Source organism: Scomber scombrus, chromosome 15 (assembly GCF_963691925.1).
Source record: "Scomber scombrus chromosome 15, fScoSco1.1, whole genome shotgun sequence".
Taxonomy (NCBI): Eukaryota; Metazoa; Chordata; class Actinopteri; order Scombriformes; family Scombridae; genus Scomber; species Scomber scombrus.
In genome coordinates this window covers 9,897,377-10,041,555 of record NC_084984.1, presented here as the reverse complement: position 1 = coordinate 10,041,555, position 144,179 = coordinate 9,897,377, and the positions used below count along the sequence as shown (strand labels likewise).

The window sequence follows — 144,179 nt, the reverse complement described above, 5'->3', positions numbered from 1 at the left end:
AGCCAAAAGCATAGAAACCCATATATCAAGAAGATGGAGTGATGATTTATTTATGATAAAAACATTAACCTGCATCTACACAATTTTCTGTGAATAATTTGGTTTTACAGCATGTGAGGAAAAGGCTGCAGGTGGCACAGGAGAGGAGTAAGACAATGTAAAGAAGTTAACACCTAGGACAAACCACATTTCATAACACCACAGGTTATTACAAAATCAGATTACATAATACGGATGATTTAATTTCAATATTTTGTCCAGCATACCTCACTGTTAACATTCCTTCTAGTTGTCACCTCAACACCATCTGTGAATATCAAATCAACCTGATAAATGAATTCAGTGTCATGGGTGTCATCTGTTACAGGCAAAAGTCTAAACGATGTCAGCTTAATGATACATTAGGACCTAAATTCAGCTTGCTTAAAACCCAGAGCTTCTTTTAACAACACAGAGCCGACTGATTTCTGAGTGGAGCAAAGTCAAGCCAGCATTACCTCGTGTTAACTCTTTAGGTGGTTGGTTGTTGGTGTGGAAATATTTTACCACTGTGAACAAAATGTAACTGAAGAAGAACAATTTTTGACATGAAAAATAAAAATAAATGACAGAAAAGTAAGAGCAAAGGGCAGGCAAATTTATCAACTACAGCAGATTACATGCTTGCATTTACAGCAAATACTATTTTTCATTGGGGTTATGAGGGTTATGAGTTATGCTTCCTTTATTCTATCTCTTGTTTTTATTGTCCTTGTTTGTGTCTTTCTGACAATGTGACCTAATTTGTCATGAAAACTGAAAAACATTTATTTAAAGGGGAAGTATCATGCACGTTTCTATATTTATATTCTGGGGCTCTACTAGAATATCTTTGTATGATTTACGGTTATCAAAACTCCTAATTTATCTTATACTGACTCTGTATGAAGCCCCTCAGTTCAGCCTGTCTGAAACAGGCTGTTTTAGCTCCTGTTTCTTTCAAGCCCAGTCTGTAAGTAGTTGACATGACATTTTTACATACGTTGACGTCACCTTTTGGAACTTTGACCATGTTTATTATAGAGGTCAGTGACAAATAAGGGTTGGCAAGATGAGCAATTCAAATTTTAAAAACAGCATTAGGTTTGTTCAAATTTACATTTTGTATGTTTGTTGGTTTTACGTCCTTTGAAATGACATTTGCACCATTTTCTTTTACCAAAAGTAAGACTGAATGCTCCTGATGTCAAATGGTGTAACCACTAAACAATGATAAATATTAAATATTTTATCCACCCAGTGTGTATTTAAGTGCACTTATACAAATAGTTACGTCATTTAAACAATTTAAAATGGTTTCTTATTTACATGATTCCCCAGATTAAATTACATTTTTAGAACAATTGTATTCCATTACCTTCATTTAATAAAATAGTTATAATCTAAAATCATGCCAAATGAGTTGATATGGTGTTTTATTGAGAATTTAGCGTTTTTAAGAAAGTCTAATTATTCGGTACAAAGTTTTTATTGTTCTATGACTTTTTTGTCATAATCCTCTAATATATTCTCTCAAAATTGATTAAAAGCAGAAATGTTATGCTGGGTCCACACAAAAAAGATGTGTACAAGTTATTCATGCATTGACTAAATAAAAAAAAAAACCCATCATTGACCAATAGACAACTGACATTGCAACAGTATATAAGTGACAGAAAATCACAAAAGGCATGATACATCTCCCTTTTTAAAAAAAAGTTTACGTACATTTTATCTACATTTTGATTGAAGCATGAACACCTGTTGGTTTTGTGTGTCAATTCTGACTGCTGACTCATTAACAAGATGCTGATGAGGGTTGATCATGACAAATTTATGCATCAGGATGCACCAGCAAAGACGGAAGAGAGCGTTCAGTTTAGCTGGACAGACAAAACCTTTGGCCTGTCTTAATCACCTGTCAGCTCTGTCAGCAGCCCCCAGCCCTCTAACCGAGTGGGAGTGTCTGATGTTCCGTAATGCCCTGCCTCTCTGGTGTCGGCGGAGATAATGAGACAATACTGTACTGAAGCTATGACTCCATGCTGGGTGGGAAGGTTGGTTGGGGTGTAGTAAGGACGGATAATGAGGGACAAACTCTTGCAGGCATGGGAGTAGTGGCGGTGGGTGGATGGGTTTTTTGGACGCAACAGCAGCAGGAGGTTCAACTTGAGCCGGGAGGAAGGTGGAGGAAGAGTAGATAGAGAGAGAAAGAGGGGAACAAAGACCAGCAACAAAATGCTGCGTACAAGTAAAAGAAAAAAAAACCCACACTGCTAACAACAGATTAATGAAGACACTGAACAGCTGGACATTTGGTACACTGTGTGCATGTGTGTGTATATTTATGTTTAGGCATCTAAGACCGACTCTTACCAAAGATTTGACTGAGTGAAACAAACTCTGTTCCTCACTAACAACTCTATAGTTTCTTCTGCTAATTTATTTGCAGGGAGTAAACCAAGCTCATTAAGTGGAAGGAAAAACATTGACATAAACTCTCTTCAGGCTCTTCACCCTCCTCCTATAATGACATGACTATTATGATGGTAAGGAGGTGTTAATTTAGCCCAAGACAAACAAAGCTTCTCTAACTACCCCCTCTGTGTTATATTAATATAGCTATGAACACTCTCCCTCAGGAGTCACCAATTGAGCTCTGCGCTTCCCCTCCTGCCTGTACCGACTGCCTTCATTTGGGCGTACGTTATCTGTAACTTTCTCTACTAGTCTAATTTTGTGAGCTTTTTTTATTTTTATTTTTCACTCCGTGTCCTCATTTCGCCTTCATTCCTTCATTCCTGCTGTTTTTCTTCCTCTCTGATTTGTCTTCCAGGTACGGAGGGATATCATTTTTTTTTATCAAAGAAACAGACAGATTTTTTCATACTTTAATTTTGTCAGTTTCATGACGCTCCGTTGGGAACTGCAGCAGCACACATACACAAACAGGAACGCGGGGCAGCAGAGTTACATTAATTCCTCAGCCCTCGGGAGAGTAGTGTATTGATTGGGCCTCGGTACGGTTTGTCACAGGTGATCACAGTGATTGGGACGCTGCTCAAGCGTGTTATCCAGCTCTGCCCTGGAGGAGAGCGCTATAAGGACTAAACAGCATAAACTGACTGGCACTAATGGAGAGCACCACTCTTATTATATGAGTCACTTGTCTGCACCGTCAAGCAGAGTGAGGAAATGACTGACACGCAGAGAAGTAGCATCTCAATGGCGTAGATTTCTCCTCATGGATAGCGAGTACTCATGTCAGGAGGAAACTGCACCTTTTAGTGCACAACCTTGGCTTGAGGTCAAAGTGAAAGTCTGTACTGAAAGCCTTTATAGGAACTAACGCTTATAAAGCTCCACAGAGAAGCTCTTTGGTTGCTTGCAGCTGAGAGTTGCTCACCTACATCCTGCAACCTTATCCCCGCTTTCATCACATTCCTCCCCTCTATAGTCCCAAGACCTGCTGGTGTAAATCCTGCTGGACTAACACCCAACAACACTCCCTGTTTCTCTTCCTCTCTTTCTCTCAAGCAGAGTCACAAAACAAATCCATTCTCACCTCTCTCAGCCCTCTTCTGTGTTCACACGTCACCCGAGACCCATTTTATTTCCTCAGCAGGACCAAACTGGTGGCTCTGCATGTTTCTGTCCATTAACTTTAAATCCTGTCTTTTTAAAAGGTTTTCCAAGCATGACATACATTTTAGAATAATTTACTTTCACTACCCTATGGGTGCATATGGGGGACTTGGGCTATTTAAAATATTGAGTGCAGTCCTGCCCCCATGTCTAACCCTAACCAATGTTTTTGTAATTAATGTTCTAAAGCAGCAGTTGTACTCCTCCCAAACCAGGAGTACAACAGAGGTACCTCTGCTATTGGAAAAACTGTAAGCTAATTATTTTAATTTTATGTAACTTGATTAAATACATAAACATATAAGCACTGAGTCACAATGCGAAAACACTATATGTTGCAATTGAGCAGAGAGGCCAAAGAAGTTAAAAGTAACAAATAAATGGTTGAAATACTTAGCTAAAAGTAATAAATAAGATTATAGTTGGCTCAAAGTAAAATGGCTGAAATAGTTAGGTCAAAGTAAAAAATAACACAGTTAGTTTAATGGATACATCTGTCCATTACCTTAAGCTAATTATGTTTAACTGTTACCAGTTTAAAAAGATTGTTAAAAGTAATGAATGAATGAAATGGCTAAATCAAGGACTCACTTTAAATATTTAGCTAAAAGTAATGAATGAATGGGAAAAAAAAACATCTGAATATCAACTCAAACCACCTAAACACTGACGTTTAGTTATATAAAAACATTATTGTAGCAATATTCACTTTGATATCATTAATAGAGTTAAATATACAGCTTAAAATCAATGCAAATAAACACATTTGGGGCATGACAGCTGTGGTGTTAATGAAGGGGCTGCAGGGTGTGTGATAAAAAAAAAGAAGGTTTGAAACCACAAGTCTAAAAGATGCAAAAATACCCTATGGTCCTTTCAATTTTCCCTCTCTCAGATTTAGTGCGGATGATATAAAACCTTTAGTTTAGTACCACCATAAAATCTAGCAACTTTGTGATAATAGCAGGAAAAAGGCTGGTGTACAAGAGGTGTGCAGTATTTATATATTTATGCATTACTTTAAGGAGTGGTAGCTAAATCCCTCCACTGGATTAACACCTAAATATAACTCAAGATGCTCATCAGTTGCTAGAATAGCATGAGACTGCAGATTCTTTGCCCAGTGGTCACAATTAACGCTGAACCCTCAATATTGCCAGGCGGCCTCCAGAGATCTATTAGAATTACCATAAGCAAATTGGTCAACAACTAGACATATCCCACATGTGGGGTGAGCAGAGTATGACCCTACCCGGTGTCCCTGCTGACTGACACTGTTTCCTCTCGACCTTTGGCACAGTCAGCTGATCGAACACGCCACCTCAGAGCTCAAGTAAGCATTATATAGGAGTAGGGTAAAAAAAACAAAAAAAACGCAGCCGTCTGCATTACATCAAACATTCATAACCTGACCTGGCATAAGAGCGGAAACTCTTAAAAACCCTTGAAACTGTACTAGAGGGTATGCATTAATGTAAGGAGGTTGGAAAAGTGTAACAGCTTTAAAATATTAACCTCTTTATAACAGTTTGATGGCTTAATCGCCAATCAATAGCATTGTGCAGTGGCAGTGGCTGGGTGGGAACAGGATGGTGGTGATGAAAAATGCATGAGGCTGGGGCTGAGGCGGGGGGCCAGAAAATTAAACCCTGCCCGCCACATTTGCTGAGTTGCAGCGGTGGAGCTGGGATAACTTTGAGTAGGGAGGTTTGTGTGTGTGTGTGTGTGAGTGTGTGTAGGTATGTGTGTGTATGTGCATGTAGGGTTGTGTTTTCCCTGTGGTGTGTTTTGCACTTGAGAGAAACAAATAAAAACACTTCGGCGATGGAAAACGTGACAAACACACACATACACACCATTGTTCTGCAGAACACTTGTTTTTCCCCTCTGCAAAGTTTAAAGGGATGCCATTTTCAACTTAACTCGTGTTTCCTTTCAGTCATCCATTCCCATAAAAACACGAAAATACTCAACAATCACTGGGGAAAGAGCTCAAGGATGATAAAACTAGCATGAAAGATGGTGCGACTCTTCTGCTTCATTGATGAGCTGAGACTTGGTCACTGTGCTGTGAGGCTCCTGCTGGCAAACAAATGATGTGTGCCTAAAATCCAGTCTATTTTTAGTGTACCCTTAAAGACATAATAAGTAACTTTTCCCCATTATTATGCCAATATAAGTCCAATAAAAGTTACTTGCAGCTATTTCATTTATTAGAATAAAATGACATAACATAAATTATAATTTGAATACATTACCTCGTCCATGGACATGATTTCACCTCTTCTTTTTTAATTTGGGCTTTTTTTGCCTTTATTTATACAGTAACTGGCAGAGAGGCTGACAGGAAACAGGGAGAGAAAGTGGGGGGACTGACCTGCAGCATAAGCCCCTGGCTGGACTCAAACCAGGGACTCTGCGCTTCTGTGGCATGCACTTTAAGCACTCGACCACCAGGGCCGTCCACTTCTTTTCCTCTATTCTCTGAGTCATGTCAGATCAATTCTCATCGGTGATGGTGGTTGTTTAACAGTGAAGACAACAACTCCCATGAACCCACGTTACTTTACGACGTCATCAAACTCTGTCTTTAATTCCTATCTCATTAGGACTAGAAGGCCCCAGTTTCCCACTGGGTCATGAAAGTTTAAAGACCCCTTCTGTACAAATTAAACCGACAAAATCATATTTACACCCAGAAACAGCTTGTACCTTGTGTGTGATATCTTGTACGTAATTTACAGAACAATTAAAACCCACATAATTTGAATGTGTATCATACTCTAAATGGCATACTGCCCCACACAGGACGGCTCTAACTCATTAAATGAGTCCCACATCTTTTATGTGATGGTTCATGCTCATGTTAGGAGGGCATTCCTTTAATGAAAGTCATTATCTTTTATTGAAACAATATGAGCCCCTTCTCATAAGTGAGTCCAGTGATTATCTATCTGGCCTATAACTTTCAGCCTGCCTAGCTCAAAGTGGCGGTCAGACCTTATCATTTCCATTCAGGAGAACGCCTGATAACCCATGAGATGTTTCACTATTAGCCACCAAGGTGCAGTGCAGAGGTAGATCCTGCGAGGCTCAGCTGCTACACCCACATGCTTCTCGCCTCTCTGTCGGGTGCCGTGCCCCGCCATGAGGCTGTGATCTCACCTGTCACAGTGAATTTAGCGGCAGGTGAGCTCAGCCGGTGGCTACCTGCAGACTGCAGCCTTGTTTTACGCTCCAGTTGGCTGTCTCCTGCTGAACATGATTCTGGAGGGGGGGGTCAATGCAGGAGAAAGCTTCTGCTGGAGAGGGGTCAGAGGTAGAGAGAGGTTGAGGAAAGGGTGGAGAAAGAGAGGGAGAAAATGAGGCACATGTAACACTCCAGCTAAGATTTCCTGAAGTGTTTATATCAACTGGCAGAACAGAGGGTGGCAAGTTGTAATCTGACAGTGATGTAATTGTCCCTGCTGGTAACGCGTGTGACACAGAGCATGCAAAATCTCTCAAAATGAATTCACGTTCAGGACAGGAGACTATTCAGGGGAGAGCCGCTGAAGCTCCTGTGGCCTTGAACAGTCCATCAGCCAAGCCTTTCTCTCTCCTCCCCGCATGATGTAAACCGGGCCCTGCCCTCGACACAAAAAATAGCCTTGGCATTGATCAGAATGCATTCTGGCAAACAGGCTTAACCAAAATAGCGTCACCATTGATCTTGAACGGAAGACTAATCAATCTTTATTAGTTCTGAGCAAAGGGCTTGAAACAACATTAGAAACACCAGCATTATATTGAAGAGGCTTCCAGAAAGTCTGTGCTCTGTATTGTACACACACACACACACACACACACACACACACACACACACACACACACACACACACACACACACACACACACACACACACACACACACACACACACACACACACACACACACACTCAGCTCAGACTGAAGGCCTGAGTGTCCTCTTCATACACACACACACACACACACACACACACACACACACACACACACACACACACTGAGCCTGCAAGAGCACAGTCAGACAAGCAGACAGAAGCGTGCAGGGAAGTGTTTCAGTCAGCAGGAACCGGCTGTGTTGAACAGCGGCACCTGGCTTAAAGGATAACTCTTCCCCTGATCCCCTGTATCTACAGGGCCAGGCCAGCTGAATACACCATCTCATAACCAAGGAGGGGGTTACCTACAGCGAAAGAGGCCGGCATCATTTCTCTGAAAAGTGGATGGCACAAAAATATATATACGTCAATACTTCCCATGATATAAGCTGCCCTCACTGAGAGACTGGGGACCCATCTGCATCTGATTACAAGCTGTAAATCTGGCTGACCCTTTTTTTTTTTTTACTGTTTGCACACAGCCGATAGCTCAGCATGTTTATTGATCTTAGTGGACATTGTGATACCTTGTACAAAAGCCCATAAAAAACAGCAGCAGCACTACTTTTATCTGCTAATGTGGTAAGTTTCTGTAAGCACCCAGAATAACTTGTTTCTCCTCTAGATGTTTGCACCTAGAACCCAAGGCTAGGAAGAGAAGATAACTGAAAAAAAACAACAACTTGATATATTTATCAAGGGACTGCTGAGATGCAAAACGCTGAGAAATTCCAAAAATCATGTCTCCCTCATTATACATACAGGGAAACAATTATCTTAAAAAATCCGAAAACAGAAAACAAAGCAGTCTGGGAGAATTCATGACACCCTGAGGGCGAAGAGAGAGCCGGGAAGTGACAAAGAGGCGGAGAGAAACATGAAGGGGGAGGAGGGTGCCGCATTTAGTCTGCTTCCTACCTAATGTATGGGAATTTTTTTTTTGGGTGGCAGAATAAGAGAGTGAGAGGAGAAGACTGGGAGGTAGAGAAGGAGGGAAAGAGAGAGGGGGAGTTAAGGGGGTAAACAGAAATGTCTTTGATCCTGGAAGACAGATGTTGAAGAGAAGCTGTCTTTTCTGTGTAAAGGCCCACCTGAGCTGGCAGGTAGCCGTGCCCAGATGGCTCTTTGTTCCAAACCCAGCTCTAATGAGCAGATAGAGAGACGGGAAAAGGAGGGGAGAGACTTTGGCAGGGGCGAAGAGGAGGGGCAAGAGATTTAGTGGTGGCATGACGGGGTGTTTTTCAGCTGGCACAGATACAGGGGTGTTAGTACTGATGTACAGATTACATCTCATTTACAAGCCTCCAGTGTCCTGCCTGGACAGCAGAAGCCCAACACCTGTGACTTGGAGATGATGTCATTGATAGCCAATAGCTCGGATGTACAGCAAGCAGTACGCAGGAGTTTTGCATATTCATAACACAATCCCATGCACCGATAGATCAATGGCGCTGCATGCTTTCATATGCATGCAAACCACTGTGGTGTACAATACATCAATCAACCTGCAGAATAATCAAATACCAAAATCCTCCCTTGGGTCCGTGAATACTTTGGATGTGGGGCAAGACGCTGACACCGCAGGTGTTTTCCGCTTACATCCACTTTGATGTGCATCTGTGTATTTATGTGTGTGTGAGGGGTTGAAGATATAAATGTATAGTTAGAAAGTAAGGTATGAATCACAAACATGAACTCACACAAAAAGGTAATTTATTGCAGATGTTTTAGCTTGTTGATTAAAATGCTCTCTTGACTTCAGATAAAAGATTCTTCAATGACCTTTAGGGATGTCTACATCTGCACATATACTCAGACACACACATTCTCAGTTATACAGACTACAGTCACCTTTAGACTGTGAGACAACAACAATCGTGTAAGTTTATTGCATGTGTCAAATTGTGCAAGATTGGTTGCAGTTTGTGTCAACCTGTGCACTGAATGCATGGTGAATCTTAGCGCTACGATGTAAAAAGAAAAAAGTAAAAGCAAAGTCACACATAAACTTCTTTTCATTTGGTTTTTGAGTGCCATGAATGTATTAAAGAGAGTGAAAAGTGTGTTTTCCCCATTAAATGTCACACTGGCCAGTGTATTCTGTGTCATTTCATGTTGTAACCTGATTGGTTTGTTTGTAGATGTGAGTTGTAGCAACAGTCACATTGTGGGAATTTGGTCTTAAATTTCTGACTCTGTCGGTCTTTAGTCGCCAAGTTCCACATCCTTCTTATCGGTGTCTCACAGTGTGATGTAGGCCCAACATTTTGGATTGACGAACAAAGATTTGACCACATTTATCTTGCGATTGTCAACTTTCTCCCAAAATCGTACAGTGTAAAGAGGTCTTACAGAAAACTTAAATTAAAGACAATAACGCACCATTTCTCAACAAATAACTAAAAACTATAAAGTAAAATATTCACCCATTCCCGCACATTTGTTTTGGTTTTTCTTGCACCTTATTGAAGTGCAAGGTTACACTATCACTATTATTATTATTTTTGATTTAGTTGTTACAGTCAATTTTTGTACTGTCTCTATTGTCATTAATGAGTCATGTTTCTTGGTTGTAACTTGTATTCTTTAAATAAACATTTGATCACAAAAAAATAACGCACCATTTCTCAACAAATAACTAAAAACTATAAAGTAAAATATTCACCCATTCCCATGTCACTCCCTACAATGTCAGTGCCTTTGTTTTTAAAATAATTACATGTTTTTTGTAGATCAGCCCAAGCAGATGGAGCCACGCATAAAAAAGCTCTTTTACCAAGCTCTGTATGTACCCTTGGTAAAGATAAAAGCACGGAGCCCTGAGAGCACAGGCTGCAGTTTGACATTGGTGGTTTAAGTAAATATGATGTAATGGAAGCTGCAGAAGGATGGCCTTACAAGGGAGGCAGTATGAGTGGATTTATTCACACACGACTAACATTTTATCAAACAATGTACCAAATCAAACCCAACAAAACAAATATGTAATAAAAAATAAAGCTCAAACTGGTTTGAATATTCTGAACAATTGGGGACCAGTTCAGGGCCGGTTTAGGTTGCAGACCCCTAATCTGCTGTATGTTACTAATATATTCCACATTTTAGAGATTTGTTTTTAACATTGTGTTGTATTTGTTTTTCGGAAAAATACTAAAAGTTTATGTCGTGTAATTCTGGAATTAATAATTCTGTTTTCTGACAAAGAGCTTTAGTCAAATGCTGAATGTGGATTTGAGAAGAGCCCAATGTGACCCGAACTGTGTTGCAAGTCTGCATTTTAATTCTATGCATTGCTAGAAAAAATTTACAAGCTAGAACTTTCTAAAAATGTCACCCTCATATTAAACATCCAAGCATCACATTGAAAAAAATGTTTCATGAAGAATGCAGTAGTTTTAAATAGTCTAGTTTTATCTCTGTCATATATCTCTCAGGTCCTGTTTTGTTGTGTTATGTGTGAATGTTTTACGCTGCCATTTTGGCCAGGTATCTCTCATAAAAGAGACAGTCTAATGTACCTCAAGAGACTCTCTGGTTAAATAAATAAAAAAATAAAAATGTTGGCATCCTGCTGTGGAAAGGTACACTGCCCTGCTACTCTTAAACTTACCACCTTATCTGGGAGTTGTCTGGACATGCCTGGGGCATGATGCTATTTTTCAAATATGTTTGATGTGCTCCTCTTCAAGTGTGCACAGTGTTCCGATGTCAAAATGAAAATTATGTTGGAAAAAGGATGACTCTATGGTTTTTGTCCAAGAGCAAAAACTTGTGGAAAACATCCACTTGAAGTCTGTCAGTGTTTGATGTTGTTTGACCATCGGTTTTAGGAGAATCTCGTTGTTTTCATCACTACGACTGTCTTATGACAGGCTGGTGTCAAACTAAATGTCTTAGACTCTATGTCAGGTGTAAATGATGGATTTCACAATTAACTTTATTGAGCAGTGAATCATATGTAGGAAAAATACAATTGATGTATTTGTTTTGGTAATTTTCCTATATAATTGTGATATTGAGTTGTGTGTATTTAGTAGGATCTAACATTTCCTTTTTTGTATTCATGAATGTTTTTGTTGCTTATTTAGGTTGAGATGTCGGGTGTCCTGGGTTGGTTGAAGATGTTTTGTTGTGATGTGATACTTGATGTTTGGTGTTACTTGTTATGTGTATAGTTTTGCTCACCTTTTGTTAATTGTTTTTGTCATTTCATTAAAAAAAAGAAGAAAAAAAAGAAGCCCTTAGCTAATAAGTTAAACTAAACAACAAAGCATGTTTGTTATTACGGTTCAGGTTTGTTTAGATCTTGGCACCACTTCAGTAAGATTTGATAAAGATAAAACATTTTTAGGTGTGATTGTGGTCATGGTTAAAAGTGATCTCTTGTGTCAACTTCACACAATTTGCCGACCCATCCATCCTCCAAAATCTCCTCCCTAACAGATGTGGTGATGCTGCTAACATCATACATCCACTTGTGTGTCACAGACAGTATTGTAATTAATAGGGTTCCTATAACAAGTATTTGTCAATTCGTGAAAAAAGAAAAAAAACTGCATTGCAGAACCAATCAAAGGAGCTGTGACATACTACCGAGAGTTTAATTTCCGGTAGGGGTCTTAGGTTTGTTAGCGGCCGTTCTCACCACCATTCAAGCAACCAGCGTACATTTAGAAATAACCAAACTTCAGCAGATGGTGATCTCTGATTACCTGGTATGGTGAGACCAGGGCCCATGTTGTTTCATGCTTTCCCTACTCAATGTTTTGTCAGGAGTGTTGAATGATGAACATGAATGCTAAATTTCACAAATGATCATTAAACTGCATGCTTTTTTTCCCCCCAGAAAACTTTCTAAAACTCTGCCAATATGCAAAAGCTGCAGCTGTGAACTATCCTGATAAAAGTCCTATTCTGACAACCCCTGAGAGATTCCTCCTCTTCGCCTCCTCACCTACAGCCTGTGGTAGGTGTGAAAATATTCTTTCCTGCTGCACTCACTAATAGCTCTCTGTGGTCAGAAAAAAAATCTCCTGAGGCCACTGAATATTACTTGATTTAAGTAGATTTCTTTTAAGTTCATATTTACAATCTGCAAAAGTTATCATGGTTAGTTTCATGTTAAAGATAAGTGCATGACTTTCAAACAGTGTGTGGCCTTAACTATAACTGTTGAGTCACATCATCATCACGAGCCATATTGCTTCAGGCTCTAATAAAACTGAATTATTGGATTCTTAAAATGTTTTTTTTTTTTTAGGAGCATTGAATTGTTGACTATGTATTGAGATGTGTACAAAATAGGCCTCAACAGGGAGACAGACAAAGAGTCAGACAGAGAGACTCCTAATCAATAGCTTCTTAATGGTCATCTTTATAGCTGGACAATTGTCCGTCCAGCCTGGCGCTCTCTACTCTCCTCTCCTTGTACTTTGGGTGTGGTAGTGTAGTCAGCCAGCTTGCCTCTCTGAAGGACATCGGAAGAGTTTCAAAGGCGATAACAAATCAAACTGTTCCCTGAATCTAATATCAAACAGGCCTGGTGTCAGCATTTATTAGAGAAATCAGATTCTCCCCCTCCGCCATCCCCACCCCACTCTCCCACTTGCAGTATTCCAACACACAGCGGCTCTTTGAAGTCGAAAGAATGCAGGATTGCAAATTACCCAGGAGACGTAGCTGATAGTCTTTGAAGCCCTCCTTTGATAGTGTTGTTTTCTGCGCTCCCCCTGCATCTCTCTCCCTCTATCTTTCACTTGCTTTTTCCTTCTTCCCATACACAATGGGAAACATTGCAAACATTAATCTACACAATGGTGAGATTACACACGCATACTATTACACTTATGTTCATTCAGAGCAAAAGAAGAAGAAAAAAATTATGACAAACCTGAAATGGACAGGAAGTTGAAGGTGAAAAAAGGAATCCTGATCTCAAAAACTTTGTTGTGAGGATTTATTTATTTCACTTTGCGTTATAAATGATGGACCACTCCCCCTCAGGTGTTGTTTTATTGTTTAAAAAGACAAGGATGGTTTTTGAGCGTCTGTAACTCAAAATCTGAGCCTAAGGCATAGTTAGCTCCCTCTTTCCCCCTATTGAAAGACAGATGGGAAGTCCATGATGCAATCTCCCCTCAGCCATAGTCTATTCACAACTTCCTTCAGCATCCTCGGCGCAGGTGTAAGCTGTCACGGAGCATTTCTGTTTACTCTGGTCTCTCCTCAGTACATCTTAGGGGAATGAATGTAAAGGCACTCAGAAGTTATTTCTCTCTATCAGACAGCCTGACAGCTAATGTGAGGACGTATCTGCTTAGGAAAACTGACAACAAACTCCCACTTGTTAAATGGCTGTTATTTGGTTTAGAGCTGACAGAATGAAAGCAAGACTTTTTTATTTCCCCGCCAAAGACAAGGAGGAAAACATTATGTATAAGCAGGAAATAATGAAGAGACGATTTATTCAGCATGTAGAGAGTAAAATCAAATGTCTGTTTTACAGTATGAAAAAAGTCCAGATTTTACAGAAGTGCCAAAATGTATTGATGACTTTATACAATACTACTACATCTGTTCTTTTGAAATGTTATCTACAAGACATCTGCTTTTCTGACCAAATGTGAGTTTTTAACTTCTCTTGCCACTAGCAGTTAGCCTGCAAGGTCCTCCAGACTCAGTCAATGCTGCATATTGATTCCAGTGTAACTTTCTGTAAGAGCTGTGAATTGGAGTAGTTTCACACTTTAGGAAATAAGCTTCTTAACTTTCGAGTATAAGGTTAGGTGAAGAGATTGATACCACTTTCATGTTGTGTAAAGCATGGAGCGGGAGCCAGGAGGCAATTAGCTTAGCTTAGCTTAGCATAAACAATGGAAGCAGAGGGAAACAGCTAGCTTGATTCTCTCTCTAAAGTTTAAAAAATGAACCTAAAATAATCTCTAAAGCTCACTGTAAAACTGTGTCAAACCATTCAATTAAGGTAAGCAGATTATTACAAGAGCTGAAACTAACAATTATATTAATTACTGATTAATCCAACGATCAGGTGTTTGGGTTATAAAATGTCAGAAAATGGTGAAAAATGTCAATCACTGTTTCCAAAAACCAAAGGTGACATCCTCAAATATTGTTTTGTCCCAGTCAACAGTCAACCATCCCAAGATACTCAGTGTACTACTGAAAATATTAAGGAAAGGAAATATTAAATCATATTATGTTATAATTGTTTGACAGGCTGCAACCAGAAAGATTTTTGACATTTTTTTTCTTCTAAAAAACAAAACAAAACAATTATTTAATTGATTATTATAGTTACAATAGTTGATGATTAATTTTCTATGACGAATTGTTACAGATCTATTTGTAATGAGCATAATGAGCATACAAATTTACATCTACATTTACTTACTCATTATCTAGAGAACCTTAAAGATTGAAGACTGCTGAGCATTTCTGGCTCAGCAAAGATGGATATCATATTAAATGGAGAATCAAGACAAGAATGACAAACAAAGCATCAACAGCTGTTTCAGCCACAAATGAAGGCACCTACATCAATACAAGTATTTGCACAAAGCAGTCGACGTATTTATAGTACAAATGAAACAGCCCACAGGTTGCCGGTTTAATGTGCAAAACAGGCAATTATTTGTTCTTGTGTTATTGGCAGATCAGCTTCTGTGAGAAACCGTAGGATTACATCTGCTGTCTATCAGTGATGTGTTGTAATCCAGTCAATACGCCCAAGGTCACTTTGACCATCTATGTGCTAATCTCTGGCTTTTCAGTGGGCACTAGACCGGACTGTCATGACTCACTGATACGACTCATTATGCAAATGTGCACCAGACTGATGACACTTTTAAAGTTGATGTTAAGAACTTCTTTTTTGGGGGGGAAAAACTGTCAAATTTCCCTTCTTTTCATGTCACAAGATCTAACAGTTTAGTAATAGTTCTTGAACACGTATAAAACTGATACCGCACTGCTCCTGTTACTTACTTTTAATCATCGGGGAATTCAGTGCATCATCTCCAGATAGTACAGATCATTTGCTAAGAGATGATGCAACCATTTTGAATTCAAGTGTAATGACAGTCCATTGTAGTTGGGTAGCAAAAGTCTTTCATAAATCTTAAATGGCCCCCGCTTCATTAAAAACATGTTACTCAAGAGCTGTTTAGTGTGCTTTTTGTGTTTGACAGGTTTGACAAACTCTGCATTGCTTTTGTACTATGTTGAAGAACATGATTGCCTTCCTGTGAGCATGACATACACTTGAAGGGCAATATGTTCAATAGTGATGATGACGATGCTAACACAGAGGCACAAAACAAACCAAGCGCACCCACTCAGTGTGCCTCACGCTGGTTTGAACTCACATACGCACAGACCCTCCCTGATGTAGAGCGCATGCTGCAGAGCTCTGGTGGTTTGGGAGCATCACGTCCACTTAGATAATTAACAGTGATCAAGGGTCGTACTGCCTGTCATAGTTGCCTCATGTTACTGCCTGTTCAAAAGGACTCAAACTCACTGGCCTGAGCTGAAAGGAAAGCTACACACAGGCTCATATTCACATCCAATAAGCCCCAGCGTAAATGAGAGTATAGGTTTTAAGGTGGGGGCTGGAATCTGACTTATTTAATATGAACAAGGGAAGATCAAGTGCCTTCCACCCCCATCCACTGAAGGCTTTGAAAGGGACCCAAAATATCAAACGCGCCTGAACCGCAGCATTCGTTATATCATCACAAACTTAAACCAGATAATGAATTTTCTAGATTTAGATTTGTTCTCAGTCCATGTTGGCCTTGTTTGATTCATTAAAAAAAAAGGTAAATTTCACTACTGTATATATATTTAATACATATATACACACAGACACACATGTATAGTGTATATGTACGGTATTCACGCATACTTCTTAATAGAGTCCTTACCAAATCATAAAACCCAAACAAAACCTTTACCAACTAATATGGAAGGTTACTCTCTAAACTCCATTCTCTATTTCTGCAAGGAAAAGAAAAGCAGATGGAGAAATAAAGTGAAAAAAGAAAGGACGATCAATCAATCTATCAAACCTTATTCATATAGCACCTTTCATACAGGCTAATGTAGTTCAAAGTACTTCACAGTTGATTGACAAGCTGAGAATAAATGTAGATCAGGAACAACACACAGAAAAAGGGCATTACGTACTCTACTTCATCTTCGAGCCTTGATGCCTACTACACTGATTTGTAGGAGGATGAACTACAGTCCCACCAAGACTTATTACAATCCTACTGTGGTCACGCATACAAAATCGTTTCTGACTTCCTTTATTCAGCTGCTGTTTCTTATATTATTCAGGTCCAAAAGTGCCATCTGCCAATTGCAACCGTCTGTCCACTAGAATCATCTGAGTAAATTCTTGTTGCTCATGTCACGTGAGAGAATTTTCCTAAATAAAACTGTTACTCAGTTTGCTTTGGTACAGTAGCAGCGTGATAATACTGCATTTTTTCATGATCTGACCAGAAACGGAAAATTAGAAAGTGAAGGCAAGGAGAGACAGAAACTGAAGGTTCAGACTCTCAAAAAAAAGTAGTTGATATGATGTGTTTATACTTATTTAGAAACTATCATAGAGTTGGGGAAGATGCAGATAGAGATGTTGTTTAACGGGGATAATTTTGCACATTTTCAGACTTCATTTTCAGGCACTCTTCTTCTTCTTTTTGCAGTTCCCGTTAGGGGTTGCCACAGTGGATCATCTGTTTCCATCTCTTCCTGTCATCTGCATCTTCCTCTGTCACACCAGCTACCTGCATGTTCTCCGTCACACTATCCATAAACCTCATCTTTGGCCTTTTCCTCTTGCCTGGTAGCTCCATCTTCAGCATCCTTCTTCCAATATAACCATCATCTCTCCTCCGCACGTGTCCATCTCTTTGTCTCCAAACCATCCAACCGGAGCTGTCCCTCTAATATGTTCATTCTTAATCATGACCATCATTGTCACTCCCAATGAAAATCTTAGCATAGCCACTTCCAACTCTGCCTTTTCGTCAATGCCACCACCTCCAAACCATACAACATAGCTGGGATCATTACCCACTTACAAATCTTCCCTTTCGCTTTTGCTGCACTCTCATCTTCACCTCTCTTCCACTCTCCCTGTTACTTTAAACAGTTGATCACAAGTTTCAAAACTCATCCACCTTCGCCACCTCTACTCCTCACAACTCAATTGTCCTTTCCTCCCATTCACGCACAAGTATCCCGTCTTGCTCCTACTGACTTTCTCCTCTCCAGACTCTCCTTCACCTGCTCCCTACTCTCACTACAGATCACAATGTCATCCACAAACATTAGAGTCCACATAATTCATTATTCTTAAAAATTGGTACTAGTACACCTCTTCTCCGCTCCTCAGGCATCCTCTCACTTTCTAAGATTGTGTTAAACAATCTACTTAAGAACTGCACAGCCATCACTCCTAAACATCTCCATGCCTCAACAGATATGTCACCTTCATTTCAAACTTCATTTTTAGGCGTTCACGGTGTCACAACTGAAAAGTGACGGAAGTTAGTGTGTAAAGAATGACAAGAGAGAACTAGAGAGAGCAGAGAGTTCAAACACTGACTCACTTTCTCACATCCACATGTGAATGATGAACATGAACAATAGATCATCTGTTTCAGGAAGTTCAGTTCAAGTTCAAGAGGAAAGTAATTGTCAGGAATCTATTTCAGGTTCAGGTTTCTGAAGCTATCAAGCAGTTCTGAGGAGTAAACACCAGCCTAGTCTCAATATGATATACCAGACATCGGAGATCTCTGCCTGTTGAATTCTGGGGATTTTTTTAAATGTATGGTAGTGCTTGAATGGGGGCAAGAATGCTTACTAATAAATCTACATCCCTTACATTTTGTCAAGGCGACACTTTACTAGAAATGATGCTTTCCCCCCATTGTCCTCCGTAGTGAACTGCATGTCTCCATGCTTCCACAGCCACAATATGAAGACTTTGGATTGGTTCTGCAATTCAGGCTTTTTCTAAGCTCTCAAAAAATAGTTTTCACCCAGTTTTAACAACGAAAGCTGGGAGTTCGTCTTCAGTGTCTATGAGCAAAGTGACCTGTGAATCTAACACAAGCCTTCAGAACAGTGGGGAGAGACCACCTGTGACAGCTGTTCCTTCTGTACTATTCACTCCTAAGAGATCTGTTGCAGAACTTAGCCGGCTGGCAGGCAAATTAACCCCAGCAAGAAAAAAATCTCTTGGCTCTGCTGCTGAGATGACTCGACTTTGCAAAAATCTCATTCTGGACTGGTTCACTGGGCCACATTCATCAAGGCCACATTCATCATGGCTGAATACTATGCACTTAAAACCACTGAGCCACTGGGACTGCCTGTCCTTTTGAAGGTTTTAATTATTATTATTATTATTATTTTTGTGGGTATTATAAAAGTGGGATATTTTGTATGGAAAAGCTGTAATGCCACGTGTGTTGGGACGCTCTGCAGTGTCAGTGGACTCTTTTCTACCTCACCAATGAATCATTTAATCAAAGCCACACATGAGCCTGGTGCAATACATTCTCATAATTAAACAACTACATACTGTAGGTCGACTGTACCGTGCACTCCAGAACGACCCAGAAGAGCGCTTTCTAATATGCTGCTTCTATCAGTGCTTTCCAAAACCATTAAAAAAATCACTTAACAAAAAAAAAAAGTTTAAAAAATCTGTTAGGTTTAGGCACAAAAACACTTGGTTAATGTTAGGAAAAGATAAGGTTTATTGTTAAAATGATCTCTTGAAATGTCGTGTTGGTTAAAGTTATTACTTCCTTAAAGTTAGACCACCATTCTCGTCCTGGCAACAGTAAACGCCCTAATAAAGAAACTGTCCCAACACGGCACTTGGAAATGTAAAGAGAACAGCAGTCTCCTGTAGCTAAGTCCATTTTTTGCCATCTATCTATCTAACAATCCATCCAACCCTCCACCTCTGAAATGTGTCACCTTATATTGACAATGTCTGAACTGTGTCTTCGGGGTCATAATTACTATGGCTGCTAGATGGCGTCTGTCACTCAAACATAACTGTAGGTTGTTTTTTCCGGCCTGGTGACATAGTTGCTCTGTCTTTGAAAAAATCTACTAGACAATTGAGGAAAAATTTGGTTGCACACACTGTCCATTTTTTGAGTATACTTCGAGTTTGGGAGCAACTTTTAAGAGTTTATCAATTATCTTACATTTTATGGACCAAATTAACAACATTTACCATTCAGCACCCTCCAAAAGATGATGATTTGATACCAAGAATTATGTAAAGGTCAAATAAAGATTTACATGAACAAAATATGTAGATTGGTTAATAGAAAAAAAATACCATCTTTCACATTGATTGTCACAACATTCATTCATTAAGCTATTCATCCCTTTTGTCAGTCATAAAGTGTTGTAAAGGAAACAAAAGGTATTCTCCCTTGGCTGGATTGGAGATGCTCTCTGCCCTCCACAAAGCGAGTTTAAAACAATGTCATAAGCACTGCTGTGTGTCTCTCATGGCTTCAGCGGAGCAGTAATGCATATTGTAAGCTCACACAAAACAGCACAGCACACACAGGGGTGCAGCGTCTTTTCATCTCAACATTATCGGTGTGAGACTGCTAATGAGAGCTGCTGTATGTGCCTGTAACCCCATCAGTTTCATCTATTGAGCCTATCGAGCTTGCAGCCAGCACTCTGCTACGATGGGAGTTGTAAAAGGTGTGTGTGACTGTGTGTGTGTGTCTGTGTGTAATTAGGGTTGAAGAAAAAGGATGGAGGGGTTAAACTGAACACTGTGGAGAATCATGGCATCTGGGAGAATCACGGATGAGGGAAAGCTTCTCTCTCTGCACACTGATGTGCAGAAACAGAGGTTGGATTATTTTTCTTCTGCGCCTTTCTTTCGCATTTCATCACCCTTTTAGCGTTGCAGGCCGGGGAGGGAGGGGAGGACCCTTCTGTTGGGACAAAAGGAATCTAATCTTAAGGTTGAGGGGGTGGAATTAATATACAATAGAAATGGTGGTATAGAGGAGGAAAACAAAGAAAGTTAATTGTCTCATGACCTTGTTTGCCTTTATTTCACTTGTGTGGAGAAAGTGTTTAAAGACAGACTCGGGGGTGCTTACTCACTTTTAAACCGTAGGCCCACCTCTGTGTTACTGCAACTATAATACAATATACATATACAATAATACATTGCTATACTGCTCTATGAATCATATCCACATTTGTTTTAATGTGACCAGTTTTGATGATTAATAAGTAATTTCATTAATTTACAAGATAATAAATACGTGTATATTAAGAATGTATCATGTATGATACTGGAACTCTGACTTCTTGTACTCTTATGCCAGATTCAGCCCAATAACAGCCCAACCAAACAGTCAATGGGTTTCAGGACCGAAAACGGGCATCGGGCTCCACAATTGATTGTTTCATATTGTGTAGTGCGTATCATATCGGAAAACAACCAATGCTGCATCTGCAACACTTCATTACATCCCGACAAAGAGACTAGCAATTCTATTATGTTAACTTCCACAATATAATCTGTGATGCTGACCAGTAGATCCACAGAGTGCTCTCCTGTGATCGGCAAGAATTTATGACTCTGTAGTTGTCTAATTTGAGACAGTGGCCATTTTGTCAGATAGAAATATCATGTAGTTTAAACCTGGTATTAGATGATGTATATGGCACTGTGTAACTTAGAGACATGACCAGCACTGGTACTTTTTCTTTTCTAATTGGTTCATATTTCAGTTTATACATTGTAGTCTAAGCTGTGATTCGCACCCTCTGTGTGAACTTTAACACCTTCTGAAAATATTCTCTACATCTGAAACAATTTCCAACAAAGGCTTTTTTGTGTAAGACTGTTTACGTTGACTCTGTAGTCTCACCTGAAAGGAGAGGCTTCCTTTGGTGTATTTCTGGGGATTTGAATAAATATTCAATCAATAAAATATTTTTTTTGAATAGAGCAGGACTGTTGTTGTCGTGCAGCAGAACTAAAGCTTATTATCTGACGAAATGATAACAAACTGAACACTAGTGGTGTTCAAGCACATCGGTGGGGTTCAGTGAGAGAGAGGAAGAGACACAGAGGGGGAAAGAGCTTGTCCTTCCAAGAAAAGCAACACTATAGGACATGTTGCCATATTAGATGAGGCTCCCTTTAGATTCAGGAAAAATAATTATTATAAAGTTGGAAGCAGTGATGAATGGGCCTTCACACCTTGTGTGTGTCGGATGACACGGCTCTGAATTTTCAGGATTATTGGACACTGTGTGAATGGGTAAAACATCATTTCCTGTGTGCAGTATGTGGCACTGAAGATGGCATACTGGAAATTGAGTATACATTTGATACATGTTGTTTCATTGAGATTTAATTTCCTGTTGCAGCAATACATTTACCAGAAGGAAACTGACATGGATGTACATTTTCATGAATATTGGACATTGCATGTAGGAGATAACTATCACTTACTGTGTTTATTATTAGAGAGCACAACTAATTACATGTCATGTTTCTGCATATCATGTAACCACGCCATGTAAATTTTATGTAAATCGAATGATGTTTGTCAGATAAGGCTGACTTCAGGTTGAATGACTCAGTGTTAACATGTAGATTTGTTCAGGCCTGGACTCTTAAAGTTCTCAAGCATGACACATTTGGGGCACACTGGACAATGTTAACTCATGTCACAAAAACTTACTGTTTAATGCCCAAAACATTTTGGGCAAAATTGACCGGCATGCCACGTCAAGGGCGTTCCACAAAACCTCAAATGCTTCGCAATTTAGCATCACAAAGGTCTTTAGATATATCACATATCAAATTTGAAGTCACTCGTGTTAAGGAGCTTGTTAAAGTACAATGCCTGTAAATGGTTCAAACTGCACAAAAATTACTCAGTACATTCAAAATGTCTGAGTGTTGCGCTCAGGGTACGTCTCCAACAGGCTTTTGTTTTAGGTCTGGATATGGTACATCTGCCTACCAAATTGTGTACATCTACGTCAAATTTAAAGGTGGAGGCTTTGACTTTGAAATTTTGTAAGGGGGTGCTATTACGCCATTTTGCCACACCCAAACCCAAAACCCAGTTTTCAAGCATCTCTAGTCCCTCAAAAATGCTGAAATAATAAAAAAAAAAGATAGTAATCCATAATAATGAGACCAATGATCACACTGAATTTCATAAACATCAACAAAAACTTTATCCCAACATGGCTCTTCGTTTGGGGGTACTATGGAGCCCACTGGCCGTGCCCAAGCCCAATCACTACAGAACTTGGCAATATTATCCAGCTCTGACGTGTGTGAGTTACTGAGCATCCCAATCCCCTCAAAAATGCAGTGTTATCCAAAAATAATAATAATAATTCCTCATTCGTTCAGTGCCAGGCACTGTTTGGCCCCTGGTACTTTCTTTTTACAGCAACAACCTTGATTATTATTTGCCACAAAACTCAGCAGATTGTAGGAATGTACTTTTTTCCTGCGTCTAAAGATGGATTCACACAACAATACAGACTGATGTTAAATATTGGTCTCCTTGTTTAACAGCCAAATGCTTCCAGCCTCTACTGCTGTTTATACATTAATGCCAGTTTATTTGTCATAAGAAGTAATACTCAGCCTCTGAAAACAATTGCATAAAGTTTTCTTTGGCTCTGGAGGAGCTTTCCTGCGTGGGTGACCTAATAGGTAAGTCTTAATAAAATTGGGTTGCAGTTGTTTCACTGAGTCGCATTACGGGATATGTAGTATTCAGTACTTTTGGAGCTTTGTGTTTGTCCCCAGAGTGAGGTTTAAGACACAAAGTAGATATTTTCTTTGTGGGCTCCACATAAGCAACCACAGTGCTCTCTTTTAAAAATCTTATTATAAAAATATTTATACATATATGTTTTAAATAAATTGAATTAAAACATTTTTTTTTACCTCTACTGATCTATGTTAAGATTGTTATGTATTTGTTCTGCATTGATTGCATTGGATTTATTCTAATTTGTAATTACACTGTATATTCTCTGTTTAAATGCCTGTGAAGCACTTTGTGGACTTGTTTTTGAAAAGTTCTATATAAATAAAGGACATTTACAATATACTGTACTATTATTACACTGCTTTCTGCTAACAGTCCCAAAATGCAAAACGATTACTGTTGTGCATCACTACTCCTGTCAGTGAACACACAATCTGTCAATTCATCAATGTCTAAAAACTCGATTTACAGCCTATAGATTGAACTGGAGTATGTATTCTGTAGAGAGCAGTGAATGAGCGAACGAGTAATTTGGGACACAAAGTCAGGATTGTTTGAATTTCTCTGCAGAAATCTGGACCACTCTTTCCTAAATATGTCTTTTGCAAATCCTAAAACTTTATTGAAATGTAACACTAAATTGCTAAAGTACCCCTTTAACTGTAGGATTACTAATTTCAATAAGGATCAGATATCGGTTACCCACAAAATGGTGTAGATTTGGTGTTCATGTGTTATAAAAGTGAGTCAGAAGACAACAAAGAGCAGCATGGACATATAGATTTAGTTCACTACACACATTATTTTCTAAAATTTGGTTCAAATTATCTTCGATAAATTAAATTGATATAATTCCCTTTTTTTCTACTTTTGAGGTTAATTGTGAACGCATTGTTTGTTTACCACACAGTATAAGTTTAGACTGATATCGATCCGAAGCTTTTCAATAAGTGTACTTCTTAGCACCTGCACTACATTGCTTCAGTTTACAGGTAAGTTGTTACTTTAATACAAACTTTCAAACTGAAACAAAGTTTGTGACACAGATTTTAAATGGTAAGTTACTTAGTATTGGTGACTGACTGCTCATGCAGCTGCACTGGGGTATGCATGCTAAAAATGTAAAAGTCTTCCACCAAAGGGGAAACACTGCTTTAAGTTAAGATATGACACAGCCTATTAAAAACTCTCTGCAGCTCTGTTTGACAAGCTGAAGAAAGATATACAGTACAACATCCCTTCTCACAAGACTGCTGGACTGTGCATCTTGTTCTGAGCGGAGCAGGGGAATTGCAAACCAGAGACGATATCAAGCCTGCTGAAGAAGATGCAGAAGCAGTCATTCATATTTCATAAGCGGAGCCCTATGCATACCCCCCACCTGCCCACCCACCCAACTCCCTCCCTCCTACCTTTAACGTTTGCTTATTAAATTCACAGCTGTCAAAGCGTACCTCAAAGCCTTAGTGCGCACACACACACACACACACACACACACACATATGCATACACACAAACACACATGCAATTACTCTCAAAATCCTGAGTGTGTGCTAAGATGTTTGCACAAGGTGCAAGACACACACACACGCACACACACACACACACACACACACACACACACACACACACACACACACACACACACACACACACACACACACACACACACACACACACACACACACACTGTTTCTATTCCCTCCCTGAGACAGGTAGTCTGACTTTAAACTCATTACTTTAGACAAGGTTTTTAATGCAGGCTAGTGCCAGGCTACACAGAGGTACAGATGTGAATAAGATGGAGAGACAGACAGAAAAGAAGGGGGAGGTGAGAGTAAACTTTTATTCTTTATTCACACCATGCCCTCACCTTTTATTTGACCAGAGACCTGATTCTTGTGAGGAACTGAGGAAAAGAAGCATATTGCCACAACCACAGCCAGCAGAGGCCTCATAATGCATTATCTCCTGTTTGGTTTACCCCTCTGCGTCCATGTAAATCAAACTTTGGCTGACCGGATGCTGCTTCTGTAATGCAGCAGACATTTGCCACCAGGGAGTCACTGAGCAACACCGACGCCTGGGGTGCCATAACGACAATATTGCACCAGCAAAGCGCTAAATGACAGTGAGCTCACAGACACACAGTGGTAGAAGTGGCGGAGATGTGCTGATCAATGGTCAATCAATATGACCCTGCCAGGTAATCACAAACCACGGTGATTAACAGCAACCAATCAATTGCTATTAACCCCTGCATGTACGAGTTAAGTAGACAATCAGCTTTAATATGGATGATAAATGCCAGACGTTATAGGAGACTCTTTAACATCCATCTGTTTCTCTAAATGTCACCAAGCTCTGTGATTCAGTGTGTTTAACCTTACTCCCATGTCCGGCTTGACTAATAGCAAAAGATAAGGCTCAACACAAAACTTTTTTACATAAAGTATTTTTTTTTTTTAAAAAGAAGAAAAAACCCTGTTAGGTTTAAGTAATGCAGCAGTTTTTTCCACATATTTCACAAGTGGTCTGATATATTTCTGTCTGCCAGATTAAAATGAAAACATAAAAAATTATTGGATACAGTCCCACTGGACAAATATAAAGAAATGAGCGAATCTGGAAGAAGAAAAACAAACAGAGATTGCACTGAGATACTGTATATTACACAGTTTCTTTCTTCGCACCCTCACACTCCCATATAGGCAAGCAAGTGCACGCCCACACATGGACACACAATTACTTGATCACTCTCACACTCGTGGGTGTGACACAGCTACACACAACGCACTAACCCCCATATGTTTTTTACATGTGATTCAACAGAATCAAAGTGTTGAGGATGAAATAATACAACATTTTCTTCTAGGAATAACAAAATTTGAGATCTTTGCCACATATATCTGGCATATTTGGGCATCTCTTTCCAGCCATTTCCTGCAATCACTGTCATCACCAGCTTTCATCTTTTTCACTGTTGAGAACTTAAATTCACTCTGATAGCTTCTGTCAACAGGCAAAGTGATGGATGAGTGCATTCAGACACAAGCAATTTGTAAAAAGCTGACTTTCATTGCAACTAATGAACACTTAATAGAGCTGGTTTGGGGCGCATTACTTATTTTGCGCCAGAAGAGGGAGCTGCTAGTGGGTAAAGCAACATCCAAACCCTATAAAATAGGTCAGAGAAGTCTTTCTCACCCTCACACCTGGCTGTGCCCTGCGCTCGCTTCCTCTTCACTTGCTTTAAATCCAGTAACACAATAACACCCTTTGCTTCCTCTTTACCCCCCACATCACCACACGAGCACACTGACTTTCCATCAAGCACTTTGGGTATACTCCCCGCCAACCTCCCTCGCCTCTCCCTCCTTCCTGCTCCCATCTCCTGCAATCCCCCCCCTTCTTCTCCTCTTGTCTCTCCTGCCGGCCCCTCCCCGCCTTTATTGCTCGGCTCAGCACAACTCCCAAACTTCAGCCATCACAGAACTCTGACAAATATTCTACACGACGAAGCACTCTAACTCGCTGCTTACTTTGCTGCTACACTAACCTTGAGCTTGTGAAGGATGCATAAAGGCGGGATGGATGCGTGTGTGTGTGTGTGTGTGTGTCTCTCTCTGAGTGTGCACGGGCCTATATGTGTGTGTTTCATCAAATGCAGATCAATATTACTGCAAGGTCACTTTAAAATTCAATTAATAAGAAAATGAACATCCCACGAGCCGTCGCAACCCCCTGGGGGGCCAAGCCCAACATGACCCAATCCCAGGGCACACAATGTGAAGAAATAAAAGAGATGGAGAATATTATATCTGTCTTATTAACACAAAGCCTTGTTTGGAGATGGGTTTGTCTGGAATGAATGTCTCACCAATTCCATGTTTTATTAACGGTTGTGGAGCAAGCCAGCAAAAGCATATTGTGTCTTGCGCCACCATCTGTGTGTATTTTTCTTTGCATGTGTTTGTGTGCGACCAAATGTGTGTTTTTGTGTGCGAGTGCCTGTTTCTGTCATGCACAGTGTGTTTGGCTCATTACAGTAAGGTGAATGCGTGCAATTGGACTGGTTACACATCATGACAATCACGTTGGTATGTGAAGTTATGCTGTGTTGAACAACCAGTAATGTGCCACTTTTTGCATCCACACAAGGGCTGCATTAAAATATGCATGTTGAGCCACACTAAGTCTTAATATTTAAACCAGCCTGGAGGTGAGGCCCACTCTAACACAGCCTGACAGACCATGTGTACAAAACACTGGCTGCCTCCCATATAAACTCGCTTAGCGTGCACACACACACACAAACACACACACACATGCAAACACACAAATGTGAGGAGTGATGAAGCATTGACAAACGGACAAACACATACACATGAAAATAAACACAAGCTGGTTTAGACAGAGACATAGATAAATCCATAAAATGTGTGTCCCATATGGAAGGAATGCTTTTTTTAGCTAAGTCTGAGCCACAGGGGCTGCTGGGAGGTCTGTGGAGCCGGGCCGCGGGGATGTGACCGACGCTTGTTTGTAGTGAGGCGTGGATGTGGAGTGGCAGAAAGGGAGAATGTGACCCACCGAGACCCAGGTGATCCGAGCGTTAATTACCGTCTGCTAATTACGAGAGAGACGCATCATTAAGCAGAGTGAGCCACCGGAGGGCTCGAGGACTCCCTGTCTTTCCTCTACTCCTCTTCCCTTCTCCTTCTTTCTTCCTGACCCCGATCTTCTGTCCCAATTAGCACTGCCCTGCTCCCCCTCCCCTCCCCTCCCCTCCCCTGTGTGTTTCCATCAACACTGCTGCAGCCGCTGTCTAAACACAGGCAGCATTGGTGGGACACGCCATAGGCTGTGGGCACCGCACCTCCTCAAACACACACACACACAGACACATACACACACACACACACACACACACACAGCCATTAAAGGAGACAGCGTTAAAGAGGCCGTGTAGACACCTCTGTCTTCTTGCACAATGACTAATGTGGCGTCACAAGCTGTCATCCATGCCTCGCTGAGTCTCCCTTTCCAGTCTCCCTCCCTCATTGTCTTGAATTCTCCCTCACACTTCTATCGGTAATATGATATGTCTATTTTTTTTATTTTTATATCCTCACTCCCTCCCTCTACTATTCAAGTCAGTTTTTTTGGTTACACAGCACTTGAGTGATAGCAAAGTGTGTATACTTGTGCTTCAAACAACTCCGAAGTGCAGGCACTTTCAAAGAAACAGCCTCAGACTGTTTGAGGATGAGATGCAGCAGGCTAAATGACAGGTTCGGGTGTTACGCAATTCTCCCTCTCCTGTCCTCTGCCTCTTATCGTGCTTGAGATACTTGTTCCCTCCTGGACCCCCTGGGGTTTGAGGTAGGACAGGATCAGCTGCCCAGGGATCAGTTCTGAACCTTGTGCCAGCCAAACCATCTGGAACCCCACAACCACTAGGTTTGGGCCACGGCACCACCACCAGGAAGGCGGCGAGGAAAATGTAGGTACAGAGCAAAAGATGCAGATGAGAGAGAACCTGGCGAGGAGGGAGGGGGATAATGAAGATGAGGCAGAGAGGAAAACGAGAGAGAAAGATGGTAATAGATGAGAGATGATGGAGATGAAGGGAAGTAAGGGAGGAACGACTTTCTGTAACAAGGCTGGGAGTACACACACGTGACACAAAGGAGATGGTCTTTGACTACGGCACTGACGACCGGCTTCGCTGCAAATGATTTAGTGTGAATGTTTGGGAGTGTAATTCTATGTAGCTCACCATTTACATCTGCATTATTTAGTGCTAATCTATTATCTCTAAGAACAATTGAGAGGAGCAGCTATAACATAAAACCTGAGGTGTTTGAGAGGGTATAAAACATTGAATGACAACCTCAATTTTACTAAACACAGAAACATATAACTCTCTTGGATAATTTAGCAATATTCCAGAGTTATTTTAAGCCAGTCAGTTAAATGTTTTACCTATGTTGCCAACAAAGTTTGTCCTATCAGACATGTTAAACAGCACTAAATCTTACCATAGTCAGACTCATCATACTTGAAGCCTCATATTACCTTGAGATAAACTGGGCATGTGAGCATTGTTTTAAAGGATAGCTGCACAATTTGTCCAAGTCCAATAGTCAGCTGGCCAAATGAACATTGAAATATGTCTTTTTTTCTTACCATAATCATTCCTTCCGTTCATGCTGGCTATTAGAAGATGTCTTCTTAATACACTTACAACATAAGTGATGGGAGGCAAAATCTACAAGCCTCATTTTGGGCAAAAATGTACTTAAAAGTTTTTCTGAAGCTAATATGAGGGTTCCAGCTGTCCAAATGAGTCAAATCAAGTAGATATCTTTTAATGTAACATTCTTTTTAGTGCCAAAGTGCCTTTTTTTGTTACTACAGTATACTTTAACTGCAGCTCAACAGGGAAAGACTGTCTGAGGAAACACAAAGAATTAATTTTATGCTAAAAAAGACTGTAAATATATGAGCTTCAGATAAACTTTTAAATGTATTTTTGCACAAAATGACTGTGTAACACACTGAAAATGTTGGCCCCCCATCACTAACAATGAAAGCACCATTTGAGGATATTTTAATTGCTAGTATGAACAGGAGGAATGATTACAGTGAGGAAAACCTCTTTCCGTGTTCATATTTTGAACCCGTGCTTTAATAGATCCAAATTGAAAAACTGAATTGCTAAAATTACTCAATGATGACCAGCTCCATTTGGTGATAGAATTTCAAGCTTGCTGATTAGTTTCTTTCACAATGGTCTTTGAAATTCATTGCTGACAAGACAAGACAAAACTGTCGTTTATCTTTTCATGGTTACCCTTGCAATCTGGCCACTTTGCTCAAGATTGAAATATCTCTGAAATACACTGGATGCTAGACGCTTTACAGTTACCAGATGATGTATCCTAATAACCTGGAGATCACCTGAATGCTTTCTCTGGCACCACCATGAAGTTAACTATTGAATGGATTGCCATAGATTTGATGATCCCTCATTTCATGATCTAATGTCATCATCTGGTTTGAATTCCAATTCGTCAAATACTTTTGTTTATGACTAATCTGGCACAATACATCAAATGGTCACATTTATTATTTAATAATGTACATGGTCCCCTACGAATTAATTCAAATAAATAAATAATAAATACTTGCAACATAAATGACATTATTCCCACCCCCGTCAGCTGTACCTTTGTGTTTAGTGCCAATAAGCATATGTTAGGATGCTAACATATGCTTAACATATGATGATGTATATTAAACCCCCTGATGAGCATGTTAGTATTGTCATTGTGTGCGTGTTAGCTTGCAAAGTACAGCCTCACTAGTCTCTAGAATGGCTGTAGACTGTACTGATGTCACTTTTCTGTTGAATGTGAATGTACAAACCAGTGTCCTGTATAATGCTTTCATTTTGGCAACCTAGCAAAAGTACAGGCTACCGTGCCAAGGTGGGAAGCACGTAATGTTAACAATGAGAGATTTAGAGAGGCGTGCTAAATATTTATCCAGGACTGTGCTGGTCAAACAGCCTGAAACATGTGCAGTTTCCTCACCAAGGCAAGAAAAACACGTCTTTCCACAGTGTTTTACTAAAAACAGCTCAAATCTGATTTAACTATCAAATATTACTGATTCCTTTTTATTACATGATAGTTTTGACAAGTTTTCTTTTGTATGCGCACAATTATTTTTTCATTTTTTGTTTTCCTTGGAACAAAAATAAATAAATGAATACATCATCAAATCACCATGAGTATTGAGAAGCTTCCCAGAGAGACATCACAGCACTGTGTGTGTGTGTGTGTGTGTGTGTGTGTGTGTGTGTGTGTGTGTGTGTGTGTGTGTGTGTAAGCGAGAGAAAGCACAAGCTGCCAAAAAAGAAGACAAACACCCTGGTCAACACTACGAAATGCTAAAATGGCTTACTGTAACAAAAACATTACTGCAAAAAAAATAAATAAAAATAAATAAATATATATATATGTATATATACACAGCGTAAATTAATCATTGGAAAATTACTCATGGAATTGTGATGTCCATTTGTCACCCGAAAGGAGAGACAGACTGAAACTGAACGAAGAACAGAGACAGAAATAGACATGGTCGGTGCTCCATCACAGCTGTGACTTCTGCAAATGAGCCAGGGATCTGTTGACTGACTCTAGACTTTCTCTCAGTGAAACAGAATCTGTTGAAGATGCGAACAGATCCTCATTCATGACATAAAGTGGGGTCCTTTGTTTGAACACACAATAAGACAATTCAATAATTTTGGACTCTAAACAGACAAGAAATACATTTGTGGCCATACAAGTATAAAAGTCAAAAACAGCCATCTGCATGTCTCCGCAGCCAGTTTCAGTGTTTAGACCATGTCCACACTAAGCTGGCTAAATCTAACAAGACATCTTTTTTTGGTCTGTTTTGCCATCTGGCCACACAAAATGGAAATTTTTACACCCCAAAATTGAGCTTAAACAAGTCTTCAGATATGGAGAAATGTTTGCCTCATGATGGTACTCACAAAACCAATGACATTATTCCCATCGGCCTCGGTCTCTGACGGGAAAATTCGTTCACAGAGTTTACCCAAAAGACATTTATACCATCAGTTCCTGTCTCATAACTGTCTTCAAACCCTGTCTCTCTGTTGTGTAGCATGTATACTCGGGTAGAAGAGGTTAAAAAAGCAAAGACATTGTACAACATGGTTAATAAGCGATGAGCCAACAGCTTCTCCTGTTTTGGACTCTGTTCCCTCAAAGGTCAGTACTGTCAAGCAATGTTGCCAACTTAGTTACTTTCTCACTAGATTTGGCAACTTTTAAGACCCTTTTAAGTAACTTTTTCCTCCAAAAAGCAGCTACCTAGAGACTTTTTGTGCAGAAATGAACTCCTTTACTTATCGGAGTCACCAATATTTCTCAGTGAATGAGCGCTAATGTGGCGTCCTGGACTGACTGTGTTCAGTGAAGTGTTCAGTGAAGCACCCAGAGCAGCAGCACTTTCAGTCAACCAATCATCAGCCTCATGAATGAGATGTGAATGAGTGTACTTAACGACTGATCACTGATCCAGATAACTCCTTCTCCTTTGTTCATAAATAATAAAGTTGACCGTTTTATTTTGATTTTTTTGTAAAAATACAGAGTTTACAAGAGTGAGTTGACTCCATTAGATTGCTTTAAATAGTTTTGGGATATTGGAGGTATATTTTGATGCCTATTGATGAAATGATAGCAGCATACAAATAATAATAGCTATTGATATAGCTAGTTAAAGTCTGTTAAGTTTAGTTTGACTTCATTTTCTTGACTTTTTAAAAATCTTGTGTGGTTATGTTATGATGTCACTGATATGAAAATAAGCACAGGATGTCATCAACTGCTGTGACTTTTTCCAGCAGGCTTTAGCTTATTTCTACTGCCAATAGTTGGCAATACTGATGCCAAGTTTGTTTGCTATTGGTCATCGTGTGTCAAAGTTCACCAAAGCTGAACATGATGCGAAAGGAGGATTTACGGATTTAAAGCTTCACCATTGCAAGAAAATCAACTGAACACAGAGATGCTGATGAAATGAATTGAGCTAAATGCTGCTGTGACCGGATCTTAAAACAACGACAAACACCATTCATGACAATCAAAGCTGTCGCTGACCTTAAACTTGATTGACATGGAGGTGAAAAGAAAACGATCTGTTCTTTAGATGATTGTTGTCTAATGCTCACAAATGACAACATTTCAATGTTGAAGATACTTTACAATACAATAAACACATGGTAAGGTAGCTTTTCCTAATCTATGATGGTAAGATATTTGTTTTATCGATTAATGTAGATGATGCCAAACTTTCCATGACAGGTGACTTTTTAGTGGCTGACAGACAAACTGAGTTGTTTGTCTATCAGAAAATGAGTGAGAGCAGCAGTCGGGGGCAGGAGCAACTAATCCATTTGCCTTTTACTGCCCATATTATGTTTTAACTGTGTAAACATTAAAATTGTTTCACATCATTGTTTTAATCCTCTGGTTGCAGATGGGATGATGCAGATTTATCCTTATATAAAACAATTTTCTCATGATATGTCGGACTGTGTTGTTGGCAGATGCTATGCTAATGGTTGTTCTGTAAATCGCATGCCTGTGCATAAATTAGACTAAAGCTTATTTTGATCAGGCTGAATCTGGGCTACACAGGAGCAAGGCGAGTCTGTTCATACTGCAGAGGCTCTCGTCAGTACAGGTCAGTCAAGGATGGCTCGATAGCAGGCTTAATATTGCAACAGAGAGCATGAATAAAACAAACCTGATAACGACAGCACCACTCCCTCCATCCATTACTTACACCAGCAGGATATGTGTGTAGAGTGGTCTTCTGGCCTGGGAAACTAGACACCCTTTACAATTGAGGCGCTCGTTAGTCCCTGGAAGTTTAGAATGCAAGTCATGTAAACACAATGACCTAATGTAGATCTAACTTAAACGGAGCTGTCAATCAGTGGCAGTTCTTGACCCTGGTTGGCTGATGACAGTCCTCTTGAGGCCGGGCTACGATTGTTGTCCCAAGCTGGTTGGACAGTTGGCTGTCAGAGTTGTGCTCATCAAGAATGCGGATCCATTTCAACTCAGAGAACAGCTGGAACATCAGGAGAATGACATTGACAGATTAACATTCAGGGGAATACATTTATAAGTAGCCACAATTACATCTAGATCAGCTGTCAAAATAACCAAAAGAGCGTCAGAAAAAAGATGAGCAGGCTGAAGTTGTCGGTATCATACAGATATCATATACTCGATCTGTGTGTCGTGTGTGTGTGGGTGGACGGGTGGACGCGCACACACAGGCCTGATGATATTTAAATGTTGACAGCATGCCTAGCACTCGTGTCCTCCGTCACTCTGTCTTCATTTCATCTCACTCCTCCAAACACGCTGCATGAAATCAATGTGCATCAAGCCTACTCATGCTAAATGACACTAGTGGGTACCAGTTTTATAATTTGTCTGATTCTTGGAAACAGCTCACATTTATGTAATTATAGTGTTCATCAGGACTCTATAATCATATTTTACTGAGATGTAAGGAAGTGGCTAAAGAACTGATCTGTAATTTAAGCTGTAACATGTTACTCAGGAGCTGAATTTTAAAAATGGGCACCATAACGACCAAAAATCACTAAACCGAATTCTATTACTAAACCATTATGTCACAGTCTGTCCCCCTCCTTTTCCTCTAACCTGACTTCTTCCTTTCAATATGCAACTCCCCTTGTCACCAATGTCCTTGTTGGTGTGTGTATGCGTATGTGTGTGTGTCTGTGTGAGTGAGGTGTCAGCATTTTATCAGGAATCGTTCAGCCGATGGCCTGTCACCCCACCTTAAGGACGCGGCGAGGAGAGGCGAGGCTCACCTTTGCCACGACTGACATTTTAATTTGTCACTGTTCGTCGTCCTGTTTCCATCAATAGTGCATCAATGCATCAGAATAAACGCTGCGGGACACAAGGGGATTTCTGGGTTCGATACTATTGATACGCACCTCTGATTAAGGCTTAACTGCTGCAGCTGCAGAAGTAGCCTGGTCCGAGCTTATAGGTGTGTCAGGAGAGGCGAGAAGCAAGAGGAGTGAGATGACAACAGATCACACCAGAGGAGATAATAGAAAGGTCAAATCTTCAAACATATAAATCTCCATTAAAGTACAGGCATGTGAGGTCATTAGGAGGCCAGCAAGAGAATTACAACAGTTTCCCAAAGCAATGATTCATTTTAGTGGAACATATTTCAGCACGCTTTACTCATATGAATTAATGGACAGTTAAACAGGTTCAGCTCGGTGCAGTCACTCACCCGCACACAGTTCAGAAAGGCACCATTCAAATAATTTACTCTTAGACATGACTGAGTTTCTATGAATTCTGAGAAAAGGTTTTTGAGTATTTTTTTCTGCGATAAGAATCACTTAAATGATTGCCTGTACAGTAGGAGCATCTTTCTACTATTGGGCATGTAGTTATTGGAGGCTAATGGTCAAAAATTCAATTTCAAGTGTCTATTTTACATCATGTGAGTGTTCTTCAACAACAATTTGCTTATTAGCACTGAACACAAAGAACAACTGAGACTTGATGGTAATGTCATTAAATAGCAGGTTTGGGGTGATGGAAATCCAACCTCTCAGATGTTGAAATACTTTCTCTGGGTGAGTGGAAAAATTGACCTGCTGGGGACAATGGGGAAAAAGTCACCAAAGTCGTTAGGATCCATCCTCTGCAGACCACGGACATCTGTACCAAATGTAATGTCATGGCAATCCATCAGACATTTGGTGTTTGATGGATGAATAGTCAATGGCGGATCACCAATTGGTAGACTAACCAACCAACCAACACATAAAAACTGCCATCCACAGAGCCATGCTGCTTGTCTGACTAAAAAATTGAAACCACCCAGTGCTGACACAATTAGTTTATTAATTGTCGGTGTCTGCAGCTGTCCTTCTGTGCCCTCCCTGAACTTTACTGTTTTTGTGTTGTTTTTATTATTTTAAGCGACTTTTAAGCAGTTTGTCTTGATTATAATTGTTTTTATTACCTCTCTTAACGGATGTTTGAGCAATACGATTTTAACAGTTCAACACTACCAAATCCGCGTCTGACAGTGTGGGAAAATCCACCCAGTTTACCAGATACCCAGTGACCTCAACTTTGGGCCCAACTTTGGGCCCATGTCGCATGCCTCCACTTACCTCAGCGGAGTCTGAGTTGTCCGGCCTCAGATCTGAACTACACTCAATCGAAAGCCTCCTGGATGATGTCCTCCAGGGGCAAACCCCCCTCCTTTCCCGGGTTGACGCACTGCAGCAAGGGGCGCTCCCTGCAGCTCTGACTGTCCACCTGTTGATAATATTCCTGGATCATCTGAACCTCACTCTCCTTCCTGGGTGTCAGTTTTTAGGAAGGGGGAATCGGGTCTCATTCCCCCTGTTTACTTCAAAGGTCCCGCAGTACAACTTCTTCACCCCTCTTGAGAGTTACTGGCCACATGGAAACTTCCCAGACACTCTTCTCCTCCTCATCTCTCCAACTCTGAATGCACTCCGCTAACTACGCAGCCGGTCCCGCAGCCATCGTCCCTCCGGCCAGACGCTACGGATCGGTCTGTAGCCAGACTGATGAAGATCATCAGTCTGGCTACAGATCTGCACACAACACTTTGACAGCAACAACTAAAGTTGTCAACGATATTGTCCATGCTTTAGATAATAAACTGGTTTATGCTGCTCTTTTTGTTGACCGATCTAAGGCATTTGACACAGTGGACCACTCGTTACTTTTAAAGCGCCTTGAAACCATTGGTTTTGACAGGAAATCCCTTAATTGGTTCAAAAACTATTTATCAGACAGATTTCAAGCCGTGCTGGCCGATGGTTATCAATCAAATGTTTTAAGTGTATTAAAAGGGGTTCCTCAAGGATCCATTTTAGGCCCTTTTTTATTTACTCTGTATATTAATGATTTCAGTATTGGCATAGAAAATAGTAACATTCATCAGTATGCCGATGACACAATCATCTATTCAGTCACCCCCTCTGCTGATCTAGATCTTAAAAACCTACAGTCTGATTGTCATATTATAGAACAAGCTCTGACTGATCTTAAATTATTACGTAATCCCAAAAAGACAAAATACATGTTATTCACAAGATTGCCACCTTCCTTGCGTATAGACAGTAGTATATCTACATTGAATGGGAGTCCTATTGAAAGGGTTTCTAATTACAAATATTCGGGCATCTGGATAGATGATAAGTTGTCTTTTAAAATGAATATCGCCGGACTAACTAAAAAACTGAAGAGTAAATTATCATTCTTTTATCGTAACAGAGCTTGTTTTACTTTAAATTGTAGAAAACAACTTGTTCAGGCCACTTTTTTACCTGCTCTAGATTATGGGGATGTGATCTACATGCATGCTGCTCTCTCAACATTGGAGCCCCTTGATGCAGTGTCTCATTCTGCACCCCGTTTTATTACAGGTGATGGGTTTAGAATTCATCACTGTGTTCTTTATGACAAAGTTGGATCGCCATTTTTATCTGTAAGGAGGAAACAGCACTGCATGATTTTTTTATCTACAAGGCCTTATTGCATGTTTTACCTGTCTATTTTACCAGTTTAATCTAATTTAAACTGTAACTTGCACATTTGTTCACAAGAGAACTTGATTTTAAACATTACCAATGTAAGGACTGAATTAGGGAAGACTGCTTTTCAGGTCTATGCCCCTCAGAAGTGGAATGACTTACATTTCTTGAACTAGATCATCTTATTTCTTTAGATAGTTCGAAATGCCTATTGTTCCGTGTTCTGCAGTCTTAATGCAATTGTGAATAATGATCATATTTTGTAAATGTATTCATGTGTTTTGTAATCAGGGCGTCATTGGAAAAGAGGGCTTGCTCTGAATTGACCTTCCCTGAATAAATAAAGGATTCAATCAATCAATCAATAATTGATTGGTTACATTTTTTTTAAATTATAAATGGCTGTTTGTAAGTCATTTATCCAGCAAAAATGCCAAATATTTGCCTCTTTCAGATTCTTATATGCAAGAATATGCAGATTTTCTCCATCTGTTTTATATCACTGCAAACTATTGTTGGGTTTTTTTAAATTATTTTTTTTACTAATGGTTGGTAAAAACAAGCAATTTGAAATGAATGTCACCTTGGGCCCTGGGAAATAGTGATAGGCATTTTAAACTTTTTTCCTACATTTTATAGATGCATAAATTAATGAATGATTAGCTACAGCCCTGGAATCACCCAAAACTATGAGTAACTATATTTGCTTGATAAAGTGTTGTTGTTTTATAGCTTTCAGTCACCTCTACAACTCTCTTAACATGCACACTCTACTCCCCACACTGATGCAAACACACACACACACACACTTATACACCTTTTCCCCGGCTGTGACGGTCATTAAGCCCTCATAGTGGCGTCCGTTAGCGCGGCTCGAGACAACTCTCCCAGACGTCAATACAGGTTTGGCACACCTTGGCCCACGGTGCCCTCTGAGACCCCACCACTGTCCTGCGTGTGTCAGCAGAAACAGAAGCCACTGTGTCAGGCTGCTGTTCCCTCTGTCCCTCCCTCCCTCCCTCTAAAACCCTCCATCCATCCCTCGCTCCGTCCGGTCCCAGGGGCAGCAGGTCAGTCCTAATTGTATGCTAATCAGGGCATTGCGCACGTCTCTCTAACTGCTGACAATCGATGGGTGACATCAAGGTATTGTAGCCAATGCAAAAGAGAGCCTCCGGAGTAAACAAGCAGGACAGGATGTGGATGCAGGAGACGTGCCTGCCAGTCTCCCTGTGTGGCCTTCGCTCTCGTAATGGCCAATGCCTGCATGCTACAAGATATTCACATTTGCATTTAATGTCCATTGGAATATGCATGAGGAGTTTTTTTTTGTTTTAATTTGGTCAAAGGAAATGTTTTATGAAACCATGATAAAATAATAAACATGAACTTGACCCATGTTATCATCAACATGTTACAATGGAAACACCTGGTAGTTTTTATGAATAGACTCTTACTCATTAGTCAGTACAGTGAGTGTGATATGATGCAGCAATTCTGAGCGAAATGATGCAAACACAAGATCTCCAACCACTGTATCCCCACATTTACCTCTGTTCTTTCACTTTCTCGCTCTTTGTCCAGACACATTATAATGACTCTCATCCATAGCTTCAATAGATCTGTTCTGACTTCCAGTTAAACCAAAACTGGCACTTATAAATGAATGAAACATGGATAAGCAGAGATGACACAGAATCTGATGAATAAATCCCTCAATATGGGATGTGGGTTTGTAATAAGCCACTCTGTATGGGCGTATGTGTTTGTCTGTGCATGTAAGTGTCTGTGCATGTGTTATTGCTTACGTGTGAACATGAAAAGTGTGAACGTGGTTTTCCATGTGTTGGTTACGAGAGCATGCACGAGTTCACCAACTGCAGTGGAACTTCTAATCTAAGATGTTAACGCAGAGCACAAAACCGAAAATGCAACTCCAGCTTGATCCAATAAAGACAAAGTTCATTAAAGGCTTTCAGCATGTTAATGCTAAAGTGTTGCATGTGTGCAACATGTCATTTTTGGAAAAAGACAGATTAGATAAAAGTGACATGTACCACTAAATGCTGAAAAATAATTGAAGTAAGGGCCAAATATATCGAAAGTGTCTGATGCGCCAATTTTGAAGTACACCTATTGTTCTAAATGGACGAATGTGCACCAAAAGCATTACATATCACCCTCTCTGACCCTGTTTCAATTTTGGAGTGTCAAATGAGGACCCACCAACCAAAGCTGTTTTTTATGCAGCCGAAAAAGAGAGAGAGGGCAAGCGAGCTAGAGAGAGTGGGGCATAGAGAGAGAGAGACAGCACTTTGGTTAGGCGAGAACAAAGCCAGTGAATGAGAGAAATAAAAAAAATATTTTCTGATTGTTTCATGGTGGTTACGTTGTAAAGCACAAATAAATGACCAAATAATCAAACACTCAACAGATGATTTACTGTAGAGACAGATGCTTTTAGCTTCAGTTTCATTCTCCTTCTCTGCATTTCTCCTTATTATTCATTCATTACATCCAACTCATGCAGCAGTGAATACAAAGAACAACAGGACAAATCTGTTGCTTCTGTGGTGTTGGTATTTCAAATCTGATGCCTGCAGTGCACCATAGGAGCATCAAATGATGCGTGTCATTTATCACTTTCAGTGCATTTAGGCTTTAAATGATAGTGAAACAGTGTAAGTATCTCTAATGTCAGGCTTTCCTCAAGATTTCAGTCTTGATTAATTAGGTAACACCTGCGGTTGCCGTGATAATGGCAAGTGTGGTTTAATACGACAGCAAACACTCCTGGAGCAATTACTTTTCCAGACATACAACAAAGGGGCAACTGGTGTATATATTCACAGTGTAGGCAAACACATTCACATTGTTTTAATAAAAATGTAAATTAATACTGTACTGGCCAGTTTTATTCTAGAAATTACATTTGAAAAAGTGGGGGTCATTGGCTTTGTAGTATTTGTATTTATGACTAGACAATACATGGTCCTGTTGAACAGAGAGAGTACCTGCAGAGAGTGCTCCGTGATGGATTGTTTGTAGCCTTAATGCTAAGTAGTAAGTAAAAGTGCTTGGTTAGGTCAGTTTAACCTATAGGAGTATCTAAAGGTCTGTGTACCGCGTTTGTCTGCCTCAAAGAAAATAAGTTAATGATTAGTGAAAACAAGTTGAAAGCATCCTCTAACATCTTTATTGCTGAAATGGATCAGGGTCTGAATCGCAGGTAAGATGTACTGCTGTCACAGGTGATCAGGTAAACAGACTAAGAGGAAATACTGCCTGAGAAAATGTTGACCACTTCCAAGAGCCTCAGTGGAGAGAGTGTGATAGCATGACTGATAGACAAGGTAAACAAATGTGTATTCAGCCCTATAAATACCTGGGTGTGGATCTTAATAATAAGATGAACTGGACAGACAAAATCACAGCCCTGTACAAGAAGGGCCAGAGTCAACTCTACCTACTGAGGAGACTGAGATCCACACAGTGGAGGCACCAGCCGTATTTTATGTGGTTGCCTGCTGCAATGGATAATTAGAGACTGAATAAACTTATCTGCAGGGTTGGATCTGTCCTAGAGTGCTCCTAGAGACACCTTGAAGGAGATGAGTAAGATGAGGATGATGGCTAAACTCTGGGCCATCTTGGACAACACCTCACACCCCCCTGTACAAGTACCTGTGTGCCCCAGGCAGCTCCCTCAGCAACAACGGTTCCACAGATCTTTTGATGCTGCAGTAATCAGACTCTATAACATCAGTCATTACTGCTCACAGCTGTATCATTAGTAGTAGTATTACTGTACTATTAGAACTACTACTGATAAGTGTCATATCTCCTCACACTGAACCACCCAACCCAAGGATCTGTGCTAACATATTCTTGCACTTGTCACTTTGAAGCATTACATCTCAGGTTTTCACATTTTAGGATGCTATGTGTTTGTGTGCATTGTTTATATAGACATTCGTATGTTGCGCTCTTATGTTGTGTGTGTTGTCCGATTCTTACTTGTGACTTTTTTGCTGGAATGCCTAAATTTCCCTTTATGGGATCAATAAAGTTTCATCTTATCTTAATGTGAGTATTTTTTTTTACTAGAGAAAGGGTTGAGTTGTTTTTTCTTCTTCTTGGATTAACAGTACCTCAGAGAAACACTCTCAACAGGATGACTGTGAAAGTGTCTTGTAGGTGTTATATTCGGACCAATTCAGTAATTGCAACCAAGATCAGATATCATGCAGCAAACTGTGCAAGTAATTTCCTCCCAACAGCAGGGCACAGTAACAGGACAGTTGGTTACCTTGCTGAGGAGTTGGAGGTGTGCAGCCTGTCGCCTGCAGCTCTTCGACAGCTCGCTCTTCCATAACTCCCAACAATATTTAAAACTGATCTGCTGACGAAAAAGTGCTGAAAATGATGATGATCGATCATGGTCAGTCCTGACCTTGGTGACAAATACATTGCATTTCCTCTGGTTGCTTCACAGTAACAGCCACCTGGTGCTTTGCCAGTTCAATGCTTTTAAGCAGCAGCAGTGTGTACATAAGTGTTCGGTTGGCATTAGAAGTAACTTAATACAGCTCTGACATGGTGTAAAGAGTGGACAGTGAACAGTGAAGCTGATGTAAATGAGATAAACGGTCATGTTGGATTACAAGCTGTAATGTTTCCTGTGATTCCCTCGTGTTCAGGTAGGCCAATCCAGCATGGAAGTGGTGGACTAAAGAGGTAATTACTGATTTTAACTACATAAAATTGCTATTTAAAAAAAATGCCATCAATAAATAATCGTATTCATGAAAATCATTAAGATTATAAAGTAATTATTCTTGCTCAGTACAATTTATTTTTGTGGTTTTAGCCATCAGTTCTATCACTTTTTTTAATACTATTCTCACAAAAGTAATTTCTGAGATCTGGAAAACAGGGCCATGGCTTACTTAATAGTGAGTGCATCCAAAATGTCTGTAATAATCTCCAAATGCACAGTTGGTCAGTTTCAAATCCAGTGCATACCCAGAAAATGCTTTTTGGGATAAAAAAAAAAAAGTAAGAAAGAAAGAAAGATAATTTAATTGCAGTACTGCAGTTAGCCACTGGGGCAAGTTGGCAGCAAGACTGATTTGTCGGACTGTATCCAGCTCTCTTAATACACCTGTGACAGCTTGAGTAATAATTTTATCATTTGCCTTCATTTGTTCTTGATTTGTGAAGCCCATTATATGACATTGTTTTGTATGGAATATGCTGTATAAATAATTGTTATTGTTATATTCTCAAATACAATGATAAGCTTGGCTAAACCTGCTTCTTTGCCTGGCTGCTCATGCTCCTTTTCTGATTTGACAATGTTGCTTCATTCAAAAATAAGACCACAGTTGTATTCAAGCAGAGTTATCCTTTAACCTTCTGTGTGTGCTTCTGTGTGTGTACACTCCTCCAAAAAACACTTTGTCCTTTTATATACCTCCAATCCTTTCTCATGCCCCCATCCAGTGAAATCTTACTTTGTTACCTCACCAACTTTTCCATTCCTCACACAGATCTCATCCCACACAATTGTCTCCCAGATCACTTCCCAACTCCCTACTTGCTCTTCTTTTTTTCCCATCTCTATATCTCGTCACTTAACCACCCTCATCTATCCTGACAGGTCCCATGGTTCTCCCATGCCCCCCACCCCCCCAACACCGTCCATCTCACAGCACCTCTTCCCCCTCATCCCATCCCAGAGGCCTCCCGATATCGGGGTCAGTGTAATCCTGCCATACGTAATCTCCAGTTTAATCCTTTCAATCTCCAAAGATTAAACACAAAAAGATGTCCGAACAAGAGCTGGAAAAATTACGGCCTATTGCGCAACATGCTTCATGGTTTCTCTGGGAGGAGAGTGGAGGGGTGAGTATAAGGGGAAAGAGTGGAGAAAGGTAACAAAACAGAACAAGGTTTTATCCTAGGGGGGTTAATTCCAAGATCTGTACATCAGTATAGCTGATCTCACCTGTGTGTAAACACCTTATCTCCGTTCGTCTCCCCAGAGTTGGAGGCTATATGGGTATTGTTGGGGCAGAAGAGGGTCAGCTGAGGTAATGGGATTGAGTGGGAAGCTGCATGTCTGTATTCCAGCAGAGGAAAACAGGCTGCCATTAGGTTAACAATGAAGAGATCTTCACCATCACTCACTAGTCTTTCATCTCTCTATCCCTTTAACCCCCCTCCCTGCTTAAGAAGGCAGGGCAAAAATCAGACCATCATGAAACTCCCTGTTCAACATCTTTATCATTCTTTGTATAAAAGACCTCTGTGTTGTAACGACAACAACCCCAGGTGCACAGGCTGAATGAAAATCTTGTCCAAACTCAAATATTGCCCTTGAAGAATATGAGAGTGTAAACTTTTTGTCGCAAGTAGTGATGGAAAAGCTCCCCAATGAGAGAGCCTTATGTCATCCCACAGGTAAAAACAAGGTCATAAACTCCTGCTGCATGGATACACACACATACACAAACAGACACTGTCACACAGTCTAGGTACTGTGGTCACATCATATGTGTACTGCCAGCGTAGAGATGGCAGTGGGCCAGACCACATGTGTTCTGGAGATGGGTGGACCCTGAAGGGGACCGAGGACAAGTGACGTGCCCCTGTTAGGAACGCCTGGATTCTCTGCTGACAGGGGCGCAGCAGAACCGACCCGACAATGCCACTCCGGATCGATCCCGCAAGGACAAAGCAGCTGCTTTGAGAGGGAGATGAAAATGGCCCCGGTGATTGGCCCTCTGGTGACTTCCCACCACACCACTGTGGAGGGAGATGACCTTGTGTGTGTCAGGATTCAAGCAGCAGCCTTGATCTTTCTGAGATTCCTCCATTCAATGCAATAAAATGGAAGTGAATAACGTTCTTTTAGTTCTCACAGCTTTAGAAAAATGAAAAAAAAAAAGAAATAAGGCCAGTAATACGTTTTCCTTATAGAGAGCGAATCCTATGAGGAGACAAAAGACAGCAACAAATTCATCCTGCTAACAAGTTTGTCCTTAGACCTCTAGTGAATTAAAAACACATCAGTGAGCCTCATTGTTTCACTGATTGATGTTTCTGCAGTTAATTCTTTGTCAATCCAAAACACATCGTCATGCTGCTGTAACTACTTACTAGAGCAACAAATGTGTATTAATCCGCAGCTCAAAATAGTCCCTGTCAAATATAGTATTTATTCCTGTTTTAGGATTGTTTGCAAAAAGCTACAGTGACCAGTTTACTTACAAATACTTATCTTAACAAAAAACTTAAACTATGTATTTTTGAACTGAAGATTTAGTGGGGGATGGATGAACATGGAGCTGCGTGCCACAAACAGGTTAGGGAACTCAGAAAGTGAAAAAAAAAAAAAAAAAATTGACAGATGGATTAACATACTGTTGTTTATTGTTGTCAATAAGAAAAATATAGAATCCTTTAAAATACTTAAATGGAAACCCACCTTTTTAGAAACAATGTCCCTGTTAAGCTAAACCATAACCCTGTTGTTCACCTGTTGATGTTCACCAACTCCACATTAGATTAATCTATAGTATGTAATCAGGTCATATCATGCTTTAATTATATTCCCCACAGTAACTGTCTACATTCTTTCATTCACTTTGTGATATACATCATGTTTTGTTCCGTCTCATTACTGTATATTTGAATATTTTGTACATATTTATGTTCTTTGATTCACAGTGATAGAGAGCTGAGGCTGCAATGAGCTGAGGGTTTGCAGTGAAAATGGCTTTTGCTGCTGCGTGTCCCTGAAAAAGAGGCGATTATCAAGTATTTTTTCACCTCTCTCATGTTGTTTTCATTCTCAACAATTTCAACTGGCATAATAAACCAGCAGGAAAAACACAAGGTGACCGACAAAAAAGTTTCTACAGTTAACAATAATGCCCTTTAACTCACAACCATAAATACAGACTATTTTTTTGTACAAACTAGGTACAGTCACAATAATTCACGGTGTAGATGTCCTTATTCAGTAGACTATTCGGAGTAACAAGGACATGTTCCTGGAAAGAGACATGCTGTTGGAAAGCTTTAAAGGTACTTTTTCAACAATGGAAGGGGTTAACCAACCTTTTATTGCTCATACATGCACATATAGATACATGCACTGTAGCTGACAAGTTATTGTTGTCAACATTTCTCTCAATTTTAACCACGCAAACACAACCCACGCTTGCTATCCTCACAAACAACAACAAACAAACAAACATTGCACAATTTAATGGTCATAGATCAGTCTGGACATGTGTCACAGAAGTCTTTAATAGGGAAACTAGAGCCACGGGGGCAGATGACAAACCATAAGACTTCCGCTTCTCTTCTTTCACACACTTAAGAGAATCCGATACCATTGGAGCAGCACCGGCCCTCATCCCTTCCTCTGCTCAGCACTCCATCCACGGGTATAAGCGAGCAGAAGTACAGAGAAATGGCGAGGGAGAGAGAAGGGGAAGATGAAGACAAAGATAAAGAGATGGAAAAAGGGTTAGTGGGTGCAGCAGAGAACCGAAAAGGAGAGGCGTGAGGAGCCCCGGGGGCAGCATACAGGAACGGGAGGGAGAGACTTGCTGTTTTTTGGGGAGACATGATTTAAAGTGAAAACGATAGAAGTATTTGAGATGAGAAGATGAGTTTAAAGGAGTGAAAGAGGGAGTGTAGGAAAGTCAGAGGAGAAATAGAAAACAGCTGGCTTAGAGGAATGCGGCGGAGAAGGAGAAAAACCCCCTCATGTGAAGACGAACCTGCATAATTCATGTTCTGCTCCTTTTAGAAACAGCAGCTTCATCAGGACAGGGCCGCTTGACTGTAGCAATGCAGTGTAGTGTGTGTGTGTGTGTGTGTGTGTGTGTGCGTGCGTGCATGTGTGTGTGTGTGTGAGAAAGTGCACTGAAATATGCTTGTAGTGGCATGTTTGTTAGTTGCACGCTTTCTATGCACGCTGTACTTTTCACCACGCTTGTGTACAATGTGTCTAAGCACACAGATGTTCACGTGCATCTGTGTGTATGTGTGTGTGTTAGTGTGTGTTTAGCTGGAAATGGAGCTGTGCGCCTTCACCTTGCTCTGCTCTTCACCCTCACTCTCCCTGACTGCACTCTACAAGGCCATTAGAGCTCCCTGAGGCCCGCGGAGGCTGCTCGTCTCTGTGTCTGCTTTCATGTGTCAGTGAGTGGGCTCAAATGTGTGTGTATGTGTGTGTGTACGAAACCCCACAAAGAGCGGATTTGTACATGTTAAACTTAAACCATAGTATGTTTTTTTTCCCAAGAAACTGAATGGACGTATGTGGGTGTGTGGGCCATAATGCTTTTGCTTTCATTACCAGAATGTGGACAAAGATATTTTACTCTTCCCATGTGAGAAATGTTAATAGACAGGTGTGTGTGTGTGTGTGTGTGTGAACGTGCGTGAAAGCATACGGTACGAACCCCTGTGTGTGAGCGACTACTCCAGCAGCAACAGAAGCAGCCTGAGCACACAGTGTATGCAGCTGCAAACAAGCCTCAGTAGGGTTGCGAAGGGGCTCAGCAGGCAGCGCCGGTCTGATCAAACGATCCCCGGGTCTCTGAAATACAGAGCTCCGGCTTTACCACTGTTGACTGCTAGATTAACACACCGAGAACAAACATCACCACACAAATACACAAATGAAAAATAAAACCCCAAAAAAAAAGGTTCTTAAGAAAAGTCGGCGCTCCCACCCACTCTTATCACAACCAATATGTTAAAATGTGACAATGTTACAGCTCTGTACAGAGAGACAAAAGGGAGAGAAAAGCAAAGTAGAGAAACAGAACAAGAGAAAAGAGTGTCTTCTTCTGGAAAGAGTAATGTGTTAGTCACAGTAGTTATCTCGGATATTCAACAAATATCATCAGAGGGAACATTGGGCAACGGTTTCCAGGTTTATAAACTGATTACAGAAGTATAACCTACACTAATCTGCTACTAAAGACCCCACATTACAAACACAGACGCATAATCCTTATAGTAAATAAAACAAACATGAAATCATGAAGAAAGTTCTTCAATACTTTACCCTAAGAGGAGGGAACCCATTTATAATGACTCACTCAGTTTTCAAAGAAGACTCCAAGACTGTAGTTAAGTGGTTAGTAAGTAATTAAGGAGGTTAATAAATTATTTTTTAATTGATTTCAAAATGGATATAAACAATACTACTCAGCCTGTAAAAACAGCAAACAAAAAATAATGTCTCCTTTGTTCAGCTTTGTTCTGGTGCAATCTGCTCTGTTGAGCTTGTCGCGAGTTAGAAACGTCTCCGTCAAAAATAGAAATGCTGCGGATTGATAGCGCTGCGGCGCGGAGAGCCACTGCTGGGACGTTGTTGGGACGTTGCTGAGACGCTCCTGGTGGAAATACTCTCATTGATTATAGTGGTACCTATCAGCTCCGGTGACCGCGGAGCAGCCGTAACGTGCCGCTGACGGACCCAGTGGAAATTGGGCTTCAGACACAGAATCGGCATAATAAAACTTCCGTCCCCTTTCAAAATAAAACACAATGCGCAGATCACAACCTCACATCCACATTACGTCATAACCGGTGGCCCCAGGTCAGCAGTCAATCTATCTCCGAGGGTCTCGGAGAATTGGTCCGAGAAGCAATGTAACCTGTTGTTTCTTGTTGTTGACTTTATACACCCAGAGGTCTCGCGATTATCGCGTGATCTCCAGCGAATACTACTGGCTTGCAAGGCACCGCTCCGCTGCTGTAACGCTCCCGGTGTGAGTTGACGCTGGGCAGAGGACGGAGCTAAACTGTGGCGCAGCCATAACGTACCGCTGACGGACCCGGTGGAAATCCGGCTTAAGGCTATGCTAACGCTAGCCGTTGGATGGTCAGTAAATCTTTCTAAACTGTATACTGCCTGCTTGTTAAACCACATCTCATTTTTAATTTTTACAATACAAAAGATACAATGAGACGGTAAAGGATTTTTGAGTGGTTTAAAGGCAATGTTTACTGAGCTGACGGCTGAGTAACGCAAGTGATGCAACAAGTAATGTAAAACGGTACTTTTGCTGCTGAGTAATGAGAAAAGAGAAATGTTGAGGTGCAACAATTAGTCAATTTATCGATTGGTTGCTAACTATTTAAACAATCGCCAACTACTTTGATAATCAATTAATTGTTTTTGGTAATTTTTTAAGCGAAAAATGTCCAAATGCTCTCCCTCCAGCATCTCAAATATGAATATTTTCTGCTTTCTTCTATGTCTTCTATGACAGTAAATTTAATATCTTTGGAATGTGGACAAAAGAAGACATTTGAAGACTTCACCATAGGCTCTAGAAAACAGTGCTCAACATTTTCGCCATTCTTTGGACCAAACAACTAGTCCATTAATAGAGAAAACAGTTGACAGATTAATAATGACAATATTTTTTTGTTGCAGCCCTAAAGTAATGTTACTTGTGCAATGAGTAATGTGTAATAACTAACTGGAAATCATTTTCAATTAAATTGCCCAACGCTGCTCAGTTGACATAAACACATGTGAGCACTATTTCACGAAAAGCTTGAAAAAATTGTGAATCTCTCTTTTAAGCTTGATCCCCACAGTCATGTCAACAGCCTGCAATTATCCCACTGCCCAGCGAGAAGCTCCAATCAAATATTAGTCTGCTTAAAGATTCTTTCAAAATGCTGCCTGTCGGCACAGCCATGTGTTAAAGCTTACACCAGGCCCTAGGGTTTTAAATATGTATTTTGAAGGTTGTTTGGATTTTAATGTTATTCAACAGAGTGACTTGATGAGAAGAGTGTTTGTCGGATCCTTTCCTATTACTCTGGATTATGGCTTGTCCAAATGCTTTCATTAGGCTGGACCGTTGAGTTTTGATCTGGACATGGATTATAGGATATTTACCACTGTTGCCCTCTAACCTGTGTAACATCCTCACCTGCTTTCATGCTGGAATGAGTGCAACAGAGGTCATGGGAGAACACAGGGAGGCCCTCCGTTGGCTGAGTATGCAACACCCATAAAAATCATCTTAAGTCTGCCACTAAACAAGCAGCTTTTTGATTCTCACTAATTATGAAATGGTTAAACATTCTATGCGTGTTTCTCTCCTGCGCTTGAGTTGAGCCGCCGTACAGCCGCAGTCTTCCACGGGCCCTCAGATGAGTCTCGTCAATTAGAGCACAAGCCGAAGCGCGGCATGTTAATTCGCGGTAAAATATTCCTCCTCCAGCGCTAATTAGGTGCTAGCTGTGGTCGAGGAGCGCCGTTCGCCAAGTGAGAGCAGTCTGTGCTGCATAGCAGTCCCCCGGTATCGTTTGGCTGACCAAAGCAGCCGCGATAACAGGGAATTATTTTAATTAACTGGTGCCGCCTTCTGCAGCTAATGAGCCTAGTTAAAACGAACCTGACATCTTGCTGCAGCACGCATGTTCGCGGCTCCAGAATCGTGGATCATAAACTAAAAAAACAAAATGTGTGGATAAATAAATTGAAAGGTGAATGAATAAGACGAGAAAATGCATTGATAAACATGTATTTTGAATACGGCGTGCTGAAAAGTCACCATGCGTACAAGGCATCAGGGTCTCAGGAAAATGTCAAAACAGCGTAAGTGCATGAGTTTATTTGTTAGTTGGTGTCAAAGGGTTAAGGGTTGATGACCATGACATGCAGGGAGTAACAGTGTACTGAACAGAGGAAGCAACAGTCTTTGGTTCCTGGAATCTTTTAGTCCAGATACAGAAGAAAACAGAATGATGAATTTCCTGTGTGAATGTGGGAGAAGGACACTTTTTTTCTTCTCTCTCCTTCAGACTGAGTCAGAGTGAGAAAAGAGGAGGCTTTGAAACTGTGCCCAGTCTCCTGCACCGAGCAGCAGAGGATGGAGAAAAAAAACACAAAAAAACCGAGTTGGCCCTCGTCGCGGTTATTACTCTTCAGTTGTGTAACAGCGACATTTGCCCCAGTCTGAAGCACATACATCTCTACCTTCTAACCACCTGCATTCTCAGAACTGCTGGCTATGAATGTCGCATCTTTACCTACAAAAATATCTCTGTCACACGCAGGTGACACTAGTTTTATTACCAAAATCTACTACTTCTTATGGATAAGGGAGCTTGTGTAGTACAGTAGGCAAAGATGTTAACAAAGCTGCCTACTGTAGCTGGCAAGAGCAAAGCCCTGCAGTATTGCACCATGACAGCGTGTTTCACTGTCTATGTACTGTATGCATTCAGTGACGTGACAGCACATGTGCAAATGTTGCCTTGCTTTGTAATACCATATGTCTGAGGATGAGGACTCGGCATTCTGGGAGCTGACACGGGAAACCAGGCGGTGTCATGCTGATGAAGTAATCACCATCAGGACTCGAGCGTGGTGAACTACAAGGGTTAATTAACAAGATTTGAGATATTCCGCATCACCCTTCCACACACACACACAGACACACACACTACAGATGTGTAGCCTTAAATTTGTGACCTGGGCCTGTAGTGACAAGTGTGCAGCAGCTCTCATTACCTTTACGTGGCAGCTGAACTTTAAATTAGTCAGCATGGCACATTCATTAGCCCGCTTGAATTTACCACCTCCAACCTAATGTGCAATGCTATACTTCATCTGCACATCACACATCTTACTATCATACTTAGCCTCTCATCTTAAACCAAGCGGTGCCGGCAGCGGCAGCAGTCAAGGTCATTTGATGAGAGCTGGAGGTGTATGTGATGTGAATTCACTCACCGGATTGATTCCTCCCGTACGTCCTAATGATCAAACCCTGGCGGATTTAGAGGATAGTCAGGCCCCTTAATGAGAGTGTGGAGGATACTGGTGTACAGGGAAATGAGATACTGTAGGTACATACTGTTACAGTAGAGAGGGCCAAATGAAAGGCTGTTTCATGGTTTGAACTGCAGATCATGTTCGTGGTGAGAGAGGAATAACCCAACTTATCTTATTAATATAAATTTGACAAGCTTGAAGTGGAAAGTCTACAGTTTCTTACAGCTTTCTGTTTATAAGATGTATGTATTGCATAAGTACAGTTAAAGGTTATTGCAAATAATTTAGATACTTGAAGGATGTGGCAATTTTCTACATTTGTATTATTTGTCTCAACAAATGTACAGAGCCATAACAGTGAACTTATCCTACTTACAACTATTGTGTGTGTATCTAAAGCCCTGATATATCTTATTACATATGTCTGACCTCTCTCCTGAGACTGAAAATGTGATATTAGTGTGATGTTAGATATTATGTCTTTGGAGGCATTTCTAAACAAAGTAACGCCATTATAATCTTCCTGGGGTCATCTACATGTCATCGAGTGCAAAAGGTGTGGCTCATTAACATTAATAGTTATTAATAGTTTTTGGAGGTGTATGGCACAGAGGAATATGATATATCAGGCTTTGGATACACAATATCCGGAAAGAAAATCTAAGAAATAATTGGGAACAGAAAAAATACCATACTGCTGCTACTACAATGTTCTCCCTGTGTCTACATGGGTTCTCTGCTTCCTCCCACAGACCAGAAACACTGAGGTTAGGTTAACTGGTGACTTTAAATTACCTGTAAGTGTGAATGTGAGTGTGAATGGCTGTCTGCTCTCTATATATGTTCAACCTGTTATTGAATGGCAACCTGTCCAGGGTTCAGCCTGCCTCTTGCCTAGTGTCAGCTGATTGGCTCCAGCTCCGCTGTGACCCTTTAGAATATAAGCGGTAAAAAAAAAAAAAAGAATGAATGAATGCTACTGTCAGTACAACTACTTCAAAACTTAATCAATAATAAAATAAAAGCTAAGGATGAAGGTTTACCAGGTTAACCTAAATTACAAAGTATAGCCCTGCAGCTAATTGTGGTTTTATTTCCCAGGTTTTTACAATAGTCTACTGTCTCTAATATGTATACTGGCACCCCAATAAAGTCGAGGTGAATATAATTTTATTTGTAGCGCTCCAAGCATTAAATAACAAAAATATTTTAAAAAAAAATCTGCAGCAACGTCTCTTTCCAGACACAGCATCCCATCTACTCTTGATCATTTGCACATATATCCATTTGTCATTGAAACGGCTGTACGTTCTATCAAAGGAATACTGTGGACATTGTGCACTATGGATTATCTACTGGTTCTCAAACTTTTTGGCTTGTTAGCTCTTAAAATGAAGCAATACCTACTTACTTACAGAGGTACCTTCTAAAGACTGAAAAGTTGTAAGTACTCAGTATTTCACAAGGAGAAAAACAAGTAGAAAATAGGAAGACATTTTTTTTTGTCATCTGGTTACCATTCAGTTGAGTGGGTAGGGGGTAGAAGCTTCACTGGGGTCATTAGGTGGGAACACCCACATCCCTGATGTTTTGTTGATAGGAGGATTCATCTCTATCTAGATTATGCAGGTAAGTAATATAATATTATTGATGTTTTTTTGGAAAGATTATTTCCAACAAGCCTTTAAGCTTAAAAGGTCAGTCAGATTTTTTCACCCAGATTTCAATCATAATTTTTTTCCCCTCCTGATTTTATTCATCATGGAGTTTATGTTTTATTCTTTATTAAAAGGTGCAGTAAAGTGAAGTTAGTAGAAGAAGACAGAGAGAGACCAGTTAGGAGAAACCCTGAAAAGGAGAAGAATTGCTCAAATAACAGAAAAAAACAGTGGGGAATAGAGGGAGAAAAGAGGGGAAGTCCAGACTAACAAAAAAGCAAAACAAAAAACAATCGCCTAGTGTAAAAAATGGGAGCATTGAGATGGAGGTCTCTGGTATTTCCTGTGTTGCAACCCCATAAATCAGACTCCACTGGATATGTGGATGTGAGGGGGTTTTGTAGCCAGAAACTCATTTTGGATTTAAACACATCTTTGCTGCTATGATTGAGCAAGTGGACGCGTATGTGTGACAGTAAAACACAGCACTAATGAGATACCAAAACAGCACCAAGCGACGCTGGAATTAGTGCCTTTCACACCACCACCCCCTCCTCCTCCTCCTCCTCCTCCACCCAAAAGCCCCCTAAGTCTCTCAACCCTTCGACTGGCTTTATTAAAACCTGGACATGAGGCAGAGCTGAAAAATGAGCTGAACTCAATCTCGGCTTTGGATGGACGCAGTCTGGGTAGTGTAGAGGGAAATGACCTATGAAATACAGCCTTGTCTTTAAATACAGTCCTTGTTACACACATGTAGAGCTAAAAGTGTGGGCTGAACGCACACATACACTTGTGCTCACACAGTCCCACGCACACACATGCACATGCCAAGCATCGCAGCAATTACGTGAACAGTATTTCATGTAAGAGATGGAAGATGCTGTTTGATAAAGTCTTAGCTCGAGACAAAGCCTGAGCAGCACTGAATGCTCCGATTCACCTGAGTAAACAGTTTGCCACGCACAAAATAATGAAGTTATGAAAATGACACATTTTGAATAAGGTATATCAACACAATCTCCCGGTGTCTGCAGCCAACTCACACAGTGGGCCTACCAGATGACAGCGCTTAGAGAAGTAAAGCAAACACAGTGCTGCTTCTTATCAAAGGGCTCCCGCTGCCTCTGACTGGTTTTAATGAGGAATTAGCAGTAAAAGATAAACAAACAAATTCTGATTTTACTATTCACTCTCGTCTTACACTGCTCCGCCGTGGTCCTCGCCCCCCACTGCCCATCAAAGACCCGAGCAGATCTGACTGATGGGAGCTTTCTTCACACAACGCCAGATCTGTGAAATCTTATTGGCTCATTGCAGCTCATGCTTTGCTGTGTTCTCATTGATTTCTTTTTTGTTTTTAAAGGGTTTACTTTCCGTGTTTGACTGACCAACTTATTAGTTGTGGCTCACAGAACAGCAGGGAGTATGTGTTCCTTGTCATTAAGGTGCTTTGCTGGGTCATTAGCAGTAGAGCAAGACTGCAGCACAAGGGGGAACGATGCATAAAGAGACACACACACACACACACACATACACACACACACACACACACACACACACACACACACACACACACACACTGAATAAGCGTGGGTGGGTCACCACTGACTTCTGCCCATGGCCTCGCTCCACAGATGATTAAAGCCAGTGGTAACAGAGAGAAACATGTGTGAAACAAACATACAAGTGCGCACACACACTCACACAAAGATGAAGATGAAATCTGCACAGCGGTGCTGCAACACACACAGGCGAATAAACAGCTTTTGATCAGCTTTCAGGAGAAAGCTGGTCCACAAAAAGCCTCACATACAGCGACAGTGGCACTGTATAACATGTTTTATTGCTCAGTAACTAAGAAAGATCACTGGTAATCTGCCACAAACTGTACAACACAGAGATCAACTTTAGACAATAGATTAACATATTACATTGAAATCTGAAGCTAATCTGCTGGCTGCTTTTTTCCTTGCCCTTTCCCTGTCTTTCTCCCTCTCATTAGTTGGGCACATTAGCTTTCCTGCAACCCTTAGAGCCAAAGAAAGGAAAGGAGTGCCTGCGGCAAAGTGACCTTCTGGGGATGGAGAGAGGCCAGGGGAATTCTCTGACACCGCTGATCTCCACCAACTTCAGACTCAGACAAAACTCTGATCTGATGCAGCCATCAGTGATTGACAGGGGAGATGGAGTGAATTTTAAGCACCGTTTCTGTGCAAGGGAGATCATTTGACTACAGACTGACATGTCTGGTGATTGCTGCTGGCAAATTAACCCTTGAAGAAATGTCACAAAGAGAGATCTAAGGTGAAGAAAGATCTTACGTTTGACTAAAGAGAGAGGATACACCCAGGAGAGGGTTGATCAAAAACCCAACTTGTGGTTCCTCCTACTGTAGAATTAACCCTGATAAATCAGCTCACAAAGGTCTTGTGTACAAAATGATGAGATTGACTGACCTCAAGATACAACTCTTTGAGAAGTAGCCAAGGCAGCATAATTAAAGGTTGCTGTTTGTCTTTTTCTTCATTCTCACCACTGCAGCTATATCAAATTATGTGGCCATAGCTCTCGGCGACACTTGAGAGACCTCCAGTGCCCCAGTATCACTGCTAGACCCTGTCACTGTCAGCGCTTCTGCACAGAGCACTGCTCAGCATGTCATATAACCTGCAGATCACCAATTTCATTTGTGCAGTCTCACACATCTCCGGACAATAGACAGACAGACAGACAGATAGCAGTTTTTAAAGTGGAATGAGTATGTTTTTACTGACAATAACACACTAGATTAAAAAAAATAATACACATGATGTTCATTTCCTCTCCCTTCATCTCCCAGTCGTTGCACATTATTTTCACCAAACAACTGTTCAACAATGTTGGAGACAGTACTATCAGCAAAAAGCCCCCAAACCCTAGTCTTAAGGCAAAAGAAAAAGCACAGATGAAGCAATAATTTTAATAAGCAGAAGTTATAATTGTTCTTAACTAAAATAGGATTTAACACTTGCACATATATTATGGTAAAACTTTCATTTTAGCACATTTAAATCCCATCATGTATCCGAAAATTCTTCAGAGGAAAGCAAGTAGAAACATTTGAGGGACACAGAGGAGTAGCAGTCTTTTGCAAATATTCGCAATATTATTTACTTGATTTGTTTTGTATCATTGTCTATCTAGAATCAGTTTTTAATTGGAGTTTTGGAATAAGACTCAATTAAACAACACTGTGGGGATGGGTATTTTGTAGTCATTGCCTGCAGAGAGATATATTTACAGCATGTACAACCAAAAATGTATGTTTTTACATTTTGGTTTGTGTATGGATTAGGCAATAATGTCGGTATAATGTGGGTTTAAAAGTACTGGCAGGTGGGTTGTGTTCCCCCTTGCTTCCAGGTTTAGCTATCATAATCAACGTCAATAATCCCTGAATATCTTATGTCTGGTGAAATAGACTTCAAACATTTACCGAGAGAGCTATAAGGTGTGCCCACAAATGACAAATGTCCGTTCAGTAGTCTTTGTTGCTAAGGTTGTCCTGTGGACTGTCTGCGTTGTCTTTGTGAATGTTTTGGGTTGGATTCAGGCTCAAACATTTGAGAAGTTTCTATTTCTATTAAAGAACAGGAAAAATAAGTGAAATCCCACTACTATTGTTTGTTTACATTTCCTCTAAAGAGCTGGCCAGTTAAAATAAGCTTAAAAGGGGCATTAAAGACACAGGGGCTAAAATGGCCTGTTTCAGACAAAAGCTGAACTGAGGGGCTGAATAAATGCCAGTATAAAAAAAAAAATGTGTTTTTGAACTGCAAAGATATTCTAGCAGAGCCTAAGAACAAAAAATGAAAATGTGCATGTTACATAAAATGAAACCTTTATTCATGTTTCAAAAATGTAGTGTCTGTGTAAAATTATAGTTTTTAAATTGCCTGCAAGTGAAGTACAAAGCCACACAACTCATTTTTCCTTGCAGCTGAGGCACCAGATTCTACCACTGCCTCACTGGCCTTGCAAGACAAAAAGGCCAAAACTGAGGGGAGGAAGGCTTCAGAAGTCTGCCCAACAGATGCTAAACTGACTGAATGGGAGGGAGACTAATTTATAACTGACTGGAGACTTGCAAAAAGATACAAAGCAAAGCAAAACAGTATAGTATTCTCTTTAATAATGAAAATGCTGAAACTGGGGAATATCTGGCCATTTTTGCTTGAAAAATGATCAAAAACTAAAGGGTTGTTTTAGTCACACTGGTGATGTGACTTTAAAGATGGAAACTGAAACGTCTAAAAAACTATTGGATGGATTGCCATGAAAATCTGTTAATTCATTCATGGTCCCCAATGGATTAATCCTACTGACTTGGGTGACCCTTTGACTTTTCATCTAGTGCCTCCAGGATGTTGAAATTTTTAGTTTTTCATAAAATATTACAACTATTCGATGGATTGCCATGAAATATGATACAGACATAAATGCTGTAATAACTTTGAATTAGTTGCAATGATGTTGGTAATCCCTTATTTTTTCATCTAGTGCCATGGTCAGCTAAAACGTTTAACTCATCCTATGCTTTGGTTTGTTACCATATAACTCCAAAATTACATTTCTATTAGCCATACTGTGTGTTTTGTCCGATGTTAACATGTAGTCCAATGCACCACTGTGCCTAAGTTCAGCCTCACAGATCTGCTAGCATGGCTATATTTTATAGCTGTTGTTTCAGCTACAATAGAGCTGAAAAGCCAGTCTGTTGTGTGGGAGAGATCCTTTACAATGCTTTGTTCCCAAACAAATAAGTGATTAATGAATAAATGTGTCAGTTGATGAGTATTTTAGCAGTCTTTACAATTGCCTGTAAAGTTTTACGATCCTCAGTCTGGCCAATTAGACTGTAATGCAAACTTGTAGCTATCAGTAACATAATTAAAGTTAATAGTTTGTTTGTAGGTTAAACTTGTATTTGAGTGAGCTTGTCAATTGCTCCATTTGCAGTTAAATGTGTGTTTTAAATGTCGCCTCACAGAATGCAATACAATATGTTACCCTTCTAAGATAACCATATGTGTAGAAGAAATAAATTAAAAATATAACTAAAACATGGACTGAAAATATAATTATTACCAAATTTTACATCCCACAAAAAATAATGACAAGCTGCTAGTCAGCACCAACATTGGCACTGAACAGATGCACTGAATTTACCTCCCTCCTCCAACACATGCACAAAAAACACCACCCCACCTCGTACTTACTCCACTTCTCTTTTTACTTGGTGTGAGGCATACAGGGTGTTTCTGTGTGTTCCTTTCAGCTTGTTTTGTTTGATTCAAACCCTCATTCCTTAAAACACACTGCCAGGCTCTTACAAGACAAGCCAAAGATTGAGGAGCTATGATCTGAAGTCTGCTGGTGGGATCCAAGGACCAGTGGCAGACACAGCCGGAACAGAGCTGACCATAGATCTGAGTAATGGTCCATTTAAGGTGGCACAACATTTCCGTTCCAGCAGAACTCGGCCAGCAGCGGGGGTCATGTTTGGAAAGATGGTGCAGCCACATGTCCAATATGGCTGTTATTGTTGGCAGATTCAGACTAAATGTACGCTGTCCTTACACAGACGTTAGCCTCAACGTCACTGTGTGTGTGTGTGTCTGTGTGTAAATCTGTATATATGTAGTGTATGAGTTTATGAAGGAGAAGGAAGAAAGGTGGATGGGTGGGGAGGAGGGTGCATAGGGGGGTTGCTTGATGTCTTTATTCTGTCGTCTCACTGGGGGGGAATAAAGCAGGTGCTTACACGGCTCAGCACTTCCCTATGACTGTGCCAGCGCCGGGAGCAACCACACATCCAGTGTTAATCACCATGTTCTCTGTGATTTCATTCACAAGCGCACACACACACACACACACACACACACACACACACACACACACACACACACACACACACAAAATACAGGCACACTGGGGCACCCCAACTGCCTGCAGGGAAATAGGGGGCTAATCCGACAGTGATCTAGTGACTCTGGAGAGAAACCCTGTGCACAGAGGAATGTCACTGGCTTAGCGAGAGGGTAGTGTGTGTGTTTGTGTGTGTGTGTGTGTGTGTGTGTGTTTGTGTGTGTGTGTGTGTGTATGTGCGTGTTCCTTTCTTACACCACAATTGAGGACAAATTTTCAAGTTGAAATAAGTTAATTAGGCAGGGCTTTTCTCACTGAGAACCAAATTGGTGTCCCTAAATTAGTTTCCTTGCGGTTAAAATGTCTTTGTAGCTTTGTTAGCGGTTATGATAAGGTCAGGGGTCAGCATGTATTGATTTTGATGGATAAATGAACAAGAAAATAAATTAATAGAATACATAACAAGACTAAGAATGTGTCACCATGCTATCAGCTCTGTGGGGCTGTACATATGCACAGAGGTGCTTTGAGGTAAAAGGTTTGAGGTTTATTTTTTTTTTCCCAGGTTTACTATCCTAGTTTAGCCTGTCACCAAGCTAACATTATGCTATCATCACTTAATACAAAGTATAGCTGAAGCTTATAGTAATGGCATTGGTTTTACAGGTTTTGGGCAAATGTATATTTTGGTGGCAATGATGGGGCTGGATGAAAAATTGGGGGATCGTCTAAGTAATTAGGATACTTTATCTGGGAAGCAATTAATGTTGTAATCTAACAGTAGATGTCAAGCTATTTCATTGATTAAGTGAAAACTTTAACCAGCTGGTGGTGCTAGAGGAAAAGTCAGAACATGAGCCAAACTGTGTAAAAAGGTTGATTCTTTTTTTGAGCGTCACAACGCCTGTGAAATTACTTTTTTAACTATTACAATTTGACACATTCGGTCCGATAACATTTGGAAAGTCTAGAAGAGTTGCATGAAACATTCTTTTAACCTCATTCAAGTTAGCTGTAGGGCTAATTTGGAAGTTAGCCAGCCTGGCCAGCAGTCTCTGGTGCTCATGCATGTACAGTATAGATTCATTTGGGATTTCTTTACAGCAGGAAGTGGCTTTTTTGGCCTCATTCGCTACTGAGAAACTTTCATAGGAATGAAAGGGGCCATGCCTCTAACCCTGTGTCCAGTTGTCTTTATACATCCATGGTTCGATTCCCAGATCTTCCCGTCCATGTATTCTGAACCTCAGTTTGCTTTCTTGTTGCCACTGGTGCGAGTGTGTGTGTGTGTGTGTGTGAATGAACTGGGTGAATGGAAATGGAAAGCACTTTGGATAAAAGCAGTCCATTTACAATTTGCAGTGTGTCATCCAAGTAATTAGAATTTGTCTTCTAGGAAGCTTTAATATCTGTAGCAAATTGTATGGCAATACATCCAATTGTTTTCAAGCTATTTCACTGAACTACAAATGTGGATCTCATAACAATGATGGAAAAGTCATAGGATCACAGTTGAATGTTTGTACCAAATTTCATGGCAATCTATTCAGTGGTTGATATATGTCATTCTGGACAAAGGTGGTGAAACATCTGACTGAACGACTGATATCACCAACAGTCGAGCCACACTGCTAGCATGGATACAAAGGATCCCAGATCTCACCTTCATGCAATTTTCTCGGAAAGCAGGCTTGTAATAACACAAATTTCAACACTGCTTCATAAAAGAAGCCACATGTGATGCGTGAGTATGTCAATATTCATTATTTTGCTAGTGTGGGTGTGTTTCTGTATGTACTCCGCTCACATGATAGCAGACAAACAAAAACCACAATAACAGGAGGTGGAAAGAGAGTGGGGGGAAAAGCAGAAATAAGCAAAAATCAAACAAAATAGAAATTGATGAAGATCATAGAGATTAAATGGATAAAGAAAAATATGAAGGTTGGCAGGAGAGAGAAAAAGGATGAAGCAGATAGATGGAGAGATGGTTGAAGCAAGCAAACAGTTTGAACTCTCCTGGGAATGATCTGCTCATCCCACACATATCGAGGGATGAAGGCGAACAAATGTTCCTGGGCCCACAAGTCACATAACAAAGATCAGACTGTGCCACAGTTCCATCAGATTCCTGTGAGCTTCTATTGTTAGAGCACAAGTCCCACAAGACGCCATGAGGACGAGCATGGATAAGCAGCTCAACCTTTAGAAAATATACCTTTTGTTTCTCAGACTAATGCTCAGAGGTTGTGACGGGGCACTGGGACACTCTGTTCATATTCTAAAACTCTACCTGATTGATTGATTGAATGATTTTATTTGACAATTTCATTTTAAAAATGCCAGCTCTGCAATGGCATTGAATGCTTACGTAACAAGGAAAAAGTCGGGATAATACAGTAAAGCCCAGAGGCTTATTTCCACTGTGGTCCTTTAGGGGGATGTGAGGGAGGGAGAGAGGGTGTGTGTGTGCAGGAAAGGTGTCAAGACGGCAGATCTGACATGGCGAGACTGACACAAAAACATTAATCAAAACAATAATACAATACACTCAGCAAGTTATACAAAATATTAACAACATCAGTCACAACCTCAGTGCTTCATTGGACAATGCTGGGGCCCTACTCGCCGCTCAGTTAATAAAACTAATTAAAATCTCTGTACATCAGAGATAAATACATCAATATATCAACATTACATCACAGCCCCCTCAGCAGATTATACACAAGTCTGGGTCTGTCCGTAATAATTAAAATAAATAGCTACATTAAAACAAACCAAGGAAATAAATTATAGGAAGACGTCCTGTATTCAGACGTTATAACTTCTGAGCAAATTCTTAAGTGCCAGCTTGAAACCTCCCAAACTGTTTATGATATTAGGATTTTCTCGTAATCTATTCCACAGATCAACAGCCATGTACAAAAGACTTTCTCTTAAATTTCGGAGGAGTCAGTGGGAATGCCCCTAGTGGAATAGCTGTGACTATCCCTCACCTGGTTGAAATTATTTTCAGGTATTGAGGGTTCAGCACTGTGCAAGATCTTATGTACAATGCACAAATCAATCCTAAAGACTCTTTTCTGTACTTTCAAACACCCAAGGCTCTCAAAATGTGAAGGGTCAAAGTGAGATCTCATGGGGAGCTTCAGAATAACCCTAACTACCTTGCTTTGCAAAGTTTAATGTCTGTTTTTAAGGCACAGAGTTAGGCCATTGTACCATGAACAGCAAGTGGGACAAGAGCTACTGACAGGGTCACCACTGCTTTGCTGTCCAGGAAATTTGACATAGCTTTGTCAGATATTGTGCAACACGTGAGTAAATCAATTAATCTGTTAATCACTGAACATGATCTTTTTTCAACATTATTCAAGCTTATTGTCTTAGCAGGAAGATCACAGGTTTAATAAATAATACTAACGGTTGCACTCATGTGATCAGTTTCAGCACCCTGTTATTATTATGCATGAGTGCTCATTGTACCAGCTTCCTGGGACACATCAGTGAAGCTGAGCCATAATTAATGTTATTACTTACACCTGTGCTTCTCTTGCTATGACATGTCCAAACGTCTGCTGTGAAAACGGTCCATAAACAGCAATTTGCCAGTTAAATATCAATCCTCAGATGTCAAAGCATCCCCGATTGCATAGCTAATTTAGCTCCTACTCGCAACTGCAGTGCTATGTGATGATAATTCAGATATGCCAATTAAAATTATTTTTTTCTTGAATTTCTATTTGTTTCGACTATCAAATGAAATGATAATTTAAAAGAGTATGTTATTACATTGACCTGATCAAATACAGAACAGGTGTGACTAATAACATTAATGGTGGCCCAGTTTAATTTAGTTGTACTATTACAGTATCTGTATCAGTCATACAGTATACAGTCATACTAATGTTATTAACTGAGTGAGTTTCACTTTATTTTTCTCTTTAGTTTAGTTTAGTTTTCTTTTAGACAAACCTTGCAGATGTATTTTCCCTTATTTTGACTGCTGAGACGTCATCTAACAACTATGCATGTATAAACTATTTTACAATGAGGTGAACATCTTTGCTTCTACACATTAACTGACGCACTTTTCTTCACTTCACTTCATTCAGTCTTAACTTTGATTTTGAATGTCTCCAATGTCCAGCCAGTTTGAGAGATATGGTGGCACGGATCTTATTCACTAAAATGCTTGTTAAATATGTGCAACATGCAAGTACATTTAACCAGATGAAATCTGGTCTGACTGCACACTCACACAATTCTACGTGCTATGTGGCCTCAAGCTATGTGATACCAGACTTCAACATGAACAGTAGTCCAATGAGCCAGACTAATTGAAAACATATGTGTGGGCAGTTCCTTTAAAAAGGAAATTATGATCTGCTTTTACCACAGGAGTATCATTATTATGTCCAAAATCACTCCATATTTACTACATACTGCACTTTTATTTACACTCCATCAATATATGTATTTGTTATTTCTGAATTCTGAGTGTGAATTGAATGTAATGCTGTGTATAGTACCCTCACAAAGTCTCACAGTGTAACATAAGACATATCATATTCACACAATTTGTTGCTAATAACCCTGACAATGCATTACATTATTTTCACATGTGAAATTGTGTCCAAAATCTCAAATTACTGTTCTCTATTGAGTGAACAGGGGAGTGATTATGGATGTAACCCTTGCTTACTGTAAACTCCAGTGAAAATTGACCTTTTTCAGCAGGTAAGAGAGAAATAAAATCAGATTTTAATTCAGACTTAGTAAATAATCTATTGTTTTTCCCCTGCGATAATCAGTTTGAACCAAAATCAATTAGCTTGATAATGAATACAAGAAAATACAAGATAAACTATATTACCTTGTTGTATCCGAGAGGTTTACAACTAAGATATATTTTCTAAAAAGACACAGTAGCATGTAGATAATGCAGCCAGGTTTCTACACTATCATGTGATGTTATTGATTTGAGTTTAAGAAGTTTTAATATGCAACAGAACTGCCTGTAAAACAACACACTATTCATACATATGTATATATTCAGTGTTCAACAATACAATGGGTATGCATTCTTTTGCACAGAAAAGCCAATTAGAGAGTGTTTCTACCAAATTTAGTGCAGCATTCAGCATATTTACATGATATTTCCATTGCTATTGCAGGCATACAGACACTGAATCTAAGCAGGAGGGAAGTTTCAGGCAGGGTAGAGGTAACAGCAGAATTGGCTGGGCCACTAATTGGAGATGAGGAGCAGCTGGGAAGACAGGCAGCGGATCACAGATGATTAGGGATGAGTCACAGGTGTGAGGGACAAGGGAGCACACAAGGGCACCTGGTGGACAGGTGAGGAATGACGGAGACAGAAAAGAACACAAGGAGGAAAAGCTGCAGAGAAGACAGACCAGCTGTGGTCATACTGTGTACAGACTTACACACATTAACATTTAGCTGACTTCACTTCATACTGAGAACAAATCAAGTGCTAATAGATTTAATACCTTTATTCAGTCATCTTTAAATTGTTGCTTTAGGACAAGCAATATCTGCACCGAACCAATATATTCTTCATAAAACAATCACTGCACTGACCTCACAGATAAACAGAAGAGTTCCCAGAAAGTTATTTTTTTTCCTCTTCACTTTGAAAAAATAAATATCAACACACGTTCACATACAGACAGGAACACTGGATGAATAATAGCCAACCCAACCTTGCTGAGAATTAACCTTCAAAAGTACATTTTCTCTGAGTAAAAAGGTTTTACTGCAGCACAGAGGCAACACGAAAATTAAATGCTTATCAAATATGAATCACACTCTTCCTTGACGATCCAAAACAAAATGAAAAAAAACTAAACAAAAATGAAGAAAAGTCTTAGATTATCAGAACTGCATGCAAGTCAGAGGTGGCAGTGAAAGAGAGCGAAAGGCACAAGGAGACTTTTCCTCTTTTTTCCCCAATTAAGTTGAAAGTTGAGCAGCTAAATCTTTAATAAATAGGAAATCAGTTGATACACAAATTATGACCAGACGAAAACATTTGTGGAAAAGCAAATTTATCTTATCTTTAATCTCTATCTTCATCTTTATGAATGATAAAATACTGTACACAGTATAAATTAAATAAATAAATTTGAAGATAAAATTCCAAGTGATTTTTTTTTCTCTGTTCAGTTTAATACAATGACTTTCTTTAAACTAACATAGCTGCTGTAGGGGAACTACATTTTGCTTCAAAAGTCAGCTGTAAAGGTGGATGTATACCCTTTCAGAACTGCTTGTTGCGTTGTAGAGCCACAAACTCTGCAGTCAAGGTTGGTTTCTTTTATTCGTAACCACGATTATTCCCTAACAGTTCGGTTTGGGAGTCTATTGGGAGAATATTGCAAATCGATTTTTGGTGTCATTAGTTGATTACGAATGAGTATTTCATGCATTAGAAATCAAAGAAAGACAAAATTCCTCCTGAATGTTTTCTCTTCACTTTAATACAGTGAGTTTTCTTCCAACTAACATTTAGCAGCCACAGGAAAACTACATCATGCTTCAAAATCCAACTATAAAGGCTGAAGGGTTTAAGACTTCAGCCAGAATATCTTTAAGACTCCACTTTCAAGTGTGGCTATTTGTATCAACACAAACGACTTCTTTTCAAGCATAACCAGGCCGTAATGGTTTCTGCTCTTGAGCTGGCCAGGTGAGTGATATGATGCGTGAGTGAAAAGTGCACAGTGAACAGAAAATGAAACAGGGAGACAATTAAAAGTGTTAAGGTCGAGATTTAGACACCTCAAGTATAAAACGGTACAGTCAAAAGAATAAAAGGACATGGAGATGTGATGGGTTATACCTATAAAGGCAGTGAGAATGAGGCAGCAAGATTTCCCCCCTTATGGCCCTGTAGTTTCCCTCTCTCCTTTTTAGTTGTGCAAGTCTCACAACAAACATATTGATCATGTTTACATTAATGGGTACGTGGGGAGCTGCAGAGGAGAGGCCGGCCCTGCCTTTGCTGCAGTTCTGGGATCACTCAGACAGTGGAGGGCTAATCTCTTGCCAGACCTCCACCCACTGCCTGCTTCATTCCCATCCTGCGTGGACAGGAGAGGTACACCTACTCACACCCACCAACTTTGCCCCATCACCCCAAGCCTGTATGCTGTGGGAAAATACTCCAACACTGGTACACAAAAGCCTCTTACTGATCAAAGTGTGCATATAGATACACACACACACACACACACACACACACACACACACACACACACACACACACACACACACACACACACACACACACACACACACACACACACACACACACACACACACACACAACCTGTACTTATAGAGACTGTGCAAAAAAATGAAAAAAAGTGGTGTACATGCTAGATGAAGGAAGGAAACATCCACACATACAAATGCGCACACACATATTCATTCAAGCACATAAAAACACAGTGCAGACCCTGACAAGCCATGAACCCACCAGACATACTTAAAAGCATGAAGGAAATCATCCAGTTGTGGCAGAGCAGAAAAAATAATTGCACGAGAATCAATATTCTTTGTCTGCGTCTAATAAGGGAGATATCAGAGAGTGGCTCAAGAAATGCTTTTAAATCCTGCAAACCTTTGCTCTGTTCTGAAGTCATACGCTGCACCCCGGCAGTGTACAGCTACTATAGAGAGCTGGATCTGATGGTAATTAGCAGAGGTTCTGTCAGACACCGTCACTGGTGGCACTGGGTCCTGATGAGCTGCTGTTGATGTATGTTCACAAGAATGTGTAAAGGCTTCTGATGTGAAAGGGAATATAAAAGGAAAAGGGCCACAAAAAAAAACCCACTGCAAGGCCAGGCCTGATGTATGGTGGCCGTCAAGTGCAAAACACACAACAAAGCATGTAACAACTGCACACAGTCTGTGTATTCAGATGAATAAAAAGAGGAACTGGATGTTATCTGTTGATGTATTTTTGGAATAAAAATCCTACAGTATGTTTTTCATGGTAAAAACATTAATAGTTTTAATGGGTTTAAATTACATAATTGTTGCATTAACTTAAGTTGATTGCAACAAGCTGTATTTATTGATTGTTTTGGTAGCAGAAACAAGCTGTAGACACAACACTGACATATTATCATCTAATTAAGTTAATGTGGATACATGTATTAATAAACATCCAGCAGACATGGAGCAGCATAAATGTTTATTTGGAGGTGGGTTTATGTCCTCTGACAAATGTCAGTCTAATAGTCACTTTCCTTTTAGCTCTGTTTTGGTCTCTAGTACCTCTTGATGTAAAATATCTAAGAATGAGACATTTTATGAATTCCGAGGGAAATTTAAGCCTGTTTAAATGTAATATCTGACTCTTAAGCTGCTTGATGTTCCACTGTGTTCGCCAGCTAGTTGTCTGTTGTTTCGTACTGGACAGGTAGCGTAAAGGGGGTTTATTAGAGCTTTTTTTTTTTTTAACAGCAAACAGCTGTGTGCTGCTGCTGGAAACGTGGTTGATGACAGAGGCAAGAGTGAACCAAAGTTACAGGCGGTAAAACAAAAATAGTGAGCTGAAAGATGCCATACCAACTGCAACAGAAAAATCTAACTCCTCCTTTTCCCAGGTGTTTTTTATTCAAATTAATTCAAGTAAAAAAGATGCATTTTCATACACTCCAAAGGCAACAAAACAAATACTCTAATTAGTGATGTGTTGCCAATCAAGACCTTAAACAGCAAGGCACGCACTTCCTGTTGGTGGATCTGAGGATACAGTGCATGTGTGTTTTATTAATGGGAAACAGAGAGAGAGAAATACAAACCAAATACAACCAAGTATATTATTAGTCCTGATATTAGTAATCTACTGTGTGTCCAACTGATGGTCGCAATGCACTGGGAGAAAAAAAGCCAATAAGAAGGTGGGAGGGTAGGTTACTAGTAAAATTGGCAGAAGTGAAACTTATTTGGTAAAGAAGACTTTAGAAGAACTGGTTGGAGAGAAAGGAAGCTAATCTGAGGTTGTAGGAACTACATTTAAGTTTATTTCTATTTTGGTAATTTATTGATTTGTTTTTCCTTTTTTTCTATGTTTGTGTTTCTACGGAAAGTGTGCATCATCTTAAAGGTGCATATGCAGTCCTGTAAGTTGTGAGGCATAGCAAGGGAGAAAGTGGGTTACAGGAGAGTCTTTGACCTCATCCTCAGCACTGTGAACGTGTCTGCTGGTGAACAGCAAAGCTACACTGAAACAACTGCACCTTATTTTTATTATGTTTGTTCTGCAATAACTTCAAAGCAACAGTGAATGATGAACTCTCTCTGGATTTCTTCCTGGAAACTAGACTGCTAGTCTGACATACTGCAGTCACACTCTCCATGTGGTAAAAACAATAGGATATTGAAATAGGGGTTAAAGTAAGTTATTTTGTCACTTCTGGGGTGTTAAAGTTTGTGTCAGAGTTATAAGTTTTCTCATATAATTTTGACGGGGATTACGTTTGCTTTTCCATTCTTCTTTTTCTTTTCAACTTCAGGCACGATGCAGTGCAAGTCAAGAATTTGGAGATGTATCTATTACAAAATGAAAAGATATTGTTTACATAGGTTTGTACAAAATTTGTCTGTAATACATGAATGAGTGCTTTAACATTACACCGAGAAACTTTTTTGTACTTTTAAAATTGACTTGAAACATAGAACACCAGCATTGTAGAAAAGTTATACACAGAACACCTACAGTTTAAGAAATGTGCTACTCTTATTTTTTTAAATCATATTTTGAGTTTTGTCACATACTTTATATCATGTTATTTTGTTTTCCTATTTTGTTTTATGAAATGTTCACTTGGTGCACTCAGTGATGAGAATGATGGGCACAGATAGCATTACAGCATATCATATGAAAACACACACACACACACACACACACACACACACACACACACACACACACACACACACACACACACACACACACACACACGGAAATAAAATAAAAATAGATTCCTCTACCCTCATATCCATTTCCCCTGTATCTCAGAAGTTGACCCATGACCTGTTGGATGTAGAGCTTCCAAAGACACAAGCCTCATTACCCAGGCTCCTCTCTGGTAGAGCGGGGTCTTATTTACCCCCGAGGAAGGACAGAAATAAACAAAGACCACCGCTGATCGAGTGATGGAAACAAAACACTGCTGCAGTTAAAGGTTACGCTGGTCGTCATCCTGTGCTGTGCCCACTGGCTTTCAATCATAACAGCTCACAATGACATTGTCTCAATTATGAAAGAAAATGTCACCCCAACAGCATATACACTTGTTAATTATATCACAGTGAGCAGCTCAGTATGAAATTGTTATTACTGACTGGGCGTAGAGTCTGCAGATTAGCTAAATGTAAATATTTTCCAGCTAACTGTCAAATACTGCATCATTAGATAATATTTTATGAGGTCACAAAGTCTCAAATTCAGTATAGGAAACAGATTTTCTGAGACTGTCCTTCTTTTTATGATTTGTCCGTCAGGAGTAAAGGGGGAAGTAGTATGATGGAGTTATAAGGGGGCAAAATCCACAGTCCTAGTTTTGTGCAAAAAGGTGTGCCAAAGTTTATCTGAAGCTTATATGAGGCTTCAACAGTCTGAGTTGATCATATCAAGATATCTGCCACATCTACAGTCTTTTTAGCATCAAATTCCCTCTTTGTGTTTCCCTGTTGAGCTGTGGTGGAAGAAAAGGAACAGTAACAAAAAGAGGAACTTCTGCACTAAAAAAACTAACTTTGAAAAATATCTACTTGATTTGACTCATTTGGTAGGCTGAAGCTTCATATTAGCTTCAATACATTAGCTTTAGATGCATTTTTTTGCACAGAAGGAGGCGTGTGATAATGGCAAGAAAAAAAACATTTCAAAGTTTATTTGAACACCTGACTATTGTTTTAAAGGACCAGTGTGTGCATCTAGTGGTGGAGTTGCAGATTGAAATCAACTAAATACCCCATCCATTCTGCATCAAAGCGTACAATAAACTAAATGCAAAGATTCTTATTTTCAAGGGATGCACTAATTAAAACATATACATATGAATATTATATTCCATTTCTGCCAAGTCCATGCCACTAAATTCTACACACTGCACCATTAAGATAGACTGAAAACATTGTGAACTTGTCCTTTAACCATACAATATTTACCACACTGTAAATATCCTACATACCAAATATACAAAGTAGGTAAAACTTTAACAATCATTGTTGAGTGAGTGGTACCAAAGGACCCCCTTTTTTCCCAAACATGACATCATGAGACCTCTAAAAGCTGCACCCACTGTACAATGTCACTGTCTCCGGCTGGTGAAATAGATAGGTGCTATATGTAGATAGATGAATGAATGGGGTCCACAGGTGACGGAGAAGGGTCAGCATGGCGGAAGAACCTCTGGGTGGGATGAGGGCGAGGTTGTACGAGCAAATCAATGAGACGAAAAGCTGGTATTGATCCTGCTGGATTTATCCCCCCCAATGTCAACATGGAGCAACAGTCTGAAGAAGAGGCGGTGCCCTGTTTGCCCTGAGAGCACCAGGATAAATCTCATTCTCTCCTCTACAGCTCATTTAATGAAGGATATAATGGTGTGAGTAGGCTGAACGACTGTTAGCAGACCATTCTGGTGAATAGGCAGTAAATCTTTCATCCTGCTCTAGACCTGACTTTAATTTGCTGCTAAGCCTGAGTTATAAATCTAAAATGCCATATAAGTGGCTACGCTATCACATGACAAATAATGTGCTCATCTTTGGTTACCTGAACTTGAAGATTTCATTTTTACAATGCTGATTAAAAACCACAGTCAGAGCCACACTACTTTTTAACGTATGCTGATTTAAAAATCAATCAATAACCTCAATACATAATAAGCCGAGCGTCATAAAAATGAAAGAGTCAATAAAAGTTGTAAGTGTTAAATCAAGATTTCAAAACCTTTTCTTGCTTAAATCACATTTTGAGATCAGGCAGACTTTGATTTTATATCTTCAAGGGCATGGATAGAGGTAGTTATACACTAATGAACGTGATGTTATTGATTTATATTTGTTATACAATATAACAGTCTATGAGATCACCCATGACTGTCTCTGCATTTCAAAAGAAATGAGTCATAACTCTGCTTTAAAAAAGGGGCATTCCACAAATTTTACAGATCAAAGTTAACTTTCTGGTTACAAGAAATACTTCTGAACAGTTATTCATTGTCTTATGTGGCTCTGGAGGGGCTTTTCAAATTGAAGAAAATAACCCTTATGATGTGGTTGCATAATGGGAAATAAATCATCCAGTGTTTTGGGGACTAAAAGTCATGATATCTCTGCTTCTGTGCACAGATTTTTGAACAAATAGGTGGAGTCTGAGACAGCGGCAGGAGCAGGAGAGTAGCCTGGAGGAAGAAAGGCTTGTCAGGCTCATAGATATTATATGTTATCTTCCGCTTTGTGCATAGAAGTGGTGAATTTACAGCTCACAGTAACTTAATGCAATATAGTCTCTGGCTTTTGTTTGATATCTAGTCTCAGTAAAAAAAAATTTCAGATAATAAATACCACAATCACATAAGTAGTTAGCATGACTTAGCTTGAAGGGCTAACGCGGCTTGTTTATATTACATAAATGTTGCTTTTTTCCCTCCCATCAACCAAAGAAGAGAAGGTAGAGTATCAGCGGACCAAGGTTTTTTCTTTGGTTGACTACAGCCATAATTGTTATAGAAATAAATCTGTAGGTATTCACTCAGGATGCAGCATTGGTTTAAGTAGTTCTAATTCATATTGTGAGAAGCAGTTCAATGGGCCACTTCTCAAGGTCTGCACCCAAAGAAGATACTGAAGCTCAGGATGCACTTGAGAAGTTTCTTCAGGTGCAAACAAGCTGACCTCCATCTGTGGAGAGACTGAAATGCACAAGATTCCCTCTTTACTTCTAATTAAATTGTTATATTTGAAAATCATGTCATGTCTTTATTTTTTTTGTGCCAAATTATAGAGAGTATCGGTATCAATATTAGTATCAATAAAATCTTAATTGTACCTGTCCCTATTTGTAACACTCACAGAAAGGATTTTACAACTCTGAAAAGTTAGCATGGTGGAAATGGTTTCATCTTTCCTCAAGGTAAACAGCAGAAATACAACATTTGCATTACAATGTAATCCACCGGGTGTGTGCACTTGCATGTATGTGATTAGTCAACGCTGTGCCTCGTTGAATGACGTTGCAGTGCGTTGCAGCAAAAGTTGAATCCGGTTCAACTAATTTGGCAGAAAACCCTACTGCGTTTTGCTGATCCCTCTGCATCGACACCCCTGCTGTGTCAACACACTGCCCCCATTCAAATGAACGAGAGAGGGCTGCATTTTTTTCCACTGCTTCCACACAACTGCAGCCTCATACAGCTCTTACACACGAATCCCATGAAAAACTCTGAGCAACAGCTTATTATTACTAATTATTATTACATGACAACACAACTGCCACAAACAGTTAGATCCACTTCAAGAAACGGTCCTCCTCAGCAGTACAACCATTCACATATGTAAGCCCAGTTCCATTGAGTACTACTGTAATGATAGAGTGAGTCAGTCAGTCAGTGAACAATGAGCTCACTCATTCACTCATCGCATGAATGAGTAAATGAGCATGTGAGTGTTTGAGTGGCTGCATCAGTCATAAGAATTGTGCAGGTAGTGCGGAATACTGGCAGTGGTGAGCACAACGTTACATTTGGTGACGTGATAGATGAGCGAACAGTGAGCAAGGAAATTAATGACTAACTGATTGATCCATTTATTCATTCATTGAGTAAGAGGGTGAGTGAGAGCTTGGATATGTTACCGTAACCTTCAGTGTCGAAAGACACTTTGCAGTGTTGAAGAGCAGAGAGGAATGTGTGTGTGTATATGTGTGTGTGAAAGGCACCTCCAGAGGTTCGCATCGATCACTGGATCACACGAGGACACTGAGGAGGTTCAGTCATGTACCAGCCGCTGAGCAGGAAAGAGGCCACTGCACATACGCTGTACAGCACCTGCACAGCTCTCTCGCTCTCTCTCTCTCTCACACACACACACACATAAATGTAGTGCTACTCACACATGGATTCACCTTATGCACCCCTGCAACACTGCATACACACACATACACACACACACACACAATGAATACAAACAATGCCTCTTTTGTGTGCTCAATCTCTGTGGTTTGATCTCTCTCTCTTATGCACACACACACACACACACACACACACACACACACACACACACACACACACACACACACACACACACACACACACACACACACACACACAACATTAGATTAGTGTTTCTGCTTGTACAGTGGGTGCATACTGCTGGCCCAGTATGGGATAGAACACCAACTGGGCACTCTGCAGATGCTGTTAAATCTCAGAGTCGGTGGCTTGTCATCCCTCCTTACAAAGTGACTGATATGTGATGTAGGAGGATGAGCTCTTAGGTATTTTTTCTGCTCATTACAATTCTTTTGGATCTTTGATCACAGCATCCACTTGCACCGATCAGAAACCACCAGTTAAATCGACCTGAAACTCTATTAATATATTTGGGGAAAAAATGCAACTAATAGAAAAGAATGGGGACATATAAAGGAAGAAAAACTGCTTGTGGTGCTAATACCTTTTTTTCGGGGTTGATGAGGTAAAAGGGTTAGCTGTGGTTTGTGGGAATGAGGTGAAATGTGCCTGCGCTTCAGGGTCACTTGAAGGTTATTTCTGGTTTCCCTGGTGGGCAAACACCTGATGTAAGTGAAAAGAGCATCTCTCCCAAGGTAGGTCCACTAACTAGGAGTTGCTAGGAGACCATTATAGACAGACAGAACCCCTGCAAAGCAGCTGGGCCAGACTCTGTCTCTCTCTTCGCCCTGAAACACTGTGACGATCAGCTGTCTCTGGTGTTCACAGACATTTTTAACGCCTCACTGGAGACATGCAACATACCAACATGCTTCAAAACCTCCACCATCATCCCCATCTCCAAAAAACCAAGGACCACCGGATTCAGTGACTGACTGACCCACTCGATTCAGTAAACTAGGCCAAAGGCCATGCATTTCATCCTCCAGCACCTGGACTCTGCAGGAACCTACGCCAGGATCCTGTTTGTGGATCATCACCCCAGCTTTGCTGCAGGACAAGCCTTCCCAGCTGCACGTTCCCCAGCTCCATCTGTAGCTTGCATGTGAAGATGAGGAAACACGTTTTTGACTCCCAGAGCATCAGCACCAGTTCCCTTCAAGGCTGCGTCCTTCCTCCCTAATCTCCCTGCTGTATACAAATAGCTGCAACTCCACTCATCAGTCAGTCAAGATCCTGAAGCTCGTGACAACACGACCCCTTACAGTATGGGCTCATCTCTAGTAGGGATGAGTCCGCCTACAGGTGGGAGATTTACCATCTGGTGTCCTGGTGCGGCCAAAACACTTGGGTGGAGATTAATGCTTTGAAGAAAGGGGAGAAGGTTGTGGACTTCAGAAAGAACCCTATCCCGCCTACCCCCATCACCTTTGTATGACTCCTCAGTCGACACTTACGCTTCTTGTGCACTATCATCACCCAGGACATCACAAGTGGAAGCTGACCATCAGCTCAGCTCACCAAGAAGGCTCAGCAGAGGATGTATTTCCTGCAGCAGCTGAAGAAATTCAACCTACCAAAGCCAATGATGTTGCACTTCTACATCATTGAGTCCATCCGCACCTCCTTCGTCACCATCTGGTACGCTGCTGCCGCTGCCAAGGACAGCGTATCATTCCCTCTGCTGAGAAGGTGATCGGCTGCAACCTATCCCTCCAGGACACTGAGGAGAGCAGGAGAGATCATAGCTGACCCCTTCCACCCCAGATGCTAACTTTTTCGCTAGGATCTTTCTTGACCAAATCCTCACATCACAAAAACAGCTTCTTCCTGACTGCAGCAGGACTCATCAACAAGGCCCGGGACTGACATGGACTCCCATTCCAATCAGTGTCAATACACATCATATAAATGTGAAATCTGTAATCTGTGAACTCATCACATCTAACATGGTGCATTATGTTAACACAACTCTTGGTATTATTCCACTTGCACATTTATACTGTTTATACTGTGAGCATTTGCACACTCCCAGTCAATATCTTATGTACATCATTCTTTAAACACAACAGAAAAATATATTTTACTTATTCTTTAGTGTAAAATGTTATTTATACATTTATACCACCTGTCTTTTGTGGTAGTTGTATTTTTCTCACTTTGTATAGATACTTGTTTTTCCTACTCAATTTTTCTTACCTTCTATCTTTTGATTCTTATGCACCACGACACAAAGACAAACTCCCTGTATTTGCACACTTGAATGGCAATAAATCTGATTCTGATGACTGGTGTGTGTGTGTGTGTGTGCATGTACATGTGTGTGCGTGCTTGTGTATGTCAGTGTATGTGTGTCTATTCATTGTCTGGAGGACCCATCTGGTTGTTTAAAGAACATCATATGTTTATAGTGACAGATGTTCTGTAGTCTGATGGCACATAATATAATATCTGGCATAAAATGGGGAATTTAAATGTCTTTTACATAAAACAAGAGCAATTATTCACACACACACACACACACACACACACACACACACACACACACACACACACACACACACACACACACACACACACACACACACACACACACACAGATCCCTTAGTTAGCATTTATGACCAGTATACAAGTATTAACTAGATTATAACACATTGTTATATGACACAAAGTTGCTCTAACCATAATGGGTTTCAAACAGGCTCAAATGCAAAGAAATGGGTGACATCACACCTCACCATATCCATCTTTATAGTATAAACAGTACTCATTAGCCTTTTAATGAGTACTGTTTATATGACACTATATTGTCATATGTTATGTGTTTATACATCAGTCTTCACATGCAGGTGCCCCCAGGAGGAGACTAATACATGAAATAACATCATATATATCTGCTAACAGCTACATTACACTGTATTGGAACAGCTGAAACATGTACGTTTATGAATTCTAAAATACGGGCACTTTAATTAAAAAGTCAAACTCCTCAAATGAAATCTCTCAGCAGATTGGGCATCTTTGAGAAAAACAAAGCATTATGCTGTTTATTTGAAATATATTTATCTCCCACATAGATAGACAGTGGCCCTGTAAGCTAATGGCTAAATATCATCAGCCTGTGTGTACAAACACAAGAGTGCATACTGTACTGTACGTGTGTGTGTGTGTGTGTGTGTGTGTGTGTGTGTGTGTGTGTGTGTGTGTGTGTGTGTGTGTGTGTGTGTGTGTGTGTGTGTGTGTGTGTGTGTGTGTGTTTACAGCGTGGCCATCTGGTCAAAGCACTGACGACGGACAGATAAATTATTTCTGATCATGCACCACTTGTTTGGGGCCTTCCCAAAGTTCCAGACTGATTAATGCGGGAGCGTGACTCCCGCACAAGTTGACTTTTGCGTCATCCTTTCAGCAAACAGAGAGAGAGAGAGAAAGACGGAGAGAAACATAGAGAGAGAGAGAGAGAGAGAGAGAGTGAGAGAGAGAGAGACAGAGAGAGAGAGAGAGATGAGGCCCGTCCTGAACCTTGTCCAAACTCTGCAGGCTGCCACGATGAAGGGTATATTTTTTTTATCAAGGTCTGCCAGCTAGGCTACTCTGACAGTTCAATCCTCTGCCAAAATACAAACACTGAGAGGGAGTGAGAGTGAAAAAGAGCGAGAGTCAAGACAAAGATGGAGAGTGACAAAAAAAGAGAAATGAGAACACTCAAGAGTTTTGCCATCGGATTTTTGCGTTTTACTCAACTTTTCAGATTCTGTGACAGCACACCGGGGTGCCGAGTGATTCACAGATCAAATTTCTATATAAACGCATAAATAAATCACAGATATTACATAATATTGAGCCAGTTTAGAATTACAGTAAGTGGGATGACATATGATTTTACACTGCCACTTGAACGCAGCGTGGTCAAATCACCAACACCGTTGCAGGAAATGAATGCAGCAATGGCCTGTTGTGCTGCGCAGTGCGTTGTGTACAGGTCTATTAGCGAAGACAGGCTGTTCTATTGTTATTGATGCTCTTATTTAGGTAGACATAATTGAATTCCAAAATACAATATCACTCATTCATCATGTTGAGAGTTGACATTTCTATCAGGTTATTGATGCACATTGGAATGAATTTAGTAAAGTGTAAAATCATATATAGGTGTAGATGTTTAGTTTGAATATCATCATGATTTTTGTCAGAGACACAAGAGAGGCTGCACAAAATGCAATCAGCTCCACTGCCTACACATGTAATCTTGTCCATTTGTGAAATAAATGTTTAGAGCTTAATCATACTAAGTCACGCCGACACTCTCTGACCGTCACTGAATCAGTGATGAACCTCTGCTCGCAAAAAGCAAATGAGAAGGGGGAAAATATTTCACGTTTCAGGTGCTAACTACAGAAATCTAAGAGGCTTTGGAAGTGAAATACAAGCTGCTCTGAGTTTTACCTCAACCTCTAACAAATGCCACGAGTTTCATATTTGACTCAATATTGGGCGTCGATTAAAGGCCTGTGTTATTCTGTATCAAGAGCCTGTTATACTGTAGCAGCAAATGCCATATTTGTGATGCTCTATTGATAGGAAAAGGGGTCTTAAAAACTCTTCAGCAGTGAAAAGAAAAAAGAAGAAGGGTTAAGGCTTGTCTCAAAGATGCGAAAAGAGAGGGAAGGCCCTGCAAGGACAAACTATCGATCCTCTCCTGGGTGTGCTGCCAGTGTTTCATACAGAGGTTCATAATTTCCTCTGAATCGTACATCTCTTTCTTGCTCTCGACCCCTGTCCCCTGGCCTCTTTTTTTTTCTTTTGTTGCCCTACAATGTGACCAGAGGTGTGAATTATGTTAACCCAAATGCTTGTCATTCACCTGCGAAGTGTGAATTACAGCGTCATGACCCGTTATGAATTGATTACACACATTTGTTCCTGTGTCGGCAGTAAAACAGTGTTTGTGGATTTTACAAATTGAGTGCAGGGAGTTTTGGGGTTCTTGAGGATGTGATACAGGTCCCCCATCAGAAATAAATCATATTATAATTCATAAAAGCTACTACAGACAGACAGGTTTGATTACAGGTTAAGTATCCTTCAGCTGTCACAGTGGTTCCCAACCTAAAATGATGCTCTGTCTATCTGCAACCTCTTGTCACTGGTTACATCTTGTGTCTGGGTTGTGACCAAGGATTTCTTTTCCTTGTGTAATTTGAAAACTTTTTAGAGCACTTAAGAGCTAATATAATCCAGTAGCATCACTAATAAACACAGATTAAAGGGGCATTCCACCTATTTAACAGATGAGGGTCACTTTACTCTTTCAGCTCTGCCTGTAAAAAGTTATTTAAATACTTCTGCGGCTCTGGGGGGAGTTTTCTAAAGTGAGAGTGAACATCCCTGATGACATCATTGGGGTCCTCTCAGATTCTGCTTGAAACATCCTATTCTTAACACAAAACCTGATTTATGAACTGTAGGTGTTGAGTTTGAAAGACAGAAATGCTGGAGAAAGTTTGTGTTTCCCTTTAAAGGAACACACATAAATAAACTATGGCATTTTTCTGCTTTCCTCTTCCTTTTTAATCTCTTGAGGGTCTCCACCCACACACTGGAAACATCTGAATTACCTGTGCAATGCACGCACAGTGTTGCGGGCCCATGGAAACATTAGATATTCAGCAACATCAGAAATCAGTTGCTGTTTGCCGCCCCCTCTGCATGAAAAAGTTTAAGGCCCTGCTCCGTATCAGCACCATGGACAGCACACCACTCTGCTGCAGGAGGCCAGTGCAACCCTGTTAAAAGCAAATTCAAACATTTATATATTTATCCATATTTAAAGTTCAAATCTACTGATAACCCTGCATAATAATCTTACAGATAATTAATGTTGCTGCAGGCTGACGGCTGAGAAAACCACAGCAAAAAGTTCATGTATCAATATGCTCTTATAGGAATTTTTTTAAGGAATTTAAAGGTTGCATTATACCAGATAAATAACACAATAAATTAGGATAAGGTCACTGTATACACTTACTAGAAGTTAGGAGTATGAGAGGAATGTAATTTTCTAACGCAGGGACAACTGTGAGTTCACTGTTCAAGTAACCAAAGTGTGCAGTGCGTTGTTGTGACACATCTGGACAGATTAAGAGCGGCAGGACAGTAACACCGGGTCCCCGCTTTCTCCGCTGGTCCTTTAAGCCGAGCAGGGTGCAGACCGGACCTGATGGGGAACAGTTTTGAGCAGGAGCGGAGAGGGGAAGTTGCACCGCCCCGGTTCAGGCAGCAGGGCTGGAGCAGATAAAAGCTCAGATAGTGATTGAAAGTGATGGTAAAAGGATTTAGCCAGGGCATTAACTGAGGGAGAGGGGAGAGAGAGAGAGAGAGAGAGAGAGAGAGAGAGAGAGAGAGAGAGAGAGAGAGAGAGAGAGAGAGAGAGAGAGAGAGAGAGAGAGAGAGAGAGAGGGGGGGAGGGAGGAGGAGAAGGAGGGAGGGTGATATTTTCCATAAAGCCTTTTTTTTCTCTCTTTCTTTCTGCCCTTGAGGATCCCGAGTAAACCCGAGCTTGTAAAGTGGGAAGAGGAGGAGGAAAGGGGGGGCAAGAAGGGCGGACACAAGCCTTTCCTCAAAGTCAATATTTTATACTTTTGATACTCCTTGACGCTGGATTTCAGTCCTCTTCTCCCGGCCGCTTCCAGATCTAGGACACCGATCTACCGTGCGCAGCCATCAACGGTGCGATAAAAAAGTATCCGGCAGAAGGCAAAAACAAACAGCGAGCCGGGCAGGCAGGCAGATAACGGGAGTACAGTGAAGATAGCGGCGGGGGAACGAGTACAGTGGGTGATCGGGAGGATTTTTTTTGCCCAAAGAGAGGGGGACGTGCACGTACTCCAACGCCACACAAAGTGCTGACCCGTCTCACAGATGCAGGTTACAAGTAAGTGCTTTATCTGATTATTAAAAAAACCAAACATCTTGCAATAACAATGCATTTTGCTGAAGCTTTTTGAAGTCTTGCACCGAGAAGCTGCTGTGAGTTATGCACAATTATCCGGACATCTCCAGAATAGTCAGAGTGATTTATCAGGGGACTTTTAGCTCAATTTACAATATTTTATAGAAGCGCATCAAGGCATTAATGTGTGCATATACATATAGTGTGAGCAATGCTGCTCGGTGGGATGCACTGGTCCTGTGCAAACTGACACACCCCTACAGGACTGTCAGTGCCGGGAAATAGCTTTTGTCGACTTCACTTGCCAACTGAACTAAGTCAGAGTCCACAGGGTTGTGTGGGACGGGTTGTACAAGGACCTGGCTTCTGTCAGTGTGGGATGACAGTCGGATTATGATCAATGGAACCACACTGCAAAAGATGTCAACCATATTTATTCATGTATTCATGAATTCAGTCTAAAAATCGAATAATAATTGAATTAAGGGAATAAATCTGGCAGTAAGTACGTCTAGTGGAATTTCTTTTGCGTAAAGTTTTACCATTACATAAATGACAGGATGCTGAAGTTAGACCGTATAATGAAGAGGCCTATAATACAGACATAATACAGAAAGTCCAAAGAAAATTCCATTTGAAATTCAAGAAAATTCTTTAAAAGGCTAATTAATGAGTACTGTCTCCTCTTTTTTGCGCATTTTCACATATTTAAGGAAAGCTGGTGATGTAGGCTATTAAATGTCTCTTTCAGGAGTACATTTCTTGCAGTGCAGTTATTAAAAACACATCTGTAGTCTACTCCCCATCTCCAGCCTTTGCAGAGCTATAGGAGCAATTACAACTCCTGGGCGCACAGGCGGCACCCGGCAGCAGCACGTGTTTTTACGCACAAGGTTACCCACACAGTGCAGCGCTTTTCAGTTCTTATTTAAAACGTAATGCTCAGGTTAAGTGTCGCTGAATGCACCGCAGGTTAAAGGTTTGTTTAACCAAACTTCCTCGTAACCTACTGGTTGTGCCAAATTCACAAAAAGTCATCCACATAATCTGAAAATGAATTCGATGTTTCCTCAATTTCTAAGATAAATCCCTACAATTGAACGCGGTAAGATTAAATTGCTACTAAATACGAATGCAGCCCACCCACCCACATGTATATTTCAAGGACTGTCATTAAACTTTTATTTATGCAAAAGAGAAAATACCATTCAGGATAAAGTTAAACCTAGTTAAGCTCTGAAAATCAGGCAGTCGCATCCCTGCATTTACAGTAAGATTAAGGATGTGGTTATTTAATTGGTATACATTACTCATCACACTAAGTCCCTGTTTCTCTCATATCTGTCCCCATTTCGCCCCAGGACAATCAGAGGAGTTCGGCCGGTGCAAATCGTCCAATGGATATACCTGAAGACGCATCAGTTTCTCCTTCATGCTCCCCGACCTACTGCGCCGATTCCCTGCAGGATTCCGCTCTCTGAGACATGGACCCGTGATAACAACTCAAACCCAACTTCCTGCAACACTATGGTTAAAGTGTCTGCCGAGGTTACTCTCTGTAAAATTATCCGCCTCTCCATCCACCGTCCATCCTCCTCAGGAAGTCAGCCGTCAAAACAAGAAAGTGTCCCTCTCTCGGATCTCTGGGGGCCGTCGATATTTGTGAAGAGACACTGAACGAGAGTTTACAGTTTTCATTTAGGGAGTTTATAAGTCTGGAGGCGAGTTGTGTCAATTCACCTGCACCTCTCCATTCACAGTAAAGCAGTATGGTGGTAGGGATGTCCACTATTTCCTCATGATCACCGCTCCATGCGCTTCATCTCTCCTCTGAGCTCCGTGGCCCCCCTCACCCTGCGCCGGACCCCACTCCAAACACCCCCCAGCCTGCCATGCTCCTCCAGGCTGTGTTGCTGTTGCTGCTGCACTACTTGGCCTCCACTCTGGGCCAGTACGAACTGTGCAAGTCCCTGGTGAGCACGGATGAAGGCTCGGTGTGGGAGCATTACGCATGCCAGCCGAAACCCTCATCCATGAAAGACCACATGCGGATCAAAGTGGATCCGCCCGGAATCACGTGTGGAAACCCGCCGGAGAGGTTCTGCACCCTGGTGAGTTCATGTCGGGACTTGACCCCCATCTTTTACACTTTTACCGATAACTTGTGTAGTATTATCAATATCTGAAAGCTCGTAGTGTGTAAGCACAACATTAGTTATACGTGTAAAAAGTTCAAACACATTGTTTTGGAAATTGGCAAAATGACAGAATTATGCACTAAAGCTGAATAGTGACAACGTGAAAAGTAATGACACAGAAAAAATGGATTAATTAAGGTGGAAGCAGGATTCACACTTTAAAATCTATAGGGATCTAAAAGGGATGACATAAGTGCAATGACTTGGCATGGCTCTACCTCCCTCAGAGAGGTCTGGAGGTGTTGTTTACATTAGTATGTACTTGGCAGCCTGTGATCCGGTCTGATTCAGGCTTCTATAGAGCACCTCACATTTCCTCTGGTAAAATGCATATAGCAGGGTCCTCCTCTTTAGTTCCAAGGACACTGAAGGGTGAGCTGCAAGGAAAAACTCGTTAAAATGTCTGCTATAGCAATATTTAACACACTTTAGCCTGCAGGCTAGTTCCCCATCCCGGCTAATGTAGGTGTAATAATTTGAAATAAGGGTTATAAAATCATTGTAATCCTATGAAGGCTGCAATTAAGCTTCCCCCTGCCTCTTCAACTTAAAGTTTTATACTTCAGATTTTGACTCATAAGACTTGACTCACTGTGTGTGAGATAGGAAGTTTGTCCTCTTGATGACTGCCAGTGAGTTTCCACTCACTGAGATGGCCACAATTGAAGGCGCTAGAGGTGTCTTTCCAGCCATGAGTCAAAAGTCTCACAGAAAAAAAGAGTGTTTCCGCCTGTCTACATCACATTCGGCTAAACAATCATGCCACACTGTTAATTAGATGTTTATATTCTGTGTGACTAGACATTTGTTACCTTACAAACAACCCCAGTCTCCCTCCTTTCTTCTCACTGAGACTATTAACAGTACTCGAGGGGGGTGGGGGGGGGGGGGGGGTCGTTTGACAGCAGCAGGAAAGGATATTGTGCTCCTTGGATACCTAATGGTTAATGATTTGTTTAATGTAGAAGTAGCGGAAACCGCTGTCTTCTTGAGAAAGCCTCTCCAATGACTTCTCTTGAGAGGAGGAGGCATGGGAAAGAGGGGGAAGAAGTGGAGAGAGATGCTCGCTGCCATAACGTATTGACGTCCGCCCCCTAATGGCCCTGGCCTGGAAACTTCTATAACTATGTTTCTGAGTGAGCAATGATGAAATATTGATGGGTTCCTTAATGGGCTTCCTTACAAGGGTTGGCCAGTGACGCTCCATCCAGAGGATCCAGAGTGCGCCGCTAGACTGATGAGAGAGAAAGAAAAGGGTGGTGGGGGTGGGTGGTGGAGGGCAGGACAGGAAGGAGTCAAGTCTTAGTCAGCATTTTTACATCGGACAGGGTCTTAATAGTGGAAAGTTCTGGTTCTTCCCAGGTCATTTGTGGCTGTGGGGATTGAACCGGGCCCTCTGATGCACTAGCTGGGGATTTAGAGAGTGTAGAGGGTCTAAGATAAAAGTTTGCTTGAGAAGTGAAGGATGTCAGACTCAAATTCCAACGTAACAAGTGATTACTACATGAGAAAGCAAAGAGGGTTCATGTCTGTTACTTGGTAATTATTTGACTACTTTTTGGTTAATATTTAGGGGGGAAAAATAGTTCTTCTAGGATGCAACATTAAAAAAATGTTGCATTTATTTAACAGTAAATCTCTGCATTTTGGGGTTGAGAATCACAGAGCATTTACATATGATGTACTATCAGAGGATTAATCCATCTGTACGCACTTCAGCAGGGAATCAAGGCCATTACATCTCCTCTCCGTCTCTCTTTTGGACGCACCAACGCGGTATTGGTTGAGTGTTATTGGTATACAGATCATTTATTTTCTGGAAGGCAGCTTTTTTTTTTTTTTGTTCCTTTTTTTCGCTTCTACTTGCCCCCGGATTTGGCAGCTTTACAGAAAAGCCGGTTTCTTATCTAATTGGTGTACATTTACATTCACTCATTCAGCAATCCCACAAGTCAAGGGAAAGTCGGGGCACTGAAAAAAAAAAAAAAAAGACTGCATCACCCAATGCGCAGAGCTGCTCATCCTTAATAAGACTTGAGACATACTGCGGAAGATGCAAAATAATCCCCCCCAACCCCCCACCCCTTCTCTCACCCTATGAGTGCTGTTTCTAAAAACTATGGGAGAATTCAATTTTTGGGGTTTTGACGTTGAGGCATACTGTAGCTCTCCCTGCTTGCACTGGTTTACAGTAGTTTTTGGTCTCTCCATCTCCACGGGGATGCATTTTTTCTACTCAATTTATCTCTCTTGTTCCCTGGGAATGCAGCATCTTTTCTCCTCAGCCAAACAGGCCAGCATGTTGGCTTCTTTCAACATGACGGGCTTCCAGCACTTTGACAAAGATGCTACTGTCACAAGCGCTGTGTTAGGAGCTTCAGTAGTTTCTTTGTAGTTTCTCTGTATGATAGCTATGATAGACTCTTTGCTTGCAGTTGAGGATGATGGAGTAAGGAGGTTTGAGGGGGGTGAGGCAGTGTGTTGCAGAGGGGGATAGCTAATGATGAGGGAGAGGTGAGGAAGATCCAAGCTTAGCTAAGCAGAAAGATGAAATCAGACCACAGTTCCACAGTAGTACACACACAGTGTCGATATATAAAAATGCTGCATTCAAAAAAGGTCTCGCTGTGCCGTTGTTTGTTATTTAGTTTTTTGGTTTTGAACCAAAACCTTCACTCAACCGTCTCCCTCGGGGGCCGAGAACAGAGAACCGCCGCATGCAAATATGGATGGATGCATGTGTACAGGAATGTACAGTAGTCGCTGACGTTAACGGGCACCGGCAGGGGAGTGTGAAACGTGTGCACGAGTCGGCCACTGTGCACAATAGTATGTCTAAGAAACACAACAACAAACAAACAAAAAAAAACAACACACCTTCCTGTTCCACAACACATTTGCCCGTTTTAGAAGGTAGAAATCAGCCAGCTCTAAAAATAGACATGAAAAGAGAGAGAAGCCACGCAGCAGCGGAAGGGGAGCATGCAGGAAGGGGAGGAAGATGGCAGCTGGTAGTGTGGATCAGTGCTTCCCAGACTGGGCCTATAGCCATACCTCATACTCCCTGCCCAATGCAGCCCAGCCAGGCCCGGCTGGCCTGCCCTGCCCAGCAGTGGGCCATCAAGGCCTCGCAAAAGGGCCACACACACCCAGCAGTGGGCCATCCCTTGTGCATCTCCCTGAGATGAAAGATAGCCTGGGTGTCCAGTGTCCTAATAATACACCCCTGGAGGTGAAATTGGGCACAGCGTGAGTAGGTTCGACAATGCAGGGCATAATTAAAGAAGGGAGCAGAGAAAGAAACTGACAGCTAAAGAGAGCGACAGGGAGAGAGTGACTGTATGAACAAGGGAGGTGGGGGAGGGTGTAGTGATGTAATGGCATGGCTTGCTTCCCCATTAGGACACAGTTGAAAGTGATCAGGCAGTGTTTAGATGTGTTGGCAGTACAGGAGGATAGTTATAAGTGAGATTTATCCCTGACTGAGGTTATACTAAGAGGGATTGGTCACAGGGGCTTAGACAGTCTGAGGTGAACTTAACCAATCTTCTTGTCTTATCGGCAAAGATCTGATGGTTTGACCATATGTTTAGAAGCTATAGAGACACTGTGTTTGTCTGTGTTTTGTCTCTTGTGACTACTGTTCATGATAAACATTTTGGCAATATGGACAAGGGCAAAGAGCTTCCTATAGCTTCCCAAAAAAAGCTTCAGTGTAACAGAATCCATCTTGAAAATAAACACAGAGTATTCCCCTGGAAATGCCAGTCGACTTATATTTGAGATGCTTTCTGTTGATTTGATGTGTTTGGAAAACTGTAGGAGACTCTCGCTCCTCGCCCTTGTTTATGATTCTTCTTGCATTATAGTTTCCCAAATCTCTACAAAGGAGTAGATATAGATATGTAGATATATGTCAGAGCAAGTGAGTCTCCCACAACTTAATAAAAACTAACTTGAAATCAACAAATCCTCTCAAGTACTTTTCTGCAAGGGTTTCCAGGGGAATCATTTCTGTCTGTAATTTCTGTTTACTTTCAGTCGGGCTGCTCGAGTTTATTTCTGCTGATTAAAAGTGTTTTTGAAAGCTGTATGAAACTCGTGATCCTGGCCCTTTTTTTTTAAACAGCAGATATTTTGACATGTCACAGTAGAGAATACTACAGTTGTAAATCTTAAAATGAATGATAACTGAATTCTATTAAGCTGCTGATTTCAGGGTCCTGGTATTGTGAATGTCACACTGTCATGGCCTACCGGGACACTTTAATACAACGGAGCTGTCTTTGTTGTGCTGTGTTATTAGTAATAGCTCTGCTTTTCCTTTTTTTATCTATGACAAAACAAAATATCTGTGGTGAAAAAAAAAGGTTACTGGAGTCCACATTTCCTAAAGAAAAATATTATCTTGACCAAGGCACATAAACGATAACTTCCAGGTCTTAGGAAGAACTACAGCACATGTGAAATAAGTTCTATAAAGCCTTATACGTAACGTAACATAATGTCAGCATCAGTTGGGGCTGATGAAGGTTGAAAATGAAGAAAAAAAATCCAGGGGTGTGGCGTTAAAAAAAGTAGCGTTACCACTTCTTGAAGCTCGAGACATTTTCCACTGCTAGCATAAACACACCCAAGTCTCTGACCAAACTGTTTTCAAGTTGCATTGTAAGGTAGTGTAGACCAGGTTGTGTCAAGGAAAAAGAATGAGTGCAGTAAAAAAGATGATGTCTCTGGTTCTGCTGCATTAAATTTGATCATTTTTCTAAAACTGTACATTGTGAGTCCGACAATGTTATACACATGCAGAGCTAAATTGGTGGATAAATACTGAAAGCACAAAATAATCTAAAAATCTCTGAAGCACAAAATCCTTTTCCAGTTCATTTGCCTCTCTTTATCTACATCTGCTCCTTTGTGATTGGTTTAGATTTAATAACAGACATCAATAAAGTATAATAGCTTTTACCTGAATTCCCCTCATCAGTGCATTTCAGGAAAGGAATAAATCTCTCTCTGATATTTGGTACACTGTAAGTATTGCCTCAATTAGATGTTCAGAACTCGTCCTGGTCCAACTGTGGTGATCTGAGCAGGACAAGGCCCGCTGCTGCTTCGGAGCAGCATGGTGTCCCCCGTTCTGTCCTTCTTCTCTCCTCCTCTAGCACAATCACACTTGCCTACAGTAAACATTTATTTTTGCTTGCACTCACAAACACACACACACACACACACACACACATTTACACTTTGCAGACTGCTGTTTTGTACCTGGCAAGACAGTTTACAGCAAGCAAATAATCCCAGTTTCAGGTAATTAAAGTAACAGCAAGTATATGATTTGTTACTCTATACGTGTACGTCACTCAGGGTAAAAAAGATCCTCCAGTATGATGGGAAAAAAAATCTCCAACAAAATCAGAGATTAACGTTATAAGTGGAAAAGCAATATCCCTTTCTGTTCCCCTCTGTGGCCTTTTTAATGGGAAGGTCATTTCATTTGATGTTCCTCCAAAACAAAATAAATTGTATTCTCTGACTGTGTGTCTCTACCTTTATTCCCCTTGCTAGCAATATAACATAGAAACTTCTTTAAGTGGAGGATGAAATAAAGAGGAAAGAAAGGGCATGGTGGCGACGGAGGGACTGAAGGAGAATACTTTTGGTGGGACAGAAATGGTCATAAAAGTAATAGAAGAGAGAGAGGGAAGGACAAGTTTCTTCCTGCTTTATTTTGGTGTAAATGCATAATGGTAGCTTGTTATATCTGTAGGCAACCACTAATGTTTTTTGTTACTGCTGTTGTGCTAAAACATCACAATAACAAACTTCTAAAATGATATTTGTGTATGATGATTTCTAGGTCAGAGAGCTCACTCTTTAATATTATTCAAATTAAAAATAATATATTATTATAATTGCAGTCTCACAAACACCAATGCCATGTAAGTTGGGCGCTTGAAGAGTTATTAATGAGTGTTTTGAATGAAAACAAGGAAGTCACTCATTACAGGGGCATTATGGTGGCGGCTGTTGTCGTGGAGACAGGATACCAGCGAGGATAATTGCTGGAGGGGCTTAGCAGTGCGGGCCACCTGCTGCAGCAGTTGGCCAGGATCTATGTGTGTGTTTACTAGTGTTTTGTGGGGGGGGGGGGGGGGGGGGGGGGGGTGAGGGGTGAGTGCACACTGGCGTAGATATACAGGACCGGGGCAGAGTGGTGGCAGGAGGCAGAGTGGGATAAGGAGGAAAGGGCACACAAAGGGCTTAAACATAACCTCGCGCGTAAGTCTCTCATGAGGGATAAAAATCTTCCAGCCTATATTACTGTACATATCACCTCCACTGTAGCTAATCCTAAAGGGCCCAGAGAGGTCGGAGCAGACTGATGAACAGCGGCAAGCATGCAGCTCTTTGACCCGATGCTCAAATCCAACAAAGTGACAACGAGACATAAAAAGAAAAATATTGTATTGATCCTTGCTTCTTGTCTGCTTTGTACTGTCGGCCGCTACAGTCGCACACTAAAAAAAACAGAACAACACACTTTCTCTTCCTGACTCTCTTCATCTTTGTCTCAGTGCGTAAACACTGTCACCAACACACTTCAGCGGCTAGCTGTAAGGAGTATCTGGGACAGTGTGATAGTGCAATCATTTTCAATAGGATTTGTAGGTCGAGGGTCATCCCTGGAACAACAGACTACTAAATCCTGTCCGGTGTGTGTAAATGTGTGTCTGTGCTAAGGTCAGAGGATGCACTAATGGAGGGCACAGAAGCAGCAGGGCCACTACAGAACAGCTTTCAGCTAAAAGTAGCACATCCCGCCTCTGACTTTCACTGTAACCTCCTTCATCTAATTCTAATTACCTCTTCCGGTTGCGGTTGGTTATGAGCGTTGTAGATTATCATCCTAAGTGTGTTTGCGTTGACAGTGATCTCTGTCTGCGTCGGTGCAAGGGAGATAATTGGGTTATCAGATAGAGTACAATGCAGCTATGTCGTCCCTGTGAGGAGAGAGATAGATTATCTGGTATCTGGGTTTTTGGTATAAAGATACTATAGTTTCACTGCAGAGCCTTCACATGCATTATGATCCTGTATAGTGTCTTCAATGCCGTACAGCTTCCCTCAGCACCGCCTCAGCATTTGCTTATGTTTGGAGTTTTCCCACTCTGCGTTGTCACCATAAATCAGATGATTTATAATCTCAGCCTCGCAGGATTGTAACTTTGCCTTTTGTTATTAGACCACTAGAGTGGCTTTGAGTGACTGCTCACTTTCCCGTGGTATAGTCAAATGACTTTATTCAAAAGGCAGAACTGTCGGGATGTGCAGCTTCTTGGAAACAGACGTGAAAAAGTGAGCGTCTGCAAAGAAGCTGTGACACATGATCTGTGCTTGCAGAGTACATCGATATGATGCAGTATTGCTTTCACATTACAGTTTACATCATAAAGAAGAAACTGCTGTTTAAAGTGATACTGCTCCCAAAATATTCTGAGTATTGAACAATAAACCTCTATAGCCTGCAGAAAGTTTGGTCAGCTTGAGTTTATGTTCGTAACAACCGATTCCAGTAGTTTTCAGAGGGGAAAAAAGGTATCAAATCGTACATAAAAACTTCTCAAACCACTCCTGCAGCATAAATCACCTCTCCACTCTCCATCTGTGTGTTCCAAATACTCATGTTTTTACGCAAAATGTGGTTAAATACACAATTTGCATCTCAATCCTCGTGCACAGCTCCGTCAAGCTCGTTAGCAGGCGCGTGCGCCGGTTCATGAATGTTAAAGCGCCCACCTCCTGCTGACTACAGCCGCCATTTTCCATCAATGATGAAACTACAAACTATTTACAGGCACCTTTCAAGTCTACAGGGGGTGCATGATTCACACTCAAAAGATAGATTTTTTTGTTTGGAATATCACTTAAAAGTAATTATCCAATCTAATTCAGCACTGCTCAACTTGAAGCAGACAGTGCATTTCAGTATATTAAGGCTCCATCAGTTTGTGTGATCAATCTTTTCAGTGTAACATCAGTATTTTAGTCATGGCTGTAATCTGATAAATTGAAAAGCAGGCAGTAATTTCGGTGAGTTTATTTAATGCATCGCTTTAATGAAACCACATAAAACATTTAATTCTATATCAATGTGATTTTCATCAACACTCAGACTGGTCTTTTTGTAAAAAAAAATGTCCAGTTTGATGTCAGATATGGTTTAGTTAACTCTCTGCTACCTTAAAGGAAAATGCACAAGAATCCAGTGTTTCATCATTTTTAGGGCCAGAATTCATCATTTGGGACTCAGATGAAAGATAAAAGTGAAAAAAGGTTACTCTTGAATTTTGCTATAAGAAGTGACCTACTTTATAAATGCATTCACATAATAACTTTTTTGTCTTAAATTGGCTGTTTAGACCATTTTTAAGTGTAATTCTTTGACATTTGAAATATACAGACCCAGCTCTGTACAAATGACATCAAACTAACTGCAGGGTTAAACAACAATAGCATGTTTCTTTATTTGATTAGTAGAGGAAAACATTAAACTGGCATGTAAACACTACAGTTCAATGTGTGTAGATTGATGGCAAACAAGCTGTTGTTCATTTTTTTGCATGTTGTGAACAGTTAAAGTTTTAGTGCCTTGCTCAAGCACTTGTCAGCAGGGCAAATATTTGCTGTTGATGTATCTCAGATTTGAGTGTGCTGGTTGACAGTTTTGCCTCTTGCAACTGCTTGTCATTCGTTCTTTCTCATATTTTATTACTCATATCTAAAAATATTCCAAAAATAATTATTTAATTACGTCATTACCTTACCAAAAACAGCATTTTCAAGCCTGTTACATTCTTAAACACCGCAGTTAAATAGTAGTAAAATGCGAACAGTAAAGATAACAAGATAAAAGAAAACAAAGAAGAAAGGGGAGGAAGAAGGAGAGGCGGAGGAGGAGGAGGGGGAGGGGGAGGAGGAGGTAAAAGGAGAAAGAAAGAAGAGGGATATTTTAAGACATTCACTGCACTCCATCAACAAAGCTTGTTAAACGAGACGCAGTAAAATTCAGAAAGATTATTGGATTCCCAATAAATAAAAGAAGGATAACATCAGCGATGGAATTTAACCAGTAAGTACGAGTGTAGCAAACAGGAGGAGGATGGAAACTTCACAAGAATCGGTCGATAATTGCTAACTTAAATAAAATATGTGTAATGTATTTAGAGCAGAAATGTGTTTTAGTTAATGGTTTATAAATGCAACAGTGTTATGATTTCAGTTTTGGGACTTTGTGAGTGCCGCTATGATAAAAACAAACCAGTAGTGAATATGGTGACAAATAATGACCCCTTTGATACAATGAACAACTGTGACTAAACACTGGAGAAAATAATAAGCCCTTATCAGTCTAATTAGTCCATCCTGGGGGCATGATGAGCCTTATGAATGTGATACAATCTAAACAGCGTTAGAGCTGAATTTACACAAATTATGCACCAGGAGAGACGGCTGTGAGGATCTCTGGGATTTCTTTGTGTAAATATTTAACTTCTGTGGTTATGTGGATGTCAGACAACTGGCTTACAATAGTAAGCTGCATCCATTTGACTGAAATATCTGCAAATTTCTGAATATGAGGAGTCAGCAAGAGTTAAGATATTGTTGGACTTGGAAATTTAGAAACGTATCCAAAAGAAGGGATTCGACAAAGTTTGGCAGCAGGCTAGAAAAACTCTTGATATAGGTCATGGACATGTTTGGAACATGATTGAAGCAGATTTGTCTTTTTGGAAGAAAAGGACGACAACAGGCACGGGATTTCTGAACAGAGAGTGAAAGGTATTTCTTAGTGCAGGTGGAAAGAGGCCCGCAGCTCTCTGTGAGGAGTGTGAATAATCCCATTGACTTCTGTAGAAGGGCCGTGGCTTGAAAGTCTTGACATCAGTAGAGGAGGAGGATCAATTCTCTGGAGTTAAAAGTGCAGCAGCACTCTGCTGTCTATGCAAAGACAGTGATGATGCATGATCCCCTTGACCTTCACACTTCCTGTTGTGTTGTTTGGCAAGTTTACTTTTAAGCTCTCTGTCCCTCAGTGCTCTGGCAAGGAGTTAAAGACATTCCTTGTTTAGATGCACACCCAGAAATATGAACAGATTGTTTTTAACAGTCTTGTAGAAATACTTGCATATCTTTTAAACCAGTGTTGATAGCAATGATCACATAAAGGGGATCGTCCATACTTAACCTTGAAGGAAATTAGCAGTAGGGCATAGAAGGCAATGTTATAACATATGTATAACATAATATTGTGTTGAAGACTTGTTGGTTTTTAAAATAAAATCATTTTATGACAAATCTCATGTATTCTCTATAGGCTGATCATTAGATTCAACCTCACACTCTGACTGATGTTCTCGGTTTTCATCCCTCTTGTAGGAGAACCCATACCTGTGCAGTGATGAATGTGATGCCTCTAATCCAGACCTGGCTCACTCTCCTCAGCTGATGCAGGACCGTGAGCGCAACGGCCTAATCACCTACTGGCAGACAGTCACATGGAGCCGCCACCCAGAGCCCCTGTTGGCCAATATCACAATGTCCTGGAACAAGAGTCTGGAGCTTACAGACGATATCCAGATCACCTTTGAGTATGGCCGCCCTACTATCATGGTACTGGATAAGTCCATGGACCATGGGCGCTCCTGGCAGCCGTACCAGTTCTATGCTGACGACTGCCTGGATGCCTTCAACATGCCACCTAAACGTGTGAGTGACCTCTCACCAGCCAACATCACTCGGGTCATCTGCTCCGAGCAGTACTCTCGCTGGGTTGGCTCCAAGAACGACAAGAATGTGAAGTTCGAGGTGCGGGCGCGCTTTGCTGTGTTCGCTGGCCCTGGGCTACAGAACATGGAAAACCTGTATACTCGCATGGAAAGTATGAAGGGACTGAGGGACTTCTTCACCTTCACCAACCTTAGAATGAGGCTTCTCAGGCCCGCCCTCGGAGGCACCTATGTCCAGAGAGACAACCTGCTCAAGTACTTCTACGCCATCTCCAACATCGAGGTACCTGCCAGGTGAGGGTCGACTTTGACTTAGTTAGGGATGCACATTTTTAAATGTCTTGATATGTGCTCACTCAATTTATAATGAAGAAATTATTATTTTTGAAGAAAAAAAGGCAGATATCAAAGTGATCTGTAACAAAATGTTCATGTACATCATGAAATACATGAAAAGATCAGATGTCTACTAAGAAGCACTATAAAGCAGAAGGGGAAAAAAATACAAAAAGACAATATGACAGCTACTGTCATTCATTTAAATATTGATTATATTTGTGAAAATCCTCTTCCTCCTCCGTAAAACCAAATGTTACTCCACTAGTGTCTGTAAAAGTACATAGTTCCCCATATGATGGCTTTTTGTTACCTTGCGAGGCAGCTGGATTGACAATATCACAACATCACGTGAGAATCCATCTTGTCAGGTTTGAAGTTACACTCTTGTGTCCGAACCACCGGCAGTTTGGATCAATCGACGTTGTGAATCCAGCTGCCTCAGAAAGGTAAGACGGTGACAGACAATGATGGACAGATGGTTCATCTAGTCACCTGCCAAGTATTTCTTGAAAGTGCCTTTCCTTTTCCAAACAGTTTCCATGGACGACTTCTCAGATGGTTCTGTGTAACAAACCATCTGGCACTTCAGGTTAGGTTTTTTTTAAAGTTAGGATTTTTTTTTAAGTAAATCATTCCAAAAATAACACATATTCACACATTAAAAGCAAAATACTGCCAGTTTGTTAAAACTCATAAGCGACCTTGACATAATTTATACATGAATTGTCAACGATTATTGCTGAAATGTGCATATAAGGTTACTAATATATGTCAGAATATGTAATGTAAAGATTTTCTTAAAGTAAATCAGTGACTAAAAATATGTGTAATTATAAAACATAGTATTATATGACTAAATATCACTTCACACCCAGATATGATGGATAACTAAAACCACCTGGTGATCAACATCCCCTCTCTTCTGACAATCATGCACACAAACACTCTGATCTGAGGGCGTTCACAATGACCCTGATTCTCCTAGCATAGATCCTGGTCTGCCCGTCTGCCTGTGAGGACAATGATTAATGACAGAAACATACGGCCTCGGTGGTCTAACGTAAACCGCCATCCACATCCTGCCAGGGGAGCCGGGAACCCTTACATGGCAACTTTGTGACAGTGAAGGATGTTTGGGCCGTCACGCGCCTGCTTAGCATCAACAAGCCATCTCTCCTACCTTTCAGAATTATTATTCCAATCAATACGGCAGGCTGACATTTGAATGGTATTTAACATCCTTGTTGGGATGGCCTGGAATGGGAGGAGGGGGCGTGAATTAGTGCGTGTGTGTGTGTGGAAAGCAAAGGGGGGGTGAGAAAGGGAAAGTGAAAATGAGCGACTGTTTGAGGGGGGTTGTTTGGCCGATGTGGGCGTCTTGTGTGTATGCGTGTGCAGTGGAGATATGGGGGGGGGGGGTATTTGATGAAGTCCTGAGTGGATGCTGACACAGCACACACACACACAAATACACACACACACACACACACACACACACAAACAGCCCTCTGGCACTGTGGAAAGGGCCTGCAGGTATTGATCACAGCCACTTTTCAGGCTCAGCACAGAATCAGAGCGAGAGGGAGAGATCAGCCCAATACCCCGGGGGTGAAAACAGTCCATCACTAAGCCAGAACCCTCCACCAAAGCCAGCAAATTTAATAATCAGCCATCCGTGTTTTTGAAATATTTGTGCTTATTTCTTTATTTAGTAGTCCGCAAGCGCACCACATCTAAGAATTTATCATCCGACTCGAAATCCCTGCTGTGCCGCTTTGCTTGAAACACTCTCTACACTGTAAGCCCCTCAAAAAAAAAATCTCTCGTCATATTTATAAAACTTTCCTAATTTCTCTCCTCATCCAAAGAGCAGTGCTGGTGGCAGCTGGTGATAGTGTCAGTATGTGCTGGATCTGGTGACAGAGGACCCAAATATAGCCCTGTGGAGATGACTGAGGCCAGTCCGTCTTCCGCCCCCCGGCCACCCACACCTCCCGTAACATAATCACTAATCAATAAGTTATTCTGGGCAGCCAGCAGGAGTATTAGGTGATAGTGGTAGGGGGTCCTCAACAGTACAGTACAATCAGAAGTGTCTGATGCTTACGGCTGGGAAATTGATTTTGGGGAGCGAGACGATTAGTCAATGTTCCCTGGACAAAAGGCTAAGCTATTTCATCTCATCTCATCTGGCCTTAGTAACATATTGGGGTTTCCAATGCTTAAAATTTGAATAATGAATATTCCACTCCGATGGTGCTCCGGCGGGGATGGCGCAGCGAAATGGGTTTTATATGATCAAGACCGAGTGGCAGTGTACCACAGGTCGCCACGGTAATGAGATATGCTGGTGTTATCGATGGAGAGAGGGTTGTAGTCACATCCTGGCTGTATTGTATGTCCCCCAGGCTTCTGGCTGTGTGTCTCTGTGGCTGATCCCAGTTAAAAGTGATTATTATTATCAGTTAACTGTTCTTAATGATCTGAGTTGATCTGGACGGAAAAAGCAAAACAAGCTTTTTTCACCCATCAACCGGTGTAAGATGTTACCTCTGTGGGATGTGTCTCTTTTTTTATCTGACGCTGCATTGTCAGAGTGACTGGCCGAGGCTCTAAAGAGCTGGCGCAGGTATGCGGGAAGCCAGGTACTCAGGGCTAAATAGTGCTGCTTTATCAATAAATACGTAACCCAATAGGCCCTTAAGTGCAAACGCAGGCAAGCCAGGTTTGATGGGAGAGAGGTTGTAAATTTAGATTTGTGGACGCGATGAAAACACACAGCAAACTAGATCTTGAGCGAGTTGCGAGAGGGCATTCTGGGTAGAGGGCAGCCAGAGGTGGAGCAAGGATTTTTGTAGTGGGCAGGGAGCAGAGAAGGTCAAACAGAGGCGATGGAGGCAAAGTCAAACTGGAAAGAGTCGATAGAGTATTATTATATGATTCAGCATCAGTCACTCTGTATTGCAAAGTTCTCCCAAGGTTACCTGTAATGAGCTACAGGACTGGCTATGATATAAAGCCTTAGCGAAGGTGTTTTGAGTTTTGAAAGTCTCAGGCTTTATGCTCATTTTACAGACTACACTCCACCTTTAGATGTGACCATTTCCATATCACTGACAGGCCAAGTGAAAGCCATCTCCAACCATCAAAGATAGAGTAGCGAAGCCTCAACTCTATCATCATTTACATCAGTGAAATCACATTCACCAGGAAGCTTCACTCAGCAGCAGAGCTCTCAAATTCTCCCTCATTCATTGGACCTCCATCTCAACATCCCTATTCCCTGTGCCCCATTTGTCAGCAGCCCCTGCTGGACTGTGGCATGGACTATAGTGGGTTGTGGCTGGTCTGTACGCTACATTATGGGTCATGGATTGGGCCTTTTTAATGAAATAAACAGCAGGTCATACGGTGGGTCTTTATAATGGAATAAAGGAAAGGCTGTAAGCTCAGGAAGAGCCAACTAAGTGGATTAGGGCCAAGAGAGAGGGAAGGAGATGGAGCTGGATGAGGAGGAAGTCTGCATCGCCTTTCTCCCCTCGCTAGTAATCGCTGCAGCATCAGGTCTTTTACTCCCTGACTTCTCAATTTGATTGGATTGGCTGGTGGTGGAAGAATGACATTTAAGAGGAGCCAAGTTTCCAGCTTGACTGTCTCTTAGTCTCCTAAGTCAATCAGCTGAGCGAGAGTAAAGAAAAAAAGTAAACAGCTCCGTTGTAGGTGATATCACCACCACTGTTCATTTTTCCATTCACAAAAACAATGATGATAATATGCACCAAAACAAAACTGATTGACGAATTTCCAGGCAACCAATCCAATCGTTAAGATATCAATCTGAATCAAAGTGGTGGACCAATTAACTAACAGATCAACATTTCCATCCCTACAGCCATTAGCAAAGCTGAAACTGTGAGAAGAGTATCAATAACATTAAAACCACCACTATGGCTGCTACTACTATTAGCACTGTAAAACATGCATTTAGTTCAGTGGGCTTTAACCCCTAATTATGTCTGATAGGTCCAGTCATGTCTAAAGGATTTTATCTCTTATCAACAACTAATTATTTCCAGCAAGAAAAATTAGTCAAAGGTGCAGTATGTAGAATTTAGTGACATATAGTGGTAGTATTTAGCAGCATATGCTTTAATTAGTGCATATCATCTGAAAATTAGTTACAGATGCAGTATGTAGAATTTAGAGGTATACAGTAGTAATATTTATCAGCATATGTTTTAATCAGTGTATAATGACTTGCGTAGGGAGCAGGTTCTCTTCCATAGAGCCCGCGCCATATTGCACCATCATGTTTCTACAGTAGCCCAGAATGGACAAACCAAACACTGGCTTTGGAAAGGGCCTTTAGCGTTTTTGGCGGAAGGGAGGAATGGGAGGGTGAGGGAGGGTATTCACTTTGTTGTAATCTGTAATCTCACCGCTAGATGCCACTAAATCCTATACACTGGTCTTTTTAAGAGCCATCCTGCCACAAAAAAACCCTAAAAAAAACAAGCCGTATCAATGCTAATGATATTCAGGGTATTTCTACATGGTCATGTTGTTTCATGCCTGCTTGACTCATTTATCCGACGAGTGTCTGTGTTTCTCTCAGTGCCATCCTGGCCCCCCGCTGACAGAGCTAATGTGCTGAGAGGTTTAAGCTTTCCATCTCCTCGCAGACTGGAACAGACTGGCATTGAAAACTTTCCTGGTGTTCATTAGCATGTTACAGAAAGATCAGTCAAAGCAGGTTTTTTTTTTATGTTTCTGCAGGTGTTCTTGTTCGTCTGTGGTTATATGATGACAGCCGGTGCAGCAGAAGTCCTTTGTAATTCTCAATCAAATGACAATATTTCTGTTTTGCAAAATACGGAGGAGTAGTCATGATAAACACTATTTCAAATGAGGTGTGTTTCTGTAATTAGCACAACAAAAACTTTTCAAAGGGTTACTTGTGGAAGATTTTGTAAGAGCAGATGTACACAAAGATTCAAGAAAATACAGTAGTCAGGTGTGAGTCGGGAGTAATTCTGTTAAGGATGCGCTGCATGCAGAAATGTAACTTCTTGAAAATGTAATCTTATGTGATCATTGTTCTGTTCATCTATCAACCATTTTTCTCTCGAAACACTCCTTGTGTGCTTTACTATCCAGCAATCAAATCATAATCAAAGCCGAACAACTTTTCAATCTGATTCTGAGACTGACATTAAAATGGCCACAATACAGCAACGTCTATTATGGATGAACATATCACAAGATGCAACTGAAAGACAAATTATAACTTTCTCTCGGCCCACATCTGAGGCAGATTTCTGATGATGAACTACAACTTAAACTGCAACCTACTGGGCATTAATCACAGCAAAATAAGCTAAATACAGTAAAGTAAAACTTTTTGCCTCCTAAATTAAATGAAAAACAATGAGGCCTTCAGGCCTTTAAAAATGATTCAAATATCAATCTGCGAATGAAGAACTGGTTGAACATCAGGCGACAAGGGGTCTCAAATATAACATGGATTAGTTTTAAGGGGTAAAAATCCAAAAAGGTTGGGAACTGCTGATCTTAAACATGTTACTTTAGCTGGTAAGTACAACAGAACAGATGAAATATAATGCTACACTGCTCTGATAACTCATGCAAAATAAACAACTGTTAATGAAAAAAGTGACACTAACTCATTTAAAACTTCAGTAATGTCGATCTGCACTTTTAAAGTCACACTGCCTGCAGAGAGAAATACTAATTAGACCCTGAATGGCGTACAGTGGCTACATTTGACTGTTGGAGAAGGTTTATTGTCTTAGTAGAGGAATGATTGAGTACGACAGGGCAGATTCAGAGGAATCTCCGTGGCCTCGAGGCTTCTCCATCTCAACCGGAGAACAAGGCACCCTTCTTTGGAGCCTCCAGTCTTTTTTTTGTCTTGATTATCCACGTACTCTAGGGTGACTTTGACTTTGGGAACTGTCACCACTATTTTTGAATTACACCAAAGTTTTTTCCTTTGTGTCCTTTGCAGAGTGAAGGTGAGAGGATGGGAGGTATAAGCCTGGATCAAGGGGAGAGGGAGAGAAAGAAAAGAGGGAGGCAGATGATGGATTAACTTCTAGTTTCATGGGACTAGCTGGGGTGTGTGATTTTGTGATGAATGATGTGAGGTGTGCTGCTCTGTAAATATTATTCTCTAGTTCACACAGCGACCACAGAGCAGCGTAACATAGTCTCCCCACGTATTCTCCATATTTTCTGGCCTCAGTTGAAAAACCTCCATCTATTCTGTTTCATGAGGAAAAACCGCTTTGCTCTTGAATACTGCCACTTTTTCCCCCCTCATGAATGAAAGATACTGATTGGTGCTTGATGTGTGATGAGGACAACACCGAAGCGGTGGCTCGTGTGTTCTCGCTGCAGACAGGAAACCTTCACGCGTGGATCCTCCCACACCGGCTCGGACTCCTCCCATCCAAGTTATCTCCCTCCGAGGCAGCTGCAGCTCGGAAACAGATCACTTTTTAAATCATTCATGAGTGCTCCCCAGAAAAGAAAGGCATGCAGAAAGCTGAGGGACCGCAATGAGGAATGTGTCATTGTTCCTCTCATATGTGATGATTTATGACACAATGGTTGTAACTGATTTGATAATCGCAGTTTATTTCCCCTCAGAAGAGAAGAAAGTTAAAGTCAGCGATTTTGCCTTTTTTCTCCCTTTCATTCCCCATCTTTTGTTTCACTGATCTTTTTTTTATTTTTTTATTCTTCCCCGCCCTCTTGAATAGATTTTTCTTCCTCCACCTTCCCACCCCCCTTTGTTACTCATCCCATAAATATCATTTTAAATTCACAAATACAATAAAGAATTCTCCCCAGCAGCGCCTGCACTGTGCCTACCCAGCATCTGGCAAAAGGGGAATCTCTTGATACCGCAAGCGTGCTTTAAAGCTGAAAAGCATGCTGGGAATTGTAAGTGGGAGAACATGAGGTAGAGGGAGGGTGTCCTTGGAAAGATGGTTTGTTCTCAGTCAGCCACATTAATTAGCATAGCATTATTACAGGCATGGCGTGTTCAAAAACACACCAGGGCCTTTACCGCGGGGCTGTCGCTGTCATTACTAGCATGTAGAAGGGAACAGATAAACAACTCATCAATCGGAGTCTGAATGTGAGACGGAAAATAAGCATGTGTGTTTGTCAGTGAGAAACACACCAGAGAAGTCGGTTTTTGATGCCAGCGACGTCCCATCAAGCGACGTGGAAGGATAAGAACAAGACACATAAAGTTGTACCTCAAAACAGGTCAGGAACTAATTAGGAACTAATTGCTGACTAATGAATAACTAAAAAGGTAATGCACAAATTACTCAAAAAAAAAAAGGACTTTGCAATAAATGATTATAAGTGAGAACAGACTGCAATATGCTATGTATTGAATGGACTCATTGACCATTAGAAAACTGTGTCCACTATACAGATGAAGCAGGCATGGAGCACAGTTAGATGGTACATTGATTTGTGCCAAGGTGACCTGATGATTGAGGGCAAATATTCAAAATCACATTTCCACAAACTCTTGAAGAGATCTGACTCTTAAGTAAGTAAATGCTCCACTGTGTTCATCAGTTAGAGTCACTAACTTTGTCTGTTGTTGTTTGGTGCAGGACAGGTTTACAATGGGTTTTAAGGGGTGTCCTGCTGCTAATGAGAGTTGTTAAAGTGATCTTAAATCCAAAGCAGAAAACTGAAAGATACTAAAATGCTTTGTAAAGTTAAGCACAAGCTGCAACTACAACATCCTGAGGCTGAAGCCAGTGCAGAAGCACCTTAAAGTGCAATGCCACTGACAGCTGCTGGATGCTCCAAATGACTCCAATACAAGTGTCAACCTCTCTCTAGAAATACTATGTCAATAATATTTTTTCAACCAGTCATTATGGTCTCAACTGCTAAATTTAGGCCCTTTAATCTCTAATCTCTTAAATGTGCTGGTGGTCATTTTGAAAATTGCTCCGTTAATAAGATTTGAAGATTTATAGTAGCATTGATGTCATGTGCCATGTGGGCGTTGATTGACAGCTGTGATCGACAGTTTTCTCACCTGCTGCTCTGCGCTAAACCTGCTCTGTTAGACTAACGATAGCTACTTTAGTTATTTTAATTGTGCTAAGTGCGCACTGCTCAGTGTTCCTGGTAAGCTAGCGTCCGCCTCGGTCCAAAGTAGCAGGGCGTGTTTTTCGAGAGCGTGAAATGCAAACCCTCTCACTCATTATTTAGAAGTTCCTGCCTCCAAACAGAAAAGATGGCGCTGACCATAGAAAACTGCAGAGTTGGGTGATAAATCTTGATGGGTTCTTCACAACAAGAGAGACCTCCTTTCTCATTAAATATTGATTAGTGCAGCTTAAATGAGTTGAGTTGATAATGAGTGATAACTTCCTCCTCATTGTGTACATATTAGTTACTATTTTGGGAAATCCTTGAGTAAATTGGTACATACTTATTAGAAATGCATCATTAACCCTTGATTACTTAAGCATTTTTTAACCGTTTAAAACATAGGAGACCTCTATTAACACAGTTATATGACATATTATAATGATTAAATAATTAACATGGAAGTCTAAGGGCCGAAATCATCTTAGTCTTAACAAATAACTGACAGTGATTTATGATTTGTTTTGTTTTGAAAGAAAAATCCCCCCCAAAAAAACAAAAACTAAACTAAATGTGACTTGATCCTAATAAGTTTAGATAGATAGATAGATAGATAGATAGATAGATAGATAGATAGATAGATAGATAGATAGATAGATAGATAGATAGATAGATAGATAGATAGATAGATAGATAGATAGATAGATAGATAGATAGATAGAAATATTAATGCAAGTGCCCAGCTGTTTTCTAAAAGATTTTTTTTTTTTTTTTTTTTAATTCAAAGTATTTATATTTGTGATCCATTTAGGAGTTAATGCACTCAGAGCTGAAAAGAGGAGACAGAAATATTGAGATAAGGACTCCCATTGCTGGTTTTGGTCTTTTCATGAGACATATTTATAATGACAAAATTATTTCATATCGAGGATGGTCTCAGTAAATATGGCCTTGCCCGAAATTGCATGTTTGAAGACCTGTACTTTATTATCCATCAATTCATTTGCTGGCCACTTAGTACATTCATATTTTATTAGAAAAAACAACATTAAATAACTAGAGCTTCATATGAAATCTGCCCAAACAAGAGGTCATTTTATTAATTGCATATAGTGTTGAGTATTTTGCTACACAAGAGGATAATTATGTTTCCATTTCCGATATGAATCGAATTTCTGAGACATTTCACCGCAAGTAATTCATTTATTTTAATTCGTAATTACTGAATAAGCGAAGCAGTTTCTGCTACAGCTCAGAGCTCTGGTAAACAATGTCCTTTCAGTTTTTTTAACCCTCACATTTTAGTCCTTGTACTAATTGTCTTGCTAACTGCACTGGTGTGTTTTGAAGCTCCCCCCCCCTCACCATCTCCTCCACTGTTCCTCTATCCTCACCTCGTCTCCTCTCCTCCTCTGGCCCGCGGCTCGGGTAGCTCTCTTCATGCTATGACTAATGATGTTCTTTCAGTCTCAAGGTTTTAGCAGGATAATTATATTAACCCCTGTCCTCTGGCTGATCCCAGCTCAGCTCCTCTTCCCCAGGCATTCTCCCCTCCACAGTCTCACTGGAATTAGACGCTAATATACACACGCTCAAACACACTCACACACACATTCGTGGGTATACAGGAAGGCATAGTACAGTTGTGTGTTTTTCATTAGCATGTGGATATGTCTGTAGGTGTGTTTTTGTAAGTTCTGGTGACTTTTAGGAGACTTTTCAGAATAATTTAAACGTGAGGAGGACACACAGTTAGGAAAACGAGATCGACTGTGTAAAATTATTTTGTTTGTGTGGAAAAAATTAGGTGCATGGGTGAAGGCCTGCAGGCGCCAGTTCGCGAGTGTGTTGGCGTGCTAATTTATAATAACATGCCTTCGCACATTAGAAGTTCAAAAGTGCGTTTCTAGAAGTTCGCGTGGCGGGCAGATTGTCTCAGGCCCAGATATTCGTAGTGTAGTCTGTTCTTCATTCTCACACAAACACCTTTAGACACACATACTGTAAAGTTCCTGCAAGTCTATATCACCCAATGGGGGTCCGAGGACTCTGTAAGGGACCGCACAACAGGAAGAACCTCCCAGCAAACCCCATGTCGTCCAAGAGTTTCTGTCTCTTCATCACTTTTTCATTCTTCCCATCTCCCTTTACTTCTTCTTCGTCTTTCAGTGCTCAGGCTCATATCTTAAATAAAGAAGAAGATGTATAATAACACCCCCACCCTCCCTCCCTCCTTCAACTCATGCCCAATTTCCTCTCTCCCCAGGTGTTATTGTTTGCTGTAGTGTTCATTAAAACACATTCAGCAGCAGTAAGGACTCTGTAGGGAGGTTATGCTCTAATATACAGCGCAGTTACACGGTGATCTCAGGACGATCAGGGCTGGATTGGAGGGAGGCTGGACTTTCTTTAGTGGAGGAAGGCTTAAGATGCAGAGACATGGCCGCTTCAGTGAGGGGGGCGGTGTCAGCCATTCTGCATCATTCATGCTGCATCATGCTGCATGAATATTACAATGCTGGCATGCAGAGTCTTAAATTACCACCTGCCAAGTGCCAAATGCCAGTAAAATATGTCTTGTGTGGACGAATTAATAAGGGTCACCCATCACAGTGGTCAGTGACTTTTGAGGGTGCATCTATTCAAGGGTGATAACATTCAGCATATGTTTTTTATACTACAATAACGTGTACAGCCAAGCAGAAAAAACAATTAAAAGCGCTGACAAGGGGATTTCACACAGTATCTCATTAACATCATGTACTGAACATCCTTACAGGGAATTGTATCGAAAAGTGTGTTTATGAGTATAGTCTTTTTTTCAGGATTAGGATGTGATTTTATACTATATTTGATTTTTTTTTTTTTTTTTTTTTTTAAATCAAACAGCAAAATATGTGGGTATCCAAAGTTTCAAGACGAAAGTCCCAAACATTGAAATTAGTTGGGATAAAATCAATTTACATTCAAATAGATTATGATACATTTATCGCATTTTTCTGTCTTGTTTCTGAAGGAAATCTGAACCTCTGAACAGTTTCTATATTAATGATTTGTGTGATTATCAATAGAGATTACAGGAAGCTGCTCTGTGTATTAGATTATAAACAAAGAAAATTAATTCATATGAACAATGAAAACATGTGCGCCTGTACGTATTTGATTGGCTACTTCAGGAGCTTGCTGGATGACACTCACATTGCATTGCGGCAAAAAAGAGCAAGCTATGTTAAACTTTTTTCCTGTGTGCCCTGCAGTGTTTTCTTTCCAGAGACCTCTACGTTGACGCCCTCGCCGCCTCAATACGACTGCATTTTTTTCACGAATCGCTAAAGTTGGTCTAAAAGCTTCCTTTTGCAGTCTGTATGCAGCTCCATATACTCACTGCTCAAGTGAGGGAGAAACTTATTTACAAATGGTGTCTTATCCTCATAAACCAAGTATCACTGAAAACAGCCAGGGTGACAAAATGCCATGAAGGCTGCATATTAATTAGCTGCATACACTTACACAAGGCCAGCAAAAAATGTACATTTCACTCAGATGGCATGTAACCCACACCTGAGCCGCTCCAATATAGCTCTCTCTTTCCCCCTCTCTCTCTCTCTCTGCCTCTCTTGTGTGTTCCTCTGAGGTCTAGACTGGAGAACTGGATGTGTCCACGCTCCATTATTTAGTTATTTGGGCCTGTGCATACACTACATACTTCAGAGAGCAGGTAGTTCAAAATGGGCCTGACTCTGCCTGCTGCTGTGCTACATGGCCATACCTGACCAATCAGAGGGCTGCTCTCAGTTCTGAACGCCGGCTTGGCAGGCACGCAATACCCATTTACTGTATACCGTGTAAATAATTTACTCATATGCTTAGTCTCACACAATCTCTCCCTTTCTCTCTCTCTCCATGCATTTCTCTATCTAGTACATAATCACAAACTAAAATACATTTTGAACTCAGTGCAAACTGTGCTAATACACTGAATCATCCCACATGCACACCAGGGAGGTCACACATCCCAGTACACTGCATACCACACACAGATGCACACATACACACACAGACACACACTAAAAACACACACAGGGTGTGGATTGCAAAGACAATCAAGGTCATTCCTGCACTCTGAATAATTTAGGATGTTATTTTGCTGGACATTTCACTCTCCTTTTTATCTGGGCCAAAAACATTCAGTGACCTCTCAACATTGAGTGTATTTAGTGCATATGTATGTATGTGTTTGAGCGGGTGCGTGCGTGTGTGTGTTTTGAGAAAATGGGAGACCCCAAAAACACAGTCCATTAGGCCTGTCACTGGCTCCCTTATATGCTCCAGTAGAAAGTGTTTTCTCCCTCAGATGGCTTTTGGGAAATGCCCCAAAAAAGACAGCAAAACTAGAAAGAAAACTAACAAGAGATTAAAAAAAAAAGAAGATAGATGGAGTGAGTGACAGGACTGAGGCAGGAAATGTATCCTGAAACATTTGTGGTCTTTTGCTGTCAACAGCTTTCATTAGATAATGATGTATAATGAGCTCGGGTGGAATATTTGTTTTTAAAGTCAGCAGTTCTGTTATTACTATGGACGAGAGAGTGAGTGAGTGAGTGAGTGAGTGAGTGAGTGAGTGAGTGAGTGAGTGAGTGAGTGAGTGAGTGAGTGAGTGAGTGAGTGAGTGAGTGAGTGAGGTTTAAAGAACTACTGAAGCTATGAAAAGAGGCGAGGTGTAATTCCTGCTCACCACATGATTGCAGGGGAGGTCAGTTATGGATTACCTGTTTAGTCTGGAGGGGGAGAGAGGGAGAGAAGGGGGGCACATTTGAGAGAAAGGATGGAAAGCGGAGAGAAAAAAAAGGTGAAGAGGGGTGGAGAGGAACGGGTACGTCTGAAGAGACTCACGCTGCTCCCCCCCTGCTCCGGGAGGCTGTACTCGAGGAAAATCGATCTTCTCCCTTCAGAGAAAGAAATTTATGAAGCTGGAACATAAACGCAGTCATGTCCAATTAGCTCTTCTGAATTTACGAGGCGAGGCGGGGGGAGAAGGAAGTGGGAGGGGATGCGGTGATAAAGACTTCAGCAGAAGCCAATAAGGCATGCTGCTGATCAATGATCCCAGCTTCACGCAACTCCCACTCCCCGCTCGGTCGCTGCCCGCTGCGTCCGATATACAATGTGTTGGAGGGCTCTGCTTTCCTGCAGGCTGCCCTATAAAGATTTTTAATTTTACAGTATTGACACACTGAATACATGATTCAAGACATATAAAAATACTCCACTCTAAGTAATTATTCCTGTTTTATAGTTTTTCCATAAAAAAACCCTCATTGCAAAATGAATATATTTATAGTTTATGTCAAAAGATTTACTACTGGATCCAAGATGTCTCCTACTTCACTGAAAAGTATATTTTCAGTGTATATGTGGAGTAGAGCCGCAATGATTAGTCGATAAATCGCTTAGTTGTCAACTATAAAACTAATGGCCAACTATTTTGATAATTGGAATTCACTTGGAATCATTTATTTACAATAACATGGTGAATTTCTCTGATTCCAGCTTCTCAAATGTAAATATTTTCTGGTCTCTTTGGTCTTTTATGAAAGTAAACTAAGTATCTTTGGGTTGTGGACTGTTGGTCAGGAACATCATTAGGCATTTGAGGACATCTGGGGCTTTGGGAAACTGATTGACATGTTTCACATTTTAGAGAACGAACAATGTATTGTTTAATAGAGAAAATAAATCTACAGATTAATTGATGATGAAAATAATCATTAGTTGCAGTCCTACACCTTCAATCTTCCACATTATAGTTGTGTAAATTACATAATAAAAGGAAAATTTGTTTTCAAACTTTGTGATGTCACAAATCATGCTTGTATGTGCATGTCTTGAACTCAGATTAAAAGTGAGCGCTGTAGATGAATATGAAAACATCTTTCTAGTGTCAAACTCTGCACATACATCATTCTGAACAGTGAAGGTCACACATCCTAGATAGGTGACAATACACAAAACACATTTTTGAGTGGAGGAGGGGAGGAGGGGGGGTTTAATCTTTGGAAACAAAGGACGTAAGAATGAATAACTACTCTGTGTGACAAAAATCTGATATGATACACATTATAAAGCTGTTGTATTAGATTGTATTGTATTATATTCCAATTATTTTACACATATGGACCTCCATGCCAGCCCTGGATTGGGTGTTAAGACTTTCTCTCTCTGACACTCATTGGCCATTAGGCTCTCACTCTACTATTACTCTAGCAAGTTGTGTAGCCGGTTGTATAAGTGTGGTATCAAGGGAAGGAGTTGTTGCGAGTACCGAGTGGGCCTTCTCAGTGATGGCTGATCGAACACAGAGTAGAAGAGGAAGGAGATCTCCTGCTGGGTCAGAGCCGCATCGATGCGGTCTGTCATCGCAGGTTAGAGCACGTCAATGTGGACCCTCCTCCTGCTCCTCCTCCCGGTGTAGTCGGAGAGGCAAGCAGACTGTCAGGGATTTAACACAACTACACTACTCCCTGCTGTACTGTCTACTCAGCCTCCACCCCCACCCCCCTTCTGCATCACCTACACCCCCCCGCCCCTTATTTTCTCCTCCACCCACTCCTCTCAAACACATGTCCACAGCCCAATTTACCCAATGCACTCTTCCGTGAGCACTGGTGCAACCGGCAGTAGCTAAAGAGCTTTAGGCGTAAAGACAGACTAGAAGGAAAAGAAAGAAAGAAAGAGAGATGGAGAATAATGTGGGGGAAATCACAGAGGAAGAGCAAAAGGAGAGACTGGAACAGGCAGACTGGAACAGCTTGATGGAATTTGGGAGCAAAAGTAAAAAAATACAGTGGGAGGAGAGTGCAAAACAGAAAAGAAGAGAGAGGGAGTGATAGCTGTGTCCCCGGAGAGGAATAGAGGGAGAGGCGTTGAATACAGTAAAGAGACAGATAAAGCCCCATTAACTGCTGCTTCCAGCTGCTTTCTCAGGCTTTGCCACCACATGCCTCCCCCCTTGATGTTTATCTTTCTTCTTATTTATTCCCCTAATTGCTGTGTCTCTGCTGTCTAAAACAGGCAGTCCTCGTATCATTAAATACACAGGGCCGACATGACTTCACAGAAAGGAACGGACAGAGAGAAACACGCAGCCAGACAAGCCTGGGCAGAGATACACACAGATACACTGATACAAAAAACGTACACTGCACAGATTAATAGATCATTAGTTACATGAACAAACATACAGTGTAAGTATGTAGATATGTAGATAAGACATGCAAGATGTTGCATGATCTTGCATGTACAGACACTCTTCTTTAAAATAGTATGTTTATATACTACTAAATGGCTTTGCCTTATAAGTTTGGGAGGAAACTTAATTGATGCCTGGATTTTGTTCACAGGCAACATGTGAGTCAAGTCCACAAAGTGCTTGTACAGTACCACACAGAAGTTGCACAGATGTGGCCCGGGTGGATGTGGGACATACATAGTGCAGGACTTTGACACCGGAGACTGGGGGTGTGCTTAGATTTAGGCGACGAAGACACTGATTATGGAAAAAATGGGGTTTTGGTTAAATACAGGAAATGCAAACTCATCCTATTTTGTGTCACCATTGACTTTTTAAATATTCCACCATGATCTTTCTATAACCTTTACCAAGTGGTTTGAGTTGCTTAAACATAACCATTAAAACATGAATAATGCTATTATTGCCTATGAGTGAATACTGTCTTGAAAGAGCAGAAATTGTTGGACAAATGATCAAATGCTGTCAGTGACTGTTTTGTAGTTACATTCCCTATGAACATATTGCTAATGTTGCAGATTTGTTCAGTTGTCTTGCTCAGATTTTGCTGATCTGGTCATTTTCCCTTCATTTTTGTGCTTGGGTAAGCAGGCTATGTACTTAAATGGTTTATTTTTAGTGTATATTAATTACATTAAAGTGTTTTATTTTGAAAACTGACCAGATGCTCTATGCTGTTCCTGTGTTTGACTTCCTGCCTGGCTTGATCTGCTCTGTGCAGTTTGATGCGGCTTCTGTCAAAAATAGACTAGGGAGTATATTTTTAGCTGAGCAGAGGGGAGAGCCGCTTCTAGGATGTTTCTGAAACAGCAGCACGTCTGATGAAATCACAAGTATTATCAGGAGTTGGTTTGTGATCAGCTTGAGGAGCTGCGCCGCCATGCCCAAAGAAATTAAGCAGTCAGTGGTATTTTTTAAGCAAACAGCTTCAAAGATGTTTTGGAGACCTCAGAGACCTATTCTAACCTGTTTTAAAGGAGTATGTCTCCTTTAAAACAACGTGACATAATGAGTCGTCACACAGTTTGTTTGGCTGCGCTACAAACTTAGCCACTCATTGATCAATACATATGTCAGCTCTGGGACCTGCACAGTGTAACCACCAGTTACCAGAGGTGCTGCCAAATCAGCCACACCTGAAATTACCAGTCCTCAGGATTATATCTTTAAGGAAACACAGCGAACAGACTGATAAACAGAAGTTTTGACCCATAATTACACCAGCTGATTAAAACGCTACATTGTGTGTGTGTGGTTTCTAGTAGATTTGAATACATTTGCATCATTTTTTCCAACCAGTTCTTACACTCACTCTCTCTTGCCCTTCTTTGTCTTTTCCTTCTCTCACCTTCTCCCGTTTCATCCCTTCTCTCTCTCTCTCTCTCTCTCTCTCTCTCTGAGTAAATAGACAGGGTTGTGATGGATCCAGCTGTCCCGTCTTAACTTCCTTCAGCTCAGAGCTGCTATTCCCACTTTGATGACTTTGCAGTGAAGGCAGACATCTTGCACATTAACATATGATTGTGCCCATGTATTATTTGTGTGTGGAGGGACTGAAGAGAGGGATCGGCAGAAATCCCAGTGCAAGCTGTCATCCGTAAGAGAAGGAGCAAAAGAGACACAGCACAGGAAAAGTCGGATTGTCACATCATTCATGTGGAAGGAGTGCGAGGTTTGAAGTTCTCTTGGTATTCCTGGGCTATGCTATGTGGCAGGATTCGGAAAAGCAGGTCAAGGGGACGGAGAGTTCACAAAGTTTGCACCTGCAACTCAAATGATTGTTTTAATGATTAAATTAGCCAAAGTCAATATTAGGAATGCAGTAAAATTTCATCATACTATAGATCCAGACGTGTCTACTCATGCAGGCTTTCACATAAGTGTATGTGTCCAGATAATTGACAAGAGAAAGGCCATTTCCTCTAGCATACGCTGTAGCCATTAGGCCTGCTAGACACAAACTGCACAGCGGTATACGTAGAAAACCCCCTCTGTTCTTCAATATTGATTTTTAAACTACAACTTCTAGATCCTGCAACGCAGCGGCGCTTCCACTTTTAAAGATGAGACAGATGAGATTTATCACCGAAGATGCAGGAGATGAGAAGCAGTGATATGTCGGGCGCTGTCAGTCACCCAGTGCAGGCATTAGTCACCAAGCCTCAGCTTCTCTGATCTGTTGTCTGTCATTGCCGCTCTCAGACAAATGCATCAGAATCACACGAGATAGAAACACACACACACGCGCACACTCACACTCTCTTTCTCTCACACGCACGCACTATTTTTCCTCCATGAAAAAGAGATGTTCAATTTCCCTCTCCGCTAAGTGGACAGCTCGTGTCCTTCAGAAGGCAAGCGGGAAACAAGGCCTTGTCGGTGGATGGATTCTCCCTGGCACGTCCTGTCAGCTCGTCCAGGTGATCAGAGAGAAGCGCGGGTAATTTATAGGACTGTGAGCAACAATGTGATATGAGACACAACTCACAATGATCAACTGTCTCCATTTTTTTCCCTTCGAGGCCTACTGTGTGTGTTTCTAAGTTTCAGTCATTGTTATTCTGTATGTAAAGTATACTTAATGTTGTGAATCTAGCGTTGAGGTTGATGGAACGAAAGCACAAACTCACTCACCCCCCATGCCTCCCCTGCCACCCACCCAAAAAAAATAACTATGAGAAAGCGCAGATTAGTTTGAGGAAGGAAGATTGAAGTATTCATCTTGCCAGAATACAGGGGCCATTCTTTGAATATTTGATGCAGACGGATAGGTGTTCACTCCAGTGGAACAAACTGGATTGGAGTCCAGTCGCTCATCTGGAAAAGGCTGTAATTTAAAGTCGTAGCTGCCGAGTGTCCTTAAGATCCTCATTTCCTTTCCAGTAGAACTTCAACCTCTGGATCAGCCCACCTGGGCCCTGCCTTTCTGCCGAGGTCGTGATGTGCAAATGCACACATAAATGTCTGCGCCCACACACACACACACACACACGCACACACACACACACAAACACTTAAAATTCACGAGCAGGAATAGTAAACAATAATTTTCTCCCAAATGGAACTCTTAGATAGAGAGTGGGTGAATAGATTACCAACAATCTGAGACTCACAATATTTTGCACTCAAGTTTTTTAGTGTTTATTCATTTTTTTCTCCTCCATTTACACCCTGCTGTATGTTTACATACACTCCAGAACGATTAACAAAGAAAACAACGTTTGTGTGTGCGCACATAAAACACTAATTTTATGATACACATAAACACAGTATATATAATTCAATATACAGTTCAATATAATTGTTGTGTAAAAAATTGATCTCCTGTCAATATTTCATTACTACTTCCAACTTCCAAAATATAATGGAGACAAACGTACTTTAACGGAGATGAATTATATATCTGGATGTTATTATATGATATTTTGCTCACTGCTGCTTTGAAACCAGGTTTCCAAAGAACTGCTTCCCTTTGTCAACTCCCTGAGCTATTTCTCCCTCTGTCTCTGCCAACTTACTTAATAACACTTAATAATATGCAAAAGGGTGCTTTTTAATTTTAATGCCATTTATTGCCATAGGTGTCGTCATTATTAATATTGCATTATGATAGCCACTAATGCAACAACGCCAGAAAATCAGACTACAAAAGAAGAAAATACTTCGGTAAAGATGAAAGTAAAGGAAAGAATAAGAGAAAGAAAATATGTGTGTGTGTGTGTGTGTGTGTGTGTGCGTGTTTGATGATTTGAATTAGCATTCATTGTGGTGTAGCAAGCAGACGACCACCAGCACAGACCAAATCTTTTTTTATGTCTTTGCAACTTTTTGGATACCCGGGGGGGTTTGTGTGGTGTATGAGTCTACTCTGGATATGTTGGCCTGTCAATCAATCTCACAAGGAGACTGACTGCTCTGTTAATGTAGAGTTAACTTTTTAAGTTGCTCTTGGCTTCAGGAAATAGAGGCAGTTTACTGGCAGAAATTTAAACAAAAAGGGATGAAAACACATAAAAGTGCACAGGTATGATCCAAAGCCTTTCTGCAACGTTAAAGCAACAAAAAATTACCATCTCTCTCTCTCTGACACACACACACACACACGCGCACACACACGCACAAACATACACACACACACACACACACACACCAGAGTGCCTTCAGCAGCAGTTTGGATGCCCAGTCACCTTATGTTATCGTCTTAACAACAGCTTTTAATTAAGTTTACAGGGGATAATTTTATATAATACACACAAAACAAAAATAACAGTGTATCAGCACCAACAGCAATTAATGTATTATTGATAATTACAATAATCTGATTGTATATAATTACTAATTTGGTACAGAAGGGCATTTCAGGTAAAGCGGCTCAAGTCACTTGATCAACTGTGATTGAACATTTTACTGACGCATGCAGGTGTGTACACTTATAAAGGCACAAATATACTGTAATATACTATAATACTGCATATAACATAACATGCATAAAGAAAGTTACATTTTGACTCAGTGAACAACAATTTATTTAAAAAGTACATTTTGTAAGACCAAAAACATTTAATATATACAGCACTATAAAGGGAATTCAAATGCACTTTATATAGATAAACAATTTGGCAAAAAAAGTTGCACACAACAAAAACAACAGAGCAGCCAAAAAGACACAGTAGAAGAAAAAGAAATATTCTTCTTTTAAAGCCATTCACCCACAAGAGGAAGTAGTCCTTCAATAGTAAATACTTGCACTTGCCTTTTTTTCATTTTATTTCCTTGGTGCAAAAATGCTCATTTAATATCTAGCATCATTAATACAACACTTACAACCAGTGTGTGATTCCAACTTTCACCTGCTGCTGCCTTGTGTAGGGACAGTGTGGCACCCTCACACTCCTTCACACACACACACACACACACACACACACACACACACACGCACACATTACTCATGTACAGCTCCTCTCATCTGTGTCATCTGCCTTTTATCCCCTCTTTTAAAAAAGGTGCAAGTGTAACCTCCACGCCTCCCAGTGCCTGCTGCAGGATGGGAACCTCCAATGCCAGTGTGAACACAACACCACAGGCCAGGACTGCCAGCGCTGCAGGAAGGGCTTCAAAGCCAAGTCCTGGAAGGCTGGTTCCTACATGCCAACACCCAATGGCACCCCTAACACCTGTACGTACCCAAAAAACTTGTTTATATGTTCCTACTGTGTTTGTCCCGACCTCACACCCTGCACGCTGTTGGCTGGAAGCGAAACACCCACTGCCCAAAGGTTGATGCCCAGAAAAAACCCAAACACAGCAAAATAAAAAGGAAATACAGACAGAGGTCAGAGTCTCTGCAGATATAACACTACTGCACATTTCTAGAGGGTCATAAGTGATGTTTGAGATGGATTACTTTGGTATGAGTCTATAGAGCTCAAGGAAAATCCTGCTTAGTATGCTTTTAAGATGCCTTCTTCTATCTTTTAACTGTTCTTGGTATTATAAATTCAAAAATGTTCCTGTTTAAAAAAACCCAGTTGGTTTAAAGATACTTTAATTTTATAAGCAGGTCTCTTTGTTCAACTACTTTTGTGTTACCTTAGTACCCTTTTAATTGTAACTGCTGGTAGCTTAGGCCAAGTAATGTGATGCTAGCATTGTGTCTTGTTAACTGATGATAGCTCTAGAGTCATGTTAGCTGGCATTCACAAACTAGAGAGCTATAAGTGGGAACAGATCATACTTTAAGGCCTCCACAGTGTTATTGTGCCACATCCAGGTCCACCATAATAAACTGGACACACTTCTCAGTACAGGGATGCTGTGACAGTCATGACAGAGTAGCGAAGATGTTTTCTTAATTGTTCATTAGGGCTGATCATTTCATCAAAATATTATTGAAAAAACAGTATGGCAAAGTGCAATATCCAATTTGCAGAAGCTGTAATTTTTTGATAGAAGGTCAAATGTGTCACCACATACCTCTATAAATGAAGCTTTGTGGTGTTACAGCCTAAGGGGAACATGTTGTTTGGATTTCAGTGAAGATGAAATGCAAACATTTCCATTCCCATTAAAATCGTGCCTCATATCGCAATTGCAATATCTGTCAAAATAATCCCAATATAAATTTTTTGCATAGTTCCTCATTATTGTTCATATTCTGTTTATTCTACTCTTGTTGCCACTCTCATAACCCCAAATTCTCTCCTGCTATCATTACAATTCATTTCAACCCTCCAAATCAAGAATCCTGTCTTTTTTTCTTTTTTTTCTCCAAATGAATCTGCATGCAGTTATTTTAAAATTACATTCCCTGCAGTACTCTTGATTTATGAATGTAAAGGTTTGTTCATCATTCTGAGGGCTTTAATGAAACACAGGATCCAGATAAACGGGTTAAAAAAGAAAGGAAAAGTTGAGAGAGAAGACGATGGAGCTCTCTGAGTCGTCGTCACCTTAGTGGCAGTGCAGTGAGCAGATCAGAGCTGTCTAACAACGGGGGAGTGCGTGGGGGGAAATCCTCTTGGAGAGAGTGTAGCCATCTACAGTAGCTAGCTATGATAAAATAATAATCTAGGGCAGCTCCTCCCTAGTTTTCTCCTTTCAAACAAACAGAGACACACACACACAGAGAGTGAAACACAGGCACACACACACACCTGTACCTGCACTACCACTGCAGAGAACGGTCCTATTGTAAGCTCTTTTTTTTATCATGCTGTTGTTTCCAGCCATGTTCGAATGGCACTGATACACACCTTTAGATCCCATCACCACCCTTTTAAAACTCCTGAATCCCATTAGTGGAATTTAAAAATTGAAATGTTTGCAACTTGCTTGAGTTGAAAATGCAACGTTAAATGGCAACGGCTCATGAAACAGTTTGGTCTCTACAGATTGTATAATGCATGCCGAGCTAGGCTAACTATAAATACAATCTGGGAAAATGTGCAAGAAAGGCAAAAAAGTTTTGATTCAGGAGGGGGTGGTGCTCTCTTAAAACATACATATATGATGAGAAGCTCTGAACGTGAGGGTTTGTAAAAGTGTAACAGGTTGAATTTGGGGGAAAGGGAAGGGAAAAAAGGGGCAAGGGGGGGGGGGTGCAAACACAGTAATTACCCCGGGACAATGAGAGGTGGTCTATAACAAGCCCTTACTTTGCAGAAGAGCTCTTAAGCTCTCTCTCTCCCACCTGAGTCTGATGAATGAGGCAGAGTCGAGTCTTTAGGCAAATTGAATGCATAAATAAACAAGTTCTCATCTCCTCTTCCTTCTCTTATTTTTCTCTTTCAGGTACAATTGCTGGTTCCCCCTCCGGTTCTAGTAAGTAATAATGCAAAGCAAAGCAGAAGAGATGGTATTCCTCTCTCTCTCTCTTCCTGACTTGTCTCTCCATCTTTTTGTAGCATTGTTTTTCAAATTTTAAGTTTTTAACCCCACACCTTGCTTCCTGCATGTCTCCTAAACCCACCCCTCTCTCTCCTGTGATGTTCAGCTGGCTCTCCAGTCAGTCACTTCTCTTTTCCCTGCCGTCTCCTCTCTCTCAGTGCTGCAGCTCGGGCCCTGTGTGCTTCATTATTAATAGGCCTCTCTGTCGCCATGTCCTTTCATCACAGCACATCAAACTAACCTGCACAGGAGGAATTCTTCCACAGTTCCGCTGTTCTTATTTAGACTAAAGATGCTGCTGTTGGATTGAAGAAAAGGGGGGATGAGAGAGGACTGAGAATAGGTGTAGGATGGAGCAGCAAAGGTAGCTGAAAGAGAGACAGAGAGAGAAAGAGAAAAGACTCAGAAAGGGAGAGAAATGGGAGAGAAGGATGCAGGCATATGTTAGTGTGTTGTAATGCAGTGTGATTCCGGGTGAAGAGCTCGGGGAGGCAGGAATAAAAGGGAATTTGATTAGGGATTCTCTCTGTGGAGAGGCTCTCAGCCTCCGAGCTGTTAGACAGAAACGATCGGCAAAGTGGCAACATCAACCCTGACAGCACTGGGCTTTTCTCCACATGGCCCAACAGTAAAAGGCTGTTGCATGGATAGACTGAGCAATTGGACTGCGCTGCAGAAGTCTGCTGAGTTTTGTTTTTAGGGGTCTCCTCTCATAATTAGATACAATTATGTGGTTATGTGGGAAAATAGTGGGTATGTTTTATCAAAGAAAAGAACAACGCTTGCTAATGGGCTGATCGTGAGTTTACTGGTTCAGTTCAAGGCTCACAAAGACTCAGTTTCTATTAGTTAATCAACACTTTCAGCTTCATCTAACGTATTTACTGCACCCGAAACAGACGATGAAGTCGAGGATGAGAATGAAGCTGAAGATGAAACAGAGGGTGAAGTTGAAGCTGGACTTGAACGGTCCCCGGCTGTTACCCATGAGAAGTTTGGAGCCAATCAGGAAGGTTCGGACAAGTAGCCTTAGCCATAGGAAGAATAGTGCATTTACTTAAGTACTGTACATTTTGGAAAGTAATGTTGTACTTTATACTCCACTACACTTATTTGACAGCTCCTATTTTTCTAGATGAACATTTTACATTCTGCACGCACTGCAAATATCTCCATCTCACCAAGTAATATTAGTCTATTTAGTCCTGAAAGTCTTATTTCTTTAAAACAAAGGAAACAACCTGTCACTGAATTATCTAAAGTAGGGTGTCATTTTCTGTCTTCGCTCAAGATTCTCACACTTATATCTTGTTGTTATATGTTATTCAACTAGAACAGGCTGACACTTATTATGACACTGGCACTTATTATTCAAGAATAAGAAGACTTTTAGGACTAATTAATAGTTACTTAGAAAGATCTGGGTTGGGGGTTGCAGTGTAAAATGTGATACATTCATAAAAATTTTAAATTGGCTTCACCTTGACCAGTTAACATTAATATCATACTTACAGGTGAATTCACAAGTAATAATAATCCAATAATATAACTAGATAAAACACTGCAACATTAAAACACTGCATAAGGGGGCATTCTGCATAATGAGTACTTTTACTTTTGATAATACAATTAGGCGATAATACTTTTTCTAAAGTTTCGAAGGCAAGACTTTTACTTGTACTGGAGTATTTGTACAGTGTTACTTTTACTCAAGTAGAGGGTTTGAAAACGTCTTTACAAGACTAGCTGTAGTGTATACAGTAGCGGTGTAGTGTAGATTTACTTCAAACTTGTGACAAAGTGAGTGTGGATGCTTGCGTGCCTGTGGATGTCTTCATAGATGCTGACCCTGCTGTGTGTTTGTGACTTTGTATATATCATACGCAGTGGTGTGCAGTCAGGGGCAGCAAGGCTAGCACTGCTAGCCCTGTCAAAAATGGGTTTTTTTACAGTTTTTTCCATAATTAAAAGGTCATTCTGAAATGTGTCTGGAGTCAATTACTTGTTCAGTATGCAACTTTATCCAGAAAACGAATGGTTATATTTTGTGGAGCTCAAATCTCCTATGTCCTATAAACGCATCACAGCTCCTTTCCTCTGCTGGTGCCAGCAATAGTTGCATTGCTAGCCCTCTGATCGAGCTGGACACTGCTATTGGGTGCGAAACGTTGAGTGACCGTACCATCAGCCAATCAAATTTTGATGTGTTATTGACAGAACGCCCTAAGTCAAGCTTTTTTTTTTTTTTTGCCCTAAATCAAGCAGAGTTTCTAGTGCTGGCCTGGGCGTCGTCATTCAAATGAGCTTGGCTGATTGGCCCATGGGCAGGTGCGTGATGACGCACTGTCTGTTATTCTGGAAAGGTGATGGCGGTTGATTTAACAGCAAGATTGGTAGATAAAGATAAGATTGCGGACCTGCTTTGGGTGCCTTTTTCATCATGAAGGATTGCAGGATGGATTTCATCTACAAGTAATCGGTGAGTGCTAGTTTTTTTAAAACTTTCTCTGGACCAGATTGGCGCGGCTGTTGGGCTAATATCTCTCTCTCTTTGTGAAGTAAATCTAGAACCGTTTTTGGAGCATGTTTGTGTCTGTTATAGAAATTGATTTTATTTTTGAAGTGATTTAGAAGTTTCCTCTAAGGGTGCAGAGCAGTCGGGCAGTATGTGCTGTTTTTGATGTTGTGTCACATGGTATGTGCATTGTAAAGTGGGCAGTGACCTAAGGGAAGATGATCTGATGGCGATTTTGCACAGTGGTGCCTTGGTGCGTTGCGGATGTTGATCAGCTGTCATGTTGTTGTCGATTAAGTACTGTTGCATAATAGTGGCCTTATATTGGATTCACAATGTGTATGTACTGTAGGACATAGGCCTATATGTGTGCGGCTGCTCTGTTGGCTGTATCGGCATACAATACTTTGGATTTTGGTGCTGGCCCTGACTGAAACACCACTGCACGCTACTGATCATACGTAATCATCCTGCAGCTTACTGAAGGTCTTAAGATGCACTTGTCTGTTTCCTTGGCCGTATGGATCTCTGACGTTAATGTCAGACGTGGGTTTGTCCCGTCTTGAGAGCGTGGCTGTCAAACTATATGGACGTTCAGGCTTTATTTGTTCTGACTGACTGATTTTCAGCAACCCGGAGCGGATGTGAATAGATTCTGTCAGCCACTTGAACGTACAGTAAAGTAGTCCTCAAACCCCCGGTTAATGCTCATGCTAAATTTAAACCTGCCATCTTGGTAGGCAGCGGACCTCTCATGTTCCACAAGAAAAGCACTTAGGACGTGGGAGGAGTTGGGATTTCGGCACTGCTGTGATGCCATCATACTTTCTTTTTCTTTTTCTTTTTTGTCTTAAGGAAATCCATTAAGAGTGTTTGTTGAACAGCACAGCACTTTTGTTGTTTGGCTGACATCACTAAAGAACTCAAAAGAAATTCACTGATTAGCTGTGATTTAGAAGAAGCTGACAGACGCTTTAGCGCTGTATAAACAGAGCCGCAGTCCTTTGTGGAGGCTTTCAAAGCACGCGATGAAGGACACAAACATCTCAGAATATCACATATGGACTTTTTCCTTACATTTAAAGTCATAATGTAGTCATTTTAATTATGTTTTGCATCCATATTTAAACGTTTTATTTAGATGTATAAGCTGTAGATTGTCTTATTTGGACCAAACATAAACCACAAACTTTTAATATGATTGCAGTTCTATTCAGCTGCACCAGAAAAGAAGATTATACTTTATTTTATTTTGTAGAGTTGTATGACGGCCTTATTTTATCTCCAGTTTAGAGACGTGTATGTGGTTTGAACCTGACCCGGATGTGTGCAAACCCTTGTTATCTGTGTTGCATGTGGGTCTATGTGTGTGCGTGCATGTGTGTGTATGTGTAGATTTATGGTGAGTGTAAGGTGCAGTTCAGTTCTGTGAAACCCATAAATCAACTTCATCCTCTCTTTTTCCTCCCGGGGAATCTGAGATCTTAGGTTTTATTCTCACAGAACGGCCGCCAATACTGTTTGTACACGCACAAACTAACACTCACACACTAATACACCCACACACACACATGCAGTTTTATCATATCATAAGGTTGAAGGTCCTGTGACATTAGTGAGTAGATCACATTAAATTATCTTGAACAATATATCCAGTAATCCAGTATCTATGTTAGAAAAAGCCAGATGTGCACACATTAGTGTTACTGTAAAGCTAAATATGCAGCCTGGGATTTTATTTAAATTTTTTGTCCACCTAAAAGTTGCTTATGTAAATCAGATTTGAGGTAGGTTTTTTTTTTCCGGAATTAAAGAAAAAGGCAAATTCCATCTTTCATTGTGGGATTTTACGCAAATACGAGCTTTTCAAGTAGCAGATGTATCTTCATAACCATTACAGCGGACTTATGGGATGGACAGCATGTCATAGTAGTTGCACCCTTTGTCATGTCTCCGCTGCCCCAGTTAAGTCACTGAGCATGCTCAGATGAGGATTAGCAACCCATTGGCAGGAGAGTCTGATCCACGGAGCTCGCAGCCCATTGGTCAGCTGGACAGATGGGCGTTTGGTGAGGGGAGGGGGGAGGAGGGGGGTCAGAGAAACCAAATCCTAAAACCCAGTCATACATCTACCTATCCAGTCACCATGACCTCACATGACCCTACTTCATCTTTTCATCCAAAATCACATCCCAGGGTGTCCTGGCAGGGGTGCAGAAGAGCCTGCGTACAGCACAAGCACACCCACAGTCACAAACACACACACAGATAGACAAGTGCAGACAGCAAATACACACATGCACTGGGAATATATTACACGTTACACTAAAGCAACCAGTCACCCCAACCACAATCCTATGCATACACCACCTTTATTTCACTCTTGTCTATTGAAATTGTAGCATCTTTTTAAAAATGAAAACTTAACTTGGCCTCAGACTGAGGGAGATTGGATCATGCCTGGAAAACCATGTGACATATTAATAACATCCAAGCTGTCACTCAGTACGCCGCCATTAGGTGTTCTGGCAAATGTTAACCGGTCCTGAATCACAATGTCTTCATTAACGTGGAGCTCAATCAACGTCTGGCACTCATCGTAATAAACGATGAGAATGCTAAGACTGACAGGTGACATTAAACATTATTGTTATCATTTCACCGGGTATATTAATACAAGTGACAAATGATCTCATTATATGCAAATGCATCAGTGTGGAAGGCATCTAAAAATGAGTCCTAGTGGGGGATAGCGCATGAGCCTACACAGTATGCTAGTTTAAGCATGTATGTGTGTGTGTGTGTGTGTGTGTGTGTGTGTGTGTGAGAGTGAGAGTGAGAGCATGTGTGTCATGGGACAGTTAGTCCATCTGTACAGACAGACAGGCACATGTCAGAGGATTATGTAATGAATCAGCTTAGATTGTTGATGCACTCTGTGAAAGAGTGATGGCGCTGTTGCATGGCTGAAAATGTGAGCTTTTTTTACCTTTTATTTTCACATATAGAGTCCCTTCTCTCCATCATCGGCTCTGTTTCTGGAGTTGGACACTCACTATCCAACTCTATAAACCCTCATCATTCTCATCCAGTTCCAGGTAGGCAAGCAAACTAGATAGGTTGAGACTAATTGAATTTAGTCACGATCATAGTGTGAATATACTAGAATAGAGAGCTACACGACCAGCGCATATCAATCAGATGGTTAAAAATTAAGTAGACTCCTGCTTTTATTGATGATGTAGAGCTTTACAAACCCCATGAACCCTAAATCCCCTGCTAGCCCTAGATTAAAGCCTGTCAGATCCTGCTTTCTCCTTCTCTGCTTTCCAGCTATCTAGTTTAACAGTTTAAAAAAAAAACTTTACTATGCAGGTAGACGACCGCCTCCCCTAGGGGAAGACAATTGTTTGAACTCAAATTCACTATGTAGTCTTTTGGATGTGAAACAGGTTTTATGACTCACTTTTTGCCATAAAACTGTTAACTGTTGTTTGTGAGGTTATGAGGCAGCTTTGATGAACTTTTCCTTGGTCTTGTTTGTCGGTTTTTGACAACAATCGTGTATCAGTGATTTTTTTTAAATGAGATGGATAGTCACTCTTGTGTGTGAATTAGTATTTCTGGTATATTTCTTGAATTAAAATGCTTAAAAACTCTGTAAAAACACACCTGTTTCTAATGTTACATTAATTACACAACACACTGTAATGTGCAGCAAATGAAAAACCTCACAAAGAGCAGCACTGCAGTCAAAAGGCTGAATGTCCAGCATCACAATTTTGTTATTTGCTCTGATTAACTAACTGCTGAATGGAAATGTGACCACCAAACCATTTTAGGATTCACATTAGTGTGATGATTAGCCAGTCCCTACATCAGAGCAGTTTAAACAGGGGAAAATTGTATCAGTAATTTCATGTATTCACACCATGTAGTTGTTAGTGTAATGTACAAGTGTGCAGAGCTATATTTATGGATGAGTAATTGATTTGTTGTTGCTGTTGAAGGTGAGAGGTGAGGAAGGATTTCCATTATTTTCTTCTCAGACACATATGCACACATCTATATACAACCATATAAGTGTAAAACAGAGTAATACACTTTGACAAACACTGTGTGATTTCATTTTACAACCATATTAACAATAGTCACACCTTTTAACAGTTGCTGTGTTTTGCAGAACCCCCCCCCCCACACACACACACACACACACACACACACACACACACACACACACACACACACACACACACACACACACACACACACACACACACACACACACACACACACACACACACACACACACACACACACACACACACCACTTTCCAGCACTGAAAGAGTTGTGGAACAGCTTTTGAGTTTAGCCTATCTCAGCAGTGTGAAATCACACTTTCATTGTGTGTTCTCACTTCTGTGTGTGTAGAAACGTTCGAGCTTGAGCTTGTATATGTATACATTTGAAGAAAAAAAAAAGAAGGAAAACTAGGCTTTCTCTGGATAAACAATCTGAGGCAGCATCTCTAATGCTAATGCTGAGCCTGCTCATTCCTCATTGCATGTATACTCTTTGTCCTCATGCAACTGATGCAACAGACACCAGAGTTCCACCGGCAGAGACCAGACTTACACAGAGCTCAGTCTCGCTAACACATAACGTGTTACCCACCAGCCCTTTGTCAGTACCCGTGGGAGAATCTGACACATTTCCAGACAAAACAGAGGTTCTCCCTTCTTCCATATCCTCCTCTCCATCAGAGGAGCACAGTGTTTCCTTGACACCACAGGAGCCAGGGGGCCTCACCCCTTCAAAATCAATCCACGAGCACTCACATCAGTCTCACCCAGTCCCAGAAGAGTCTACACATCATTTGGTTGTTGATCATCATCATCATCATCATCATCATCATCACCACCCCCCTCCAATCACAGAGGAGTCCGTCTTCCATCACGGTCACCATCATTCAAACCCGGTGAAAACTGAGGATAAACCATCAGAGCCAAAGCATAGTGAGGGAGGAGGTAAGCTACACCCGTAGCTTTAGATGACAGTAGATATAGAATAGAGTCAAGCCCGCTTTAGGAAAATAGAATAACCTAATTTAGTAATGGGAGATCATTTTCATTTCTAGCCACCATGATGGTTTTATAGTGTACAACCCTTCTGAAATGGACAATTTTCAGGAGGTTAAGGTCACTGAAATGCTCTTATACACAAGCTATCATAATTTTATGTTGCTCGGCATCGTATCACATGTCAGGGTGGCTTATTCAATTTAGATAGTGACACTGAAATCTAGATAATGTGAGTGAGTGAGTGAGCGAGTGAGTGAGAGACGATAGAGAGACAAACAGGACGGTTTATAAATTCAGGCCGTTGAAGGTTCGTGAAAAATCTGAGTTTAGTTGACGTTGTCTTTGCATCTTTCAGAGACACAGAGGTTCAGAGTGACGGAAAGATATAAAGAGGTGACAGGAAAGAGACTGAATCAGGTCTAAACTGAAAACAACCCAACGTTAACCTTGACTTACTGAAGCAGATTACAAAATACTATGTCACTGGGGTGGGGTGGGGGAGTGGGGGGTGGCATTACTATATAAGTGTCATGATATAATTAAACAATCACGTGTTCTTTGAGGTCATTTTCTGACGATTTTGGCTCAGTGTCAGCCTGCCATTGAGAGTGCAGATGAAGAGCTCCATCACTGTCATGGTTTACGAAGCCCAACAGACTCATACAAAACCTTCTTTCAGTCAGCGTAGAGCAAGCAGGAAACCCCTGAATGCTCCGGCTGCCAGTGTCTGATGTCAGACACTTTGGGCTGAGCTGATTGAGATTAATGCCAAGAATGGTTCGAATCACTCCTACCCCCAAGGCAGCATGGGTTACTGAGATTAAATGCATTTATGCTCACTGCTGAGCTACATCAGCCTTTGAAACAACTGTGATCCAGAATCCTGCTTTCCCCACAAGAGAGGGTTTTTTTAGGCGGCATGTGTGTGCACATGTGTGTGTGTGTGACAGATGTGTGAGAGAGCAGGTCTAGTGGGGCCAGAGTCGGACATGAGTAGAGGAAGGCACGGGTTACTTTGATGAGATGTAATGATGGCATGATGCCAGTCGTGTGAAATGGTCCAGGGGTGCTGTGAGAACAGCTGCTGGCGCCCTGTCTCACTGGAGCCCCAGGGAGGGGGAGGGATGAAGGGGAGCGAGTAGGCGGGAGATAGCCTGAAGGGGGCCGCTCTGCAGGGGAGCAGGATGCTTGCAGGATGCCCCTCTCTGAAGAAGAACAACTGGAGACATACATCGCCCGTGCAAAAACACCTCAAGGGGAAACACAGATGGAAGCATGCTGCACCGTATTCTCTAGCGGTCTGGTAATCATTAGTCCCTCAATGACGTGCACGGTGTGGTCGCTTCGTGTGATTGGTTTTCTGTATTTTTAGTTGTAATCATGTCTGTGAGGAGTATTGTAGTGTTTTGATTTATTGAATTGTGGCTGTGTTACAGCAAATGAAAGAAAAGGTAGACAGGAAGAGGAGGCTTGATCCACAAACTGAACTAGTTTCACATCTCTCTTCTTTTACTTGTGCTCATTGTAGCCCTAAAAACTTGATGCAAAGGATCATGGGAATGGCATAAAGCCCTCTGGGAAAGTGGAACATACAAAGAAAAGGGGGAAAAAAGTTGAGCAAGAGACAATTAAAAATGCAGTAAAAGTGGGATGTGTGTGCTCACTTAGTCTCAAGAAGCTACATTGATTTAAGAGGTTTTGTGCCAGTGTGGAGACGGTAAATCTCAACATAAAGAAGGACACCCTTGGAGAAATGTTACTGTAATACAATACAGTATATAGCATCCTATGAATATTCATCTTCTGGGTAAATACAGTAAAAAAGAAAAAAAAAAGAGCAGAGATACTCGTCTTTTTCTATTATGAGAGGGAACAAAGAAACAAGCACGAACAGCAGTCAGATTTTATGACATTCAGATAAAAGGAAGTGCATGTCATTTCTTTCACACCCAGAGTGAAAGTGCAGTGATGAAGGAGTTTCTCAGGCCTCTCTTGACTCTCACAGCTTTTTCCCAAGCCCAGAGCTGAGGCCCCTGATGGGGCAATCCACTATCTGACAGAGAAAGAAGAGGAAAAGAAAACAAGGTCTCAGAGGATGACGAGAAGGGAAAGAAGGCAGACGATATCAGTAATCTTTACGCGCTGCAGCAACAGCCTAATTATACAGTCCTTAATGTTTAGGTTGCTGAGGGAAGTATAATAATCAACAAGATGTCTTCTCTTGTTATGCTAATGATAACTATGGTCTGACAGTCTCTCACAAATCTGAGGAACATGTACATGAGAGCCACGGCCACAAAACAACAACGTCACCTGAGCATGGAAAGGAAATAAAGGCTGAAACGAAAGGTATCTATTTTAGATGTAGTGGCGGCAATATTCTCATAAAATTGACCTCATATTTTTGTTTGTTACTGTGTATCAATGATTATTCTGGTATGTCAGTCTCCCACCATACTGAGGAACACAGGCATGAGACTCATGGCCACCAATCAATGTCATCTGAACATGCAGTGGAAAGGAAGAAGGAGGAGGAAAAAGAAAGACTATCTGAAAAACCAGGTATCACTTCTATGTAATAGTGGTAATGGGTAGGTTTATATACTGTAGTTTAGTTGTGGTACAGTAATGAAGTTGGTGGAGTTAAACTTGACAGCTCACAGTGAAACAGCAGAAATCGATCAAACTTTGTCTCTTCATTGACATTATAGCCTGTCATCAACATAAGATGTCGAGCTAAATCATAATTTTGGCACTTGCATCATATTTGTATCTAATAAAATGACAAACTGGTGCCATGAAAGGAAAAAACAGGCAGCTTAAACAGCTTATTTATGGTTTAGGTTGCTGAGAAATAGCATGTAACATGTACTTCATCAGATGTTTTTGCTTGTTATGTCAATGGCGACTGTGGTGTGATAGTCTACCACAAGTCTGAGGAACATATTCATGAGACTCACGGCCACAAAACACCAACCTCATCTGAACACGACGAGGAAAGAGAAGCCAAAAGAAAAAAGTGTCTCTTTTGCATGTACTGTAGTTAATAGTGCTGGAAATATGCAGTAGATAAACTTTCACAGCGAGTTTAATGTGGCAACTTCAAGCGAAATATGGCCCCCTAAAAACTAAAGACTGCTACATTTAGGCTCCTTATGTTAATTAACATTTTGCTGTGCCAGTCTCTCACAAATCTGAGCAACACGAACAAACTTGTTGCCACAAAACAACAACCTCACATAAGCACAGGGGAAATGGGGGTAGGAGGGGTGGCACTGAAGAGACACATATCTCTTTTATGTGTAGTGGTGGAGAAATAGTAATCTACTTTAGTATATGTAAATTTACTGTATATGCTGTAGTTTACTTGTGCAGTAGACCAAGTTAAATTTAGCAACACACAGCAAAACATGGTTCTCTAAATAACTGTAAACAGCATGTATTGTAAATTGTGCTTGTTATTTCAGTCTCTCACCATTCTGAAGAGCACATACATGTACATGAGACTCATGGCCACAAAATAACAACCTCATCTGAGCACGGAGAGGAAAGAAAAGCTGAAAGTAAAGGTATCTCTTAATATGCAGTAGAGGCAATGCTCTGAAGTCCTTTTCACACATGCAGTCTATCCCTGAAATGTTCAGGAACATTTCTTGCATGGGTTCATATGTGAAGGGAAGAAGGGGGTCGATATTCAAGGGAAATCTGTACCACCAATTTCCCACCTCAAGATCTGATAACGCCGATAAATGCTGGTACAGCGGTGTTGTGAATGAAAGCAGTAACATCAGGGTTACATATGTCTGACGCTTTCAGATGAGAGCGATCGAATCAATCGCCCCGCATTCCGCTGATGACGTATTTGAATATTCAACTTGTTTAAGGTTGCCTTGTCAATGTTTTTGTGGAGAATTTGAGAACTAAAAAGTAGGGCTGGACAATATATTGATACTATATCTACATCGTGATACAAGACTAGATTTTGTCTAAGAGTTTTGGATATCGTAATATTGTGATATGGCTTAAGTGTTTTGTTTTCTGAGGTTTAAGGATGCATCATTGAGTAAATATTTTGTGAAAGCACCAATTAGTTGTCCCTACAATATTGTCACATTATCGATATTGACGTATTGGGTCAAAAATATCCTGATATTTGATTTTGTTAATATCGCCCAGCCCTACTAACAAACAAAACAAGTGTTTTGGGTTTGCAAACAGGCTCCTTTTTTAATGGCTTGAAACTAGACACTAGAAACAGGTTTGGAGCCATCTTCCGCAATATATATGTACATCTGGACTCATCATCTTCTCCTTCTGTGGCGGATGGCATCCATAAATGTTGCATGACCCCATCTTCTGGACTATTCCTAGTCCCATCTATTTCAGTGCAAGGAAATATTCCTGAACGTAACTGCATGTGTGAACAGTGAAAATCACTAGAGGTGCCTAAAATTTACCAGGAACTATGTGTGAAAGAGGCTATAGATTTATATAATGTAGTTCACTTGTGCTGTAGGAAATATGCAGTAGATAAACTTTCCTCACAAGCTTGGCAACTCAGTGTAAAATGGGCCACTTAAATCTGGAAACAGCAGCATTTACCAAAATGTGTGCTTGTTAATATTACTAATAACTGTGTGTGTCAGTCACCCAAAAGTCTGACGATCACATGCATGGCACTCGTGGCCCCAACAGCTCTTTCTCATCTGAGCAAAGGGAGGAAAGATATCTCTTTTAGATGTACTGTAGTAGTGAATGTAGTTAGATGTAAGTAGTAGTAGTAGTAATACTAGTAGTTAACCTGTAATGGTGGATAACCTTTCACAATGGGTCAAACATGCCCCTAAAAAGTAGGAAAAAGCAGAAAATGTAGCTAATGTTTTGCTTGTTATTTCAATGACAATTGAAGTCTCCCACAAGTCTGATTTTTTTTCACTGAAGCAAGAAATTGAAGGGCAAGAAATTAAGTGAAAGAGGGCTACACCCTTTGTTGTTTAAGTTACTTAGGAAAGAGCATGTACAGTTTCTTCATATGATGTTTTTGGTTGTTATTTAAATGATAATTGTGATATTTCAATCTCCCACAAGTCTGAGGTACATGTACATGAGACTCATGGCCACAAAATACCAACCTCATCCGAGCATGGACAGGAAATAAAAGCTGAAAGGAAATGTATCTCTCTTATAGTGGCAATATTATTGTAGTTTTTATTTACCTGCAGTGGTGGAAATGTGTAGCAGATTCACTACAATTTAAACATGGCAACTAGCAGTGAAAAGTGGTCCCCTGAAAATCTATCCAAACTTTGTTTTTTATGCTAATGACGGTTGTTGTGGCAGTCCCCCATGAATCTGAGGCACATGGACACCTGCATGAGACTCTTGGCCATATAACATCAACCTCATCTGAGCATGGTGCTGAAAGGGAGGAACATAAAGAAATTAAAGGTATCTGTTTTATAAGTAGTAGTTGCAATAATTTATTGTACATACCATAGATTGGTTGTGTAGCAAATATGCAGTAGAAAATCTTTCCTCATTAGCTAAACTTGTTAACCTGCAGAAAAAACACCATAAATGTATCTAAATTTATTTGTTAAGCAACATAACAGGCATGTAAATAAATTCAAGCTATAGAGCAAAATCTTAATGTGACCTTATTGTATAAATTGCTGAGAAAAATAATATACAATTTTCCTCATATGATGTTTATGATTGTTTTGTAAATTATATTTGTGGTGTGTCAGTCTCCCACAAGTCTGAGGGACACGGACATGAAGCTCACGGCCACATAACACTGTCCTCACATGAGCAAGGACATGAGGCTCATGGCCACATAACACTATCCTCACATGAGGCTCATGGCCACAAAACACCATCTTCACATGATCAAGGACATGAGGCTCATGGCCACATAACACTAACCTCACATGAGCATGGACATGAGGCTCACGGCCACAAAACAACAACCTCACATGAGGCTCATGGCCACAAAACACCATCTTTACATGAGCAAGGACATGAAGCTCACGGCCACAAAACATCTTCACACGAACAAGGACATGAAGCTCACAGCTACATAACACCATCCTCACATGAGGCGCCTGGCCACATAACACCGTCCTCACATGAGCAAGGACATGAGGCTTACAGCCACATAACACCACCCTCACATGAGCATGGACATGAGGCTCACGGCCACATAACACAATCATCACATGACCATGGACATGAGGCTCACGGCCACATAATACCGTCCTCACAAGAGCATGGACATGAAGCTCACGGCCACATAACACCGTCCTCACATGACCATGGACATGAGGCTCACGGCCACAAAACACCAACCTCACATGAGACTCATGGCCAGAATACACCATCTTCACATGAGCACGGACATGAGGCTCACGGCCACATAACACCAACCTCACATGAGAACGGACATGAGGCTCACGGCCACAAAGCACCAACCTCAGATGAGACTCATGGCCACAAAACACCATCTTCACATAATCACGGACATGAGGCTCATGGCCACCAAACACCAACCTCACATGAGACTCATGGCCCCAAAACACCATCTTCACATGAGCACGGACATGAGGCTCACGGCCACCAAACGCCAACCTCACATGAGACTCATGGCCACAAAACACCATCTTTACATGAGCAAGGACATGAGGTTCACGGCCACCAAACACCAACCTCAAATGAGCATGGACATGAGGCTCATGGCCTCAAAGCCCCAACATCACATGAGACTCATGGCCACCAAACATCATCTTCACATGATCGTGGACATGAGGCTCATGGCCACAAAGCACCAACCTCACATGAGGCTCATGGCCACAAAACACCATCTTCACATGATCATGGACATGACGCTCATGGCCACCAAACATCATCTTCACATGATCGTGGACATGAGGCTCATGGCCACCAAACGCCAACCTCACATGAGACTCATGGCCACAAAACACCATCTTCACATGACCAAGGACATGAGGCTCATGGCCACAAAGCACCAACCTCACACGAGGATCATGGCCACAAAACAGCATCTTCACATGATCATGGACATGAGGCTCATGGCCACCAAACACCAACCTCAAATGAGCATGGACATGAGGCTCATGGCCACAAAGCACCAACCTCACATGAAGCTCATGGCCACAAAACACCATCTTCACATGATCACAGACATGAGGCTCACGGCCACCAAACACCAACCTCACATGAGACTCATGGCCACAAAACAGCATCTTCACATGATCACGGACATGAGGCTCACGGCCACCAAACGCCAACCTCACATGAGGCTCATGGCCACAAACCACCAATCTCACATGAGGCTCATGGCCACAAAACAGCATCTTCACATGATCACGGACATGAGGCTCACGGCCACCAAACGCCAACCTCACATGAGGCTCTTGGCCACAAACCAGCAATCTCACATGAGGCTCATGGCTACAAAACAGCATCTTCACATGATCACGGACATGAGGCTCACGGCCACCAAACGCCAACCTCACATGAGGCTCATGGCCACAAAACACCATCTTCACATGATCATGGACATGAGGCTCATGGCCACAAAACACCAACCTCACATGAGCATGGACAGGAAAGGAAAGGTATATTTGTTAGAAGTAGTGATGGCAATCTTCTTGTAAAATTGCCCTTATATTTTTGCTTAGTATGTCAATGACGATTGTGGTATGTCAGTCTCCCACCATTTTGAGGAGCATGGACATGGAAGTCATGGCCACAGAACGACATCTTCATCTGAGCATGGTGAGAAAACTAAAGGTATCGGTTTTAGATCTTGTAGATTTACCATTGTTATACAGTAGATTTCTCATAGTGCAATAGGCATAAATAAGCAGTAGATAAACTCTGAGTTAAACTTGGCTGAAAAATGGGCTCCCAACTGGAAACAACAAGAATAAACCTAAATTGATCTGTTCAGTGACATGCTAGCATGTCAGTCAACAAAAGTTATAGGGCTAAATCTAAGTTTGGTATTAGTATCATATTCTTATCCGAAAAAAACTGAAAAGATACGAGGATAAAAATGAAAAAATGGTTAGACAAGAAAAGGGCGATGAATTTGACATTGGAGATACCCTCAAAATACATTCAATGCTGTTTCTGTGTTAATGAAAATGTCAACATTGCATTTAGGGATGTCAACGGTGTACCATAAAAAGATTTTGACCTGTTATGCATGTTGGTATATATGTTAATCTGCATCCTAAGGTTGGGTACTAAATTTGTTACTTCGCATTACTCATATTAGATAAATCAGTGCCACATTTTGGTACCTTGTGAGACAGAGTGAGCGCAGCCCCAAAATAAATTTTAAAACCACACATTTACTGACCAAAATGTCTCATGGCTCTGACAGGAGCAACATCCCGCACATACAAAAATACATTTTACCAATCAGGTGACAGGTGTGTTTGCTGTGTTCGCCTGCTCTGAAAGCCATCAACTGACCATCAACTGCTGGAAAGCTCTCAAAATTGAAAGCTTCATCACAACATTCATCACATCATTAATTATCGGTTAATAGGTGTCGGTCTATCGATCGCAAAATTAACTGAAAGTCACATCCCTAACAAGTTTTAAATACTCTCATCAGTTGCCTGATAAACTAATTATAGACAGTACAAAAATGTTGTGCTTTATGATACTAATAAATTAGTATTTAACTTTCTAAAAAACCTATAAAGTTTGAATTAAATAATAAAATACTACTTAGATAAGTCTGTTACATTAGAATGTGAGGGGATAGGATTTATGTTAGAAAAGCCTTCTCATAGATAATTAAATGATGTTTTGTCAGTTGTTCTATCTAGTCTGGTAAAACAGCTTGAGATAATCTGTTAATATTGTGAGACGTTGCTCCTTTGTAGGGCACCACGTCATTGTAAAACCTGGCGGTGAAAGATGGGGTCATGCTACCCATGTGTCTCATGGAAAAGAGGATGAAGACAGAGAAGAGAAGAAAAAGGAGAAAAGGAAAGGTAGAATTTGAACATATGGTAGAATAGCACAGTGATTCATAACTGGTTTAAAAAATGGGACCCAAAATGTGTCATAATGAAAGAAATAAGTTGTTTTTTAAATAAGATGTTCCTCTGAGCTGCTTCCTTAAGGTTGCTGATTGCTTGAGCTCTCATTTTTATTCCTACGTCCTCCATTATTGTCCACTGACTGCTAAGTTAGATGCCTAAATGCACTTGAAGTATCTTCAAGAGGAACCATGGCAATCATATTTCAGAGAATTCTTATTTTGAGTTTTATTAACCTCATTGCTTAAGTGTCTGTGTGGTATGTGGAAATAAATGGACTTACATAATGCTAAAAAAAATAAAAAATAAAATAAAAACAATCTGCAGCAGTTTGCCAGTCCACTCCACATATTACTAAATGTCAAATAGAGAAAATCAGATTTGACTTAAAACAACCAACAAACTCTGAGTCGGGTGCCTCACAACAGAATTTCTTTGCAAACAGATGAATAAAATGTTGACTTTTGGGTCTCAACCAGTTGAGAAACACTGAAGTAGGTGAAGAGTTTTCCAGCTTTGTAGAACAAAGCAGTCTCTTCTTTAGGGTAGAATCATGTAGGAATCCCATCCACCTTATCCATATGACCTATTTATAGTGCTGCAGGTGAAGGTACAGTAGATGACAGCAGCACCAGTGGATGATGTGAAAACACAAATCTTAAACCAAGATTCCTTCATATCTCAAGGGCTTCTGCAACTCTTGATCTCAGGAGTGCCTCAGGCCAGACAGTTGTTTGGAATCATATACGATAATTTCAGAGGTAAGAGACCAACACGAGCAGCATGTGGTGTAAAGACACAGACGACAGACTCAAGCTTGGTTGACTCCTTTGGATTCTGTGGTTTAGATCAGTGGGTTGTAAAGTCGTTGTCATTTGACTATAGTGTGGAATCTGCGTTTTAAACAGAAAACCTGTGGAAAAATTCCTTTCATTGTATGTTTTATGTTTTTCATCTTGCTAATTTTTCCCCTCCATGCATCTGTGACTCCCTCCTGGTTATATTTACTTTATGTGCATGATCAAGGTAAGTAGCTACACTTCAATCATATCAAAGCATTTAACAGTTACCTTCACTAACATCCCTGTTTATTGATTTTTAGAAAAGATGCTTGTTAGCTAAATGTAGCATTACTCTCTCAATCTCAGACTGATTATACGATGCAGACAGACAACTCTCTCTTTCTCTCAATATAACTGTCTTTCACTCTTAACAATTCACAACTGATAAATACCAATAAAGTAGCATCTTGACTCGTAACGTTAATTTGGCAAACAATGTCCCATTGCCTCTCTAGTCTGTGGAGTAATTGGCCATTTATATTTAATTAGGCAGTTCTTCCCCCACTGCTTGCATGGTTCCCTCTGTGCTGAGAGAGGCACTTTATGGTGCTCCTCTTGCTGGCTTCCTTTAAACCAGCTCATTAATATTTCAGCTGGCATCATCAACCAAACAATAATAAAATAATAATGTGACGGCTGATTAAACAGCTAAACTCCGACTTTTTAACGTGCATTTAAATGTGTATTTGCATAAACATGCCTGGTAAACGCCTCTTTAGAGGACAGTGATGCCTTGCAGCACACTATTGCAGCCAACTTCTAAAGCTTAATAAAACCTTAATTAGGTACCAGCCTCAGCCAAGATAATCGCAGCGAGAATGTAGAGCAATACTCCTCTACCTCTCGCTGCACCCCTCTGCACAATGCAGATCCTACAGTAAATTATATGAGGCTTTCATTTCTCTCTCTGTGGAAAAATTACACAGAGGTTGTGTGCCGTTCTCTACAGCATATTTTTTTAGCTTTGGTTTCAGGGTGTAAGATTTGGAAGAAATCTTAATATATCACTCTTACCAGCATGTAGAATAAAACCTGCAATTAAGGGTTGGCAATCTGGCCAAGAAATAATATCACCTTCCTTTAATTGCAATCACAATTCATGATCTAAACTGCAATCTTTTTCTCAGTTTTGAGATGCCCTGTAGACTATAGTCAGACAAAAATTCATCGTCATATTTGAGAATCATGAACAATAAATAAACAGAACTGATTTCTCTTCATAGCAATTTAATAATCACTTTAATGACAAAATAAAAAAAATAATAAAATGATCTAACAAAGCAGATGAATAAATAATGTGTTATTTATTATATATGTATATTATAATGATTATAGTTGTTATTATTCACATCGGGATATTTTGATTTACTCACCTACGGCAAATTGCAGTCTGTACCCAAAACACTGCAGGCAAGTCTAATTGTTGAGTTTCAGTTCCTTCACCTTGTTTGCGATGCTGTCTGTGGTCATGCAACCCATTTGCTCTTCACTTAGACTCCAAGACTAATGCTTCCTTTAGGTCGCGGGCAATTAGCTCCCCAGGTTGGTCCTCAGGGCGGTAATTAGATTGAAAACATGTACTCTTCAGCTTCCAGTCGTCAATAAAATGGATGGCGAGACTCAGGTATGGCTTAGATGTACGACTGGACCATAAGTCACTTATCGTTGCAAAATTTACAAATAAAAATAAAAATCTGTGTGCTGAATTTGAGCAGAAATTCTCTGTCAGCATTAGGCATACATAAAGGGGATGGTAGATTCAGAGCTTTGAATGGCACCAAATAAATGTGACCGCCTCAGTTACCTCTTCCCTTTAGTTACTGCTTCAGGCGTGTTTTTCTGACTGCTCAAATGCTTTGGTCAGTAATAACTGGTTTGTTTTTGTCTCATGGGATGGTGATAAGTGTGGCTGTGCCGCCTTGAGTGAAGCACTGTTGGCATCTTCATTCGTTGGCTGAATAGGTTTGTTGTATTACCTCCAGAAGATCATTGCTCAAAGTTTACCAGTAACTTTGGCTTGGGAAATATCAGACAGTGCTGAGCCAAACAATTCCCATACCACTGATGTTGAGGTATTTTTGGCACAAACTCCTCATCTGACATGCTGCTAGCTATAACTCACATTATACTTTTTACAAGGAAGAGCCACATGAAGTTATTCTCTATTAGTTTGTTCACATCACACGGATCTGCTATTCAATGAGGTTATATGTTGGAGTTTTGGAAACAGAAGTAACAGGACATTAAATACCGTTATTTCTACGACTTGCCTGAAAAGATCAATCACAATCTAAAACCGTCAGATCACCCACCCTTACTTGCAATCAAACCCACTCACATGCAGTAATTCATGAATTACAAAGAGAAAATTTAATCAAGTACTGATTGCGCGACGCTTTCTGAAAGAGACTTTAAGAAGAAATGAAGAACCAACGGTGAAAAGAGAGGAGAGGCAGCAGAGGTTTTCTGTCAGGATAAGAAGGGTTAGACCTACTTCACATTGTCAGGAGCAGTCTGAAAAAAGTGTATCACTCACTCATAAATCCCTTGGTTACGATTGTGTAGCTTCTAATCTACTCATCTTGTAATGCAATTAAATTCCCAGACACAATTAACATGCCCGTGCTTTCACTCCTGTACCCACATTACACAAACAAGCACACACACACACACACACACAGGATAGTGAAATTCCCATCAGTAATCAGTGCTGCACAGTGAAGCAGACTCAGCAAACTTGTGAGTGTAGTAATGGAGAGGGAGTGGTCTGTCTTTATTGAACCAATATAGAGTCAGAAAGGCAAGTCATAAAACACACACACAACCATTCATTTGTTCACTGACATCTAACACTAAAACTTTCAACCACGTCTCATTGTGCAAGTCGTTTATCATTTCCTGCTGTCATCGAAGAATCCTGTGAGAACGCAACGGCTTAAAATACACCATCCCATCCCAATTTTTCAGCAAACGGGATTTGAGTTTAACATCAAAAATGTACAATGAACTCCCCTAAGAAAGGAACTTTTCTCTCTCTTTTCTTTCAGACTGTGAGTGCTACGGCCACTCCAACCGCTGCAGCTACATCGACTACCTGAACATCGTCACGTGCGTCAGCTGCAAGCACAACACCAGGGGCCAGAACTGCCAACACTGCAGACTGGGATACTTCCGCAACGCCTCTGCCGAACTGGATGATGAGAGCGTCTGCATCGGTCAGTCTGCTGGGGGAGAGTGGGAATACATAGAGGGGGGGGTGATTGACAGAGAAAATGGAAAAGAAGATGGTGTAGCTGTTCTGAATTTAAAATTCAAACAATTGCTCTTCTCTTTGTTTATTTTTTTAGGTGTACTTTAGTATGTACTTTTTGTTACAGAAAGTAACTTGACACATTAGCATAAATTTAATACTGCGCTAATCATCATTTCTACATTAATAAAGGATGAGACCATCACATATAATGTAATAGAGGTTGCCCACAGTGAAGAACGCTGACAATTATCATCTTCCTTTGTAATACTATTTAGCTCTAAACAGCATTTTAGCATCTTTCAGCTAATTATTTTGATTTTACAGTGCACAACTTTTTTGCTGTTCACTCTCACTCTATCTGCCCGGTATCTAACAACAGACAGATAAAGTTAGCAACTAGCTGGTGAACACAATGGCATATTTAGCAGTTTAAAGGCCATATTATATTTCTCAGAAGCTGGTGGGGAGCAAAAAAAGAGCAAAAAGTAGAGAGAATATGTGACTTAGATTCACCAGTTTGTCAGAAACACATCTCCATAGTAATGCTAATGTTGCCCCGTGTATGCTGGATGTGTAAATAGGAAATGTTTGCTAAAAGTTCACCATAGCAACTTTATAACATGTCAATATTATGTTAAGTGCTTGTTGTGCTGCCCTCAAGTGGCCAAAAAATCATTTAATTCAGGTTCAAATGAAGTCATAAAATTCAATATTCAAGTCCATTGCAGTCAGTGATTGGCTGAAATCAACATCCAGTTAATATAAGATATTTAGTATCTTCGCAGTTGCTGGTCTGCCATGACTGCACTACAGCCATCTTCACTTTGTGCTTGTTAGGGGTAGGGGGGCTTTTTGCCTTTAGTCTGGTCATAAAACAAATGCAAAACACGCTCAGGGTACTGACTTGACCTGTCAAGACATTTATGTTGTTTGGACTTAAACAGTTAGAAGCTCTACACACCAGATAGTGATGTGAACACACTTTAACCTCATTTAAAGTCCAACGTGCTTTACATAGCCAAAAAAACATAAAACCTTTTAATACTTTCTTACTGCACTGTAAAATACCATACACTGTTTTTATGCTTTCAGAGAGTATTCACTTTTCCTACACTCACTCACTCTTTTACACCTTATTAAGGGCACGTCCTAATAAGAGGTCACTGTGTTTGCATAGCTGTGGAGCTAAAATCTGGTGTTGATTTGGATCCATCTGTAGGTGGACAGCAGGGGGTTGGAGGGTAAACTCGCTGCGGTTGGGGCACACACAGGGCCAGGCCTTGGAGTCAGCACAAAAACGGCCCCATTAGCTCATCTGCCAGCACACTGGCACACCGAGCACGGCAACAGAAATCAGTTCACGCCAGCGTCTCTGGAGCAAGAAATCATAAGCTCTCCAACACAAATGCATTTGCACACACATTTTCCACAGCTACACATTCTCCTCACACACTGGCTCTCAGCGGCTCACACACAATCCCAATATTAATGCACATGACCCACAAATGCACGGATACCAACCGCATTGCTGTGGTTGTGTAATCTGGGCCTCTTGGCTTTTTTCACTTTTATGAATACTTTATCATAAATTGTATAATAAATGATTTAATTTGATCTTTAGGTTTAAATGAAAGACAAGCTATCGGCTTACATCGAGTCATGAGAAAAACCTTGCTTCCTCATCAACTGACAAATGCAATACAAATCTGCAAATCTGCATTGTTGCTTTTTTACCATCACTGATCTGCTACCAACCATCATTGATCTGGATGTTAGTCACTATAAATAGATGCAATCTTTTATGTAAAAATCATCCAAAGTGAAATTCAATGTCATCTTAACATTAGCATTTTAATATCACAAAAACATGTTTAAACATGTCAATCACTTGATTTGATTGTTAGTAAGGGAGAGCTAAGTGTTTCTGAGAGAGAATATGAGTTTGAGGTGTTTGATGGGTAATTTGAATTGTATCAATTTCAGCAGAATCAACTTAAAGTTTAATTATGCCACACAATAAAAATACTTTTGCGTCTCCCACAACTGTTCAAACCATCACAATGTTCTCTGCACTTATTCTGCCTGCTTTTGAAAGCAGATATCATCCAATGAAGCGAACTGGCAGTTCTATTCAGGTGGGATTAGTTTCCCAAACAACATCTGAGATATACAGACAGTACTTTCTGACATAGGACATCCGTCATTTCATTTTCCTGTGTCAAGTCACTGTTGTCTCCTGGTATATTACACAGCATGATAGGTGTTGTTTTTCTGGATACCCAAGCCAGTGAATTTGATGAAATATTGTCTGAAAATCTTAACTTTTAGGAGACCCTGGTTGTATTCTTTGAGAAAAGCCTTCCAATAGCAGTTAAAACATGCAAAAAGTAGTTTTTAGTTCAGACCGCATTACAGTTTTGCATGGGAAAAACTAGCAGGGCCATCATGCTGACACTGACAAAAAAATATATACAATAAGAAATTTCAGGTCTGAATCTTTGTAGCACCTTACATGCACAGTACAGGTCTGAAATTATTCAAAACCAAATACTAATGTCATCTGAATACAACTCCAGCTCTGCTACTCCAGATCACATTCCCAAAAAAATGAAGAGTCTGGAAATGTCCTAATGACTCCCTCTCTTCATCCTCTTCCGCCACTCTCCTCTTTCAGAGTGCAACTGCAACCAGATGGGTTCAGTTCATGACCGGTGTAACGGCACGGGCTTCTGTCAGTGTAAAGATGGTGCCACGGGGAACAAGTGTGACGACTGTGTGCCGGGATACTACTGGAAACAAGGCTGCTACCGTGAGTATAAGGAGGCTAATGTTTGCTTTGTTCATGTCTAAAAAAATCCAGTAATGAAGAAATGTCATATCCCTCCAAGATCTTTTGCTTATGCATCCCCTTCCCAGTGTTTTCTTTACTCCCGGTGGGAACTGATCATGTAGCTCATTAGCGGCATCAGCTGCTCCTTTAATTGATGACCCTGTCACACCTTAACCCCATTACAGGGAATCGCCTTCCTCCACCATCTACCATCTAGTCAAGGGCCTCACTCTCAAATAGACCCTCCCCGACTACACACATATACACATCAAACCTCCGCTGGCATGCACCGTGACTGCTTATTTACTACAATATGGGACAGTATGTTTTAGGTTTGACATCCTACTGCAAATACACCAATGCAACAGAGCCGATTATCTTCGGTGTAATAAAACACATTAGCTCATGTAATTATTTCTTGTCATACAAGCCTTATCCTCTCCATTTTCTCTCAGTACATTTTTAGGTCAAGTATCTTGTGCCGTACAACTACCCCTGTGCTTTTTTCCTAATGCCTTTTATAGCATTTTAATGATGCCATTTGTTCCTCTAATCATCACTTAACAAATATCTCACATGCTGTGTATTTTCTGCCGGGTTTGAGACAATGGTTTTATCTTGACCCTGAGAAAGTGCAGGCTCACGAAAAAACAGACAGAGAAAAGGGCTGCAGAAACAAAAGAGGCAGGTGTTACCTGTTGTTGTCCCTGAGGCAAAGACTGAAAAATGTATCTTGCCTCTTTCCTTCCTCCTGTTTTCTTTTCTACTTTGTTCTTTCTGCCCTGAATTTGTCTCCTCCCTCTGTATCTCTGTTTCCCATCATGCTTCTAACATTGCCCCACCTTATCTCCCCCTGCCTGTCTTTCTCTTTGCCGTACATCTTTCTTTCTTCTTGTGCACTTTACTCCCCCACTATCCTTTTACCACCTGTCACCCTGTCACTTTGCTGCACCCTCTTTCTTCCCAACTCCCCTCTCTCTCTCTCTCTCTCTCTCTCTCTCTCTCTCTCTCTCTCTCTCTCTCTCTCTCTCTCTCTCTCTCTCTCTCTCTGTCTCTCTCATTCTCCTTACCTCTGCAACCCCTTCCACTCGCCCTCTTTCCTCCTCCTCCTCTCCCCTTACCGCTCTTGTCTTCCTGCCTGTCTCCACTCACAGCTAACGTTTGCGATGAGGAGATGCTCCTGTGCCAGAACGGAGGAACGTGCTACCAGAACCAGAAGTGCATCTGTCCTCCAGAGTTTAAGGGGGTACTGTGCCAACAATCCCGCTGTGAGGCGGGCAAGGAATGCAACGCCGCCTCTTCGCCGCACCTCTCCACGGCCACCCTGCTGCTCTGCACTCTGCTAGCCCACCTGTTGGCCATGTTAACTCCCCACTGAGCCACAAAAATACAAAAAAAAATACAAAAAAAACCCTCAGACCAAGGAGTGTGTGTTTATGTGTGTGTACATGAGGCGAGGGGTGACCAAGAGTGGGTATGGACATCCCAATCATGGACTTGACGAACACACACTCGCATAGGAGCGCACACTCACACCACACTAACTAACCCCAGTACCCTTTCAAACACACATATACACACAAACACACACACACACACACACACACAAACACACACACACACACACACACACACACACACACACACACACACACACACACACCTCACAGGACTGTTATGTTACTGAGTGTGTGCTCAGGTGTGAGAAGGACAAATAAAGAAAAGAGAAGAAGATGAAGGGGGAAAAAAAATCATACCAACCACTGTTCCCTTTATTCCTGAGCAGGAGCAATGTGCATCAAACCAAAAAGCATAAAGAAAACACTTAAATCACCACTGTTTCACTTCAAAGGGAATGGCTGTTGTAACCACAAGGACATTTTTTGTTTTTTATTTTGTTGTTTTTTCTTGATTGAGTTAAGGATCTCGCCTCTGTTAGGACTGCTCTTTACTGACGGCCGGCGTATGCGAGTGCGCACGGTCAGACTCGGTGAGAGGACGAAACGTGTCGACACGACGGACGGACAGGTCAGGAGGCGAGGTGCGCGTTTGATCCTGCTGCTGAGGCCTACATAGTATATTAACCAGGTTTCATTTCTTCTCAAAAAAGATGAGACTTGATTTTACATTTATTCTATTTCTGCTGCATTTTTTTAAAAGAAAATTATATCTTGAGTCATTGTATCTAATGTGCCCACTAACAGTCGCTGAGATTATACATATTATATAATATCCAGGGGGTTACGAATTATTTAAAAAAAAGAATTTAGTCACTATTATGGTTGTTATAGGAATGAGTGATTGTTGCCACACTTAGCGAGATTTAATCTTCACACAGTATTCAGGAAGCAGAATTTAACTTATCAGAAGTCTAAAAGAGAGAGAAAAGATATCAACCACGTATCAATATTATATGACATTATTTGAATATTTTTTGTAGAAATTATTTTTGTTTGGAGTTACAAATAAATTATAAAAAATGACATTTACAACTATTCAAAATGAGCATTTTATTACACTGAGTGTAAACCTTGCAGTAAATATGACTGTTATTTGCCTTCTTGCTTGTACTTTTTTCATTCTATCCACCATTACATTGCTGTTAACACCTTCTTTTTTTTTTCATTGGGTGAGAAAAAAAAAAAGCTGAACAAGTTGAGACGAGAAAACCATCGCTCCAAGTCGTTCATTTGATCTATTTCACTCACTATGGACATGGTTTTGAATGCTTATTATTACAAATGGATTATTCCGGTTTGAAATCCAACAGTCTGTCTGACAATCACAAAGAACTGCTTTAATGTCAAGAGAATACAAATTATTTTGTTCTGATAAAACAAGTTGCAAAGAGCTTTTATATCTGAAAATGTCACATGATGCAGATGCAGCACAGGTGATGGGTTACTTAAATATCTTAAATGTTTCACGACAATGATTCACAACTGACCGAGGCCAGATTTTTCTCATCTCCTCCTCGAGATCATTATCTGCAAAGTTGTTCCAGTGAAAAAAATGTCCATCAAGTTTGTTTGTTTAGTTTTATTTTGTGTGTTTGTTTGTTTTTTTGCAAACTTACATCATCGTTTGATGAAGAAATGTTGTATTGCTGAGTCATCCGCAGGTACACAGTGGATAAAGAGACATGAATGCTGCATTACGCCAGGATACAGTGTACATCAAAAGATAAAAGCGAGACTAAGCCTGTGAGAAATGACAAGACAGGGATTGTGGTATTACTCCTCTCGCTCACTGAGCTGGTGGTAGCTGTATTAGCTATTCTGTGTGTGAGGCTCATCCCCCTCCGAGCATGAATGGTGTCAAGAACTGAGACTCAGGAGAGAATAGTTTATGAATGTTGAACATTGAGAAATTATGTAAAGAACAGATATCATTGTGGATCAAAGAGCAGCAGGACTCATAGCTAGAAGAAAACGTATTGCAGTATACATCCTATACTATATTATAATGACTGGAATTTGATGTGTAGTAACATCCAACTGGTGATCCAACAACATGATTCAGGTTGGAGGAGTAAGATTTATCATGACGTGGATTGAAATAGAGATGAAACTATTGGTTGATTAACAGATAATCAGTAATAATAATCTGTGCCAAATATTGTGCGCTCTATCTTCTCAAATGTAAATATTTTCTAGTCTTAATCTTCAGTCATGGTAAGTTTAATATCTTTGGGTTTTTGACAGTTGAGTTAGACTCTGGGAAACTGTGATGGTCATTTTTTTGCATTTCATAGACCAGATGATTAATTGATTAATAGATAGAATAATCATGGGATTACTTGATAATAAAAAAATAACTGCAGCTCTAAACTGAAATAGGCCAATTTATTCTTTTAAATGGAAACAATCCAAAAGCAGGGAAGGAAAGAAATTGCTGCAGACACTGAAAATACAAAAACTGCTGATATGCTGTAAGTTGTTCTTTAACACTACGGAAAGTCTTTGGGAGACACTAAAAGTTGATAATTAATTAACAAAGTTAATGTAGTTTTTAACACTGCATGATTCTGTTATTGTAGACTGTGACCATAAACCCAGTGCTTTACTAATTAGTAGCACGTTCATTAGTTTTTACAGTTCGCTGGAAACGTCTACTACTCTCTTTACCTTCTATGTTGATTCATTTTTGTCTATGTTTTCTTAAATTTGATGAGTTGAGCTTCTGAATTTGCTTATGTTTTACCCGATTTCAGCATTTTTCTTCAAAAGGTTCT

General features: G+C 40.7%; 1 protein-coding gene across 1 annotated transcript; it reads left to right on the top strand.

Moving 5' to 3' along the window:
* The first annotated feature begins 76,713 nt into the window (after window positions 1-76,713).
* On the top strand, window positions 76,714-141,668 carry ntng2b (netrin g2b). The gene is made up of 9 exons (XM_062434783.1): window positions 76,714-76,752; window positions 82,066-82,272; window positions 92,803-93,446; window positions 113,961-114,137; window positions 114,584-114,593; window positions 135,405-135,417; window positions 136,910-137,077; window positions 139,790-139,924; window positions 141,100-141,668. Exons 1-9 carry the CDS (start codon window positions 76,714-76,716, stop codon window positions 141,321-141,323), a joined length of 1,617 nt encoding a protein of 538 aa, XP_062290767.1. The 3' UTR covers window positions 141,324-141,668.
* Window positions 141,669-144,179: the final 2,511 nt, after the last annotated feature.

Excerpts from the sequence above, each read along its gene's own strand:
- ntng2b (XM_062434783.1), top strand. The coding sequence starts at position 76,714 with ATGAGGCCCGTCCTGAACCTTGTCCAAACTCTGCAGGCT. Across the intron at positions 76,753-82,065 it reads TTGTCCAAACTCTGCAGGCT|GCTGTGTTGCTGTTGCTGCT; the intron begins GCCACGATGAAG and ends ATGCTCCTCCAG. Across the intron at positions 139,925-141,099 it reads CTGGAAACAAGGCTGCTACC|CTAACGTTTGCGATGAGGAG; the intron begins GTGAGTATAAGG and ends CTCCACTCACAG.